Raw genomic sequence first — 144,179 nt, forward strand, 5'->3', positions numbered from 1 at the left:
CCAGGTCTGGGAGGAGTTCCCTCAGGAGACCATCCTTCGCCTCATAAGGAGCATACCCAGGCATTGTAGGGAGGTCATAAAGGCACGCGGAGGCCACACACACTACTGAGCATCATTTCCTTGTCTTGAGGCATTTCCACTGAAGTTGGATCAGCCTGTAGCTTCATTTGCCACTTTGATTTTGAGCATCATTCCAACTCCAGACCTCCGTGGGATATTAGTTGTGATTTACGTTAATCATTTTTAGGTTTTATTGTTCTCAACACATTCCACTATGTAATGAATAAAGATTTCTAACTAGAATATTTCATTCAGTGATATCTAGGATGTGGTATTTTAGTGTTCCCTTTATTTTTTGAGCAGTGTACATACATATATATAGATACACACATTCATACACTATAATATAGTAGTTAAAGACACAAAATGATTGAATATTGAAATAAAACTAAGCACAGTGTTGCTTTATTTATTGCATAAATATTGGAAACTTCAACAAACTTTGCATACATTAATAGTACAAGCGAATATAAGAAACTTTAATATATATCAAAGAAATCTGCTTCTTTCTCCACCTATGAGCTTCTTCTACTCTCCACTGCCTCCAAGGAAAAAGATTTGGGGTACTTGCAGTAAAATTTCTTTCTTGTAGCCTTCATTGGGGTACACAGGAAGATCATGGGTGTATGGTGCGGACACCAAGATAAAAAGTTTTCTCCATCTCAGCAGATAATAATCACAACAATGGCCCAACGGAGGCACAAGAAGGGGATGGTGCAATGTCCTACAATGAAGGCTACAAGAAGATTTTCTTGCTCAAAATCTTCTTTACTCTATTGCTTCATTGAGGGACACGGGAAGACCAGGGAACCTCCAAAAGCAGCCCTAAGGGTGGGAAAGAATAAAATCCTAACAGAACCAGAAAATGCAAGAAAACGGAGGCAATTTCCTCAGGTGGAAACCCAAGAGACTGGTGCTTGCAACATCTTCCTACCCAGGCTGGCATTAGCTGGGGTGTAGTAAATATAGGAAAACTGACTGAACAGCAATCTAGTCTGAACTGGTGCATAACCAAAAAAGACATATAGCAAATAGATCAATGGCTGCACTCAATTTTACTGTGCTAAAGCAAGGAAATGTGCGATACATGAAATGTGAATAGCATAATGGCTTGTGAAATCTATGAAAAAACACATGAGATGCTTAGCACAAGATTTGGCCAAAAATTGTGAGCCCATCCACCAAACGTCAAGGTAATCTCAGAACGGATGGGTACCGGACCTGTCTGCCTAGTGTGAACACTTACCTATGGCTAATAACATGGTAAAGCCTGCATATATAGGAAGCTCGGAACCAACTGTGTTTGGATGTAATTAAAATCACAGCATGGTGAAGGGCGGGGCGTTCAAGTCAGAAAAAATAGTACATAGTAAATATAGGAAAACTGACTGAACAGCAATCTAGTCTGAACTGGTGCATAACCAAAAAAGACATATAGCAAATAGATCAATGGCTGCACTCAATTTTACTGTACTAAAGCAAGGTAATGTGCGATACATGAAATGTGAATAGCATAATGGTTTGTGAAATCTATGAAAAAACACATGAGATGCTTAGCACAAGATTTGGCCAAAAATTGTGAGCCCATCTACCAAACGTCAAGGTAATCTCAGATCGGATGGGTACCTGAGCTGTCTGCCTAGTGTGACAGTTGGACACAGTTGCCCAATTTGTACGTCGCAGATGGGAGGAAACAACCATATACTCGGAAGGCGTCCTACGCGCGAACCTGGTCCTCTGGCAACGGTTTATCGATGACATGATTTTTATTTGGGCAGGGGGTCAAGAATCCCTCAACCAGTTTTGGATTTAAATAAAAATGAATTATTTTTAAATTTTACAGCGAATATTAGTACCCAAGAAATAAACTTTTTAGATCTAAAAATTTTCATTGACGGGGGCAGGATCCAAACGCGCACTTTTAATAGGCCCACAGATACTAATAGTTTCATTCCTCTAAACAGTTGTCATCTACCACAGTGGCTGTTGAATATCCCCAAAAGTCAATTCATGCGACTACACAGAAATTGTTCCAGGCCCCAAGATTTTGAGGAAGAGGCAAAAATTCTAACTAAAAAATTCATAGAAAAGAGATATAATGAAGATATGTTAGATAAATCTAAATGAGCAGCCCTCTCCAAACCACGTCAGGAGCTTATTAACCCTATCTCCAAACCAAAGAATACCTTGGACTGCATTCCAATAATCAAGCAATTTAATGCAAACTCATTTATACTATTACTTGCCCGTGTAAAAAACTATACGTGGGGCGTACAAAAAGACCCCTGCGGGTAAGAATCAATGAACATTTGCGAAATATTAAGAATAAGTTCGTTGGTCACCCACTTTCAAAGCACTTTATTGAACACCATAATGGAATGATACAGTACATGGAGATAGCTGGAATTGAGAAAATACATCCTCTTTGGAGAGGAGGAAATTATATTAAGACCATGTCTAGAGCAGAAACTAAATGGATCTTTTTATTGGACACTATTATCCCCAAAGGACTGAATTGTGGGATATAATTGTTTGGCTTTCAGTAATCAAGCTGACAGATGGCGGTTATATAAGGACTAACAACTGGGGGTGGGGGCCATACCTGAGGAAGGAGACAGACGTCTCCGAAACGCGTTGTTATCTGGTCCCTATCGCTATCCGTAGCTTGTTTCTAGTCACGTGCGTGGTCACGCTGCGCACCTCGGCACACAGGTCCTGCAAAGGCGCCATCCTTGCCGCTCGCACCCGGAGGGACGTACGCTTGCTGAGACGTCTTTGCATGCTGCACACAAAGGAGTGACAGGCTGCTACTGGCCGGAGCAGCGAGTCAACGCCATGTGGATGATCGATTGCAGCAAGACTCTTCGATTCCTTTTTTCCCCCTTGGACTTCATAGAGGGGTAAGAACTTCATAACATAGCGATTATTTCCCGGACTTCATGTTGCGGGTGTAGATATTTACATTGGTTGTGGAACACTTGCAGCCTCTCGTTCTATGTGGTTATATTGATCATTAGGGTAACACCTTAGTCCAATACATTTTTCTGGGATCACTACCAGCGCGAGCACAGATGAATGCACGATAGGGTGCAATCATCGATTGATTTTAGTAAATTCTGAAGAATCACATATCTATGCACAACATAGTATAGAAAAAAGAAAAAAAAAAGGGAAAAACCATGGATAAGCCAGGTGACATGAAGCAGAATTACCATCGGTGATAAACAGTTACGTCCATAAATATTGGGCCAATTCTTAGATAATCTTCGGTCCCTTAATGAGTTTCTGGCCAATCGAACCTTTAAGAGTCCATCAGTTCAACAATAAAGATGTTGTTTGAAAACTGTTTCATGGCAGTCATAGATTTAAAAGACGCGTACTATCATGTACCTATCATCAATGCAGATTTCCAGCAATTCCTAAGGGTGGCGGTTTTCGTGGGAGGAGTAGTCCGCCATTTTCAGTTTAGGTCACTTCCCTTCGGTCTATCAGCTGCCCCGAGGGTATTCACGAAAATAGTTGCCGAGGTCATGGCTCATTTACTGGAGTCAAATATTCTTATTGTTCTCTACTTAGATGACTTCCTCATAGTGATACAGGAAAGAAATATATCTTGGTACCGTGTTAGCCAGTAGATAGAAAAATATTTAGAATTGAGAGTTCTCAGTAGTTGATACCTTTTAATGGCTAACTGAAAAGATGGTAACAAATTGCAAGCTTTCGAGACTACATACGTCTCTTCATCAGGCAAAGACTAAAACAAATTCTGAAGAATCACATATCTATGCACAACATAGTATAGAAAAAAAAAAAAAAAGGGAAAAACCATGGATAAGCCAGGTGACATGAAGCAGAATTACCATGGGTGATAAACTGTTACGTTCATAAATATTGGGCCAATTCTTAGATAAGGATTGTTTTATTGTCCTGTGATTAGGGTCTCTGTTGTGATGACCCCACATGGTCTGAGGGGCAAGTTCCTTAGTTGATGTAAAAAGTCATAAATCCATGCGACACATTCATTCCTGCAGTTAGAGTGTCAAAGGTCGTCATCAGTTTATATTCCCAGACTCTTCTGTCTCTCTGGGATTTGAAGCTCCCCTTTAGCACAAGTAATTTCATGTCCATAATGTTATGATTTGGGAGACAGAAATGTATTGCCACAGGTAGATCCATTCTTTTTTTCTCTTATTGTATGGCGATGAGAGTTCATCCTTGTTCTCAGTTTCTGCCCTGTCTCCCCCACATATAGACCCCCAGTTGGACATTTAGTACAAATTATTAGGTACACCACATTAGAAGTGACGCAGTTGAAAGTACCTGGTATCTTGTACTCCTGATGTGAATTGGGGATCTTTATCTTGTCCGTGGTCATTATAAATGGACAGGTTTTACATTTTTCTGGTTGCAAGGAAAGGTACCTGCAGCTGTTGGAGAGGACAGAGAGCTCTTGACAATGATGCTTCTTAGATTTGGGGGCTGCTTAAAACACAGTAGTGGGGGTCTGGAAAAATGGATTGTAAGCGGGCATCTTTTTGCAGTAAAGGTTGTAATTTCCGTGCAGCTCCCCTTAGCATCTCCAGATTAGGATTGTAGGTAACCACTAGAGGTACCCGGTTATTTTCTTCTTTAGCTTTGTAATGTAGCAGGTGATTCCTCAATATTCTGGTGGCTCTTGTGATCTGATTTTCAAATGTTTTTGGATGGTAGCCCTGATTCAAAAAGGTCTTTCTGAGGCGACCAAGGTGTTTATCCCTATCCATTGGGTTGGAACATATGCAATTGTAGCCACCAGAAACTGAGAACAAGGATGAACTCTCATCGCCATACAATAAGAGAAAAAAGCATGCATATACCTGTGGCACTACATTTCTGTCTCCCAAATCATAACATTATGGACATGAAATTACTTGTGCTAAAGGGGAGCTTCAAATCCCAGAGAGACAGAAGACTCTGGGAATATAAACTGATGACGACCTTTGACACTCTAACTGCAGGAATGAATGTGTCACATGGATTTATGTCTTTTTTACATCAACTAAGGAACTTGCCCCTCAGACCATGTAGGGTCATCGCAACAGAGACCCTAATCACAGTACAATAAAACAATCCTTATCTAAGAATTGGCCCAATATTTATGAACGTAACAGTTTATCACCCATGGTAATTCTGCTTCATGTCACCTGGCTTATTAATGGTTTTACCCTTTTTTTTTCTTTTTTCTATACTATGTTGTGCATAGATATGTGATTCTTCAGAATTTGTTTTAGTCTTTGCCTGATGAAGAGACGTATGTAGTCTCGAAAGCTTGCAATTTGTTACCATCTTTTCAGTTAGCCATTAAAAGGTATCAACTACTGAGAACTCTCAATTCTAAATATTTTTCTATCTACTGGCTAACACGGTACCAAGATATATTTCTTTCCTGTATCACTATGAGGAAGTCATCTAAGTAGAGAACAATAAGAATATTTGACTCCAGTAAATGAGCCATGACCTCGGCAACTATTTTCGTGAATACCCTCGGGGCAGCTGATAGACCGAAGGGAAGTGACCTAAACTGAAAATGGCGGACTACTCCTCCCACGAAAACCGCCACCCTTAGGAATTGCTGGAAATCTGCATTGATGATAGGTACATGATAGTACGCGTCTTTTAAATCTATGACTGCCATGAAACAGTTTTCAAACAACATCTTTATTGTTGAACTGATGGGCTCCATCTTAAAGGTTCGATTGGCCAGAAACTGGGACTGAAGATTAATAATGGTTCTAAATGATTTATCTGGTTTCTGAATAAGGAATAGAGGAGAGTAGAACCCTCTACCTATCTCAGACTCCGGAACCTCTACCAGGACATTTTTAAGTCATAGACTCAAAACCTCTGCTTCCAATGCCATCTGTTCAAGAGAGGAAGAGTGCAGGGGAGTTAACTTAAAATTATCTCGGGGGATGTAACTAAACTCAAGCCTGAGTCCATCAGTTATTTTGCTCCGCACCCAGTCACTATTTGTGATTTTTAACCATGCTGGAAGGAAGGCTGACAATCTCCCTCCACAGGGATTGCTAGTCATTGGTCAAGTTTCTTACGCTCTCTTGAAGAACGTCTGAACATTAAGCCCGTACCTCTCCTTCATTTATCTTCCCATCCGAAATGGTCTCTAGTGGGTGATAATATGCGTTTGCTTCCCTGACCAAACCTCTTTCTATTGAAAGGACGATGGTAGGACATGGATGATAAATTATGGAATTTCTTTTTATCATCCCCTGCTTTATCCAGCAACTCATCCAGGGCTGGACCAAACAGATATTCCCCTTTGCATGGGATAGCACAGAGTTTTGACCTCGTTTGGATGTCCCCCGACCAGCAGTTCAACCACAGGGCCCTACGGGCCGCATTAGAAAGTCCTGCTGCTCTAGCCACTATTTTTACCAAGTCAACTGAGTTATCCGAAAAGAAGGCTGCGGCCTCCTGAATCACTGGTAGGGAACTCAATTGTATTCCTAGAAGCCCCTTCCTTTAACTCCAATTGGTCCAGCCAGACCATCATGGATCTGGCGGTACACGTTGATGCTACCGCTGGTCTTAGGGAACCGGCCGCCATCTCCCAGGTTCCCTTAAGGAAGGTATCTGTCTTCCTGTCAAGGGGATTTTTAAGGATCCCCATATCCTTGAAAGGTAGCAAGGCTTTTTTTGATGCCTTGGCCACTGCAGCATCTAACTTAGGGGCTTTATCCCAGGTGTTGACTGCTGCGCTGTTGAAGGGGTATCTGCATTTAAGAGCTGGTGGTAAAGAGCCCTTATTTTCAGGCTTTTTCCATTCCCGGAAGATTAGCTCCTGCATCTTTTCATTTAATGGGAAAGATCTTTGCTTTCTTTGATCCAGCCCACTAAATATGATCTCCTGTCTTAGTAACTGTGTTTTGGGTTCCGCTATGCCCATCGTTCAACTTACCGTTTTAACTAACTTATCTACCCAATCCAGGGGCAGACAGAAGCGGGCAGTCTTCCTCTGATGAAGAGAACGAGGGAACTGAATCGTACAGTCATGGCCAAAATTTTTGAGAATGACACCAAAATTATATTTTCACATGATCTGCTGCCTTCTGGTTTTTATTAGTGTTTGTCTGATGTTTATATCACATACAGAAATATAATTGCAATCATATTATGAGTACCAATAGGTTATATTGACAGTTAGAATGAGTTAATGCAGCAAGTCAATATCTGCAGTGTTGACCCTTCTTCTTCAAGACCTCTGCAATTCTCCCTGGCATGTTCTCAATCAACTTCTGGACCAAATCCTGACTGATAGCAGTCCATTCTTGCATAATCAATGCTTGCATTTTGCCAGAATTTGTTGGTTTTTGTTTGTCCACCCGTCTCTTGATGATTGACCACAAGTTCTCAATGGGATTAAGATCTGGGGACTTTCCCGGCCATGGACCCAAAATCTCTATGTTTTGTTCCATGAGCCATTTAGTTATCACCTTTGCTTTATGGCAAGATGCTCCATCATGCTGGAAAAGGCATTGTTGGGCGCCAAACTGCTCTTGGACAGTTGGGAGAAGTTACTCTTGGAGGACATTCTGGTACCATTCTTTATTCATGGCTGTGTTTTTAGGCAAGACTGTGAGTGAGCCGATTCCCTTGGCTGAGAAGCAACCCCACACATGAATGGTTTCAGGATGCTTTACAGTTGGCATGAGACAAGACTGGTGGTAGCGCTCACCTCTTCTTCTCCGAATAAGCTGTTTTCCAGATGTCCCAAACAATCGAAAAGGGGATTCATCAGAGAAAATGACTTTGCCCCAGTCCTCAGCAGTCCACTCCCTGTACCTTTTGCAGAATATCAGTCGGTCCCTGATGTTTTTTCTGGAGAGAAGTGGCTTCTTTGCTGCCCTCCTTGAAACCAGGCCTTGCTCAAAGAGTCTCCGCCTCACAGTGCGTGCAGAAGCACTCACACCAGCCTGCTGCCATTCGTGAGCAAGCTCGGCACTGCTGGTAGTCCGATCCCGCAGCTGAAACAGTTTTAAGATACGGTCCTGGCGCTTGCTGGTCTTTCTTGGGCGCCCTGGAGCCTTTTTGACAACAATGGAAGCTCTCTCCTTGAAGTTCTTGATGATGCGATAGATTGTAAACTGAGGTGCAATCTTTGTAGCTGCGATACTCTTCCCTGTTAGGCCATTTTTGTGCAGTGCAATGATGGCTGCATGTGTTTCTTTAGAGATAACCATGGTTAACTGAAGAGAAACAATGATACCAAGCACCAGCCTCCTTTTAAAGTGTCCAGTGATGTCATTCTTACTTAATCATGACTGATTGATCGCCAGTCCTGTCCTCATCAACACCCACACCTGTGTTAATGGATCAATCACTAAAACGATGTTAGCTGCTCCTTTTAAGGCAGGACTGCAATGATGTTGAAATGTGTTTTGGGGGTTAAAGTTCATTTTCTGGGCAAATATTGACTTTGCAAGTACCGTAATTGCTGTTAAGCTGATCACTCTGACATTCAGGAGTATATGCAAATTGCCACTAGAAAAAATGAAGCAGTAGACTTTGGAAAAATTAATATTTGTCTCATTCTCAAAATTTTTGTCCATGACTGTAGGAGCCCTCATCTCTTTCCCCTTCCACCGAAGAATCAGAGTCCAAAGGGGCCTTGTATTTTGAGCTTCCTGCTTGAGACAGGGACTTCAGGGATTCTCTTTCTTCTGCTCTGACCATCTCTTTCAGGCTTGCAGTAACGTTAAGAGGTTCTTCTGCTACCTGAGGGAGGACAGTAAAAGCAATATAGTTTATCTAGACCTAATGCCACTCCACCCCTTCCCTTCCCTGAGACCTCACCGTCTGCTGGATACAGGGAGTGCATAATTTTTTGAGGGCATGAATCTGGTAAGGGGACTCCACAGAGGGCGCATTCCTTGTGTTTTGCCTTACCCATGCACTTCCCCCAAAACCAAACATATAAGGTAAGACCGCGTCACTGAATGAACATTCGCGTAGATCACTTACCAGTGCCTGCAGTGAAAAGGTACCGGAATATGAAGGGGGGGTTTCAGAGTCGATGATTCCGATCCCTGCCTGGAGGATCTCTTATGACTGAACTGGTCACTCCTTTAGTCACGCTCCTTATCTTTAGGCTTCTGTTGCACCTCCTCCAGCAGCTGAGGCTGCTGGTCACGATCACTTTCCATCATGAACCAACAATGAGGCCAGAAGCATAGGTCCGAACCTGGAGCCTGCTTAAATCCCCTCTTCTGGTCAGCAGATCTGCCATGCGCTGCACCAGCCGACCGGTCAGAGGGCCCTTCGTGTGTCTGGCGTTCAATCCCGGTGGGTGCCGCCATTTTGGAATTCCCGCGCATACGCAGCAACCCTGGTGACACAGAAGCACACATCAACCCTGCCTCTGACGTCACTGTGGCCCATCAATGCTTCCTGAATGTGTCCAGAGCAGCGCGGGATGCCCGGACTGCCAGCGGCGCTCCAGACAACGCCCAGCATCACGCCCCCTGCTTTCCACGCAAACCTGCCTGCCAATCCCCACACCGCCAGAGCCGAAGATCTTGGGGGAATACTCACCCAGTGCTGGTCTCCATGGAGACGGAAATCCTCCGGACTCCGCTCCCTCCGCGAACGCCACCGCTGTGAAGCCCAGCCAGACCACCATGGCATCTCCAGGAACTCCGCACTGGCCGAGGTAGGAGACTTTCCCACTACTTGAGTCGGCAGAACAGCCTGCGATCCATAGGATTCTTCTTCTGTAGGATCCAGTCCCTATAGGAAAAAGAAACCAACTGATACGTAGAAGAGGTGCCGCCTTTTTGTACCTGTAGGTTTCCTGTTCCTGAAGGGCGGATCCCCTCTCCTGTGGTGCTGTCATGGGAGTCTGAATAAATTTGAATTTCCATTTGGAAACCCTCCAGTGTGGCTGAATTACAACAATTCTGGAAAGATAAGTGGGCCAAAATTCCTCCAGAACCTTGTAAATGACTCTGTGCCAGTTATCGCAAACGCTTGATTGAAGTGGTTGCTGCTAAGGGTGGCCCAACCAGCTATTAGGTTTAGGGGATGATCATTTTTTTCATACAGGACCCTGTAAGTTTGGATTTTGTGTCCCTTAATACTAAAGATCTTCATGTAAAAACTGAATTTTGTGATTACTTGTGTTATGTGTGTCCAATATTTAACCCTGCTGTACTGTTCGGGTCAATATGACCCGAAATTATTTTTGAGACCCTGTAGATTTTTTTATATGAGGATTTGAAACTAGTGGTATCTTGACTTCTCCTCATTTGTGCAGCTCTATATATATTCTTTGTTTTTTGTTTACTTTTTGCTACACGCTGATTGTTACATTTTTACTGTTTGGGTCAATATGACCCGATAGCATTTTATACTGTTCTACAGGTCTCTGATTATTTCTGACTGCAAAAGTTACGTTTTTTTATGTGTACTTCATCTCAAAATGGTGGTGGTTTCACTGTTCTTATCAGTAAACAAGTAATTATCTAGTATTATCCATTTACTGTTTGTGAGAGAGGCGACTGGTTGTCTATCATTCAAGACAATATATACCAAGTAAGCCAGCAAAATACGGCATCAAGCTCTGGACACTTTGCGACAGCAAGTTCATATGCTCTAAATGTTCAAGTGTATACAGGAAAAACCCTTGGTGAAAGACCTGAAAAAAATCAGGGTATGCGTGTTGTTCTCGATTTGACTCATGGACTAAAAGGACAAAATGTCACATGTGACAACTTTTTTTTACATCCTATCAACTAGGCCAGATGTTGAAGAAAAAACAACTTACTATGCTGGATACTATAAGAAAAAACAAACCTGAACTACCGTAAGGTAGCCTTAGCAAGAGAGAGGTGTTCAGTTCTACTTTTTTTTTTCTGGAAATAAAACTGTTGTTTCTTATGTTCCCCAAAAAAAAACAAGCAGGTAATTCTAATGAGCACAATGCACCATGACAATGCCGTAAGTGATAGAGAAGACAGAAAACCTGACATTATTTTGGATTATAATGCCACAAAGGGAGCAGTTGATACTTTAGACCAAGCAATATCAACATATACATGCAAACGCAAAACCAATCGGTGGCCAATGATTTTATTTTATAACATACTGGACGTTTCTGCATACAATGCATTTGTCTTATGGAGAGAAATCGACCCCGATTGGAACCGGAATAAGCTGCATAAAAGAAGATTATTTCTTGAGGAATTGGGTAAATCCCTAGTTAGGCCATATATTGAGAGCAGAAAAGTGACCACCAGAAGTGAAGGAGAAACAGCCATTGTAAAAAGTGTCCAGCATGCTCAAGAAAGAGACTCCACATCCACGGCCTCCACCAGCACAGCTACCAGCAGCACAGCTACCAGCAAAAAAAGGAAGACATGTAGCTTCTGTCCATCTTCCTGTGACAATAAGACTAATCTGACATGTGCTGGATGTTCAAAATATCTGTGTAAAAGACATGTGTCTTATTATTGTGTTCAGAGTAAAAACGCATGAACATGTTCAGTTTTTCTTTTTTCTTTCTAAAAAGGTTGAAGTTTTTATGATTTTTCATTTGTTGATTTATAAATATTGTTTTCAAAAAGTTAAATTTCATGTTTTAGTAATAGAAATTGTTACATAACCCTCAGCACCAAGAATATGTTATGCAGTATATATTATGTATAATAGGTTATGTATAATAGGTTCCATGTGAAATGCATCAGTCCACAGGCTGCGCCCTGGTCAGATGGGACAAGATATTCTCCTGCTGACCTCCCCCACCTTTGTAATTCCCACAGTAAATATCAGCAGGCTCCGGCCCCCTGCGGCTATTGTAATGTATGTCTGGCCTGCTTTTTCTATTGGCCTGCCCTGTGTATCTGTGTTATATATTCTGTGTGCTGTGAATAAAGTGTGTTCTTTTAGACTGGAAATACGTGGAGTAGCAGTCAGCTTTTATATGTTCTCACGTAATCAAGGAATTCCAGCCAGCATCCTTCATTCAGAATCCAGCAAAAGCAGAGGGGACCTCCTGAAACACGGGGGGTGCTGAAAGAGGTACTACAGCACAGTAGACCCCGTTACAGTAATGTAAAGCTTCTTTGTTATTTGTGTGCAGAATGCCAACAATCAAGGATAATTGTAAAAAGCCTGTATAACCTTTTTATGAAAAAAAATAAAGTTTAAATTTAAATTTTTCATTTCTTTATGATCAACCATGTTCACATACAGTATAATAAAGAAAAAAGTATTCAAATAAAACACTTAGAGTAGCTAAAGATCAAGAATTAATAGGTCGGGTCATATTGACCCGGGAACAGTACAAGCATATAGCAAATGCGAACAGAACAGCAGGGTTAAATTTGTTTGGCGATCTGAAACATTTAAGTGTGACAAACAGAATAGGAAATCAGGAAGGGGGCAAACACACAACTGTTTATCTTGCATTTTCACTAACTTTCCCCTCTGCAGATTCTCCCCTAATTTGCAATGCACTCTGAGGTGATAGTGGAGACTTATATTTATCTCCAATTCATAGCACAAACCATACAAAGGATTTTTGTGGATATTGTCCGCACTTCTGAACAAATGGAAATCCGGGCGTATTGATTAAAAATCATAGAATGGTAGAGTTGGAAGGGACCTCCTGGGTCATCTGGTCCAAACCCCCTGCTCAAAGCAGGATTCACTAAATCATCCCAGGCAGATGTCTGTCGAGCCTGTTTGAAAACTTCCATGGAAGGAGAACTCACCACTTCTCGTAGCAGCCTGTCCCACTCATTGATCACCCTAACTGTCAAAGTTTTTTCTAATATTGAATCTGTGTCTCCTCCCATTCAGTTTCAGCCCATTGCTTCTAGTCTTTCCTTGTGCAAATGAGAATAAAGATGATCCTGCTACAGCCCTTGAGATATTTGTAGACAGCTAATAAGTCTCCTCTCAATCTTCTTTTTTGCAAGCTAAACATTTCCAAATCCTGTATCCGTTCCTCATAGGACATGGTTTGCAGGCTGGTCACCATTCTGGGTCGCTCTTCTCTGAACTTGCTCATGTCTTTTTTAAAATGTGGTGCCCAAAACTGGACACAGCATTCCAGATGAGGTCTGACCAAAGAGGAGTAGAGGGAAATAATGACTTCACGTGATCTAGACTGCATACTTCAGTTACCACATTCCAGAATTGCATTTGCCTTTTTTGCTGCTGCATCACACTGTTGACTCATGTTCAGTTATGATCTATTAGTATACCCAAGTCTTTTTCACATGTGTTGTTGCTTATCCCTATTCCTCCCATTCTGTATGATTTTTTCCATTTTTATTGCCCAGATGTAGTAGTTTGCATTTCTCCCTGTTAAAAACCAGTCCGTTAGTTGCTGCCCAATGCTCTGGTTTATTTATATGTTTCTGAATCCTCTCTCTTCTCTAGTATTAGCTATCCCTCCTAGCTTTGTGTCATCAGCAAATTTAATCAGTGCACCTTCAATTCTTTCACTTAAACCAATGATGAAGATGTTGAACAATACAGTTCCCAAGACAGAACCCTGTGGTACCCCACTTGATACATTCTTCCAACTGGATGTGCAGCCATTTATGACCACTCTTTGGGTCCGATCACTAAGCCAGTTATGAATCCACCTAACAGTTGCCTTGTCCATTCCATACTTAGTCATTTTTTCAATAAGGATGGTGTGAGATACTTTGTCAAATGCTTTGCTAAAGTCAAGATATACTATATCTACAGCATTTCCCTGATCCAAACAGTCAGTGATTCTGTCATAGAAGGAAATTAACCCCTTAATCCCATATGACGTACTATTCTGTCAAGGTGACCTAGGACTTATTTCCCAGTGACGGGATAGTACGTCATATGCGATCGGCCGCGCTCACGGAGGGAGCGCGGCCGGGTGTCAGCTGACTATCGCAGCTGACATCCGGCACTATGTGCCAAGAGCGGTCATGGACCGCTCCCAGCACATTAACCCCCGGCACACCGCGATCAAGCATGATTGCAGTGTTCCGGGTGCAAAGGGAAGCATCGCACAGGGAGGGGGCTCGCTGCGTGCTTCTGTGAGACGATCGGTACAAGGCGATGTGCTCACCTTGTACCGAGCATCTCCTCCCTGCAAGCCCCGGATCCAAAATGGCCACGGGGCTACTTCCGGGTCATGCAGGGACTACTTCCGGGTCCAGAGCAAGCGCTGGTAAGCCAGGAGCAAGGCACACCAGATCGCTGATCTGACACAGTGCTCTGCAAAGAGTCAGATCAGCGATCTGTCACTATACAGTGATGTCCCCCCTGGGATTGCAAGATTTTTGCCAAATTAACGTTTTTTTCACAAATAAACGCAAGATATATCGAAGAAATTTTACCACTATCATGAAGTACAATATGTCGCGAGAAAACAATGTCAGAATCGCCAAGATCCGTTGAAGCGTTCCAGAGTTATAACCTCATACAGGGACAGTGGTCAGAATTGTAAAAATTGGCCCGATCATTAACGTGCAAATCACCCTTGGGGCTTAAGGGGCTAAGTTAGTCTGATGTGACTTTTTAGTTACAAACCCATGCTGACTCTGGTTAATCACTTCATTCTTATCCAGGTACTTATATACATGTCGTGTAATAATTTGTTCAAAGATCTTTCCTGGTATAGAAGTCAGACTCATCTGCCTATAGTTCCCTGGGTCCACCTTCTTCCCCTTTTTTGAAGATAGGAACATTTGCTCTTCTCCAGTCTTCTGGGACTTCTCCTGTTCTCCAAGAATTTTCAAAGATTATAGAGAGTGGTTAAAATATTTCTTCTGCTATCTCCTTCAGTACTCTGGGGTGTAATTCATCTGGACCTGGAGACTTGAATTCATTTATGTTAGCTAAGTGTTTCCTCACTATCTTTCTTTTTATGGATATCCTGGATTAACATAGTAACATAGTTATTAAGGTTGAAGGAAGACTTTAAGTCCATCTAGTTCAGGGGTCCCCAACTCCAGGCCTCGAGGGCCGCCAACAGTGCAGGTTTTCAGGATTTCTTTAGTATTGCATCGGTGGTAATGTGATCATCTGCACAGGTGATGATTCTAACCCCTGTGCAATACTAAGGAAATCCTGAAAACCTGCACTGTTGGCGGCCCTCGAGGCCTGGAGTTGGGGACCACTGATCTAGTTCAACCCATAGCCTAACTTAAAGGGACACTGTCACCTGAATTTGGAGGGAACAATCTTCAGCCATGGAGGCGGGGTTTTGGGGTTTTTGATTCACCCTTTCCTTACCCGCTGGCTGCATGCTGGCTGCAATATTGGATTAAAGTTCATTTTCTGTCCTCCGTAGTACATGCATGCACAAGGCAAGATTGCCCTGCGCAGGCGTGTACTACGGAGGACAGAGAATGAACTTCAATCTAATATTGCAGCCAGCATGCAGCCAGCGGGTAAGGAAAGGGTGAATCAAACACCCAAAAACCCCGCCTCCATGGCTGAAGATTGTTCCCTCCAAATTCAGGTGACAGTGTCCCTTTAACATGCCCTGACATGTTGATCCAGATTCTTCTATTCCTTTAACCCCTTTCTGACCTTGGACAGGATAGTACGTCCGAGGTCAGATCCCCTGCTTTGATGCGGGCTCCGGCGGTGAGCCCGCATCAAAGCCGGGACATGTCAGCTGTTTTGAACAGCTGACATGTGCCCGTAATAGGCGCGAGCAGAATCGCGATCTGCCCGCACCTATTAACTAGTTAAATGCCGCTGTCAAACGCGGACAGCGGCATTTAACTACCGCTTCCGGTAATGACGTCATCGCCGACCCCCGTCACATGATCTGGGGTCGGCGATGCTTCAGAATTGTAACCATAGAGGTCCTTGAGACCTCTATGGTTACTGATCGCCGGCAGCTGTGAGCGCCACCCTGTGGTCGGCGCTCACAGCACTCCTGATTTTCAGCTACATAACAGCAAACAGCAGATTGCTGCTATGTCGCAGAGCCGATCGTGCTGTGCCAGCTTCTAGCCTCCCATGGAGTCTATTGATGCATGGCAAAAGTAAAAAAAAATATGAAAAAAATAAAAAAAATATAAAAGTTTAAATCACCCCCCTTTCGCCCCAATCAAAATAAATCAATAAAAAAATCAAATTACGCATATTTGGTATCGCCGCGCTCAGAATTGCCCGATCTATCAACTAAAAAAAAGCATTAACCTGATCGCTAAAGAGCGTAGCGACAAAGAAATCGAAATGCCAGAATTACGTTTTTTTGGTCGCCGCGACATTGTATTAAAATGCAATAATGGCCGATCAAAAGAACGTATCTGCACCAAAATGCTATCATTAGAAACGTCATCTCGGCACGCAAAAAATAAGCCCTCAACCGACCCCAGATCATGAAAAATGGAGACGCTATGGGTATCGGAAAATGGCGCAATTTTTTTTTTTTAGCAAAGTTTGGAATTTTTTTTCACTACTTAGGTAAAAAATAACCTAGACATGTTAGGTGTCTATGAACTCGCACTGACCTGGAGAATCATAATGGCAGGTCAGTTGTAGCATTTAGTGAACCTAACAAAAAAGCCAAACAAAAAACAAGTGTGGGATTGCACTTTTTTTGCAATTTCACCGCACTTGGAATTTTTTTTCCCGTTCTCTAGTACACGACATGCTAAAACCAAGGATGTAGTTCAAAAGTACAATTCGTCCCGCAAAAAATAAGCCCTCACATGGCCAAATTGACGGAAAAATAAAAAAGTTATGGCTCTGGGAAGGAGAGGAGTGAAAAACGAACACGGAAAAACGAAAAATCCCAAGGTCATGAAGGGGTTAATATGACAGTGAAGATCAGTTGACGTTGCAATTACTTTCTGAGAGAAAACAAGATGCAAAATACAAAATTTAAAAGTTCGGCCTTCTCAACATCCTTTCTTACCATTTCATCATTTTCATCTTGTAAAAATCCTATAGCATCTATGACTTTTATTTTACTTTTGACATATCCCCCAAATTCTTTTTTATTGATTTTGACATCTCTTGCAAGCCTTAGTTCAATGTCAGCTTTAGAGTAATCTGATTTGTGCCCTGCAGGTTCTGTAGACAACATTATATTCTTCTTTAGATACGCTTCCCTCTTTCCATTTGATAAACATTTCTTCCTTCCTTTTCAGCATGTGTTTAAGTTCTGTATTCATCCATTCTGGTTTCCATGCTTTGCATTCTTCCCTCTCTTTGGAATTGTTAACGATTGTGCTTTGAGAATCTAATTTTTCAAGATTTCCCAACGGACATTTTTGTCCTTAAAGGGAACCTGTCACCCCGAAAATCGCGGGTGAGGTAAGCCCACCGGCATCAGGGTCTTATTCTCAGCATTCTGCAATGCTGTAGATAAGCCTCCGATGTTACCTGAAAGAGGAGAAAAAGACGTTATATTATACTCACCCAGGGGCGGTCCCGCTGCTGGTCAGGTCGGATGGGTGTCTCTGGTCCGCTGCGGCGCCTCCCATCTTCATTACAAGACGTCCTCTTCTGATCTTCAGCCACGGCTCTGGCGCAGGCGTACTTTGCTCTGCCCTCTTGAGGGCAGAGGATAGTACTGCAGTGCGCAGGCGCCGGAAAGGTCAGAGGCCCGGCGCCTGCGCACTGCAGTACTTTGTCTGCCCTCAACAGGGCAGAACAAAGTACGCCTGCGCCGGAGCCGTGGCTGAAGATCAGAAGAGGACGTCGTGTAATGAAGATGGGAGGCGCCGGAGCGGACCAGAGACACCCATCCGACCTGACCAGCAGCGGGACCGCCCCTGGGTGAGTATAATCTAACGTCTTTTTCTCCTCTTTCAGGTAACATCGGGGGCTTATCTACAGCATTGCAGAATGCTGCAGATAAGCCCCTGATGCCGGTGGGCTTACCTCACCCGCGATTTTCGGGGTGACAGGTTCCCTTTAAGGATATCCAGCCATTGGATACCTCCGATTCTCTATCAGAGTCATTTAAAACCTGTCTTTCTGAAATCTAACCTTGAAATCCGAGTCTTCACAGGCCTTCCTCCAATAGTTATCCAAAATTCTAAAACGGCATGGTCGCTACCTCCTAGGGTCCCAGCCATTCTTACCTCCTCAACCATTTCCTCCCTGTTTATGAGGATTAGATCCAAGGTAGCAGATCCCCTTGTTTTCTCCCCTAAAGGAATTGTGGTTTTATTCAACGCGTTTCAAAGGCTGTACATGACTCCTTCCTCAGGAAATATCACACACATCACAGACATGTGTGAGATGTGTGTGGTATTTCCTGAGGAAGAAGTCATATATAGGCTTTGAAACGTGTTGAATAAAATTACTATTCCTTTTCATCAATACATCTGGATTTCCATTTGTTCAGCAGCGTGGACAATATCCACAAAAATCCTTTATATGGTTCCTGATCTGGTCAATCCTTGACCTGTGAATCTGCGGCAGCTGACATCCTATCAAAGGGGCACCAGGTAAGCAGTTTTCTGAATAACAATTTCTGATATTGTCAGGTAAGACCCTATATGTGTGCTTCTTCTCTCCTATAGTTTTTTTGTTCAATTCATAGCATGGAAAGAGTCATAATTTCTCTTTATTTTTTAGCACACAGAATCATGACCAGCATGGAAAAAAATATACTGCACTACTGAAGAGTGTAGATCTGAATCCATTTCTAGAGGGAGGTAAAAGACTTGTTAGAAAGCTCAGCATGATATTTCAGTGTCTCTCTCTGCTCTTCATTCCTCCACAAATCAGATGAACACAGTAATAACACCCAGACACTATATATAAAGAATCTTCAATACTATTCCCCAAGTTATTATAATTCAATCCTATTAGTAATGCCAGAGTCACATGTGTCAAAGGGATAGTGAAACCACTAAAGAGAACAAGAAATCATGCTTCAAGCATAAAACGGACCAACGGAAGGATGACAGGGAATATTTAAAAATATATCTGTTTTATTTAATAGCAATAGAGAAAACCATTAAAATGTACAAAAATAAAATCATGTAAATATGTATATTCTATATGTGCACATATCAAGATAAGTATAATGTAATATCCAATTACATAAGGCAGGTTAAATTTCTGTTATATATACTATATACCCCAATAGGCAAAACAAAATATCAAAAGAAGGGGGACAATGTATGCATATGCTATAAAGGGTGATAAAATTTAAAAAAAACATTAAAAAAGTGTGTATAAAATAGCACAAAATATATATATCATCCCAAAAATACATAATGAAACTTGCAAGAAGTGCTATGTGCAATATTCTCAAAGGCCACTTGCTTCTAAAGATGCATATTGTGCAAAATGTGCATGGGAAAAGTGCTATATGCAGACGCTATCAAAGAGCCACTTATGAAAATGGGGGAAATGTTCCGGGACCGCCAAATGCGGTTATCAAGCATTTGGCGGTCCTGGAACATTTCCCCCATTTTCATAAGTAATTGGCTCTTTGATAGCACCTGCATATAGCATCTTTAGAAGCAAGAGGCTTTTGAGAATATTGCACATAGCACTTTTTGCAAGTTTAATGATGTATTTTTGGGATGATATATATATTTTGATATGTTATACACACGCTTTTTATGTTTTTTTTTATTTTATCACCCTTTATAGCATATGCAATGCATTGACCCCCTTCTTTTGATATTTTGTTTTGCCTATTGGGGTATATAGTATATAACAGAAATTTGACCTGCCTTATGTAATTGGATATTACATTATACTTATCTTGATATGTATATTTTATATGTGCACATATTTACATGATTTTATTTTTGTATATTTTAATGGTTTTCTATATTGCTATTAAATAAAACAGATATATTTTTAAATATTCCCTGTCATCTTTCCATTGGTCCGGTTTATGCTTATTTCTTATTCCTCCACAAAGTATAAAAGATATAATCGGATATATTACATACTAGCTGAAGAGCCCGGCGTTGCCTGGGCATAGTAAATATCTGTGGTTAGTTATAGCACCTCACGTCTCTTATTTTCCCATCATGCCTCTCATTTTCTCCCTTACACCTCTCATTCCCCCCTATCACTTGTCATTTTGACCTCACATCTGTCATTTTCCGATCACTCGACTATTTTCCCTCACTCCTCTCATTTTGCACTCACACCTTTTCATTTTCACCTCAGTATATACATGTTTGTCATCTCCCTTATATATAGTATACACCTGTATGTCTTCTCTTGTATATAGTATATACCTGTATGTCATCCCCCTGTAAATAGTATATACCTGCTGTATGTCATCTCCTCCTGTATATTGTATATACCCATGTGTCATCTCCTCTATACACCTGTATGTCATCTCTTCTGTATATAGTATATACCTGTATTTCATCTCCTCCTGTATATAGTATATACCTGTATGTCATCTCCTGTATATAGTATATACCTGTATGTCATCTCCCCTGTATATAGTATATACCTGCTGTATGTCATCTCTATATACCCATGTCATCTCATCTTTTATATAGTATATACGTGTGTCATCACATCCTGTGTATAGTATATACCTGTGCATCATCTGCTCCTGTATATAGTATATACCTGTGTGTCATCTCCTCCAGTATATAGTACATACCTGTATGCCATCTCCTCCTGTATATAGTATATACCTGTGTGTCATGTCCTCCTGTATATAGTATATACATGTATGTCATGTCCTCCTGTATATAGTATATACATGTATGTAATGTCCTCCTGTATACAGTATATACATGTATGTCATCTCCTGTATATAGTATATACCTGTGTGTAATCTCCTGTATATAGTATATATCTGTGTGTCATCTCCTCCTGTATTAGACCACATTCATACATTTGGTCAGTATTTTTACCTCAGTATTTGTAAGCTAAATTGGCAGTCTGATAAATCCCCAGCCAACAGGAAGCCCTCCCCCCTGGCAGTATATATTAGCTCACACATACACATAATAGACAGGTCATGTGACTGACAGCTGCCGTATTTCCTATATGGTACATTTGTTGCTCTTGTAGTTTGTCTGCTTATTAATCAGATTTTTATTTTTGAAGGATAATACCAGACTTGTGTGTGTTTTAGGGCGAGTTAAATGTGTCAAGTTGTGTGTGTTGAGTTGCATGTGGCGACATGCATGTAGCGACTTTTGTGAGATGAGTTTTGTGTGGCAACATGCGTGTAGCAACTTTTTGTGTGTCGAGTTGCATGTGACAGGTTAGTGTAGCAAGTTGTGTGCAGCAAGTTTTGCGGATGGCGAGTTTTGCACGTGGCGAGTTTTATGTGTGGTGCGTTTTGAGTATGTGCAAGTTTTGTGTGAGGCAACTTTTGCATGTGTTGCAACTTTTGTGCATGTGGCAATTTTTCCGCGTGTGCAAGTTTTGCGTGTGGCGAGTTTTCCATGAGGTGAGTTTTGCACGTGTGGCGAGTTTTGCGTGAGCCTAGTTTTGCATGTGGCGAGTTTTGAACGTGGCGAGTTTTGAGCGGTGACTTTTGTGTTTCGACTTTTATGTGGCGAGGTTGGTATATGCGTGGTGAAATGTGTGCTGAGGGTGGTATATGTGTTCAAGCACGTGGTAGTGTGTGGCGCCTTTTGTGTGTGTGTTCATATCCTCGAGTGTGGTGAGTATCCCATGTCGGGGCCCCACCTTAGCAACTGTACGGTATATACTCTTTGGCGCCATCGCTCTCATTCTTTAAGTCCCCCTTGTACACATCTGGCAGCTGTCAATTTGCCTCCAACACTTTTCCTTTCACTTTTTCCCCATTATGTAGATAGGGGCAAAATTGGTGAATTGGAACGCGCGGGGTTAAAATTTTGCCTCACAACATAGCCTATGACGCTCTCGGGGTCCAGACGTGTGCAAAATTTTGTGGCTGTAGCTGCGACGGTGCGGATGCCAATCCCGGACATACACACATACATACATACATACATACATACATACATACACACACATTCAGATTTATATATTACATTGGAAAATATATATTAGAAACTTGTTTATATTCAACTGTAACATAGATTTAGGCAATTTTACTAGTGTTCACCACAATAATAATGACAAAATAAAGTACATTTTAGAGGAAACGTATTTATTGAAGGGAAACTTTACATGTTAAAACTACAACAGGTACTGAATGTTTTTGCTGCTGTCCTTTCCGGGAAACAAGGAAATATTGCACGAGAACAAAAAGATCATGCACCAAAAACAATATAACTAAATATATATTAAGAAACCATACAGTGATAGATACAATTTATACAACTTTAAAATAGAAGTCCGAATAAGGAAAGTGTAGAAAGTATAAAAATCTTCAAGCACTTCTGTGAGATACATACAGTCTTCAACGACGACGAATGACGAAATTTACACTGCCGTTCAAACCTTGGCCAGACTATGACTCCCAGCATGCCCTGACAGCTGTATTTAGCTACAGGTTACAGATCACAGACCCCACAAGTCTGTGCTTCATGTATAATTAGTTTTAGTACTCAGAATAGGGAACTTCTTTCAAAAGAATCCAATAAGTGCATGTATTAAAAAATTGTTTTTAGTGGAGTGCAAGAGTTAAAAATTCGAATTTGCATCCGGTGCTCGAGTGACATGTTCGCATCCCCGCTGTCACATGTTTTAGTGTATATGTCAGGCAATCACCGCATGTTTTGGCTGTCTAAGAGGCGCTAAACATGTGGGGCAGGGACTTGAGGACCTGCGATACTCTGTGCATACCCGAGCACCGGATACAAATTCGAATAGTGAGCCCTTGCACTCAATGCTATTAGTTTTCCTTTGTGAAAGAATATATTATTTGGTTCAGACAATTTTATATGACTTTGATGATCTATCCTTTGAAACAGGGTCAGCAGGGGTCCTACACCTTGCACTCCCACTACTCTGCAAAAACCTGGAGCTTTGGCAGCCAGAACTTCACAATGGTGGGCTATAACGCCATAGCGCCTTACATGGTGTAGTGGACGTTCTCTGGTATTGCAGCTCAGCTCCCATTCAAGTGAATGTGATTAAAGCTTGAATCAGTACCCGATAACATCCACAATAGAGTGTAAAGAGCAGTGATGTCCTGGTGGATTGGGCAACAGGTATTGGTCGAGCAATGGGACTGTCAGGTGTCTGATTTTTAAGAAGTATCCTAGAGATAGGCTATCAATATCTTAGTCCTGGAAAACCCCTCTAAGAATACTCTGATACAGCATAAGTATAGGGGTTATATAAGACCGAACCCCCCTTTCAGAAAACAATCTTAGCCTGTGTTTGCTAACTGATAGCAAGGAAGACCCAGGAAAGATAGAAGGTCTAAGGTGTTTCTCCATGTGCAGTATTATTAGAATAGGACATCTTGCTAACTACCATTCGGTATCGAGAACCCATATCTAAGACAGGCCGGTATCCCAGCTCATATCCAAGACAGGCCGGGATCCCAGCCCATGTGTGGTGTGCATATAGTCATTTACTATTATAAGCCTGATAGAAGTCACTTTAGGAATGGTTTGCGGCCTACATCTTGGAAGTGGTCATCTTTCCTAGTCATGTACAAAAGTGTAATCTACCAAGCTTTGGAGCTTGTCTAAAACAGACACACATTGACAGGACAGGGGGACTAAATCATCCTCATAAAAGTGAATGGCTCCACTGTGGTAGTCATTGGGATCCTAATGGAAGCCCTGACACGCTACTCAGTGTAGAGCACCGCATGTGTGTGATCCTAGACTATCATGTACTACAGAGGGCCCACCCCAGCACTTAGGAGACAAAATTGGTGGCATGGTGCAAAACAAGATCTTAAATTTAGAGATTTTTCTTAAATTAAATTATGTAACAGAAAAGTGATCTTGTAGTGGCACAGGGAGGGAAACATGGCATCTTTTTTAGGAAATGCAGAAAAAAAAAAGTAGTGTAAGAGGAAAACTCTACATGTACCAAGTGTAGATATGGACACAGATTTGTAGCAAAAGGTAATGAAACTAAATACTTTGCTGAATTCTTAAACGTACTGGACTAGGAAAACATGGCAGGCTTCTTTAAAAAAAGATAAAATATATAAATAGGGCCATAAATGCCCACTGGTTGTGTATGGTATTGCAGGTCAGCCCCATTCACTTTGCAAAAGCTAAGCATCAACACCCAGGGCAGGTATACCGCATGTATGTGCAGACTCACGATTTCACTGTACGCCCTCAGAAAGCGGGCGGTCATGATTTGGTACTTTGCAGTTGCCTAGAGTAACTGCAAAAAGCCCCCTTTAAGAAAAGGTATGTCCGCTTTGGACCATTTGTTGGAAGGGTTCCCTAAAAACCAAAAACAACTGCTTGGGTCACTAGTGATCAGCTGTAATCTGGTGAGAACCAGGCACCAAGAGCGCAAATAAAGCACAGTGCCCATGATAATCAATGGGCTACATGTGTAATGCATGGACACGCCAGTTCATGCAGAGAGGTGCTCCTAGTAGCCGTCCCAACAAGATTAAAGAGTATAACACTTCATTTTTTCCTTGCAGAACCCATATGGGTGAGCACCCAATAATATATTACTCCAGAGCCAAAAACTGTAATGGATGTGGCTCTGGGGCTTCAGCTAAAATAGAAGGTCCAAGTGAGAAGATTCCCCCTATTTTTCATATAGAGAATGGTTTTCAGAACAGAAAACTTTCCATGTGGACAGGACACCCGAGGCCAGGGCGGGACACCCGAGGCCAGGGTGGGACACCCGAGGCCAGGGCGGGACACCCGAGGCCAGGGCGGGACACCCGAGGCCAGGGCAGGACACCCGAGGCCAGGGCGGGACACCGAAGGCGTGCCACCTGATGCCCAGCTATATTTAAACATCACTTGCTATAGTCGCCAGTCTAAACTTTCTTATGAATGAGGTCTGTATCTTTAAAGAAAAAGAAAAAAAAAGATGTCTGTTCCACCACGTTTTGCTGCAACGGCGATTCTTCTCTGAAGGTGTCAACCGAGATGGAGTGTTGAGATTAGACACATCTGCATCTTTCTGGGAAACATATTTGCTTGAGGCAGAAAGAAAGCAAATCAAACATGGCGGCACTATTAGTCCTAGAGCCAGCGACTGCGCTGAAAGAGGTAAAGAAAGGGAGTGGATCCTGTGCTATTCTCTAGCCGCAGCGTTGGCAGTCAGCTGCTCAGTTAAAGTGTCGGGCAAGGCGGGACGATCGGTAGTCGGCTCTCAGCTGCACAAAGGAGTGGAGGATGTTCTTGTCCAGGCTGGCGAGCTGCTCTCCAGAACACACCTGCTTCAGGTTATCTGGGGCCACCACCAGGAGGTTACAGAGGGAGTGTAGGGTATCAAAAAGCTGCAGCACAAGAGGAATCTGCAAGAAACGATGAGGACTGATAAACCACACGATACTGGAAAATGGAACATATACAGCACAGTATTATTGGCAGGCGCCATGTATAACAAAACCAGTCAAAAAGGACAAACTTTTTTTTTTACATCACGATCTGTATTTAAAAAAAAAAAAAAATACACAAAAGACCCCCAACATTTTGCTATCTTGCAATTTTCTTACTGTTCTTTTTAGACTGCCGTTTCCAGTCCTTTCAGGAAGAGTTTTCAGCAGGCTCAATTTCAGCAAAGGCACAATGATAATGACAGGAGGTCACACCTCTACACAGAGCTGATAACATGGTAGCCATCAATAACAATAGGAGTTTCCACAGCTCACCTGCTGTGCACATGCTCATTAGATGCTTCAACACAAAAGACAGGGTCAGACTCCATCTATTGCTGCTAATGTACATGTGTCCTTTCCTTAAAAAATGGGAAGTTAGAGTCTAGAATAGTCCCCCCCAGTGGCCAGTGTGAAAATTGAAAGATTCCTAATTAGTTTTTTTTGTAGCCAGAATATGAAAATACAATGAATAAAAAAAACGACACTGCGAAAAATTATTTAAAAAACCCCCCACAACAAACAAAACCTGATAATCTGATAAAGAAACATTATATTGCGGAAATTCCATTGTACTTTGAACCATAAATTCCAAAATATAAAGCAAGTTTAACCTTCGTCCGGCTGAGTAGGTACAATTGTAACTATTCCGTTTTAAAATTGCAATAACTTTTTTTTTTCGAAAAGCCGTAGAGGGCTGAAATTTCGTGACATCTCTGCAGTTTTGGTCCAGAATATATTGGCCAAATTTCAATAAAATATATATATGAAGGTACAATTGTACCTCTGCAGCCTGTTTACGTTGTAAAATTATGCAGCCTGACGAAGGTTAAAGGAGAAAAACTACATAGATATAGTGTTGTACAGCACACCAAAAATATATAGCAAATATCAAATGGCAAAAGAAGAGGACACAGAGACAAGCTTTCTGGGTATTTGGCGGGGTTTTTTTGCAGTCATCGGGCTCACATGTCACAATGCTGCCAAGTACGTCCCAGCTAATAAGACACATATGCGAATAGCAGCCAAAAGTCACAATTTCCACAGCAATGGCCCAATTCAATGGCCTGTAATATTAGGTGATTGGGGCCTATGGGCTCTGCCCTGATAGTCAGAAGAAAAAGGGATCTGATGTGTTGGATTTAAACATCCCAAAAATATATATTTTTTAAGGAGTTAAGATGCCACATAAAAGGGTCAGCAATCGGCTTATCCCCTCTATATACAGAAATTTATATGGACGCTCAAGAGTGTGCTTTTTTATGAAGTAGCCAGGACAAATCAGTGCTGGCCCCCTTAGCTGTTCTGCAAATTGTCTCTTCAGAGAGGACGAGGGCTTGAACTCTAGCACCACCTACAGGAAGTAGCAATCCTGAAAGTCAATATCGACCCTTTAACAAGCCTTGCCATATGACCCTTTACAGAGCCTTGCCATATGACTGAGGATAATAAGCTGTTCTGGACATTCAGCATCATAAAAGTAGTCAGGTAGGAAGTAAGAATATATGTATATACATATGTTATTACGCACTTTGAACTCCTTGGCGCACTTTCTATATTCCGCCACGTCACAGATAGCCAGCATGCCTCCCATTGAGCTGTATGAAAATTGCTGCAGATGCTCGTATATGAGGCGGTGGAAGCGCACCCCAAGCTCCATCAGTACCGTGTCCACGTTCTTTCCATCCATTGAGTTACGGATCTTCTCCACTTGCTTTCGAATGTAAAGGCAAACCTTGACACAAGCCTATTGATGGAAACAAAATGGAAATTAGGCCTTGTTCACATTTCCGGTTGAGTCGTGCATGTGTCACATTATCTTCTATCAGACTATTCTCTTGAGTTGGTTTTCCACAACTCAGACAATCCCTTCTGAATCTCTGTTTCCCCCCATGTCAAACAACTCACCTCTTGTGTTGGCATTGGCTCTCCTGGGGCTAAGGTGAAATTTTGACATGTGACCCCCCGCCGCCAATGAAAAAAAAACATTTGTAGGCTGTGAGAGGAGCCGCAGCTCTCACTTCCTCCGGTTGTCAGTTGCTCGCGTGACAATGTAAGGAGATCCAGAGGTGAGTATAGGCGTTTTTATTTTACTTGGGGGAAACAGTCTTCGACAATGGGTTGTCTGAGTAGTTTCCAAACTCCTCTAAGTGATCGCATATCATATGAAAAAGACCCTTTAGAACTGGAACATTCTAATGCAGAGTCAGCCAGTATCCTTATACTTACACTTGTGTACTGAATTAACACATTATTCTCATCCTCTGGCTTGAAATCTGTTTTCTTTTGCTCAGCCGCCAGTATCTGTTTCATCTGACCGATCATACAATTTAGTGTCCTATAGATGGATCAGACAAAATATTCAGAAATGTCCCAATATACTCAGCAGTCAAGATGTTGCATCTCTACACTGTGTGCAGAATTATTAGGCAAGTTGTATTTTGATCACATGATACTTTTTATACATGTTGTCCTACTCCAAGCTGTTCAGGCTTGAGAGCCAACTACCAATTAAGTAAATCAGGTGATGTGCATCTCTGTAACGAGGAGAGGTGTCGTCTAATGACATCAAAACCCTATATAAGGTGTAGGTAATTATTAGGCAACTTCCTTTCCTTTGGCAAAATGAGTCGGAACAGAGATTTGACCGGCTCTGAAAAGTCCAAAATTGTGAGATGTCTTGCAGAGGGATGCAGCAGTCTTAAAAGTGCCAAACTTATGAAGCGTGATCACCGAACAAACAAGTGTTTCATGGCAAATAGGCAACAGGGTCGCAAGAAGCGTGTTGGGCAAAAAAGAGCTGCAACGTTACTGGGGTAACAAAAAGCACAAGGTGTGCGATACTCAGGGACATGGCCAAGGTAAGGAAGGCTGAAAAACGACCACCTTTCAACAAGAAACATAAGATATTTCTTGGCCCAGTCTTGACGTTTTATCTTAAGACTGACTTTTCAAAGGTTTTATGGACTGATGAAATCAGAGTGACTCTTGATGGGCCAGATGGATGGGCCAGAGGCTGGATCAGTAAAGGGCAGAGAGCTCCACTTCAACTCAGACGCCAGCAAGGTGGAGGTGGGGTACTGGTATTATTATTATAATTATTTATTGTTATAGCGCCATTTATTCCCTGGCGCCATGGTATAGGTTGGTATCATCAAAGATGAACAGACCTTTTTAGGTTGAGGCTGGAGTGAAGCTCAACTCCCAGACCTACTGCCAGTTTCTGGAAGACAACTTCTTCAAGCAGTGGTACAGGAAGAAGTCGGTGTCGTTCAAGAAAAACATGATTTTCCTGCAGGACAATGCTCCATCACATGCCTCCAATTACTCCACAGCGTGGCTGGCCAGTAAAGGTCTCAAAGAAGAAAAAATAATGACATGGCCCCCTTGTTCACCTGATCTGAACCCCATAGAGCAGAGGTCCCCAACTCCAGTCCTCAAGGCCCACCAACAGGTCATGTTTTCAGGATTTCCTTTGCATTGCACAGGTGATGCAATTATTACCTGGGCAAGACTAAGGAAATCCTGAAAACATGACATGTTGGTGGGCCTTGAGGACTGGAGTTGGGGACCCCTGCCATAGAGAACCTGTGGTCCCTCATAAAATGTGAGATCTATAGGGAGGGAAAACAGTACACCTCTCGGAACAGTGTCTGGGAGGCTGGGGTGGCTGCTGCACGCAATGTTGATCGTAAACAGATCAAGCAACTGACAGAATCTATGGATGGAAGGCTGCTGAGTGTCAGCATAAAGAAAACAGGATTTTTGGTTGCTTACCGTAAAATCTGTTTCTTGAAGCCTCCATTGGGGGACACAGGAACCATGGGTGTATGCTGCTGCCACTAGGAGGCTGACACTATGCAAATAAAAAAGTTAGCTCCTCCTCTGCAGTGTACACCCCACCGACTGGCATTATACTCTTCAGTTAGTGAGAAAGCAGTAGGAGAAAAGAACAAGGTTGAAAAACCATAACCACAAACTTGAGAACTGTAAACGTGAGAACAGTCATAAAACAGATAACAGAAACATTGGGAGGGAGCTGTGTCCCCCAATGGAGGCTTCAAGAAACAGATTTTACGGTAAGCAACCAAAAATCCTGTTTTCTTTATCGCCTCTCATTGGGGGACACAGGAACCATGGGACGTCCCAAAGCAGTCCCACGGGTGGGAAAGACAGACTTCCATCAGGTCAGAGGACTCACCACTGCCGCCTGCAAGATCCTTCTGCCGAGGCCGGCGTCCGCCGAAGCGTAGGTATGGACCTTGTAAAATTTGGCGAACGTGTGGATGGAAGACCAAGTTGCCGCTTTGCAAAGCTGTAAGGCGGAAGCCCTGTGGTGCACCGCCCAGGAGGCGCCGACTGCCCGGGTAGAGTGAGCCTTAATCCCAGGAGGGGGCACTCTGTTCTTGACCTGGTAAGCCTCCAAAATTGCCAATCTGATCCAGCGAGCGATAGTCGCTTTAGAAGCCGGTTGGCCTCTGCGCGTGCCATCAGGAATGACGAAAAAGGAATCCGTCTTCCGGAAAGTGGACGTTCTGTCCAGATAGATCCTCACTGCCCTGACGAGGTCCAGCTTGTTCAATGATCGCTCCAGAGGATGAGTCGGAACTGGACAAAAGGAAGGTAGAACGATGTCCTCGTTGAGGTGGAAGGTGGAAACCACCTTAGGAAGAAAGGAAGGTGGGAGCCGGAAGACCACCTTGTCCTGGTGAATGACCAAAAACGGAGGGCGGCAAGACAGGACCGCCAACTCGGAAACGCGGCGAATAGACGTGATGGCCACAAGAAAGGTCACCTTCCAAGATAGAACTGATAGAGGAATCTCCCTAAGAGGTTCAAAGGGGGAAACCCTCAGAACGTCCAGTACCAGGTTTAAGTCCCATGCCTCCACAGGGGCCCTGTACGGCGGGACAGCATGGGCCACCCCTTGAAAGAAGGTCTTAACTTGTGGCCGAGAGGCCAAGGTCTTCTGAAAGAGGATGGAAAGCGCAGAGACCTGACCCTTCAGGGAGCTAAGCGCTAGGCCCGAATCCAGTCCTGCCTGAAGGAAGGCCAAAAGAGAAGGCAGGGAAAAAACCATAGGCGGAACGCGGTTGGACTCGCACCAACGGAAGTAAGCCTTCCAGGTGCGGTAGTAGATCCTGGAAGACGAAGGCTTCCGAGCCTGAATCATAGTGTGAATCACCCGGTCCGAGAGGCCGGACGCTCTTAAAACCGCGGTCTCAACAGCCACGCCGTTAAACTGAGCGACCGAGAATTCGGGTGGCAGATCGGACCCTGGGACAGCAGATCGGGCCTGTCTGGAAGGCGCCAGGGAGCGTCCGCGAGAAGGTTGACGAGCTCCGCGAACCAAGCTCTCCTGGGCCAATCCGGGGCGATCAGGATGACCGGCACCCCTTCCGCTTTGATTTTCTTCAACAGCTTGGGAAGTAATGGAAGGGGTGGGAACAGGTAGGGCAGCTCGAACTGTGACCAAGGAATGGCCAGAGCATCGACGTCCACTGCGAGAGGATCGCGGGACCTGGAGACGAACTGCGGAACCTTCCTGTTGATTCGAGACGCCGTGAGATCCACATCCGGAGTCCCCCATCGAAGGCAAATCTGATGGAAGACCTCCGGATGCAAGGACCATTCCCCTGCCGCGAGGCCCTCGCGGCTGAGGAAGTCGGCGGCCCAGTTGTCCACGCCGGGGATATGCACCGCGGATATCACCGGAACCGTTGCCTCTGCCCAAAGGAGGATCTTGGCTACCTCGGCAAGGGCCAAGGAGCTCCGGGTCCCCCCCTGATGGTTGACATACGCCACAGCCGTGGCGTTGTCCGTCTGGATCCGGACTGGAAGGCCCCTGAGGATCCTTTCCCAGTGGCGGAGGGACAGAAAGATGGCCCGAATCTCGAGGACATTGATTGGCAGAGTTGACTCCTGCAACGACCAACGGCCCTGAACCGTCAGGTGGCGAAAAACGGCACCCCAGCCGATCAGGCTGGCGTCCGTTGTCACCACCTGCCAGTGAACTGGAAGGAAGGACCTGCCCTGGGAGATGAGAGGTGACATCAGCCACCAGTTGAGGGACCGCTTGACCCGAGAAGAGAGCCTGATCGGCCGATCCAGGGAGAAGACAGACCTGTCCCACTGAGACAGAATGGCTTGCTGAAGGGGTCGCGAATGAAATTGGGCGAAGGGAATCGCTTCCAAGGTAGCCACCATCCTCCCCAAAACCTTCATGGCCGATCGGAGGGAGGGAGGCCGAGGACCCTGGAGCAAGCGTATGTCCCGACAAAGAGTGGATCTCTTGTCCTTGGGAAGGAAGACTCTGCTCTGACGAGTGTCGAAAAGCATGCCCAGAAAGATGATGCGCTGAGAAGGGATAAGGCAGGACTTCTTCCGGTTGACCAGCCACCCGAAACGGGCTAAGGTGTCGAGAACAATGGACAGGCTTTCGTGGGCCTGAGCAAAGGACGGAGCCTTGATGAGAATGTCGTCGAGGTATGGAAATAGGACCAGGCCTCTGACTCTCAATATTGCCATCAGCGCCGCCATGATCTTCGTGAACACCCTTGGAGCGGTTGCGAGACCGAACGGCAGGGCGACGAATTGAAAGTGTTCCTGTTGTACTGCGAAGCGCAGGAAACGGTGATGTCCGGGAAATACCGGGACATGGAGGTAGGCATCCTGGATATCTATTGAGCATAGAAATTCCTGGGCCTCCATGGAAGCAATTACTGAACGAAGAGATTCCATCCTGAAGTGTCTCAGGTGAACTCTCCTGTTCAGCAATTTGAGGTCCAGAATGGGGCGAACCTTGCCGTCTTTTTTCGGTACCACAAAAAGGTTCGAGTAGAAACCCGTGAACCGTTCTTTCTCTGGGACGGGAACGATTACCCCGGATTTGAGCAGAGAAGCGATGGCTGCGAAGAAGCCCGGAACTAGAGCGGGATCTCTTGGAGGACAGGATTGGAAGAAACGATCCCTGGGTCGGGAGGCAAACTCTATCTTGTATCCCGAGGATACAACTTCCCTGACCCATGCGTCCTCCACTGCGGAAATCCAGACGTCCCTGAAGAAGAGAAGACGGCCGCCCAACCTGGGAGGTGGGCTGGGGTCTTGCCGAGAGTCATGCCGAGGTGGATCTTCCAGTCCTGGGCCTGGAGGATCTACCCTGGGAATAGCGAGGACGCCAGGACGGAGTGGGCCTAAAGGACACCGCCTTCTTCTCCTGACGTGCCTGTGGCCTCTGTTGCTGCTGGGAAAAGGAGTTTGACGCAGCGAAGCGACGAAAGGGCCGAAAAGAGCGAAACTGCCGTCTAGGAGGAGGGCGACGAGGCTTAGCCTGGGGGAGAAGAGAACTTGTACCCCCGGTGGCGTCCTTAATGATTTGATCCAGCTGGGAACCAAAGAGACGAGAGCCCTGGAAGGGCAGACTAGTGAGGGACTTTTTAGAAGATAAATCCGCCTGCCAGGCCTTGAGCCAAACGGTGCGGCGGATGGCAACGGCATTGCTGGAAGCCTGAGCCGCACAAGACGCGACATCCAGGGAGGCAGAGACCAGGTATTCACCGGCGTGGGAAATCTGGTTGGCAAGCTCCGCTAGTTGCATGGGAGGCGCCCCGTCCAGGATACCTCGACGGAGTTCTTTGGCCCATTTGGAGATGGATTTAGAAACCCAAGTGGAAGCAAAAGCTGGGCATATGGCCGCTGCAGCCGCTTCAAAAGCTGACTTCGCAAAGGATTCTATAGCCCTATCATTAGAGTCCTTCAGAGATGCTCCGCCTGACAGAGGAAGCACCGTGTTGGTGGACAGCCTGGACACAGGTGGATCCACCGAGGGAGAGACCGTCCAATTGGCGGTAACTTCTGGAGAAAAGGGATATAGCACACCCAGGCGTTTTCCCCTCTGAAAACGCCTAGTGGGGTTCTCTCTCTCTCTGGACATGATTTCCTCGAATTCAGGATGAGGAGCAAAAAACTTGGAAGGTGGTTTGGCCCGTCTAAACGAAACCGCCTGATCTGCGGGTTCCGTAGAGGGATCCTTTATGCCACAAGATTGGTTTACTGCCACAATGAGATTCTGGACCATCTCCCTCATGGTGGCGATTTGGTTAGAATCCAGCTCCGAAATATCCTCCGAGGGCGCATCAGAGAGTGCCTCGCCTGACTCAGGGGAGGAGGGTCGAGGAGATGCCGACCGCAGGGAAGGGCCGAGTGGCGAGATGGAGCGCGAAGAGGACTCAGACCGACGTTCCTGTCTGGACCTCTTGTGGCTTATCAAGGAGGGCTCGGGCGGCGGTTCCTGCGACCCGCTGGCCACGGCAGGGGTCTGCAGGGGTAACCGATCCAGCGCGGACACCAGGGTTTGAGATACCCGTGTTAAATCCGCCACCGATTGTGACAGAGAGGCGGCCCAGCCTGGGATGGGGGGGTCAGTCTCGGGCGGAACAGCCGGGGGATCCTGGGCGGTGGGAACAATCGGGTTGCTGCAGGACTGACACAGCGGGGAGGACTGACCTGAGGGAAGTTTGCTGTTACAGGACGAACATGCAAAGTAGGTGACTAGGGCAGAAGATGAAGAAGTCGGAGGACGAGAGCGGCCCCCTTTAGAGTTAGACATTTTGAAGAGGTCCCTGAAGAAAATGCCAGCAGGTTAGGGGACAGTGGGGCAGAGGAGGGTGTCAGTCTGCAGTGCAGAGCTACTCACGGCAGACGAAAAACCCGGATACCAGGAGCTGCAGGAAGATGCTGTGGATCCCCGGCGCAGATGGCGTGCTGCGTCCCCGGACCGAGCGCTCTGCGAAGTTTCCCGGCGCAGGAGCGTGGCAGAATGAAGGAGACTCGTGCCCTAAGCGTCCAGCAGCGGCGTGGAGGAAGGGGCGGAGCCAGACAAGATGGCGCCGGTGGGAGGAGAATGCGGAGTTTGTCGGGCGGGAGAAAGCCCGCCCGATGATACCGGAAGTGGGCGAGCGCGTCACCGGAAGTAGGCCCCGGGGAAAGCCGGGGCCTAAATTAGAAGCCGGTGACCGCCGAAAAGATGGTAATCGGCGCAAAAAACAGTGCGGGCGCCGCCCGGCTGATAGGCGCGGCAGCCGCCGCAGGAAAGGGGGGAGCGCCGATGCCGGCGCCGGAAGTAGGCCCGGGAAGAGCCGGGGCCTGTATTAGAAGCCAGCGGCCGCTGGATAGGACCGCGGCCGCGCGTCACCTCCCAAGGTACGGCCGCCGGGGAAAACGGTGCGGCTGCCTGAAGGGGGCCGCGCCGCAAAGATTAAAAGGATGCGGCCGCAGGTAAGGCAGTGCGACTGCCTGTGAAAACGCGGCCGCGGTGGAAAACTGCGGGAAGGAATGGGGCCTAAGTGTCACCCAGATCGGTGGGTCTCGGAAAAAGGTGCGGCCGCAGGTGGAGAAGTGCGGCCGTAGAAATAGCAGTGCGGCTGCCAGTAAGGCACCGCGCTGCTCAAAAGGAAAACTGCGCAGGAAACGTAGGGGATCCACAGGGCCCCCTAACTGATAGGGGCACAAATACTCACCTAACTTCCCACGCCGTCGGTACTAACCTTAAGAAGTGGAAGGTATTAGACGTCCGTGTAGGTGGTGACGGACGTCCTCGTCTCCTCCGACCGACAGGCTCTGGTGGGCGAGTGGGTGGGGGACGGAGCCAGGACCGGACTTCTGAGCACGCTTCTGTGCCAGGATCTTGGTCCTGCTGTGGGATCTATGAGGATACGGGGTGGCAGTACACGCCGTACTCATAGTCCATAATGTGGGAGTACAGGTGTGACTGTTCACCCTGTATCCCTCCGGAAACCTGAAAAGGAACGACGCACATTGAGGTAGATAAGGGTCTAATGAAAGACCCGTGTCCACCTCCTACTGACACTAAGCTAAACTGAAGAGTATAATGCCAGTCGGTGGGGTGTACACTGCAGAGGAGGAGCTAACTTTTTTATTTGCATAGTGTCAGCCTCCTAGTGGCAGCAGCATACACCCATGGTTCCTGTGTCCCCCAATGAGAGGCGATAAAGAAAGGGGGCTATATTGGTCACTAATTTGGGGGGGTTTTGTTTTTGCATGTCAGAAATGTTTATTTCTACATTTTGTGCAGTTATATTGGTTTACCTGGTGAAAATAAACAAGTTAGATGGGAATATTTGGTTATTATTTTTTTTATAATTCTGCACAGTAATAGTTACCTGCACAAACAGATATCCTCCTAAGACAGCCAAATCTAAAAAAAAAAAAAACACTCCAACTCCCAAAAATATTAAGCTTTGATATTTCTGAGTCTTTTGGGTTGATTGAGAACATCGTTGTTGATCAATAATAAAAATCATCCTCTAAAATACAACTTGCCTAATAATTCAGCAAGCGATGTAATTAGGCGTTTGGCACCATGTAGCAGTATTATGGAGCTCATGAAGAATGCGCGCATGCACTGCTCACCAGATGTTAAAGTGCATGAGATGACTGCCCTGCTCATGATCTGCTTACTGGAGCTTCCAATGCATGAGATGACTGCCCTGCTTGTGATGTGCTCACCGCAGCTTACAATGCATGAGAGGACTGCCCTGCTCGTGATGTGCTCACCGCAGCTTACAATGCATAACATGACTGCCGTGCTCGTGATCTGCTTACTGGAGCTTACAATGCATGAGATGACTGCCCTGCTCGTGATCTGCTTACCGGAGGTTACAATGCATGAGAAGACTGCCCTGCTTGTGATGTGCTTACCGGAGCTTACAATGCATGAGAAGACTGCCCTGCTCGTGATCTGCTTACCGGAGCTTACAATGCATGAGAAGACTGCCGTGCTCGTGATCTGCTTACTGGAGCTTCCAATGCATGAGATGACTGCCCTGCTTGTGATCTGCTCACGTGAGCTTACAATGCATGAGATGACTGCCCTGCTCTTGATGTGCTCACCGGAGCTTACAATGCATGAGATGACTGCCGTGCTTGTGATGTGCTCACCTGAGCTTACAATGCATGAGATGACTGCCCTGTTTGTGATCTGCTTACCGGAGCTTACAACGCATGAGATGACTGCCCCCCCCCCCCTCCAACCGCTTTTGATCTGCTCACCGGAGCTTCCAATGCATGAGATGACTGCCCTGCTTGTGATGTGCTCACCGGAGCTTCCAATGCATGAGATAACCGCCCAGCTTGTGATGTGCTCACCGGAGCTTACAATGCATGAGATGACTGCCCTGCTTGTGATCTGCTTACCGGAGCTTACAACGCACGAGATGACTGCCCCCCCTACCGCTTGTGATCTGCTCACCGGAGCTTACAATGCATGAGATAACCGCCCTGCTTGTGATGTGCTCACCGGAGCTTCTAATGCATGAGATGACTGCCCTGCTTGTGATGTGCTCACCGGAGCTTCCAAAGCATGAGATGACTGCCCTGCTTGTGATGTGCTCACCGGAGCTTCCAATGCATGAGATGACTGCCCTGCTTGTGATGTGCTCACCGGAGCTTCCAATGCATGAGATGACTGCCGTGCTTGTGATGTGCTCACCGGAGCTTCCAATGCATGAGATGACTGCCGTGCTTGTGATGTGCTCACCGGAGCTTCCAATGCATGAGATGACTGCCCTGCTTGTGATGTGCTCACCGGAGCTTCCAATGCATGAGATGACTGCCGTGCTTGTGATGTGCTCACCGGAGCTTCCAATGCATGAGATGACTGCCCTGCTTGTGATGTGCTCACCGGAGCTTACAATGCATGAGATGACTGCCCTGCTTGTGATCTGCTTACCGACACTTACAACGCACGAGGTGACTGCCTCCTTGCTTGTGATCTGCTCACTGGAGCTTACAATGCATGAGATGACTGCCCTGCTTGTGATCTGCTCACCTGTCGATACCAGTGTCTAGCTTCACTTCCATTTGTTCGATAATCTCTTTCTTTTTCTGGAGACATTCAGTCAGTTTTGGAGAAGAACTGCTCAAGAAAGAGAATAAAGATGGTTCTACTAAATATATACACTAAATCAAGCAATGTCCGTCTATAGCAGTAATGGCACTTCAAGCATTTAAAAAACTAAAAAAACAGACACTATAAATAGTTGGCCAGACTATTGGTATTTTGTGTAGGATTGGTTTGTGTCTTAATATTTCCCATTTTTGTTTTATGGAATATTAAATAAAATATCAAGTCTTTATATATGGATCTCTTTGGCCAACTATTTATAGCCGTCTGTTTTTTGCTATCTAAATATATATATATATATATATATATATATATATATATATATATATATATATATATATATATATATATATATATATATATATATATACACATATATACATACATACACTGTCGGTATTTCTGGTACCTTACCTTACTAAAGGCATGAGGTGATCGTTAAATTGCTTATCGAACAAATGGAAAATAGTGTTGGCTTGATGTACGACATCCAGGAAATAGAGGTTGGCATTCCGAGAGTCGGGAGAAGGGATTGCTGGAAAGGTGGAAAACAATCATATTGTTAGAATCATAAAAACATGGCGGCCCTTTCTCAAAAACCACTCCTGTCCGCAGGTTGTGTGTGGTATTGTAGTACAGTCTCATTCACATCAATAGGGCTGAGCCTGAGCTGCAATGACAGACAACTCAAGAACAAGGGTGGTGATATTTCATTGGAGAAAGCAGCCATGTTGTTCTGATCCGTGACAATGCTCGAACATATCTGATAGCCTTGTTCACATTATTGCTTTTGTCTGTTAAAGTATGAAATGAGACAACCCCTTACCTGCTAATCCTATTTCCAAGGCATAATCAATGTGTTCAATGCATAAGTAATCAACAAGTCTGGAAAATATTCTAAACGCATTCTTTGGTAAGTCGGATGGGTCAGAAAGCTGAAAATGTAAAAAAAAAAAAAAAAAAGTAGTAATTTCCATACTATCTTATAAGCTGTATGGATTAAAGTATGTGCCCCCCATTACACTAAAGGAGCTTTCATCACCTCCCATAGACATTAATATGGAGTCACTCCTTTACAGATATAACAGCTTCCGCATTTCTGAGTACAGGATTTTGGAGGTGTCTGTGGGGATTTTTGCTCCATCATCCAGAAGAGCATTTGTGAGGTCAGACAAGGATCTTAGGAAGAGGCCAGATTCTTCATCCTAAAAGTGCTGGATGGGGTTGAGGTCCCGGCTTTGTGCGGCCAATCAAGTCCTACTCCAAACTCCCCCACCATATCTTTATGGACCTTGTACACTCACTGGGCATGGGGAACAGAAAAGGGCATTACCCAAACTGTTCCGGCAAAACTGGAAGCTACAATTCTCCAAAATGTCTTGTACTGGATCATCAATATTTCCCTTCACTGGAAATAAGAGGCTGAGGTAGACCCCTGAAACGCCCATCATTCCACCAAACTTTACAGCAGGCACAATGCAGTCAGGCAGGTAACATTCTCTTGGCATCACGAAACCCAGACTAGTCCATCAGATGCCAGATACAGAAGTGTGATTCGCCACTCCGCAGAACACATTTCCTCTGCTCCAGAGTCCAGTGGTGGCGGTGGCTTTACACCACTCCATCTGACGCTCGGCATTGTGCTTGGTGATGTACGGCTGCATGCAGCTGCTCAGCCATGATCCTCTCGGTGTTTGCGCTGATGTTAATAACAGAGGAGGTCTACAAAGTGTTTGACAGAATGGGAATAATAAACAGAATTTGTTTATAGACTGAAGCATTGGAAACACACAGTATATGGAGAAAAGTACTGGCACCTGAATCATTTATTCAGGTTTATAATTCAGTCCTACTGCCCCTGGTAGATAACGCTCAGCCATTCGGCATTGTGAAGGAATTGCTTGTTCTAAAGAGCTCAAAGATATCTTATGGTCCAGTATTAGGAACCACCGGTGCTACAAGTCAGTTCATGGGATTTCTGCTCCTAGATATTCCACCATCACCTGTAAGTGATATGACTTATCTATATAGAACAGGTGGATATAGGCACATTAGATGGGGGAAGTTTGGTGACTCAGTGGTTAGCACTAGTGATGAGCGAGTATACTCGTTGCTCTGGTTTTCCTGAGCACGCTCGGGTGACCTCCGAGTATTTGTTATTGCTCGGAGATATAGTTTTCATCGCCTCAGTTGCATGATTTATGGCTTCCAGATAAGCTGAATACATGTAGGAATTCCCTAACAAACAGGCAATCCTCACATGTATTCGGCGTATCTGGAAGCCGCAAATCATGCAACTGAGGTGATGAAAACTATATCTCCGAGCACTAACAATAACTAATACTCGGAGGTTACCCGAGCGTGCTCGGGAAAACCCAAGCAACGAGTATACTCGCTCATCGCTAGTTTGCACTGTAGCTCTGCAGCGCTGGGGTCCTGGTTTCACATCCCACCAAGGACAAAATCTGAAAGGAGTTTGTGTGGGTTTTCCTGTTCGGTGGATCAACGCAGGTCCCCAGTGGTTGGGCTCCCACCATAAGCAAGTTATCACCTATCCTATTGTCACAGCATGACCCCTTTAAAAAGGGATTTACCTTATGGCATCTTTCAAAGGCATGTTTGGTTTCTTGTAAGAGGTTCACCACCACTTCTTGTGCCAAAAACGTCTCCCCGTGAGTTTCTATACTTGGGCCCAGTGGCAGATTTGTGCGTTGTCTAATCCTTTCCTTGAGGTCCTGAATTCTGTTATTGAACACAACAGGGTCATCCATGAGATGGTCTTAAACATTGGGGTTTCCACTCCTCAGACGACGGACATTACACAGCGGATTACAAACGTGACGTGCAATCTGGACACTCACCCTCCGCTTCCGATCGGTCTCTTCTGATGGTTCTTGGAATCGTAGTATCTCTGCAAGATCGATGAACTCCGACTTTTTAGGTAACCAATTTCTACATCAATATAGTTCTCCAGGTAGGAGATGAAGACAGATTTGATCAGTTTGGACAAGAACGTCTGTTTGTCCGTCCCGAGATTAAATTCCATAAGTTTACTGGAAAGGCTAGTGGTTCTGGGTAGAAAGAAAACAATAAAATAAAGTTTAGCAACGTCAATAAAAAAAATAAGTCAATTAATGAAAATAATCCCCTGTCCTTATACCATATCCTCACCATCACCCAGAGCACAGAGCTTATAGACCAGTCACAGCCATGGTTGCCCATATCACATTACACATTCTTGCTATGACTGCAACTGGTCCTCATTGAATAAAAATCCCCACAGTTTGGGGTTTCCGGTTCCTACGAAGACCTATACAACTCCATGGTTGTAGACGGCAAGCAATCTCTGGCTACAATCTGGTCTGGTAGCAGGTGTTACAACTACTCACCAATCCTGATGTAGGCAATACATAGAAATTTACAACATGACTGCCGGATCAGACTACACTGCTTCTGATTGTAGTCTGTAACCGTGGAGACGTATAGGTCTGAATGAGAGCTGCTGCCACAAAACGGTAGGAAGTGTTAGAATAAAACTTTTTGCAAAGCGAATTAAGGTTTTGGTTATTTTAGATGCAGTTGAAAAATAAAACATTAGGTTGTAATGATGAATGACCTACTTAGAGCACATGGGCATAGAGGGTCTTCCTTGTTTAGGAACTTTACTATGAGATATCAGGGAGGCTTGTGCACTTTCCCCACCTGGACCGGGCATATGAATGGTCATCATTTTTCCATGGCCACTGCATGGGAAACGTATGAGCAGATATTGCTTTGAGGTTGTTTCTTTATGATACAACCATTTGACCAGGTTATTCCATGCACAACACTTATCACATATGCACAGGTTATATGGTAAACAGATGACTATGAAGGTCTGCCGATCTTGAGACTGGGAGGCCCAAATTTTCCTGTGCCAACGGAGAGGTAGTGATCATGTGCGACCATGTCTCCTTCAGGCAGTGAATGGAGCAGTTGGTCACACATGCTCACTACCATTCACAGGAATATTTAAGACACCCGTTTTTGTGATCGTTGGGAGTTCAGTGATCAGGACCCCCTGCAGTCATTCAATTGTCACCTATTCTGTGGACAGGCGATACATGTTGTATATGGGGCAACCATCTTTACGTTTCTGCCTCCTAGAGTTCCTGCTGTTGGCATGTAAACATTCACATTGCTGATGTAAAGGGTTTAATATGTGAGCTGAAGGATGATTTTCCATGCAAATGCAAGATCCCCCCCACCACAACCCTCAAAGAAAACTAAAATGACAACTCTAACCTCCCTGAAACACACAGCTCCCAACAAGAAGTTCAAAGTAATTATATCTCCTGTGTTTTCTGCCTGCAGCTTATACTTGGATAAACAGCTCTCACCCCCCCCCCAAAAAAAATCTGTGCATTGCTCAAAATAAATGTGCCAAATAAATCAATTTCACCTTGTGTACAGATCATAGAGATTCTTCAGATACTGCTCGGCATCCGATTTTCTGCATTCTTCCAGATGCTCTTTCACAAAATTCTGGAGTCGAAATTTGGGGGATAAAAAAAAGCAAAATCTGAGCCGACTGCGAGAAAGAGCAGATTATGTGTGTCCTGTACAATTAGTCACAGAGCATGTAAACAAAATTATGAATGCCGAGCTTTTCTTTTCATCTCCATGTAAATAAGCCAGACCTAATCTCATGCAGTATCAGGCTGCTGGGGATACAATGCGGCTGCTAGAAAGAGGTCAGCAAGGAAAAAACACAGGTAAGTGGTATACCGGGAGCGGACGGGGAGAAGGTAACACCACCACCTCCTCCATACTCCGCAATATCATGTGTACAACTATAGAAACCCTAAAAGGAAAGGGATTCATTCTAGTTTTATTACTTACATTAACAAAAAAACCCTTCCATGTTGGCCCGTTGGATACAACAACGGGCCTAAGAACAGGTAGTTGCTAACTCCCTGCCTATTGTGTCCGGCGCAATCTCTGCTGACACAGAATGATCACAGATGGTTCCTGCCGGCGATTCTACATCTTCTGCTGATGACCCATCAACAGGGCAGTGGCTTCTCTTCCTCTCTGCTCTGTTGACGGGGCATGACTGCTTACTGGCTCCCCGCTACCCAACTGCGGGAAGCTGGCTGAATATCAGCAAGACGTCAGCAGTCATGTCTCGTCAACAAAGCAGAGTGGAAGAGGAAGAGCTACTCTGTTGACGTTGAGAAGCTGAAGTGGTTGGTATCCGCTCTGAGCCATCGCCGGGAAGAACAGGCATCTTGTTGCCTCTGTTAACAACGTCCTTGTTGTGATTGACCCCTTTAAAGCAGTAATGAATATCAGATCTGTGGGAATCCAACATTCGCCACTCCAGCCAATTGCTCGGTCCACGGTGCTCAGCTCCATAGGAAGTAAAGGGGAGCTGTGCCCTATAAATATCTGGTTGGCATGGAACCTGGTATCAGCTAACTCGTGGGGTAGCCGGGAGTTGGACAGCCACCTATCTGAAAAGTTATAACCCATCTTAAGTTATCAAAATCCAAGAAACACCTTTAAATATCAGAGAAATGACAATGAAAACACATACAGAGTAGAAGTGAGCAAAAAGAGTGGCAGCAGCCCGTTAAGAGCTCCGATTTGATCCTTTGTTGCAACCTGGGATCCGCAGCCCGGCATCTCCTGGGTGCCTAGATCGCTTCCTAAGTAACGTGAGGATATTGTGGGGTCTAGGAAGCAACAAACGCTCAGATGAGTAGGCAAACTACAGAAGAGGAGTCTGGCTGCAACAAAGGAGCAAAACGGGTGCTCGGAAACGGCTGCTGCTAATTTTTCTGCACATCTCTAATGCAAAGCTTCACCTGTGTGTTTAATTTTAATGGCACCCACACTAGGAAAATAGCCATCATCTGAACCTCCTTTTGCTAATTGTGATTCTACTGGGGAGAGAAGAGAAAGTCCGACCCTTCTCTCCTATGACATTATCTGTCGGGAAGCATCGGAAGGCTCCTATTACTCATTAGATGGTTATCAGAGTTTAAAGGGCTTGCGCAGGCTTGTGATACAAGTCTGCAATCACTCCATGTGACTGTAGACTTATGAATTCTCACAGCGTGCACATGGCCAAATGTCAGGAAGGAGCAGTCATGTGATCGAAAGTATGTTTTGCATACTTCTGGCCACATTCCAACTAGACTTGTACGGACTTACTTGTATCGAGGCCTAGCACGTCTAGTTGCCATGTGACCGCATGTATGCAAATCACATACTTGTGGTCATGCACCTGCCTGCTACCGGCACCAGAGAATCCTGACAGAGCGCACTGTGTGCTCGATGAGGATTCACAAATCTGCAGTCACAGAGTGACCGCAGACTTGAGCGCCAAGCCTGCACAACCCATGTAACTTAAAATTTTCATGGGCTCCTTAAAAGGACCATACACCTTATCCAAACCCCAGCCCTCTCCCTGCACATATGTATGTCACTGACCATGCTCATTTGTTTTTTTCTAATGAGCAGAGTCAGCTTACCTCTTACTTTAACACAAGGATCAGGATTTGCTGGTTAACACCTCAGTGCACATTTGAAGTGGCTACGTCCCCTGGTGTCTGCTATGGTCTGCAGCGCTGATGTCACATTCACATCACTGCAGCCAATAATGGAGCTCAGAAGCTTTGCCTAAGTAGACGGCACGAGCCGCTCAGCTCACTGATTGGCTACAGAGAGGTCAGCGCTGCGGACAATAACGGACACTGGGAGTAATAGTGGAGACTCGACGCAGGACTCGGGGAGGGTGAGTATAGAAAAGATTGCAGCCAGAGGAACACGTTTTTTTTAATCCTGGACAACTCCTTTAAGGCTCCATACACACTTCATGCTGAGATAAGTGTACGTTTTCATTGCCAGATGCTCCAACTATGTAAATGGAAAGCTAGAGATTCTCATTCACACCGAGCACAAGTCACTTTGGCTACCATAACGCTTTCTATGGCCGGTGAAAAACGTGGTTGCTTTAAAGAGACGCTTGGAAATCATTCTGTAGATGGTATAACCGTACCTGGATTTTAATTTCAAATATATTTTGTATAAGTTTGGCCAAAATTATTTCCGGATTACTGAAAATATCCCCAACTTCCTTGTTGACACGTTGACACAACAGAGCCGAGTCCTCAAATATGTCATTCCTCATGTAGGCCCCCTAAAATATAAGGCCACCAGTATAAACATGGCTGTGAACATGACTGAATCTGCGCATTGCATGACAATAGATGGTTCACATTACCTCCTGGCACTGATTTATATACACATCCACACAATGGGAATACCCCTGTGGAGAGAAGAAGCAAAAAAAAAAAAAAAAAAAGAAATACGCCATTAAGGGTAATGAGTAGAAAGCAGCGTTGGTCCTGCTCCCAAGTTACAGTGTGCAGTAAGCCAGAGCTGCACTCACAATTCTGCTGGCTGTCCCTGGAGCGAATCAACAAGCTTGTCGGCAGCTCCTTAGGTGCTCAGCTGGACTTCTGTAGTGCGGTGGGAAAGTTTTCTCGCCTTACACCTTCACTGTCTATTAGTAGGTCCACAACACAATCCGCCATGGTTTTTCGATTTTCCTTTTTACGGTGTTCATTAAAATTACAGTAAAAATTATCTGGTAATAGAATTCTACAGCTCAGCACGATTTTGGTGACAAGCTTATATAAGTTTTTTTCCCTCTAATTTTAAAGGAGCTGTCCCATAAACGTTTTAAACAAATCTTGGAATAATAAGTTCTACAACTGGACTTGTTAAAAAATGTTCCTTATACATGTGCCCCTCCTATGTACTGTTATTTGCCATTTCTGTTCACGTAGAGCTGCTGTAGTTCATGGTCGGAGCATACCATATGTCCACCCAGGGGTGTGGGGCTCGGAGCAACTACTTTCTGAAGTGACACATTTCCCTGCCAGAAGAATGATGAGCTCAGAGGACTGGGGACGTAGCCCAAACACTCGCTCCTGTGATAAAACAGGTAGAGAACAATTTTTCCTCCGAAAGCAGCAGCTGCGAGCCCTTTCTATTTCATCTGTATACTCAATCATCATAACAATACTTATGCTTCCTCCCCTGCCCAGGAGCTTTGGTATGTGCAGACAATGCACTGGAGCAGCTCTGCATGGTCAGACACAGCCATTACACAGCACACAGTAGGGGCACATATATAAGATTATCACATGTACCCAAAACAGTTCCAGACGTTTGGCTCAATGAGTCCTTGGGACTTAAGTCGTTTTTCTGAAACATTTCATATTTTCCCTACATCCACCTCAGAGGGGGTTTCACTATGTTGTAGAGTATCCCAAGAGAGTCTCAAAAGAGATAACATTATCTCAGCACAGGAACTATTTTTTTTTTTTTAAAAACACATCCAAGTGTGGAACTTATTATTATTCCAAGATGTATTGATTAATATGAACCTTGTTCAAAAAGTGAAAAAACAAACATTTAATTTGTGCCATAATTTTCTGAGACCTATAACTTTTTTCACCTTTTGGTTAAATGAGCTGACAAACCTTTCGTATATCTCGTGAAATGATCGCATCACAAGCCTCCTGACCTGAGCATGACCGCTACAAAGAATACATCATACAGTCACGCTCAAGTCAGGAGAGCAGACAGCCAGTCCGTGCACTGCAAAGCGATCCTCGCATCTGAAATACGGCTGTCTGTCTGCGCCCGTACACCTGCACTGTTCTCTAGGATGTAATAGCACGTGATGAAGCGGGAGGGTGCTAAGCCTGTCATGTAAGGCAATGAATTTCACTAAGACATTCCATTACTCATCAGTGAGGTTCCATCTCCAAGACCCCTCCATCTCTTAGAATGAAGGGACCACAATGTCCATTTAGTGCCTAACAGGTGAATGGAGCCGGCGGCTGCCAACTCCTGGCACAGCGAGGTAGCCGGGAGAAACACTGCCCTTTTAGTAAGTTTTCTGCCTGGGTTATCTGTCAGCACTGGAGTCCAGGGTTATCATCGGCCATTGAGACTGTGTGTTTTTTTCTGCTTGTCTGGCTCCTTCCCGGAGGTTACAGAAGTGGTGACCTGACTTTACCTGCGGGTAACATTTCCTCGCCATAAAATTTCACGTTCTCCTCTAGATTCTAAGCCCTTTCAGGATTACTGGGGGAAGGGGAATGGGTATGAGCTGCCCCCTGATATTGCACAGCAGCCCCCAATACCTTGAAATGAAGCAGTACAGCAGCCACCTCCCTCATACGAGATATCTCCCCTCTTCGCTGCGCACTCGTAAACTCCTGAATCAATTGGTGTTCTAGATCATGGTATTTACCTGGAAGAAGCCACACGCAAGGGTTAATTCACAAAGGCCGCAATCTAGAGAAAAGAACGTCGAAGCACAGACAGCGCTCATACTCACTGGCAATTTTAGATTTCACCTCAGCAAATCTGAAAAAAAAAAGAGAAATGTCAAACAGTTAAAGGGTATCTATCTCCAGGATTTTGCTATGTAATCTGAGGACAGTATGATGTAGAGGCGGAGACCCCGATTCCAGTGAGGTGTCCCTTACTGGACTGCTTGGCGCAATAGATAGAATCTCTGTTGTAGATGTATCAGAATACTGAGCTGTGTATAACCCCGCCCACACCACTGATTGGCAGCTTCCTGCACAGTGTCAGCAAGTTGCCAATCAGTGGTGGGGGTGGGGTTACAGAGATTTGCTGGACCACCTGGCACAATACACCTAGCCCTGTAGTAATAATCTCCTGCTGATAAAACAGTGATTGCATTGAGACTACAGCACATAGCCTAATAAGTGATATATTGCTGGACTAGGTGTCTCAGCTCCTACATCATGTTGCTCTCGGATTGCATAGCAAAAACCTGACAAACTCCCTTTAAAAGGGCTATTACCCAAATTATAAGTTATCCCCATGCATACTAAACATTGGGGGTGGCGAGGCTGATTGCTCGTACCCCCAGCTATCCACATAAGCTACGGTCAGGTCAAGCAGAGCTCTCATGTGAATGGGGGGAGTCAGGAAAATTAGTCAGCCAAGAAAGGTTTCGACAGACAGTTATCCAAGATGTAGGGGCACCTTAAAGGGGTTGTCCAGCCTTAGGCTCCGAGTCTTCAGTCTCTCTATGTGACTGCAGACTTGTGAATCTTCACATCGTGCACACTGGACGCTGGAGGATTCTCTGGTGGCCGTGTCTAAGCAGGCGTTCAGGTGATCGCAAATATGCGATTTGCATTCTTCCAGCCACATTCAGACTAGTCTGTGTCCAAACTCGCTCAATACACTTGCATTAAGCAAAGCCGCAAAGTCTAGTAGGCATGTGATCGCATGTATGCAAATCACATACTTTCAGTCACGCACCTTTCACTCCCAGGGAAACCTCACAGCGAGAAATGTGAGGATTCACGTTTTCAGTCACATATAGTGGTGCTTAAGGCTGGACATCGATGCCCTTTAACTGATTTTTTTTTAACTTTTCTACAAAACCTCGCTACATCCTGTAGAGAATGTGATCTACTTGGAAAGGTTAAATAGTTAAGTTGTCATTGATTTGACCCGAAACACACAGACAGTTCAATATAGGATTTCATCTCATCCGAGTACTATTGATTGACAACAGCGTGGCTACCATCACCCTTACATTTCACTGAGAGTTGAATTAGTCATCAATGTCTCTGTCTGATATGTTCAATCTGCTGAAGAACCTAAAGACTGCTGCTCTTGAGGAATAAAATAGGCCTTCTAACAATGGAGGTTAGATTAAACCAGAACATACAAGTCATTACCCCTTTCATTAACCCAAATATCAGATAGAGCTGCCAGGAGAATGGGCGAGCCATGGATTGGCATTAGTGTTAAGAAAATATGCTCGGGTGCTAATCGAAAAATATGTTCCGCGCCTGCATGTATCACAGCTGTCCGCCAGCTGTAACACATGAGGGGATTGTCTAAAAACAGGTAATCCCTCCATGTGTTGCAGCTGTCCAACAGCCGTGAGACCTGCAGCTGTGAGGACCCTAACATACCGTATTTTTCCGACCATAACACGCACTTTTTTTCCTCCAAATTTGGGATGAAAGTGTGGGTGCATCTTATGGTACGAATGTAGCATGTGGGGAGGGGGGCGGCAGTGATTGGGATCGCACTGTTATGCCACTTCAGGATGTCCCCGCTGCCCAGAATCAGGCTGGGGAAACCATGTGGTCCGGATGATTAAGTGCAGTGAATATTCATTAGCGGCTCCCCGCCCACCTATCAGCTGAGTGGTGAGCCAGGAGCAGCAAATGAATACTGCACTTAAGCAGGGACACACATGGCTTCTCCAGCGCTGATTCCTGCAGCAGCTGGGGAGGTCTGTGTGTCCGGGGGAGGAGGAGATCGCTGCATACCTGCCTGCCATGCCTGGGCTGGACGCCAAGTGCTGTGCACAAACAGGACCTGTTTGATGTCAGGAGTGGGCGGGCTGGAGCATCACATGGCAGCTCAGAGCCCTCCCTCTTCTTGACATCATCACAGGTCCTTCAGGCTCTCCACTAGAATCTGCAGCTTCCTCATAACCTGTGCTGTGGAAAGGAAACGAGGGAAGGCACTGTGTGCAGTCATGGGATGCTTTTACCTCACCACAGTGTGGCTGGCTGCCACATTTAAGAGGTTAGTCTTTACAAAACACAATAAAGCACTCTGCCACTCCTTTGGTGAACTATAACTCCCAGTATGTCATAGGATCTGCAGGACATGCTGGGAGTTATAGTTCTCCCATGGGATTTTAAAGCAGCACTCCAGTGTTATTTTGCAGTGCTGGAGTGGTGCTTTAAATATAAGCCCTGTGCCCCCATTCTTGTACTCACCCTTCAGCATCTTCATATAGTACTTCACAGACACCACACTGGTCCCGCAGCTTCCAACATAACATACTATTATATATAATAACACCACATATAATAGTATGTTATTTATGTTATTAAATATTTTACCACATTTTTTGCTTCAAATATTTTTTTCCCCTATTTTCCACCTCTAAAACCTGGGTGCGCCTTATAGTCCGGTGCGTCTTATAGTCCGAAAAATACGGTAGTATTCGAGCACACAGAGTCAATCGCTTAGCACACGAGCATGCTCAGATAACACCTTATCCCAGCACGTTCACTCATCACTAATTGGCATCAGTACATTTGTGCCCAGCATACTGACTCTGGTCATACAAGAGACTTGCCTATCAAACGGTAGTTCTTGAGCAATTAGGTGCAACTTCTGAATGATATCAGCAGCCTCCTTTATCTGCAAAAATATACAAAATTATAGGATATCCCCACAATCCAAGTGAAAACTGCAAATAGATGTAGAGCTGCTGTAGTAGTATTTAAAGGCGTTTTCTGACCCTTTACTTAACCTTACATATGAGACCCCAGTGTGGAAAAGAAGGGGAGAAAAAAAAAAAGGGGGGGTGCCCGGATTGGACCGCTCCCAATGAAGAAGTGAGCGGCAATGGATAACCCCTTTAATTACCATCATGAAAGACCCTTCCAATGATTTCCTTTTTAAAACGGTTGTTCCATAAAGGCAATATTTATTCTTATGCCTTATCAGGGCATGTGATAGAGAGCAGCTTCTTTTATGAGCCAGAATGGACAGTCGCTTTGTAAGAGGAGCGCCGCCGCCAGCCCGGTGGGCCCGATCCGCCATGCATTACATGGTCAGCCATTTTTTTACATGGTGGCCACATCACGGTACATTTTCTCTACGGGGAATAATACGGGTCAGCTTCCCTTGTACCCATTTATAAGTGGATTTTGTTTATTAGACCACCCTTTGTGACCTTTGTATTAGTTTTATAATTGGTATCTAGATGCAGATAGATAATTACCGCGTTCACCGGCTGTTTTTAGTGCACTTCTGTGAACCGGCTAGAAAGGCAGAAATAAAAAGCCGATGTGTTTGTTGAATTAAACATACAAGCAGCTGGGCAGAAAATGGAACAGAAAAACCACCAGTTAACCGCGTTTTCCCAGTATAAATAAATGTGGAAGCGCTCGGCGGGATAATACAGTAAACGCGCACTTGTGAACAATTAAACTTTAACGAGTCCGTCTCTCGGCGGCTGGAAGTGTGACCAGCACAAGTCCAAGCAATTAGGGCGACGCTGCCTGTCGCTTGCAATCACTTCACGCCCGGCTGGCGGCCCTTACCTTTTCAGAGTTGTTAAACACATCAGACTGCAGATTTCCATCCAGAAACTCATTAAAATAGGTCATCAGTTTTTGGGCCTCCACAGCTCGCTGACGTGGCGTGTTCACCCCCTCCAGCTGGTCGCCAAGATGGCACACCTTCGTAGCCACGTAGCTGATATGCTCGTCGAGCTCCTGGAAATGCTGGAAAGCAATCTGAACGGGAAGAAGGAGCAGAGGCCTGAATAACCCACATCTCTTTTTATTAAGCACATATGCAGGATTGCTCATGCTGTCTGGAGTGACAGGAGCTACCTCTGATCACTTTTTACGAGGGATTGTCCAGGCCTGGGGCTCAAGTCTGCAGACACTCTATGGGATTGCAGACTTGTGAATCAGTGTTCATGCTGCAAGGATTCTCCAGCGCCGACACCAGGAACGCCGACCACAAGTATCTGCTTTAAATACACGTGTTCATGTGCCAACTAGAAGTGCGTGGCCACACTCAAATCAAGGGAGTTGAGCAAGCCAGACACGTCTGGTCGTAAGGTGGCAGGAAGCATGCGCATAATTGTGGCTAACTGAAAATCCTGACAGTGCACACTGCGAGGATTAACAAGTCTGCAGTCGCATAGAGTAACTGCAGATTTAAGCCTCAAGTCTGGACAGCCCTTTTACTGATTTTGATGCTGCTGTTACTTTCCGACATCGGAATTTAAATATCGCAGTTCCGTTTAAGAAATCATGCAGACACCCACCCGTGATTTCAGGGTGCTGATGGTCTGCCATACCAGCCAACCTGGGGTTCCTATAAAGCTCAGCCTGTGACTGGGCTTCATAAGAGACCAGTAATTTTACTACATACTGCAATGCTGATGTATCGCAGGTATAAATTTGAAGTGACTGAATGATCACAGGTTCAAATCCGCAAAGGGAAACTTAGAAATAAAGAAAAAAGTAAAAAGAAATTTTAAGAAAAAAAGTATTTTAAGAATAAACAAATGTTTATTTTTTTAATTGGAAATAAATGTAAAAGAGATTGAAAAAACTAAACAAAAACATTTGGTATTGTGTCCAATCTATCAAAATATAAAATTAAACTCGTAAGATAAAGAATTCAAATGCAAGAATCGGCACTTTTTCGGTCACAGCAATATTTCCAAAAATGCAATAAAAATTGAAAAAGATCAATGGCATCGATTAAAAATGACAGCTGTCTACACAAAAAAACGCACTTAAAAAAAAGAAAAAAAATGAAAAAGCAAAAATAATAATTGACTATCAGCATACCCTACAATTAGTTTAATGAAGCAGCAACGCTCATGCGAGTGCCGCAGACTGTCGAATGTGTACAGAAGCTTATAGGCTGCTATGGACTTTTTACAGCGGTGCTGTAAAGTATTACGGCATTGGCCTATTCACTTCAGTAGAGCAACACTGCAAATCTTGCACATTCTCTTAAAAAAAAAAAAAGGCAGAGGCAAGTATGAAGGAGACTATGAGCAGCGGTAACATTAAAAAGGCTGCGGCACTGGCACGAGAGCGTCAGGCTATCAAAACTTATCGGAAGGGGGCCGATAATCAGACCCCCCACTAATCAAATATTACTGACTTAATCTAGGAATAAGCCATCAATTTCAAAAAGCTGAATAACCCCTTTAAGAAAGGGCAGTGACCGATACAAATAGAAGGATCAGATGTCCCATGAACAGTCAGATTGTGAGCTGCGCGGCCATGTTTGGCTCCTATTAGAGAACTGTGATTTATTAATGATGCCAGTGGTAGAAGATAGCCCTGCGCCTGTAAGGCAGGAGCTACTAATCTCTTGGCGGTGATCTACAGGAAAATGGCACCGGTGACTGTGCATGTGCAGATTTAGATCTTTGCTCAAGGACGAGCCGAGGTCTCACTCTGCACATGCGCCACCTCAGGTGCCATTATCCTGAAGCCCACCCTCGAGAGATCAATGCGTGCAGAAAGTACTCCGCTCTTGGCTCTGCCAACATTTTTTCTGAAGCCCACCGGCGGGAGATCAATGGCTCATGCCTCACAACGTTGGGACACCCCCTTTTCCCAGCCCTGAGCCTGCAGAATCGCCGCACTCCCACCGGGGCGACACAGCCTCTCCCCCCCCCCCCCCCCCCCACACTTATTTCAGACTATAATATGGACCTCACATTTTCAAATCAGGCCTCTTTCACACTTCCGTCTTTCAGCTCCCGTCGCAATCCGTCGATTTGAGAATGCAGGATCCTGCATTTTCCCATAGACTTGTATTAGCGACGGATTGTGACGGATATCCATCCGTTTCATCCGTCTTTCACTGGATCCTGCATTAAAAAAACGGTCCGTCGGGCAGAGGAAACGTTCAGAGGAACGTTTTTTTCTACACGTCGGAAAATCGGTCAGCGACGCTGGCTACAATGGAAGCCTATGGGCGCAGGATGCGTGACTGCCTGTGAAAAGCAGGAATCCAGCGACGGGTCCCGTCTTTTCAAACTGAGCATGCGCGGAAGAATTTCCTGTCAGGAAAATTCTCTCTCACTCTCTTTCTCTTTTTACTATAGATGCTGCCTATGCAGCTTCAATAGTAACAAGATATGTTAAAAATAATTTAAAAAAATAAAAATCGCAATATTCTCACCTACCGGCGATCCCGCGCAGCGTCACCGATGCTCCCAGCAGCTAGCGTTACTTCCTAGTAATACATTGTGAAATCTCGCGAGAAGTCGCAGTCTCTAGAGACCATGACTTCTCGCGAGATTTCGCAATGTATTACTAGGAACGCTAGCTGCCAGGAGAATCTCTGCGCGGGAACGCAAGTAGGTGAGAATACTGCGATTTTTTATTAACCTGGTTTGTGTTGTGTATGCGTTTTCGCAGCGGAAAACCGCTGCGAAGACGCATACACAACAGGTGCACATAGCCTTGACGGGTCCGTCAGAAAGACAGGCCCAGTGCACACGTTTTCCACAATCTGCACAGGATCCGTCATTTCAACGTCTTGACGGATCCTGTGCAGATTTGGAAGACGGAAGTGTGAAAGGAGCCTTAGGCAAAAATACACCAAATATTTACAAGTTACATTAAAAAGAAAAAAAAAAAAGAAACAATCCAATCAGTTTTTGCCAAGAGTAAAGTTCCCCCAGTGACCCGTGAGTGGATGCTATACCGCAATGTTACCGGCGCTGATGGGTGAATCATTGTCATTATTTGGTCACCCACCTGGTTGCTTTTCTGAAGTTCCTGGACTTTCCTGGCAAACTCTTTTGCTTCTTTCTGGCACTGATGTTCTAATTTCTCCACTTTTCTTTGGATCCGTTCATCCATGATCTTCAGCTCTTCGATATGGTTGACAAATTGCTCCAATAACCTGAAACACAGATCGTCATTTTCATCTAGGCCGCCGCAGATGAGGGGGGAGCCAGCAGGAACCCCCGACTCGGTCTACCCGCTCTGGAGCCCCTGTCGCTCAGCAGAGACAGACAGGCGGCATCCAGGCGAGTTCTTCCTCTTCATACCACTGAGAGTCTTCTCTGTGGGTTCCCATCTAGGAACAGGAAACCAACTGAGGAGCGAGGGGGGCCGCCCCTTTTATCTCTCTGTAGGTGTCCTGTTCCTAGGGGCGGATCCCCTCTCGTGGGTGCTGTCGTGGCGAATGGAAAATATAGGATCAGATAATTTAGCAACAGCAGTTTAAAGCTAAAAGTAGCTCAAAGCACATCAAGCTATACGGTGGCCAAATATGGCACTTCCACCCCCCCACTCAAACCAATAAGGGGCAGATGTGCAATACCGGCATCAGCAACTATTCTGCTGATGGCGCTGTGCAGCTCCGTAACTGAGCAGTCCCGGCCAGGACCAGGACAAGTTGATCGGCAGAGCTGCCGAGTGCTGCACAATTACAGATCAGACTTTAATGACCTATTCAAAGAATAGGCTATCAATGGTAAAGTCCTGGACAACCCCTTTAAAAGGAGTACCCCAGCCTTTTCAGATTGATGGTCTATAGGCCAAGATTATTAGATTGGGAATTGCAATACCTGCAACTAGTCTGCAAGCCCATGTGAAAAGTCTGCGACGATCGTATGAGCACCATGGTCCCTTCATCAGTCAGACCCCCTCCAATTTAATATTGATGGCCTATGCTAGAAACAGGCGGTCAATTTTAAGAGACCGGATGACCAGTTATTCAGGGAGACAGTCATAACCACTTTAGACAGGGGTACACAGGTCACAATTGTGGCCAAGCCTCAGAGACCATCGGCGATTCAGGGCCTGGCACACTACCAGGGCTGGCATCAGTGCCAGCGTGCATTGCCCTGAAAACCAGAGAAGACAGGAGCAGGAACAGGTAAGTGAATGCCTGTCTGACTCACTCATTAATGCAAGACAATAAAAAAAGATGGCTTAATAGGAAGGAGAAGGTAAGAAATGTTTTTCTTCATACCGGAAAATGGATGCAACAAGGATTGTAAAAACTGACTCGCAGACCAAAAATGGGACCAGCAGCCTGAAAGAAAACCTGTAATGATCTTCACTCATGAAAAAGATAAAAAAAAGGGAGGTGTGAAATCGGCCGTAGGGAGCTGACTGAGCAGCAGCGGCTCTCACTTCTTCCGGATGTCAGCGAGAGGTAGCAGCCGCTGATTGGCTGCAGGGCTGGAATGGCGCCGGCACAGGAGGGGAGTATAGATGTTATTTTATTTTGGTGGTTGAGAGGGGGTTGTCCGGGTAGTGGCCAAACCCTTTAAAGGGTAGTGGGAACCTATACAGGAGCATGCCATGGGGAGCTGCAATTTCCAGCTACGACCATGAGAAGTAAAACATTTAAGGTGCCATTCAGTGACCCCAAATAAAACTCCGTACCTTTTAGGGTCAAAGGTTTCTGCTCCTCCTCTGGATCCTCCTCCGGGGGTTCTCCATGCAAGTCGCTCAATGTATTCATCAGCAACGAACGGCTCCTGTGTAAAAAAGAAAAAAGGACCCAGAAGCTCATTGTGTGGAGATCAACTACGAAACAGAAGGCCCCGTCTTCCCTCCATGTCTGATACTCGGGTCTCCTTGTAGCTGCATCTCCCTCCTGGCACACTCACTATACTAACATTTAGATGCAATATTTGGGAAGGTGAAATGCCTAACTAATGCTTATTACCTGTATACATGATATACACCGTGACCTGAACTAGAGTTACTGCTTGGGCCTGTGGAATATCAGGGGGAAAGGGGGGCGTAACCCTTCAACACTGGGGTCATTCATAAATCTCAAACTCTTGTCCGCTGGAGTGAAGTGCGCACCGCTCTTAACAGGTTCCATGCATCTTTTGGGATCTCTCTGCTGCAGCTCCTATTCACTTCAATGAGACCTGTGGGGCAGTCCCTGAGAACGGCGACTATACGGAGCAGCGCTGTTCTGGCCCTGTACAATGATTACTTCCAGCCCCCCAGCTGATAGGTGGGATTCCCTAAGGATATCGAAGTCCTGGACAACCCCTTTAAATACCATGCCTTAATATCCCATTAACAGAAATGCTACTTTCAGCTGGGAGGAGAGTAGAGGAGATGCTACAGGGATGGTACTGCCACTTCTGTCACTGTTACTAGAGCATTGCCGCAATTAGGAGGCAGGGAGTTGTTACTTAAAAAGATATTCCCATCTCAACATGCAGTAGGTGTAGTAGTAATAATAATAATAATAAAAAATAATAGCTAATACTTACACTTAGCAATGTAAAAATAGTTCTTTTGATTCGCAATGTTGCTTACCACATTGCAGTAGCTTACGGTAGGTATCCATGGTTACAACCACTCATAGTGACAGTTAGTGGATTGTGGTGGTAACCATGGATACTGTACTTAAGCTACGAAATGCACTGCACATGGGGTAAGCGACATAGCAAATCAGAAGTACTAGACTACATTTCTAATCGGAGGTATTTGCAAATATGAGATGGGAAAACCACTTTAAGCAATTTCCTGGTATTTTCTGTAAAGGGCCTTACTATAGCAGATCATAAATTTCTTAGTAGTGGAGAAGAGATTCCAACTGCAAAACAGGCCCTGACGATTTATTTCCTCGTATTGTCCTTAAAAGAGCAGGAAATGTCCCTCTGAAACGCACGCATGAGGCAGGGGATGCCAGGAAAATGCTCAGGCCCAGGTCTGCAGGTGGGAATTCAGCTTTCAACGCAAAAACGGACTATAAAGAGAAAAACTAACTGCTACGTAACCTTTCCTGACAACATTGTTTTTATCACTCTAAAGCCAATCTATACTCCAATTACAAATGTAGTACAGTTTTTCTGATTTGCTATGCCGCTTGCCCCACGTGCAGTAGTTTAGATAGTCATGGTTACAATCACTAACATAACTAAATGTCACTATATGAAAGGTTGTAACCACGGATACCTAAGCAACTGCTACGCCCTGCACATAGGGTAAACAACATAGGTTATTAGGAGAACTATACTACACTAGATGGTGGCCCGATTCTTACGCATCGGGTATTCTAGAATATGTATGTAGTTTATTTATGAAGATTTCCACGTAGTATATTGCACAGCCCACGCAGCATATAACAGCCCACGCAGCATATAACACAGCCCACGCAGCATATAACACAGCCCACGCAGCATATAACACAGCATATAACACAGCCCACGCAGCATATAACACAGCCCACGCAGCATATAACACAGCCCACGCAGCATATAACACAGCCCACGCAGTATATAACACAGCCCACGCAGTATATAACACAGCCCACGCAGTATATAACACAGCCCACGCAGTATATAACACAGCCCACGCAGTATATAACACAGCCCACGCAGTATATAACACAGCCCACGCAGTATATAACACAGCCCACGCAGTATACAACACAGCCCACGCAGTATATAACACAGCCCACGCAGTATACAACACAGCCCACGCAGTATATAACACAGCCAACGCAGTATATAGCAATGTAAGCACCATATCCCTGTAAAAAAAACAATTAAAATAAAAAATAGTTATATACTCACCTTCCGGCGGCCCCCGGATCCAGCCCAGGCCTTTATCGATGCTCCTCGCGACGCTCCGTTCCCAGTGATGCTTTGCGGCAATAACCCGTGATGATGCAGCGGTCTCGCGAGACCGCTACGTCATCTGGGGTCATTGCCGCAATGCATTCTTGGGACCGATGCGTCGCGAGGAGCGGGACAGGCTGCCGTGGACGCCGGAAGGTGAGAATATGATTTTTTTTATTACAATTATTTTTTACATGATATGTTTTTACTATTGATGCTGCATAAGCAGCATCAATAGTAAAAAGTTGGTCACACAGGGTTAATGGCAGTGTTAACGAACTGCTAAAACCCTATGTGGGCGCTGACTGGATGGGAGTATGAAGGGGGCACTGACTGGAGAGGAGTAGGGAGAGGCCAATTTGCGGCCGGACTGTGCCTGTCGCTGATTGTCGCGGAAATCCCGGGTGGCTGATTGGCCGCGACCAGACAGACGGAAGTTACAGACAAACAGATGGAAGTACCCCTTAGACAATTATATATATAGATTTCTAATTGGCAATATCTGCTATAATTATTACACCTACTACATATTGGGATAGGAATAACCCCTTAAACCTGCGATCACTTCTTCCGCATACTGCAATGCTGTTTATAGTCAAAAGTCTCCTATGAAGTCAAACCTGTGGCTGGGTTTCAGAGGAGCACCAAGATGGTCGTCTAATAGACCTATGGCAGGCCCACATCTGCCATGGCAACCAATCTGCACCTTGTGATCACAACGCTAAAAAAGAGATGGGTGTCCGAAAGGAAACACCACTGGGATCAAAACACTTAAATATAAGCAGCTTTAAAGTGGTTAAACAGCAGAGATTGCAGCTAGCTTTGGTAATTGCTCTTAGAATCAGTGCTGGCTGTACGACACAGCTGGACCCCGTTGTGCAGGCACGCGACGCAGCCGGACCACGTCGTGCAGGCACGCGACGCAGCCGGACCACGTCGTGCAGGCACGCGACGCAGCCGGACCACGTCGTGCAGGCACGCGACGCAGCCGGACCACGTCGTGCAGGCACGCGACCCAGCCGGACCACGTCGTGCAGGCACGCGACCCAGCCGGACCACGTCGTGCAGGCACGCGACCCAGCCGGACCACGTCGTGCAGGCACGCGACCCAGCCGGACCACGTCGTGCAGGCACGCGACCCAGCCGGACCACGTCGTGCAGGCACGCGACCCAGCCGGACCACGTCGTGCAGGCACGCGACCCAGCCGGACCACGTCGTGCAGGCACGCGACCCAGCCGGACCACGTCGTGCAGGCACGCGACCCAGCCGGACCACGTCGTGCAGGCACGCGACCCAGCCGGACCACGTCGTGCAGGCACGCGACCCAGCCGGACCACGTCGTGCAGGCACGCGACCCAGCCGGACCACGTCGTGCAGGCACGCGACCCAGCCGGACCACGTCGTGCAGGCACGCGACCCAGCCGGACCACGTCGTGCAGGCACGCGACCCAGCCGGACCACGTCGTGCAGGCACGCGACCCAGCCGGACCACGTCGTGCAGGCACGCGACCCAGCCGGACCACGTCGTGCAGGCACGCGACCCAGCCGGACCACGTCGTGCAGGCACGCGACCCAGCCGGACCACGTCGTGCAGGCACGCGACCCAGCCGGACCACGTCGTGCAGGCACGCGACCCAGCCGGACCACGTCGTGCAGGCACGCGACCCAGCCGGACCACGTCGTGCAGGCACGCGACCCAGCCGGACCACGTCGTGCAGGCACGCGACCCAGCCGGACCACGTCGTGCAGGCACGCGACCCAGCCGGACCACGTCGTGCAGGCACGCGACCCAGCCGGACCACGTCGTGCAGGCACGCGACCCAGCCGGACCACGTCGTGCAGGCACGCGACCCAGCCGGACCACGTCGTGCAGGCACGCGACCCAGCCGGACCACGTCGTGCAGGCACGCGACCCAGCCGGACCACGTCGTGCAGGCACGCGACCCAGCCGGACCACGTCGTGCAGGCACGCGACCCAGCCGGACCACGTCGTGCAGGCACGCGACCCAGCCGGACCACGTCGTGCAGGCACGCGACACAGCCGGACCACGTCGTGCAGGCACGCGACCCAGCCGGACCACGTCGTGCAGGCACGCGACACAGCCGGACCACGTCGTGCAGGCACGCGACACAGCCGGACCACGTCGTGCAGGCACGCGACACAGCCGGACCACGTCGTGCAGGCACGCGACACAGCCGGACCACGTCGTGCAGGCACGCGACACAGCCGGACCACGTCGTGCAGGCACGCGACACAGCCGGACCACGTCGTGCAGGCACGCGACACAGCCGGACCACGTCGTGCAGGCACGCGACACAGCCGGACCACGTCGTGCAGGCACGCGACACAGCCGGACCACGTCGTGCAGGCACGCGACACAGCCGGACCACGTCGTGCAGGCACGCGACACAGCCGGACCACGTCGTGCAGGCACGCGACACAGCCGGACCACGTCGTGCAGGCACGCGACACAGCCGGACCACGTCGTGCAGGCACGCGACACAGCCGGACCACGTCGTGCAGGCACGCGACACAGCCGGACCACGTCGTGCAGGCACGCGACACAGCCGGACCACGTCGTGCAGGCACGCGACACAGCCGGACCACGTCGTGCAGGCACGCGACACAGCCGGACCACGTCGTGCAGGCACGCGACACAGCCGGACCACGTCGTGCAGGCACGCGACACAGCCGGACCACGTCGTGCAGGCACGCGACACAGCCGGACCACGTCGTGCAGGCACGCGACACAGCCGGACCACGTCGTGCAGGCACGCGACACAGCCGGACCACGTCGTGCAGGCACGCGACACAGCCGGACCACGTCGTGCAGGCACGCGACACAGCCGGACCACGTCGTGCAGGCACGCGACACAGCCGGACCACGTCGTGCAGGCACGCGACACAGCCGGACCACGTCGTGCAGGCACGCGACACAGCCGGACCACGTCGTGCAGGCACGCGACACAGCCGGACCACGTCGTGCAGGCACGCGACACAGCCGGACCACGTCGTGCAGGCACGCGACACAGCCGGACCACGTCGTGCAGGCACGCGACACAGCCGGACCACGTCGTGCAGGCACGCGACACAGCCGGACCACGTCGTGCAGGCACGCGACACAGCCGGACCACGTCGTGCAGGCACGCGACACAGCCGGACCACGTCGTGCAGGCACGCGACACAGCCGGACCACGTCGTGCAGGCACGCGACACAGCCGGACCACGTCGTGCAGGCACGCGACACAGCCGGACCACGTCGTGCAGGCACGCGACACAGCCGGACCACGTCGTGCAGGCACGCGACACAGCCGGACCACGTCGTGCAGGCACGCGACACAGCCGGACCACGTCGTGCAGGCACGCGACACAGCCGGACCACGTCGTGCAGGCACGCGACACAGCCGGACCACGTCGTGCAGGCACGCGACACAGCCGGACCACGTCGTGCAGGCACGCGACACAGCCGGACCACGTCGTGCAGGCACGCGACACAGCCGGACCACGTCGTGCAGGCACGCGACACAGCCGGACCACGTCGTGCAGGCACGCGACACAGCCGGACCACGTCGTGCAGGCACGCGACACAGCCGGACCACGTCGTGCAGGCACGCGACACAGCCGGACCACGTCGTGCAGGCACGCGACACAGCCGGACCACGTCGTGCAGGCACGCGACACAGCCGGACCACGTCGTGCAGGCACGCGACACAGCCGGACCACGTCGTGCAGGCACGCGACACAGCCGGACCACGTCGTGCAGGCACGCGACACAGCCGGACCACGTCGTGCAGGCACGCGACACAGCCGGACCACGTCGTGCAGGCACGCGACACAGCCGGACCACGTCGTGCAGGCACGCGACACAGCCGGACCACGTCGTGCAGGCACGCGACACAGCCGGACCACGTCGTGCAGGCACGCGACACAGCCGGACCACGTCGTGCAGGCACGCGACACAGCCGGACCACGTCGTGCAGGCACGCGACACAGCCGGACCACGTCGTGCAGGCACGCGACACAGCCGGACCACGTCGTGCAGGCACGCGACACAGCCGGACCACGTCGTGCAGGCACGCGACACAGCCGGACCACGTCGTGCAGGCACGCGACACAGCCGGACCACGTCGTGCAGGCACGCGACACAGCCGGACCACGTCGTGCAGGCACGCGACACAGCCGGACCACGTCGTGCAGGCACGCGACACAGCCGGACCACGTCGTGCAGGCACGCGACACAGCCGGACCACGTCGTGCAGGCACGCGACACAGCCGGACCACGTCGTGCAGGCACGCGACACAGCCGGACCACGTCGTGCAGGCACGCGACACAGCCGGACCACGTCGTGCAGGCACGCGACACAGCCGGACCACGTCGTGCAGGCACGCGACACAGCCGGACCACGTCGTGCAGGCACGCGACACAGCCGACCCCTGTAAAGTATATGGGAGCCATTAAATGGTCAGGATGAGAGGTTTTCCTGAGCTCAGCCATTCCAGTCACGTCTGTGCTCTCCCCTCAGGTGAGCCATGACGCCCACTAAGGTGTTTTACATACATACATTCTGTAACATACGTGCTATTGAAGGGTCACCGGGTACATACAACCCGTGCGATATATTACAGAGCTGAACACGGCTACTGGAAAGAGCAGATCGCCATCACATTTCTTCTCTAGACAATGGAGCGCGGATCTGTCACCACATTTTACTACATGAACTGCAGACGTTCTTACAGCGCACTTATCTGCATTGTGCATCACACATCGGTGGGGGGCCGACACCCGATGCCCCCTACCAATTAGTTATTCGCTCCCATTACGGTCAGATGTAAATAGTGTATAGAGCTGGAACAGCGCCGCTCAAAGTGTAGTGGTCATTTTTGGGAACTGCAGCTCAGATCCCATTCACTTCGTTAGGAGCAGATCCATCCAGCTCTGTACATGGTTTACATCCGCCCTATACGGGAGCTAATAACAGATCGCTGGGAGCGCCGGGTGTCAGATCCCCAATTATCTCATTTTGATGACATATCCTAACGATAAGTTCTGGACAATCCCTTTAATGGTGACAGCTGTCAATAAACCAATCACATAGCCTTAAAGGGATTGCACCAATTTAGCAAATCACTTCCTATCAACCGTAGAGGCTCTGACCCCGCCCCAGAGGAGCCATTTTTTGCAGGCCCCGGTAGGGCTGGTGGTCCTCAGTATGGGGGATGCACCCCTCAGGTAATATTCTGGGGGGCTATCACTAAGAAGGACCCCATTGCTATAACAACCAATAGTCACTGTGCCCCCCATATCCCGGTGTCAGTAGCGGCCGATGCGTCTGGTCTGCGTGCACCAACCGGTCGGCCGATCACCCACCTCGAACAGCTCGGCTGTGGCGGCCATGCTCTGCTGTGCGTGCAGACCCCAATAATAAGTCCCGGGCAGGCTCCGTTCTCCGGGCGGGGATCAGAGAGCTGCCATTGCTACCGGAAGTGACGCGTGTCAAGCACCGGAAGTGTCGCTCACAGCTGCTGACCTCTGACCTCCGACCACGAAAGGAAACGGCGCTGAAGAGAAGGAGACGGATGGAGAAGACCTGGGTGAGGAGGTGGGAGCGGGGATATTTCCGCAACTATGTCATGAGGCTTCTGGAGAACTACAGGATCCAGCATGCACTGTTATTGGCGAACGCTAGGGCTTGTAGTCTTGCAGCCTACTGTGCTTTGCTAGATTCGGGTAATAGGGAGACGCTCGTGTGTGGAGGGATCAGCTGAAGAAACGCACACCGGTTAGCGAACCAAGAACGCTGTGTGTAGGCTCGTTTCTAAGGAGAAGCTTTGGTCGCCATTTTTATTACTGGCACGGGGAAACTGGTTTCCCCAGAATGCATTGCGCTTTCGTTTAGTTCTGCCCCACCCCAAGCAATCGCGAGGTGTTGTATCACGTGACATAGCCCCTTCTCTGTGAGCTTAGGCAGAAAGCTGTAATAGTTTCCTGTTGGCTCTCTGGAATGAAAAGTTTTCGGAAGTGACAGGAAAGAGAGAGCAAATTAAAGGGACACTGTCACCTGAATTTGGAGGGAACAATCTTCAGCCATGGAGGCGGGGTTTTTGGGTGTTTGATTCACCCTTTCCTTACCCGCTGGCTGCATGCTGGCTGCAATATTGGATTGAAGTTCATTCTCTGTCCTCCGTAGTATACGCCTGCGCAAGGCAATCTTACCTTGCGCAGGCGTGTACTATGGAGGACAGAGAATGAACTTCAATCCAATATTGCAGCCAGCGGGTATGGAAAGGGTGAATTAAAAACCCCCAAACCCCGCCTCCATGGCTGAAGATTGTTCCCTCCAAATTCAGGTGACAGTGTCCCTTTAAAGGGAACCTGTCACCCCGTTTTTTCAAGAAGAGCTAAAAAATAGCGTTAAATAGGGGCAGAGCTGTGCTTTAAATTAGTGTATTTTTGGAGCCTTTATTCCCACCTATGCTGCCAAAATACCTTTGTAAAGTCGCCGTTTTGGGCTGTCAGTCACGCTGGTCAGGTCATATGGGCGTGGTGACATCGCTGTTTCTCCCCCAGATCTCCGTTGGTGGCGTAGTGGTGTGCGCATGTCCAAGTGGCGAATCCACTGCGCAGCTTCAAGGAAAATAGCGCGATCTGCGCTATTCAGGCGTTTATCAGTGGGCACGGCCATCTTTGTGAGGTCGCGCGTGCGCAGATGGTTCTTCTCGGCTTCCCGGGGTTTCAGGAAAATGGCCGCGGGATGCCGCGCGTGCGCAGATGGAGATCGTGGCGGCCATTTTCCTGCAGCCGAGATGCAAACTATTTTCCTTGAAGCTGCGCAGTGGATTCGCCACTTGGACATGCGCACACCACTACGCCACCAACGGAGATCTGGGGGAGAAACAGCGCTGTCACCACGCCCATATGACTTGACCAGCGTGAGTGACAGCCCAAAACGGCGACTTTACAAAGGTATTTCGGCAGCATAGGTGGGAAATAAAGGCTCAAAAATACACTAATGTAAAGCCCAGCTCTGCCCCTATTTAACGCTATTTTTAGCTCTTCTTGAAAAAACGGGGTGACAGGTTCCCTTTAAACCCAAACCCCTCCTAGCTTCAGCCAATGAAATCGATGGGTTGATGTTTTCTTTGCATTGCATATAGCATATATTGCATTATTATTACTTTGCATTATTCTTTGCATTACCATTATTTGCACTGCAAATAATATTTTGGGTATGTAACGGTACATTATCAAGAATTAATTCCCTGCGTGACAATGTGAATGGGATTTCCCCAAAATAGTACGTTTTTATTACCTTCCCTCTGCGTAGGTCCCTGTCTTGGCCTGAGCAGAGGCGTACACACTCACCCCTCCCCAATGCATTGTCTATGGGACTGGTGGAAAGAGCCAAGTTTTGCCCTGTGTTTTTTTTCACGAAAATATATATATATATATGTATACATACTGTGTGTGTGTGTGTATATATATATATATATATATATATATATATATATATATATATATATATATATATATACTGCTCAAAAAAATTAAAGGGAACAACAGAATATAACTCCAAGTAAATCAAACTTCTGTGAAATCAAACTGTCCACTTAGGAAGCAACACTGTTTGACAATCAATTTCACATGCTGTTGTGCAATTGGAATAGACAACAGATGGAAATTATTGGCAATTATCAAGACACCCTCAATAAAGGAGTGGTTCTGCAGGTGGGGACCACGGACCACATCTTAGTAACAATGCTTTCTGGCTGATGTTTTGGTTACTTTTGAATGTTGGTTGTGCTTTCACACTCATGATAGCATGAGACGGACTCTACAACCCACACAAGTGGCTGAGGTAGTGCAGCTCATCCAGGATGGCACAGCAATGCGAGCTGTGGCAAGAAGGTTTGCGGTGTCTGTCAGCGTAGTGTCCAGAGGCTGGAGGTGCTACCAGGAGACAGGCCAGTACACCAGGAGACGTGGAGGGGGCCGTAGGAGGGCAACAACCCAGCAGCAGGACCGCTATATCAGCCTTTGTGCAAGGAGGAGCATTGCCAGAGCCCTGCAAAATGACCTCCAGCAGGCCACAAATGTGCATGTGTTTGCAGAAACGGTTAGAAACCGACTCCATGATGATGGTCTGAGTGCCCGACGTCCACAGATGGGAGTTAACCTCACAGCCCAACACCGTGCAGGACGCTTGGCATTTGCCACAGAACAAAAGGATTGGCAAATTCACCACTGGCGCCCTGTGCTCTTCACAGATGAAAGCAGGTTCACACTAAGCACATGTGACAGAGTCTGGAGACGCCGTGGAGAGCAATCTGCTGCCTGCAACATTCTTCAGCATGACTGGTTTGGCAGTGGGTCAGTAATGGTGTGGGGTGGCATCTCTTTGGAGGGCCGCACAGCCCTCCATATGCTCGCCAGAGGTAGCCTGACTGCCATTAGGTACCGAGATGAGATCCTCACACCCATTGTGAGACCATATGCTGGGGTCCAGTTGGCCCTGGGTTCCTCCTAATTCAGGACAATGCGAGACCTCATGTGGCTGGAGTGTGTCAGCAGTTCCTGCAAGTTGAAGGCATTGAAGCTATGGACTGGCCCGCCCGTTCCCCAGACCTGAATCCGATTGAACACATCTGGGACATCATGTTTCGCACCATCCACCAACGTCACGTTGCACCACAAACTGTCCAGGAGTTGGCGGATGCTTTAGTCCATATCTGGGAAGAGATCCCTTAGGAGACCATCCGCCGCCTCAGGAGCATGCCCAGGCATTGTAGGGAGATCATATAGTCCTGATACAGCAGTTATTCCATGGCAGTTAGTCAGGGCAGGAGTCAGGTAACCCACACTCTGCTCTCCCTTCTATCCTTGTGCTTTATTCTTATCCTCCTATGTTCCCTTGCAATCCATATTCAGTGCCCAATACCCCCTCCATCACGACTCATATACATCAGCTCCTCACTCCTTACCTCTCCCATGCACTTCTCACCTTCCTGAAAAACCTCAGCCCATCTTGCCCAAACACACTGCACAAAAAAACTTCATACAATTCCAAAAACGACTTGCTTTTTATCTTCTTACTCCTACTGATTTCAGGGGACATCTCCCCCAACCCTGGTCCACCATCCCCCAACCTCAACCCCTACCCTACCTCACATCGAAACCTTAATAATATTACTAATATTATTTGCACTTCTTCATCTGCTTTTAATTTTGCCCTTTGGAATCCACAGTCTGTATGTAACAAGCTTCCTTTCGTACACAATTACTTTCTGAAAAACTATCTTAATCTGTTGGTCCTCACGGAAACCTGGATTCAGGATTCCGACACTGTCTCTCCTGCTGCCATTTCCCATGGTGGCTTACAATTCTCACATTCCCCTAGACCCACAAACAGACATGGTGGTGGAGTCGGCATACTCTTGTCCCCACAATGCACTTTCCAGGTCATCCCCCCCCAGCTCCATCACTCTCATTCTCTTATTTTGAGGTCCACACCGTCAGGCACTTTCGTCCCCTCTCCCTCAGAGTAGCGGTCATATACTGACCCCCAGGCTCACCCACCCACTTCCTGGACCATTTCTCTGCCTGGCTGCCGCACTTCATGTCCTCAGAACTCACAACCCTTATCCTGGGAGACTTCAACATCCCCATAAACAACCCCACTTCTACATCTGCATCCCAGCTTCTATCACTAACCACTTCCCTAGGCCTCTCGCAGCTCTCAACCTCTGAAACACACAAAGACGGTAACACCCTTGACCTGGTCTTCGTCCGGCTCTGTTCAATCTCCTACCTAGATAACTCACCACTTCCCTCTCTGACCACAACATTCTCTCCTTCACACTCTCAATTCCTCGCCCACCCCAGCACCCTCCCACCTACCACACATTCAGAAATCTACATGCTATCAACCCTCACAAACTTTTAGATTCCCTACACTCATCATTGTCCCCAATCTCCTCTTTTTCCTATCCTGATCTGGCTGTACATCACTACAATGACACTCTTAGAAGCACCTTTGACCAAGTAGCTCCCCTCACCCTCAGAACCTCCAAAGACAGAGTGAAACATCCCTGGCTCACATCGCAAACCAGCGATGCTCTAGGAGTGCTGAATGCTTATGGAGGAAAACTCGCACACCAGAAGACTTCATACATTTCAAATTTATGTTAAAAACCTATAACTCTGCTCTTCACCTCGCCAAACAGACCTACTTCACCACTTTGATCTCCTCACTATCCAACAACCCCAAGAAACTTCTTGACACCTTTCACTCCCTCCTCAGGCCAAAAGCACAAGCCCCTATCACAGACATTTGTGCTGATGACCTGGCCTCCCACTTTATAGAGAAAATGGATAGCATCCGTCAGGAAACCCACTCCCAGACACCAAGCGCAGAAACTCCCATCCCTCCCTGCATTTCCCCTGGCTCACTCTCCACATTTGATCCCATCACAGAAGAAGTCGTCTCTAGGCTCCTCTCTTCTTCTCGTCCGACTACATGCACTACCTACCCCATTCCCTCACATCTCCTCCAGTCTCTCTCTCCAGTCGTCACAACTCACCTAACTACAATCTTTAATCTCTCCCTCTCCTCTGGCATTTTCCCCTCCTCCTTCAAACACTCTATCATTACTCCATTACTAAAGAAACCCTCCCTCGACCCATCCTGCACAACCAACTACAGACCAGTCTCCAATCTCCCCTTCATCTCTAAACTCTTGGAGCGTCTGATCTACTCCCGCCTAAGGCTACGTTCATATTTGCGTTGTGCGCCCCTGCGTCGGCGACGCAACGCACAACGCAAATCAAAACGCACGCAAAAACGCTGCGTTTTGCGACGCATGCGTCCTTTTTTGCCGAAATTTGGACGCAAGAAAGATGCAACTTGTTGCATTTTCCGCGCCCGACGCTTGCGGCAAAAAAAACGCATGCGTTGCACAACGCAGCACAACGCATGTCCATGCGCCCCCCATGTTAAATATAGGGGCGCATGACGCATGCGCTGCCGCAGCGTTTCCCGACGCAGCGTCGGGAAACGCTAATGTGAACGTTGCCTTACCCGTTACCTCTCCACTCATTTCCTCCTAGACCCTTCACAGTCTGGTTTCCACCCCCTATATTCGACAGAAGGGGCACTCATCAAGGTGACCAACGACCTTCTGACAGCAAAATATAACGGTGACCACTCTGCTCATTCTTCTCGGTCTTTCAGCAGCTTTCTACACTGTTGACCACCCTCTCCTACTCTCTAGGCTCCAGTCACTAGGCATTAAGGACGCTGCTCTCTCCTGGTTCTCCTCCTACCTTTCTGACCGCTCCTTCAGTGTTCTGTTCTCTGCCTCCACTTCATCTCCTCTTCCTCTCACTGTCGGGGTACCTCAGGGCTCAGTCTTTGGCCCCCTTCTCTTCTCCCTCTACACAGCCCTAATTGGACAGACCATCAGCAGATTTGGCTTTCGGTACCATCTTTATGTTGATGACACACAACTATATACGTCATCCCCTGACCTTACCCCCGCTGTACTACAGAACGCCAGTGACTGTCTGTCCGCAGTCTCTGACATCATGTCCGCTCTCTATCTGAAACTCAACCTCTCCAAAACTGAACTTCTTCTGCTCCCGCCATCTACTAACCTCCCTAAATCAGACATTTCCCTCTCCGTAGGTGGCACCATAATAACACCCCGGCAGCAGGCACGCTGTCTCTTAATTGGCCTCCCCTCACTCATCTTTCCCCTCTCCAGTCCATCCTTAATGCAGTAGCCAGGGTCGTCCATCTGGCTAATCGTTACTCGGACGCGTCCGCTCTTCGCCAGTCATTATACTGTCTGCCTATTCATTACAGGATACAATTCAAAGTACTTGTTCTCACCCACAAAGCTCTCCACAGTGCAGCACCCCCTTACATCTCCTCCCTCATTTCTGTCTATCGGCCTAACCGACCACTGCGCTGTGCAAATGACTTTCGACTAACCTCTGCACTAATCTGTACCTCTCACTCCCGTCTCCAAGACTTCTCCCGCGCTGCGCCAATCCTCTGGAATGCTCTACCCCAAGATATTGGGACCATCCACAATTTACAAAGTTTTAGGCGCTCCCTCAAAACACATTTGTTCTGAGCTGCCTATCACGTTCCCTAATCAAAGTCATTTTATGTTTGTGTGTGTGTGTAGCCCATTCACTATCCCCATCTATCCCCCACCCCCTGAAGATGGCTGGACCATCATTGTAAATACATCATTGTAAATACACACCTGTACTTTGTATCACCCCCACCTCATTGTAGATTGTAAGCTCCCATGAGCAGGGTCATCTTATTTAGCTTTAATTATTGTATTGCTAACGTTATTACTTATGACTTGTGTTTGAAACTGTTAAGCTGTAAAGCGCTGCTGAATATGTTGGCGCTATATAAATAAAGATTATTATTATTATTATATAGTCACGTGGAGGCCACCCACACTACTGAGCATCATTTCCTTGTCTTGAGGCATTTCCACTGAAGTTGGATCAGCCTGTAACTTCATTTGCCACTTTGATTTTGAGCATCATTCCAACTCTAGACCTCTGTGGGATATTAGTTGTGATTTACGTTGATAATTTTAAGATTTTATTGTTCTCAACACATTCCACTGTGTAATGAATAAAGATTTAAAACTGAAATATGTCATTCAGCGATATCTAGGTTGTGGTATTTAAGGTTCCCTTTATTTTTTTGAGCAGTGTATATACTTTGTGCACTGACCAATCGGTAAATAGATTTGGAACCCCCCCAATAGAGAAATAAATGGGGTTAAACTAAAGGCTCCCTTCTGCAATAGAGAAACTATATTCTGGCAAATCACATGTATAATCAAGGTTGATAGATTTTGTTAATAATTAACTTAATTGAATCATTCTTTAATTAGTTATTTGTACAGGTCCAAGTTTGAAGTCAACATCACAGAATAATAATGCCCGTCCGCGGACTATGGATCTTGCATCACCGGCCAAGAGGGCAAGGAGAGGTAAAATTCGCAAGGTAATAAGAATCTTTAATGACGTCTACTTAATTATTTTGGACTAGCGGACATCCACCGACTCCCCTACCCCTTAAGGTTAGTCAACAGAAAATAAGGGGGAGAAAAAAAAAAGATTTCAGACTTTACTGGTGATTTGTGACAGCGGAGGTGTTAATACTCGCTATTCTAAATGTTGGAAGGCAGTGAAAGGGTTGATGGCCAGCTTCCATGATGGACAAGTGAGGAGGTATAGGCATTGTCTCATAATGAAGTCCTGGGTTGTCCTCTGCTTAAGGCCCCTATGTAGATGGAAGAGTGTCTCCATTCTGGTAGAGCTATCTAGGTATTTACATGGATGACCTTTAGTGATGAGCTAGTGTGCTCGCATAAGGGGAAATCCGAGCATGCTCTGGTGCTGAGTGTCTTCGTGCTCTAATACTATGTTCGAGTCCCCGCACCTGCATGTCTCGCTGCTCAGAACACATGCAGGGATTACCTGTTTGTTCGATAGCTGCAACACATGCAGGGATTATTTAACAGCCACGAGACATGCCACCGCGGGGATTCGAACATAGTATTAGAGCATGCCGAAGATACTCGGTTAGCATCAGAGCATGCTCAGATATCCCCTAATCTGAACACTGTCGCTCATCTCTAATGACCATACAGATACAATACGGTTCCCTATGGCGACTGTAGAGCGTAGAGTTGAGCAAAAAGATTTGCAGGACCCCGGTCCAGTGGCCACGTTGGTAGTTTGTGGTCATCAGACTCGAGCCCTGCAAATCTCCTCCTTCTGATTAAAAGACTCGGCTCAACCTCACACATGTGTTGTGCAGCCAGACCTACTAATTAGAAGAGGTGTAAATCCTACACAAGACCAAAAAGGAGTAAATGTCCAACTAATTTTCATCCAATATAAATATTTTATGAATACATCCAAAATTTAAGACAATGTACAACAGACATGAAAGGTGAAAACAATAACTCATGAGGGGAAGGAGCAACACAACTGAGGTAACAGACCAGGCAAATGAGCATACCTAACAGGGATATCATCCATATTCAAAAGTATCCCTTGCAGTAAATATAAGCCACAAAAATAGAGCTGGGAACTGATGAAAATACCATGGCCACCATATCCACATATAAGAGGCTAATCTCAAATCCTCTATGGCAGAGGTCCCCAACTCCAGTCCTCAAGGCCCACCAACAGGTCATGTTTTCAGGATTTCCTTTGCATTGCACAGGTGATGCAATTATTACCTGGGCAAGACTAAGGAAATCCTGAAAACATGACATGTTGGTGGGCCTTGAGGACTGGAGTTGGGGACCTCTGCTCTATGGAGCCTAATGGAAAAAGAATATTTAATGGACCCCTAAACAGGACGCTACAACTTACCCATAATAATATCTGTCAGTGTGCGCTCCACAGCAGCCCCAACGCGCGTTTCGCGTGGGCTTCTTCCGGGGGCTGGAAGAAGCCCACGCGAAACGCGCGTTGGGGCTGCTGTGGAGCGCACACTGACAGATATTATTATGGGTAAGTTGTAGCGTCCTGTTTAGGGGTCTATTAAATATTCTTTTTCCATTAGGCTCCATAGAGGATTTGAGATTAGCCTCTTATATGTGGATATGGTGGCCATGGTATTTTCATCAGTTCCCAGCTCTATTTTTGTGGCTTATATTTACTGCAAGGGATACTTTTGAATATGGATGATATCCCTGTTAGGTATGCTCATTTGCCTGGTCTGTTACCTCAGTTGTGTTGCTCCTTCCCCTCATGAGTTATTATTTTCACCTTTCATGTCTGTTGTACATTGTCTTAAATTTTGGATGTATTAATAAAATATTTATATTGGATGAAAATTAGTTGGACATTTACTCCTTTTTGGTCTTGTGTAGGATTTATGTTAATCTGGAGTGTCCTGTGATATCTATCAGCAGTCTATCAATGTGGCAGTTTGCCCTTTGGATATATTTCTGCATATTTCAGTGGTTTTTCTCTCTATTAATTAGAAGACGTGCTGGTGAAACCACAGGCAGTAGGAGTTCTGTCAGCCACAAACAGCTGACGTGGCTGCTGGAGCAGGGTCCTGCAGATCTTTTTGCTTAGCCCTAGTAGAGAGGTCATAGTTTGCTTTCCTGCTTGTCTAGGGTAATATAAAGGTCATTATCAACTTCCCTGATGTTCTTGCGATCCGAGAGGTGAATTTTTTGTTCAAGACCTTGGGTTATGAGACAATCAGTGCCCCCTTCCTTCACTAGTGTGAGGAAAGGAGGATGACTGCTACTTTAGAGAGTGACGTAGGAATCAAGGTCCTCATCCTTAGTGGTCTAGGTAGTAGAGTGTGCAGGAAGCCCTCCAACCAGTCATTAAAAAATGGTCTGATGTTGCCGTGACTCCTAGACTCTAGAGTAATAGAAGTAAAAATAGTTCTTAGTAATTTTTCTTGTGTGTCCTACTTACAGAAACAGGGATGTAACTATAGTGGTTGCAGTTGAGGTCCCTTTGATCCATCCATACAAGAAGATCAATACTATTTAAAAGGGTTTTCTCAATATGTATCTTCTGGAGCACACTTCTTCTGGCCCATGGCTTCGGGGTTCGCTCCAGAAGATTGACTATTTGAACTAGTGGCATCGTCTCATCACTGTTCTGAACTGTGCTCTCAGCCAGTTACCTCTACCCCTTGTTAAAAATTAATTTTCATGAACAACTAGTTCACAAAATGTTATATTTAGCCAAAACAAAAAAAAACATAACTCCTTGAAATCCCATGTGTTGCCTAAAGACCACATCTCTGTATCCCGCAGACGGTACCCTACAGTGGAGAAACGAGCCAGGGCCTTCAACAGGACAAGCTACGTGAACGTCCCAGAAGACGCAGACCTCTTAAAAGCATTACTCCATGAACTGGGACTGACCGACGAGAATAAAAACTTTGTGGAGTACAGAGATAATTGTGCGAAGATATGTAAGACCACTGTGCACTCTCTGGTGCTCTCTGAGGGGAACCTCTGGCCTGTCCTGGCCATACAGAATAGTGACTTCATCTACGTATGTGTTCCTCTGGTGGAGCAGCTCCTGACGCCTGCACCACCACTTATTAATATCAGCAGCATCTCTGAAGCTTTTGCTCTTTTATCTGGAATTATGCAGTTTGTGAATTCTGGGCACAATACAGAGGCGGACATTTCCTCTAGATTCACCCAGCTCCCCCTCCTGGTAACGCAGGCCTGTCCTCTGGGCTCTCCTGTGGATACCAACTTGCATGCACTACCTGATAGTGGAAGCAACACACCTGCCAACCAGTCTTATAAATGTCCTGCATGGAGGACCAGCAGACAGAAGGGCAAAGCGCAAATTGAGGTTCATATAACGGAGAAAGTAAATTCCACACAGTATGACAAGAAGGACGACAGCGACACGTGGCAGGTGTATGGGACCGTCTCCTGCAAGGTAAAAGCATTCACTGTATACGGCATGTACATACATATACCCTTGTGTCTTTTACAGGTGATTGAACAATTTTGCACGAAGTTTGGCGCCGCAGATTACAATGGCAGTATCAGTTTTTCTCTATACATCTTTTGAATATAAGACATGTCCGATGTTGTCAATGTTTTTTTTTTGTGCTTTTTTTCCAAGTTGTTGGATTGTCTTACTTCGAGGGCCCCAGTAAGAAATCATTCTGACTTTTGGGGGTTTTTTTTTGTTTGTAACATCTCTCTTCATTAGTGTGCGAGATCCGATTTTCATCAATTTTTGCTCTTTGGATCAGTTTATATTGTGACCATGGCATTAGTGATGAGCGAACGTGCTCAGATACAAACCAAATGAATTTGGTGTGCTCGAATAATATGTTCAAGTCCCCGCAGCTGTTTGACAGCCGCAACATATTCAGTGATTGCCCTAACAAGCAGGTAATCCCAGCATGTGTTTTGACTGTCAAACAGCCGCAGGGACTCGAACATATTATTCGAGCATGCCAAAGTCACTCGGTTAGCACACGAGCATGCTCAGAGAACACCTTATCCCAGCATGTTCACTCATCACTAGCAGGCTTATCTAAGGTACCTGTCACACTGATACGTGTAGTGCACCATGTACTTGAGTGCATCCCAAAGGGGCAGACACTCCAGTTCTCCCACCACCAACACTACAGGGCACGGCCGCATTTTGCAAAGATGACAAAAAATCTATATGATGTCTACGTACCCCAGTAACACGAACATAGGAAATGGAAGTGTAAATTGCGACTGTTCTGTTACCTGTTGCAGATTGATGGGTTTCGCCTTGCATGTGTGGTTTTGTGTGAATGCAGATTAGATCTCCATTACGTTATCGGTGCTTATGTCAGCTAATCGCCAGTGACGTCTGCTTAATTTGCTCTTTTGCTATTCTTACAATTTATTCTCATGTTTAAGCGCTGTGATTTTCTTCTTTGTGGCCATTAGTAGCAGGGCTGTGGAGTCGGTAAGCTAAACCTGTGACTCCTCAATTTCCATGACACCGACTCCCGACTCCACCAGAATGGGCTCCGGCTCCACGACTCTGACTCCACAGCCCTTATTAGATCTCTGGCAGCTTTTAAGAAGCAAGTGTCAGCTGTAAACTCCTGAGGCAAACCACAACATTGCCTGATCTCGATATTCACTCTGCTCATTGACAATTGTTGGAAACGTGCCGCAAGCCGCCACCGAGCAAGTGGAAAAAAATCCTCTGATAGGCTCATTTCTACCACCTAAAATCACCCTGGTTGGCAGCATAACTCTTCATCTAGAGGGGATGTGCTGCAGACCGTGTACAAAAAGTATAGGGGAAAGTACAATTGTTTAGTTCCTTGGCCCATATCAAAGCTCCTTGCTTTCCTGTTTGCTGGGCCAGGCGATTCGTTCCAGAAAACTGGTTGCTGTGAAACTTTTTTATAAAATAATTTCGAGGACAGTGACTCTAATTTTTTTCTGTTTGTTCCTGAACATTGACAGTTTGGACCAGAAGCATGGTCTCACCGTTGGCCCAAACTGTGCCCTCTTCGATGCTGCAAGCACAGAGCAGCTTTGTCTCTGCAGCATCAGAGGAGCACTGGGGGACTGAAGCCAACCGGATCGTGCAATTTGCTTTAGATCAGCACTTACAAGCTCCGTTTAAAATGAGCTTGTATGAACTGCACATGCTCAGCCACCACTGATCGAGGTGGCCGGGGAGAATTAAAGAGACCGTCACCTCCAAAATGCATTTTAGATGCGCAGGATTTACTAGCTCTTTGCAATATTTTTTCCCTTCACCATGACAGCACCGCACGTGAGAGATGGCATCCGCCCCCAGGAACAGGAAACCTGTAGCAGAGATATAAGAATGGAGCGGCCCCTCTCTCCTCAGTTTGGTTTCCTGTTCCTGCAGGTGGACGCCTGTCGCAGAGCTCCTACCTCCGGAGGGATCTCCCTCTGATGATTCCGGTCCGGAGGCCGAGGTCCGCGGGGGGGCCAGCCGTACTCGGCGGCATCGCGTGCGGTGCTGTCCGGTGTCAGGCTGCTGGGTCCGCGCCATCCCTTTCCCTCGCTGGACTCCCCGGCGACCGCTCTGTGCAGGAGGCCGGTCCGGGGATAAGGGGGCGTGTCCTTCACTGACGCTGGCGCCGAAGTGAAGGATGACGACTTCCGGTCGCAGGAAGTGACGTCACACGCCGAAGGAGCCGGTGTGCTGGACACTTCCGGGCAGGAGCTGATCCAGTGGCGCGCACACCGCTCCTCTATATAATAGAGCAGCAAAGAGGAGTCGCTGGTCCTGCTCTTCAAGCGATTGCCGGGAGATGACCGAACCAGCGGTAGATCCAGAGCTGCTGATGCCTGCACCCAGAATGTCGGAAGACACTCAAGCTGCAGCGGAAGGGAAAGTCACCTCCAAGCAAAAAAATAGGGCCTGTCCACTATGTAAAGAAAAACTCCCTAGGCTATACAGCAAAAGAATCTGCCAGCCCTGTATCGACAAAACAGTTGCGGAGGAATCCTCTTCCTTATTACAAAACATTAAAACAATTATACGGGAGGAAGTTAAATCTACAGTTAAAGAACAGTTGAAACATCATACAAAGGAGACCCCCCCCTCCCCCAACAAGTGAACAAGGGTCGGACATAGATTCAGGGGATGAGCCGGGAGCCTTAACCCCCTCTGATGCCTCAGATTTAGACTCCTCAGATGAGGAGTATGGCCACCCATGTTTTCAGTCGGAGGACATTGGAAAGCTGCTCAAACTTGTCAGAACGACTATGGGGGTAGAGACCCCTAAAGAACCGCGGACAATCCAAGACACCATGTTTAGTAATTTGGAGGAAAAGAAGCGGAAGTTTTTTCCCTTCCATGATAACATAATCAAATTAATAAAACGTGAGTGGAAAAAGCCTAATAAAAAGATGTCCATCCCTCAGGCTTTAAAACGCAAATACCCCTTTGATGAGGAAGTTTGTGAAAAGTGGGATAACGCTCCTAAGCTAGATGCAGCCATCACTAGCACCTCTAAAGGGGTTGCGTTACCATTTGAAGACATGGAAGCCCTAAGGGACCCCCTCGACAAGAAAGCAGATGCACTTCTAAAGTCGGCTTGGGAAGCAGCGACATGGTCATTTAAACCCGGGGTTGCTGCCACTTGCACGGCACGTGCTATGGTCAAGTGGTTAGAGGAGTTAAGTGACCAAATCAAAAACAAATGCCCGAGAGAGAGACTTCTGGAAGCATTGCCCTCTCTGCAAGGCGCCGCGAGATTCCTAGCAGACGCCTCAATAGATTCTGTTAGAAGTGCCGCACGTGTATGTGCGTTATCCAATTCAGGAAGGAGAACATTATGGCTGAAAAATTGGACGGCTGACTTCCAATCAAAGGTCAAACTCTGTGGAGTACCCTGTGAAGGGCAATACCTTTTTGGCAAAGCTCTAGATGAGATCCTTGAGAAAGCGTCGGTCAAAAAGAAGCGGTTTCCGCCTCCTTCCTTTCCCAGGCGCCGATGGGATGCCTCTCGTTCGTCCTTTCGTGGATCTGGATATAGAGGGACCCGCGGCCGATCAGATGACAGGTCTAGTCGAGGCAGACCCTGGAGGGAGCGGAAAGAAAGGGGATTCCTTTTCAACAAACCTCCCCCCAAGCCTGATCCCAAAAGTCAGTGACGCCAGCATTCCGGTGGGGGGAAGACTCCGGCGGTTTGTCCATCACTGGGCAGCACTGCCGGCTTCTCAATGGGTAACAAATTTGTTGTCAGAGGGTCTAAGGTTCAAGTTCTCCAACCTCCCACCAAATCGTGTAAAAATGACCCAGGTGGCGGGAAAAAATCAGGCCATATTAGAAAGAGAAATTCATCTCCTCATGCAAAAAGAGGTGTTAGTAAAAGTACCCCATCAAGAGATAGGGAAAGGGTTCTACAGCACTTTATTTCTAACACCAAAACCAGACGGCTCGCTGAGAGTAATATTCAACCTAAAGGCCCTAAACCATTACATTCAAATAGACAAATTCAAGATGGAAACTTTAAAGACTGCAGTGAAAGTACTCGACCCAAACTGTTACATGGTGGTGATCGATCTTACAGATGCTTACTACCATGTGCCAATCGCTGTCCAACACCAACAATATCTAAGATTAGTGGTAAATCTGGAAAAAAAACCTGTCCATCTACAATATCAATGTCTTCCTTTTGGGGTAGCCATAGCGCCCCGTATATTCACAAAAATTATTTCCGAAGTAGCATCTTTCGTCAGAAAAGAAGATATAATGTTGGTACCCTATTTGGACGATTTTTTGATAATAGCAAAAAACAAAGAAAGTTGCGAAAAAGCGGCCGCAAGAGTACTGGAGGTGCTGACCAGTTTAGGATGGATGATAAACCTGAAAAAATCAAGGCTTGTCCCAACTCAAACTCAAGAATTCCTCGGAATCGTGTTAGATTCAGTCAAGCAGGAGTGTGTCCTCCCACAGAGGAAAGTTCAATCTATTCAACAGAGGGTACAGTCATTCCAACTACAACAGACTATCTCTCTGAGGAATGCAATGTCGCTCTTAGGAGTCCTAACGGCAACAATTCCAGCAACGCGATGGGCACAAAGCCACACACGAGAGTTACAATGGCAGATACTAGCCGAACAAGAAAGAAATCCATACAATCTGAATCGGAAAATTCTTCTATCACCAAAGGTTCAAAACTCACTAGAGGGGGCGTGGTTTGCCAGGGAACAGGAGCAGACGTGCTTGTCTGGAGCTCCTGCTGTTCCCTTGTCTGCTACTATTTGGACATACTCAAACGTGGACTATCTTACTCCCCAACCTTCATGAACATATCAGGACCAGGGGGGATGAAGAAAAATGCCGGCACGCCGACGAAATCTCCCTCATTTGGGCTCAGAAGTTCCCAGGAGTATACCAACAATGGCGGCCGCAAGCTTCCCTCTGGTGAGGAAGAAAGTAGTTCCGTGACCCAGAGCAACAGAGCGGCCGGCCGGAATGCAGCGGTCCTGCAGTCACCAAAACTGCTGAAGACGACCCAAGCGGCAATACGGAGGTCTCCTGTCCCTGCCTCTACCCCGGCACAGACCGCAAATAAGCCGGTAAGCAGTAGAGACACCGCCGGGCTCCACAGTGCAGCGTCGCGGCGGATGCACTCCACTAACAGTGCAGCGACCCAAGCGGCAGTGCGGCAGTCTCCTGTCCCTGCCTCTACCCCGGCACAGACTGCGGACAAGCCGGTAGGAGGCAGGGACCCCACCGGGATCCAGCAAGCAGCGGCGCGGAGGAGGCTCGTCACGGACAGAGCAGCGACTCAAGCGGCACCACAGCGGTCTCCTGCCCCTGCCTCTGCCCCGGCACAGACTGTGGATAAGCCGGTAATAGGCAGAGACACCGCCGGGCTCAGTTGTGCAGCATCGCGGCGGAGCCACACTTCAAATAGTGCAGCGACACCAGCGGCGGGGTTCCCTGCGCCCGCCCAGCTGTTGAAGACCGGTGGGGAAGAGGGAAAAAGACGCCGAGATTCCACTCCAGCGTCGCAAGCCCCGGCACCGCGGAGGAAGCCGACAGAGGAGACGCAAGTAACCCTGCAGCCCAGCCATGGTGGGATCCCCCGGTCACTCCGGAGCGTTCTAAGGTATGACGCTCAAGAGTTCACCCCGGGCCATGAAGGGGACGGAGGGAAGCAACCTTGGGGAGCGGTGTCTGAGGAGGGGGAAGCTGGAGAGCAACGGCGAGACCTCGCCGCTGCACTACACCCTGAGAGAGAGCAGTATGGGTGCCGCACATCCCTCCAGAACGCGAGGGGGAAGCCAGTTAATGACAAAAGAAATGACAATAAGCCACATCAGGGGCACAATTATAATGACAGCTTCCTATCACCTCCACTGCTGAACCCTATGGAGGATGAGGAAGAAGTATTATCACTGGAGGTGGGGATTCGGCTAGACACCAACACTGACTATGTATCTTCAAAAAACAAATCTTAACTAAGTGGTTTAGCAGAAATTTTTACAAAGCTGCCCCATGATCGTTTAAAAACACTACATGAGCTTATAACCTCTGACAGAGATAGACCTAAAGATCAGCCCAATACTGACTGCCCTCAAATAACCCCTGACCCTAATATGTCACAATTAGAAGAAGATTATATTCACTCAGACAACTGTATGGAAACCCCAGCTTCCTCTGATACTGACCACAATGGTTCATCTGACAACTTTGACAACGAGAGCCTATTAGGTTCAGATGGGTACTCAGTGGGGTCTAGTGACACTGAAGACTCGAGCGGACTAGATGACATGTCAGAGGCATCAGATAATAGCGACATGGAGCAAGATCAAGCTCACTATGAGGTCCCTAGCCACTCCTTAATAGACAAAATCTCAGCTTCTGAAAACTTCCCCTCGGTGAAGTTCATGGTCAATCTTTGTAAGGCTCTCTCAACATCTATGGCCTTAGCGGGTACCAGAGCATCTGAGAAAATCCTCAAAAAACTATTTAAAGACATATTCTCTCAACTCAACGTCGTTCCAAATTCTAAACGTAAAGTGTATTTAGTCAAACCCCCTGCCACCCTGAAAAAACCCGACGCCTCTAAGTTACATCATGATTCGAAGTCTTCCCATAACACAGGGGGGGAACCTACACCTACACAACCAGACCCTATGTCCAATCTACAAAAAGACATTGTCACATTTAAGAATAATCTTGCAGACTTTGAGAACTTTAAAAGAAAGAACAACTTGAAGATACGGGGAATCCCAGACTCAGTAGAAAAATCACAACTGGGTAAATATGTCTCATCCATGATATCCTACCTACTCCCCAACACGAAAGGGGAAAAATTAGTTGCAAAAACATTTAGGATACCCAGACCACAGTCTCTCCCGTCAAATCTAGCCGCAGACGTAATTGTCTCATTTTACCCTAACTGGCTGAGAGACACGTTGCTCAATGTTGCAAGGGAATCAAAGTTTGTCTCTTCCCCATACAGCCACCTGTCCTTCTATAGAGACCTGTGTAGGGATACTCTACAAAAGCGAAAAGCATTCCAACACGTCACTTACAGACTACAGCAAGCTGGAACACAATACTCTTGGCATCAATTCTCCAGCCTGAGATTTTATTATGCGGCAAAGTGGCGTACCTTCACTTCTCCAGACGAGGCGGCGGTTTTCCTGAATTGTGCGGGAATTAGCCCTCCTAAATCACCTCCTGGTCCTGAGCCCAAACCCAAGCCTAAAGGAGAACTTTGATACTCACATCACTTCTTTGCATTTAGTCCACGTCACAGCTTGTAATTGAACCGAACAGTTGCCCACTAAGTCCTCAGGTCATCGGTTGATGCCTGGGAGCCGACAGGCCCTTACATAATCTTTATTCTACTGGATAGTCTTTATGCCTTCTATATACTTACATGCTTAAATATGCTATCTCAAAACAACTCCAGAACTAACGCATTACTTGTGATTATACATTTCTACTAGACAGCTTTTGAGCCATCTATACTTGCGTATATATAATATGCTATCTTGATACAACTTCAGAACTAACGTATTACTTATGTTTATGCATTACTTTACTAACCCTTTGTTTTTAGGTTACATTATCTTTGAAGCTGCAGCATCGTCAGATTTAGCTAATCAAATCCCTTATATGTAAAATAATGACCACTATACTACTCTACAAACCTACTATGATGCTTTACCTCAGTGTTGTATATTATTACTGTATTATGTAATGGTCTGTCTCCCCTATATTTTATAGGGGTACTTTTTCCCCATACTCATATCCCTCCCTTTCCCTCCTCCCCATCCCCGTACCTACCCTCCCCAGGTAAAAAGTTTGAAAACCCAATAAAACTTTTGAAATCAAAACTCACTAGAGTGGTGGCTGAAAACAGAAAATCTAACCAACGCAGTGCCATGGTCAGTACGGGATCCAGTAGTCTTTACTACCGATGCGAGTCCGTGGGGTTGTGGGGCACACTTAGAAGATCAGGCCCTACAGGGTCAATGGGGGAGCCCAATGACAACAGCGTCCCCCAATCTGAAGGAATTATCTGCGGTAAGGCTAGCACTTCTTCATATAGGAAAAAGGATTCTAGGAAGACGTGGTGGTGTTGTCCGACAACAACACAACGATAGCTTATATAAACCGCCAAGGGGACACAAGATCAACATCCCTTGTGGCAGAGGCCAAAGAACTTTTTATATGGGCCGAAAACAACCTTCTTTCACTAACCGGAACATACTTAAAAGGGTCAGAGAATCAAGTAGCCGACTACTTAAGCCGTCACACGTTACATCAGGGGGAGTGGTCCCTGAACCAGCGAGTATTTGGGAAAATATGTGCCAGCTGGGGCGTTCCAGACATAGACTTGTTCGCCACAAAACAAAATCGGAAGGTGAAGAGGTTCTATTCTCTGAACCCAAGAGAACACCCGGAGGGGGTAGACGCATTCCTATATCGGTGGAACTTCCATCTAGCATACGCATTCCCCCCAATACCATTAATCCCGACAGTCCTCAGGAAAATTCGGGAAGACAAAGCACGAGTGATCCTCATAGCTCCTTTTTGGCCGAAAAGAGCATGGTTCACGTGGCTCAGGCGCATGTCTATCTCGGACCCGTGGATCTTTCCGGATGCCCCGGATCTCCTACACCAGGGGCCAGTTCAACATCCCCAAGTTCACAGGTTGCATCTCACCGCCTGGAACTTGAAAGGGGACTTCTGTTAGCAAAAGGATTCTCAAACCCTTTGGTGACCACATTGCTCGCTAGCAGGAAAAAGGTCACCTCAGACAAATACCAAAAAATCTGGCAAAAATTCCTAGATTTCTCGGGGCGACAATTGTCTAACTCGAGTCAACAAGTCCCGGTAAAGGAAATTCTTGAATTTCTCCAAAAAGGGTTGGAAAAAGGTCTGTCTACTAGCACCTTAAAGGTGCAAGTCTCTGCCCTGGGTGCACTGTTTGATCATAAACTTGCTGACCACCCTTGGGTCTATAGGTTCATTCGAGCCTCCTTTACTTCCAGACCCTCAAAATTATTACCTAAGGTAGCTCCCTGGGATTTGAATTTAGTTTTGAAGGCTCTAACCATTTCCCCCTTTGAACCTCTTGATTCTATATCAATAAAATCCTTGACTCTAAAAACGGTTCTCCTAGTAGCCTTAACGTCAGCCCGCCGTACTTGTGAGCTGCAAGCTATGTCGGTGAACCCTCCTTACACTACTTTCCATGATGACAAAGTGGTTATTAAAACCGACCCTGCCTTTCTTCCGAAGGTCAACTCTAAATTTCATAGAGACCAGGAAATTATTCTGCCCTCTTTCTGTTCCCAACCAAAATCCCAGGGGGAGCAAACCTTCCATTGTCCCGATGTCAGACGCTGCCTCCTTCAATACTTAGAGGCCACAAAATCTTGGCGTCAGTCATCGGCCCTCAAAGGCAACTATTGCACGGTGGTTGCGTACGGCCATTTCACTTTCATATTCTTTTTCTGGTCAAGTTCCCCCACAGGGTGTTACGGCTCACTCCACGCGTGCTATAGCCACTTCCTGGGCGGAAAGGGCAAACGCCTCGATAGAACAGATTTGTAAAGCGGCAGTATGGTCCTCACCCTCTACCTTCTTCCGACATTATAGGTTAGACTTAGGTCTATCAGACTTGTCTTTTGGGAGAAAGGTGTTGTCTGCTGTCGTCCCACCCTAGGAATCTTCTATTTCTTCCTCTCACGTGCGGTGCTGTCATGGTGAAGGGAAAAATGATAATTACTTACGGGTAATTTGATTTTCCAGAACCATGACAGCGCCGCATTAATTCCCGCCCTATCTTGGTGATGGTTGTGTGATTCACAAAAAAAAAAAATTATTGTATATAAGTAAATGTATATATGCAAAACATGTGTGTAGACAGAAGCTAACGAAAGATTATACAAATGTAAATATGATACATAACTGTGTACTAACAAAGCGGTCATCTTCCATACTCTGGAAACAAACTGAGGAGAGAGGGGCCGCCCCATTCTTATCTCTGCTACAGGTTTCCTGTTCCTGGGGGCGGATGCCATCTCTCACGTGCGGCGCTGTCATGGTTCTGGAAAATCAAATTACCCGTAAGTAATTATCATTTTCCATTACCGATGCTGACACTAACCTTTTGTGATGTCACCGATTGGCTCTACCAAACTCTGCCAATTCCCAACACTATAGAGTTTAGAGTGGATCCCCAGGCACCGCCCTGAGGTTTGTACTGTGCCATCATGGAGGATAAACCTTGTTATACGGCTGCGCATGGCATGGACTGCTTTGTTAGATGATTTGTTGACCTTTCGAATGTTTAAAAAAAGCAACAAAATTAAAAAGCACCTGCTAAAGTCTCCTGTTCTGCACAGGTTGCGCCCTGGTATTCTTATTTACTTATTTTATTTCTACGGTATGTCCAAGAATCCTTTTTTTTTTTTCTTTGCAGCTTCTGTAGCCAGACACTTACAAATAACAGATTAACCTAGAAAACCCCCCAAAATGAAGCGATTGTTCGGCGTGTTCCCAAGTGCCGCCCGCAGTCTTTTGCAGTCGCCTGTTTACACAGTTTGCTCATAGCTAAAACGTATTAAGGGCATTCAGAAATCGGTGCAGTGGGCAGTGAGTGTGGAGCCGGTGAAGGGCAGGCAGATGTTTATGCAGGTGGTGGTCAATGGACGTGGTAGGAGCCCGAGTCATTTCAGCTCTTCTCCTGCCGTTTTCTCTTTTGTTTATCTTTGTACAAGCAACATTAGCTCCGAGGGACCGACGGATTCAGCGCCACCTAAAATAATGACTCTTTGATTGCAGTCAACCTAAAGTGGCTCAAGGACTTATTAGCACGTACGGACCTACGTAAATCATTATTATTATTTTGTATTATGCAAAAGGTACATTTGATTGATTTAATGCACAATTCCCACAGGGGGTCATTGGAAGCTTGTGCTGAGTAAGTGGACGTGTGGATTAAAAGCCTCGGTTTGAGCATTTAAACAGATCTAATTAACGGCATCTTTTTTTTTAACTTTTTTTTTTTTCACCCCAAAGTATAATTTGGAAACAATCAGCCCAAATGTAATAGTCGGCTTGAATCTTCCTGCCAATGGCTCCCCCCTTCAGGATATCCTGGTCCATCCCTGTGTGACTTCCATTGACTCTTCCATGCTGATCTCAAGCAGCGTGGCTGTGACAGACGATTCTGCTTTCAACGGGCCGTACAAATTTCCATTCATTCCTCCTTTCGATTTGTTCCAATTGTGTTACTACACATCACAGGTAAATAGGGAATTAGTCCTCAATTTACATTAGTGCTCATATATATTGTGCATAGGTCTTCACATGGTTCTTATGGTTTACATACAATTTTTGTCCTTTACACTTTTAAAGATTAATTTTGTACTTTTTATTTTTTTACGTATTTAAATTAGACTTTTTTTATTTGAGTATATTTTTTTTTAAAGAAATATGTAACTATTTTATATTTGTATTTATTTTTGTATGTATTTAACTTTGGATTATTTTGTATTTTTTATATTTCATTTTATTTATGTATTTTATATTGAAAATTAGCTTTAATTTAGTATTTTTACTTATGTATTTTATATATTTAACTTTATTACTGTATTCTTTTTTGTATTTAATTTATTATGTATTTTTTATTTAACTTAACATTATTTCGTGTTGAATTTTTAATTTATTTTTTCATTTATTTAACTTTCTATCTTTATTTTATTTTTTGTTTAGTTGTCAATGTAATAATAATCATAATGTATTTTAATTACATAAACTGTTTGGGTTTTTTTTTCCACAGGTACCCGTGCCACCAATTTTAGGCTTTTACCAGTTGACAGAAGATGGACCTCAAGCACAGATATCCATTAAACTAAAGCTTCACGAGAGCGTAAAAAATGGATTTGATTACTGTGAAGCAGAAATTCCCTTTTTCAACAGGTAAGCTAATAATATTTCCACGTAATGGCATTATAAAGTATCAAATCTGGGGAAAAAAAGTATAAATTAAGATATGAATTTAATTTTTTTTATCTTAATAATTTGTAAATATTTCCAGACTTTTTATTTATTTTTTTAAATGACTCTTCAATCCACATTTAACTTTGAGTTAATTAGTGTTTTTTTTTTTTTTGTTTTTTTTTTTTCCCCCGCCCAATTCTAATACCGTAATGCATTAACTATATCAAGATACTAGTCTTCCAGTGTAGAGAATTGTAATTCATTTTAAATAATTTTTAGGAGTGCTTTTTAGTTTCACGTAGGCATAAGACAAACTATACATCTCTATCACTGATTCAAAGGCTAAAACAGTAGAACTATAAAACAATACATTTTTGGGGGTCCCATGAGTAGATATTAATTTCAATTCAAATATATAATGTAAAACAAGGACAAAACCTATTATGGATTCAGTACTAAAAACCTTACATTATACGCTTGGTTCATTAAAATTTACAACTTAATTTTTTTCCTTTTATTTTTTTATTAATGCTATCAATGGGACAGTTGGGGGAAAAATAGAAGAATAAAGAAGCGAATGTGTTACTACATTACAGTCCTTCAGTCTCCCATCACTGATCTTGTGTATTACAGAGGTCAGATAAAGCATTTTGACCATAGAATAAGCCACGGGCAGCTTGAGTCATCAAAAGAAAAGAGTCTTCTAGTTTGGGTGATAGGTAAGTTTTTGCCTTTTTTTTGTTTTTTAATAATGCTATAACTACGTAATCCAGCTCATTTCTGTTGCAACATCTAAAGAAAAAGTATACAAAACTAACATAAAGAATCCTGATTTCTAAGGTATTAGAGAGGTTTTCTGGAAAACTCCTCCAGCTGAATTTTAAGTGCTTTATTCATCCTCCCCGGGTCCAACACGGAGTCTCTGATGCTGCTCCCGGTGTCTGTTATCGTCTGCAGTGCCGACCTTGTGTCAGCAATGCTGCAGCCAATCAGTGAGGCACGAGCTGCATTTATAACTGATTAGCTGGAATGTCAGCGGTGGAGACTCCGAACTGGACCCAGATAGGGTGAGCGAAACAGATGTTTGTTTTTTGTTTGTTTGTTTTTTAAAACAAACTGCAGCAACGGCATGCCTTGAGGAAAAAAAATGTCCAAATCTGATTAAAATGTAAGCCTCCACCGAGAAGAAAGATCTACGTTGCAAACATACTACTTTTTATATTTCATGACTAAATGGTTTTTATTTATTTTTTAACTCTTTTTAAATGGGATATCTGTGTAATGCATGCATGTGCCGACTCCTCCAAAGAGGAAGAGGCTTGTTATTGTCACTTTTCACTTTTTCTTTAAAGGGAACCTGTCACCCCCAAAATCGAAGGTGAGCTAAGCCCACCAGCATCAGGGGCTTATCTCCTGCATTCTGTAATGCTGTAGATAAGCCCCTGATGTATCCTGAAAGATGAGAAAAACAAGTTAGATTATACTCACCCAGGGGCGGTCCTGCTGCGGTCCGGTCCGGCGCCTCCCATCTTCATAGGATGACGTCCTCTTCTGGTCTTCACGCAGCGGCTTCGGCGCAGGCTTACTTTGTCTGTTCTGTTGAGGGCAGAGCAAAGTACTGCAGTGCGCAGGTGCTGGGCCTCTCTGACCTTCCCCGACGCCTGCGCACTGCAGTACTTTGCTTTGCCCTCAACAGGGCAGACAATATACGCCGGAGCCGCAGCGTGAAGACCAGAGGACGTCATCGTAAGAAGATGGGAGGCCCCGGATCGGACCGCGACGCCCATCGGACCTGGACCACCCCTGGGTGAGTATAATCTAACCTCTTTTTCTCCTCTTTCAGGATACATCGGGGGCTTATCTACAGCATTCCAGAATGCTATAGATAAGCTGCTGGTGGGCTTAACTCACCTTCGATTTTGGGGGTGACGGGTTCCCTTTAAGTGTCCTGTATAGGGAATTTTAATAAATAATAATGTTCGATACATAATATTGTAGATGTTCATTGGACATATTGATTTGCTAGTTTCTATATGATTTGCTTATTTTATTTATTATATATTTTTTTGTGCAATAATCTTCAGGCCAGAAGTTTCCAAAATCTTTAGAGATTACCCTAACAGGAACTGTGACTTTCAGTTCGGAGAAACATCCCAACGACCCAGTGGATCCTATTTGTGTTGGAAACACAGCTTATGTCAAAGTGAGTTAAGAAATTTGAAGGCATGGTCACTTTTTATTATATCTATTTGGTGGTAAAAATAATTTTTACCTTTGCAGCACATTCAACTTTGACGTGGTCATAAATCGTCTGAGAGAAGCTCAGAAAAAGACCTATAAACTATCTCTCTTGTCAGAATGCCATAATCGGCTCACTGATGGATTCTCAGTTAACTCATTCTGGCTAGTCAGTGCAACACAGAAGCTATGGAAGGGAAACAGTGCAAAATTTTTAATGAAACCCAATTGCAAAACTTATTTTTGGCCACAAATGCATGCATTTAAGTAAAAAATTAAAGCGCTGTTGATCAGCAGAGGGGACGAGTTTTGCGATTGCAACTGGTGAATGTCGAGAGCTGCATGGGGTCAGTAAAAAGTCTATAGGACCATACACCTGTGTGTGCGTGGCTTCTGTGTCAGTAGTTTCTGGGATAATGCATTTTTAAATAGGAATTGGTTAAATTTAATTTATTTATTTTTTCAATACACAGAAGGCAGTGTGCATTTAATCCAGAATTCTAGCATTAAACAGTTTCTTCCGCAGTTCCTTCTTTTTTACGGGGCAATTGTTTTAAAACATAGCGAAGGAAAAGGGACTTCATAATAAAAATGTGGCTCAGTGGTTAGCACTGTATGGTATCTCAGTGGTTAGCACTGATGCTTTGTTTCACTGGCGTCCTGAGTTTAAATCCCACCAAGGACGACACCTGTAAGGAGTTTGTACTTTCTCCCCGTGTTTACGTGGGTTTCCTCCATGTTCTTCAGTTTCCTCCCACACTCCAAAGACATACTGATAGGGAATCTAGATTGTGAGCCTCAATGGGGACAGAGATGACAATGTCTGTAAAAAGCTGTGTAATTATTGGCACTATATAATCACTTAAAATAAATGAGGTTAAAAACCAGGAAATTTTGGTTACACTTCTACAATGTAGGAGGCAGGATTTATTCTTTATGTATGTGAATGTTTATGGCTGCTAACTCCAGATCGTGTCCATAGCTTTTATACAGAATTCCAGACTACAGTCTGACGGGATGTTACACCGACCAGCATTCGATCCAAGTCTTCTCAACGGCAAAGCCAAAGATTGTGACCTGTAAGAGCCATTTTATATTAACTCTTGATTGTTCTCCATTTTTTCGTGCTAATAGGCAAGTCGGCAAAGAGCATAAGCAAGATTTTCTTAACTTTTGCTTCTACTGCAGAATATACAGAACGTGTTTTGTGTTTACATTTAGTTTTATTAGATTTAAAAAAAAAAAATTCTTTATTAGGGTGGTTTCACATTTGCGTTTTTTTTTTTTGCGGTAAAAAACGCAAAAAAAGCATGCGTTTTTTCCCCCTATATTTAACATTAAAAACGCATGCGTTATTTTGTATGTGTTTTGACACGTGTTTGCAACGCATGCGGTTTTTTCTGCATGCGTTGTGTTGCAGAAAGGCAACATGTAGTTTTTTTTGGCGCAAAAAAACACATGCGTTTTTTTGCGGCAAAAAAATGCATTGCTGTCTATGTAAACGCATGCGTTTTTAACCACATGCGTTTGCATGGGTTAAAAACGCATGCGTTTTTTTTTTTTTTTTTTTTTAAAAACACACTGATAAACCACCCCACACCATAAAATTGATAAAGGGATCCTAACCCTAATCCCTTTAAGGGTAGGGTTAGGGGTAGGGTTAGGATCCCTTTAGGGTTAGGGGAAGGGTTAGGATTCCTACCCCTAACCCTACCCCTAACCCTAGCTCTTTCTGTTTATAGTGGGTTTTTTACTTTATTTTGATGATTGGCAGCTGTCACACATTTATCTGCATGCGTTTAAAAAACGCATGTAAACGCGTCAAAACGCTGCGTTTTTTCCACCACATGCAAAAACGCATGCGTCAAAAAAGCGCAGCGTTTGCACGTGTTTACACCATGCGTTTTTTTAAAAAAAACGCATGCGTTTTGAAACGCAAGTGTGAAACCAGCCTTAGATGAACTGAATGGAAGTAAATTAATGGATACAATTCTGGAAGTCAGAAAATGGATACATACAGGGGCTTTATCTGTTGTACCTGTAGTACAGTAGAGCGATCATTATAAGGTTATTCCTCAGAAAAAAACAGTTATACCCACTCTATGCAATAGGGTATACTTGCTGATTGCTAGGGGTCTGTCCGCTAGGACCTGCAGTGATCCTGAGATCCGGGCTCTTGAACCCCAAGACAAGGGCTCTGCAGAACAACGTCTTGAATGAGGCAGAAGTTCGCATGCTCAGCCTCCACTCCATTCATTGTCAACGGGACTGCGCTCGGCTATTTCGGACAGTCCTATTTGACAGCTAATGAAGCGGAGGATAAGCATGTCCACCTTTGCTCCATGAAAAGCAGCTTCAAAGCTACGATCTCCGGATTGCTGAGGGTCCCAGTGGTCCATCAATCAGCAAGCTATCCCCTATCCTTTGGAAAGGAGAGAATCTGTTTGGTTTAGTCTATTCTTAAAATGGAGATGACCCTGCTCATTATCTCCCAGTCTGTACAGCGAAGCTGACAGACTATAGAGAACAACGGGATGTTCATTGTGATTGGTCTGGTGGTCAGTGTATATAATGTAATATTTCAAGATTTATTTTTTTTATCTGTATAGTAAAAAGTATCACCGAAAATTTAAAACAAGTTTATAATAAAAACCTAATTTCAAATTCTATGTAATTTTCTAATGACACTTCCCTCCATGCCAATACACTACAGTTTTACCTGTTTGAGCCACCTTCATTAGTTGAGGCTAGTGTAATGGAGGGGGGGGGGTTTACTTACTATCCCCCGACCTGTATAATCTCGCACTCTTTTTTTTCCTTCACAGCGCGAGAACTGATCTCGGCAGATTACTATATCTGGAACTCCAAGGCTCCAGCACCTGTCATGTCCAGATCGTTCTTTGATTAATGGTCCCATTAAAAACGGAAGGACAATAAAAGAAACTTTAAATCTCATTGATTTACATAATTTCATGTCTGTAAATGTTAACAGGCTGGACTATTGAATATTTGCATTGCTGCATGGTGACCAGTGTCTGACCACCAAGAAAGACTTTTCTCCCAAGGAAGAGTTTTCAACTTTCAGGATTGATTGTTTTCACAGTGGAGACACGATTTCTGAGTATGAGTGCTTCTTCTCATTTGTAACATCCATATTATGTGTGCTTTTTGTAGGCTTCACTTCATGACAACTTTTTAGCTCAGAGTTTACTTTTTGCATCTGCTTTATGGACTGTGGGTTCTCTATGTTTAGAGCAATGGCATGCACATTGAAAAAAAGAAGACACCAGGTGCAGGCTAAACTTGGAGTAGATCCAATTAAATCATAAATTGGAAAAATTCTCCTCTATAGTAGCCGATGTGTGCTACGTGGTCAGTTGCTTTCATTACTAATCATATTTAGAAGTCAAAGAAAGATCTATGCTGTACTAGGAACACCACCGCACAGAATAATCACCATCTATTAAATCTCTATACATTATCCAGATGAGCGCAGTCTCACCAGAGATTTGCTTGAGTAGCCAAACTTGTCATGTCAACCCAATTTCATTTCTTTAGTGCATGTTTTCCTTCTTCTTCTTGGTTTTTTTTTTTTTTTAAATCATGCCCATGTGTTTTCTTTAAGTTTTTAAAGGGGTTGAACAACCTATTATTAATTGCCCCTGTGTGTTGCATAAATGATAAAAATTATTCTTGAGCAGATTGATTTGTGGGACTCCTGTCCATCAGCCTGTATTCTTTGTGTCTTCTGGACTGAAAATTTGTGAATCTCTTACGTCCCGGGATCCCCGACATGGCTTCTGATTAGCCAGTCCTAGCGCTATGTTCTTTTTGCATCGAATCGCAATGATGACGTTGTACCAGCTCGGCTAATCAAAAGCTGCTCCTAGGATCCTGGAAGGTAAGAGGATCACAAGTTTCGGGTCCAAAGATTACTGACCTGGCCAATAAATCAGAGTCTCGCAAATTGGTCCGCCCATAACTGGCTCTGGAGTGGAGTTACATCAAATTTTTTAATTTTCTTTTAAAAAGTTGCAGTTGATGAATTGCGGGGAAAACACTGCTAAACTTAGTTAACAAAGAGGAGAAAAAAAGACAGGTGCAAATAGAATAGTGAATTGAATGCAAACAAGCAAAGGCAAAAACAGGCGCAAAGGCAATGATGAATCCGGCCCTTTAATTCCGCCTATCAGATTTAAAGACAAAAATAGTAGCAAAGTAATGTAGTGAAAATTGGCCCATATGGTCTTTATCAAGCAAGACAAGAATGAAAAACAATATGAAACGGAATTATGAAGGTTGCAACCGATCAGTAGCCCCATGACATTGCTCATGTCATGAAACCAGCGGGTGACACTGCTCCGATTGGAGGAGCAGCTCTAGTCTCAAGGGCAAGTGTGTGTGTGTGTGTGTGTAAATATATAGGGTCTGGGTGGGAACATGGGCGTCGGTGTAGCAGTTAGAGCACATAGATCACAGACAGCAGAGGGACTGGAAACCGAAGGCAAGCAGGTGGGAAACGTACAAGAGACAGCAGGCAGGTGGGATACTGGAAACCGCTTGCAGGTGAGGGACGTCAAGGAGACCGCAGGCAAGTAGGTGGGAAACGTCCAGGAAAATACAGGCAGCTGGGAAGCTGGAAACCGCTGGCAGGTGCTGGACCACAGCCAAGCAGGCAGGATGCTGAAAACCACTGGCAGGAGGGAAACATCCAGAGTCTTAGTAATTCTAAAGTCTAATACCAAAACACAGGTGTATGTGTCTTGTTGAGCCTTATATAGGCCCAAGCAGATTCTCACATGGGATCACACTGGGCCATCTGCAAAGCCTAACATGTGACATGGATCTTGAACAGGTGCATAACACTAGATAAACTCTAGTGCTATGAAAAAAGGTAAAAATCCACACCACAAACTTTAAATTTGTGCAGTTTTTTCTACCATACTCCAGTTACCTTGGTCTTAGAAAGAAAACAGCACTGCCGGAATGTTTCCATTTTAAGACCCTCCTTCAGTCTTTGGGCCAATTCAGTAAAGCTTATGAGGAGATACAACAGGATTGGCCTTGAGCCTCCCTAATGCAAAAAATAAGGATCGGAGTTACATCTCTAACAAACCGCCAGCAGTATCAAAAAGTTGTATGACCATTCTTTTAAGAGAAGTAATGGTGGACTAGTTGGCCAATACATAGATCTAAACAAAACTTCATTTTTCTTTCATCTCCTCGATTCAGTGGGTAGCGAGCGTCAATCTTCAACTAAGACTGATTCAGTATGGCACCTGGTGAGGGATTTAACAATTGCCTATGAAGACCGCTATTTTTTTCCTCCTTTTCTCATGTTTTTTAATTTAAAACACAGCGAGTTGGGGACCTCCCTACTAACAAAGCCAATGTGTCCCAGGCTTTTTTTTTTTTTTTATCAAAACTATGGTGAGGATTTCAAATAGAAAGAAACAATCCTTGACTCATGGGGTCCGTTACTTTCCTGTCTACGGCTAGTAGAATATTCTAGTGCCATCTTCTGGAGCCTCTTCTACTACTACTGTCCTCTGTGCTAGAAAACACTTTTTCCCCATTGTTCTTCCCACCCTGCTAACAAAAAAAAAAAAAAAAGCTTCTGATTTGTGTCTCAAAATCTGTCACTTGAAGATACATTTTTGAAGACAAGGTCTGTTTCCCCAGTTTGGTTGATGACCTGTTTAATGTTCTCCCTGTGTCTGGGAACGCCTTAGTGTAATTAGCGACCTTTGCACTCCACCGCTAATCCACAGCTAGTTTGTATTCCTTGCTCATCTTTAAGTCCAGACCTTTCTTTTCTTTGGAGTCCACTGCCACAATTAAAGAAGAAACAGCTGCATTTCAAAGGGATTCCGATTCCAGACGCTTAATCGTGATTGACAAGTTCTTATGCTAAGCTATATGAAAATAAGAAAGTCCTTTCTTGGGTTAAAACTTCAATCATTTTCTATAAAATTATCTCAATATGGATTTTATTAATTTTCTTTGATAATGTTTCTTTGCATACATTTAACTTGAAAGATGCTTTAAGTCTAAGAGTTCCGTTTGAAGGCCTGAATGGTGTCAGCCTTTCATTTGTATCGGGATGTATTGATAGCGCATTGAAACCTGTGTGTTGGCGTTTAATGCGAGGAGAGTGGACTTTGAAGAACTCACGTTAAGCAGGTGCACTCGTGCAAGGGTGAAACAAGGTACTGTTGTTCCACAGCTGGTCCATTGAGTGGTTTGGTAATGGCTAATAGATGTCAATATCTTGTTTTCTGTCCGTTTTGTACAATATTCTAAAAGGTCAAAGATATATATTTTTAAACTTTTTATGTATACCAATGCCTTAAAATATTCATAATTCCTGTTAAAGGAAATCATGCTGACCGAGGCTGGGTTATTTCAGCTGTGTATGTGGAAGCATTTTAGAGAAAAAATACTTTGAAAATCCAACCAGGGACTATGTGTCTTGGGTGACTGGTCCAAGAGGCTGGTTCCTGGTGGTTTCTGCTCACCATGATCCCTAAGACTGACAGGTCCCTCCCTATACAGACACATAAGGAGATACCTGTCAGTCTAGTGAAGTAGGGCGGAGAAGCCACCGGGGACCAGCCTCTTGGACTAGTCATCCGAAATGCAGCCTGACTTTTCACAGCCACAGCATTTCAGAGTAAAACATACTTGGCTTCAATAACCAAGCCAGACAATCACATTGCCCGTGGTTTGCGCAGTATGAATAAGATGACAGATTCCCTTTAAATCTAGGTAGGTATAATGGAGCGAAATTGGTCCAGTGCAGTATTTGTTTCGGCCCCAGCAATCTCAAGATAGAAGGAGCTATGGGAGTCTGCTCAGCACTTGTGCACTTAGGGTGCTACTGGCATTGCTCAGTTTCACTCCTCAGAAGAGAAAAAAAGAACTGCACTTAAAATTTAATTGTAATACATTTTTGAAAATCAGCATTTCATATTGTGTTGATAGATAGGAGAGTTTCATACACTGACGTTAATGCCAATTTTCTGTTTTTTGTGATCCTGACCAGCAATCGAGTGTTGATCCTCATGTCTACAGCCAGTTATATGGTTCTGATCCTATCCCTAGTTTAAAGGGAACCTGTCACCCCAAAAATCATATATGAGATAAGGCCACCGATATCAGGGGCTTATCTACAGCATTCTGTAATGCTGTAGATAAGCCCCCGATGTAACCTGAAAGGTAAGAAAAACAGGTTATATTATACTCACCCAGGGGCGGTCCCGCTGCGGTCCGGGGCCTCCCATCTTCATACGATCACGTGCTCTTGTCTTCCTGTTGCGGCTCCGGCGCAGGCGTACTTTGTCTGCCCTGTTGAGGGCAGAGCAAAGTACTGCAGTGCACAGGCGCCGGGAAAGATCAGAGCGGCCAGACACCTGCGCACTGCAGTACTTTGCTCTGCCCTCTTGAGCAAAGTACGCCTGCACTGGAGCCGCAGCAGGAAGACAAGAAGAGGACGTCATCGTATGAAGATGGGAGGCGCTGGACCATGACGCCCACTTCAGCAGGACCGCCCCTGGGTGACTATAACTTGTTTTTCTTACCTTTCAGGTTACATCGGGGGCTTATCTACAGCATTACAGAATGCTGTAGATAAGCCCCTGATGCCGGTGGCCTTAGCTCATACGATTTTTGGGGTGACAGGTTCCCTTTAAAGGAGTTTTCTGCAGCACATCTATTACACTGCAGATTGACAAATCCTAACAGCATGCAATATGTACACAATCAGGATTCCTTTCTGTTGCTTTCTCGAGCTGTCTTTATGTGACTGCTCATACGTTATTTGCGTGGTTGGGGTCAAGTGTCCACAAATAACTTTTCCTACTTTTCTCAATATTCTATTAAGAGAAGTGAATGAGAAACTGGTAGCTCTTCTCTGAACTTGCTCCAGTTTTTCAATGTCTTTTTTAAAATGGGGTGCCCAGAACTGGACACAGTAGTCCAGATGCGGCCTGACCAAGGAGGAGTAGAAGGGTAATTACTTCACGTGATCTAGACTCTCTACTTCTCTTAATACATCCTAGAACTGTGTTTGCCTTTTTTGCTTCTGCATCACACTGTTGACTCATGCAGTCTGTGACCTATTTATATACCCAAGTCTTTTTCACACATGCTTTTTCCTTCCATTCTGTGGATGCAATTTTCGTTTTTCTTGTCCAGATGTAGAATCTTGAATTTCTCCCTGTTAAATACCACTCTAAAGGTACATTCACACTGAGCAACTTTACAGCGAGAACGACAACGATCCGTGACGCTGCAGCGTCCTGGATAGCGATCTCGTTGTGTTTGACACGCAGCAGCGATCAGGATCCCGTTGTGACATCGCTGGTCGTAGCTAGAAGTCCGGAACTTTATTTGGTCGTCAGGTCGGCGTGAATCGTCATCGTTGACAGCAAAAGCAACGATGCCAGCAATGTTTTTACATGGAGCTAACAACCAGCGAGAGCGATAAGTACGTCACTGGATCGCTCCTGCATCGTTCTGGTGTTGCTGTGTTTGACGTCTCTACAGCGACCTAAACAGCGACGCTGCAGCGATCGGCTCGTTGTCTATATCGCTGCAGCGTCGCTAAGGGTACCGTCACATTGAAACGACGCTGCAGCGATACGACAACGATGTCGATCGCTGCAGCGTCGCTGTTTGGTCGCTGGAGAGCTGTCACACAGACAGCTCTCCAGCGACCAACGATCCCGAAGTCCCCTGGTAACCAGGGTAAACATCGGGTTACTAAGCGCAGGGCCGCGCTTAGTAACCCGATGTTTGCCCTGGTTACCAGCGTAAACGTAAAAAAAGCAAACACTACATACTTACCTTCTGTGTCTGTCCTCCGGCGCTGTGCTTTCCTCTGCACTGTCAGCGCCGGTCAGCCGGAAAGCAGAGTGGTGACGTCATCGCTGTGCAGCCAGTGCAGAGAAGCACAGCGTCGGGGACAGACAGCGGAAGGTAAGTATGTAGTGTTTGTTTTTTTACGTTTACTCTGGTAACCAGGGTAAACATCGGGTTACTAAGCACGGCCCTGCGCTTAGTAACCCGATGTTTACCCTGGTTACCAGTGAAGACATCGCTGAATCGGCGTCACACACGCCGATTCAGCGATGTCAGCGGGAGATCCAGCGACGAAATAAAGTTTCAAACGATCTGCTATGACGTACGATTCTCAGCGGGGTCCCTGATCGCAGTAGCGTGTCAGACACAGCGAGATCGTAACGATATCGCTGGAACGTCACGGATCGTGCCGTCCTAGCGATCAAAGTGCCACTGTGTGACGGTACCTTAATAGTCGCTGCCCATTGTTCAAGCTTATCTAGATTCTTCTGAATCCTTTCTCTGTCTTCACTAGTGTTGGCTATCCCTCCTAGCACTGCATCATGTGCAAATTTGATTAGTTTAGCTGCATATTAAACACTAAGGCTAGCTTCACACTAGCGTTCGGCAGGGCTGCGGACGGCAGCCTTCTTCCTCTGTGAAGCCCCGCCCACTGCCGCGCCTCTTCCTTCAGCTCCACCTTTGTATGCATGCGTTCTGCGTACCCTATCTTTAACATTGGGTATGCAGGCCATGCGGATGTATGCAGATGCTTCCACATGCGTCGTTTTGAAGCTGCGCCGACCGCAACAAAATCCCAACATGTTGCGTTTGACGCAGGTCAGTGCAGCATCAAGACCACGCATGCGGAAGCATCCGCATGGCCTGTGTACCCAATGTTTAAGATAGGGTACGTGGAGCTGAAGGAAGAGGCGTGACAGTGGGCGGGGCTTCACGGAGGAAGAAGGCTTTCATCCGCAGCCCTGCCAAACGCTAGTGGGAAGCCTGCCTAAGACTTATTTATCTGCAGTGCAATAGAGGCAATAGTTTAAGCCAGGAAGACCCCTTTAAGTAACGCCTTTATATCTGGTGCTATTTGACTTTTCTATAGTATCTGCCACTGGTCATTGGTAACAAAACATTTATAGATTACTGAACCCTGATTCTGCCCACTAAGTCACTAATTAGCCAGAACACTTCAATGCCGTTGACAGCCCCCCAAAAAAGTGCATTTTATTATATTAAGGCTGCATTAAGAAGACCATATAATTGCTGAATTTTATCTTTTGGATTATGGCTACAGAACCAGGACTCTCCCGATATTGATCTGTGGTATGTTAGCAATAATTCCGGTTTTCAAGCTCAACATAAATCTGGGTACATAAAAGGACTACTCAGCAAGGAGAAGAAAATAAAGCCACATTTATGATGTCCAGTTGATAATCTTACTATAAACTCTAGGCTAACACTGAGGATGCACTGCAACATGTGTGCGAAAGAGTTGCAAATGTTTCCAAATCTGGATTTTCTGGCATTGGTTGCAAGTTGCACACAGCTCTGTTGCCATACACTATCAGCCAAACAGTTTTTTGTCTGACAGCCATCTAATGGACCTCTAATGTGTATGGTAAGCTTAAAGAAGTTTTGTAGAGTCCATGTTTTAGAGGATCAGAGCTGTTTTGGTGGCACAGAGAAGTCTTGCATAAGGCTACTTTCACACTATCGTCGGTACGGGTCTGTCGCAGTGCGTCGGGTCGATGTACCAACGCATGCTGTGAAGTAAAATCACAACGGGGGCAGCGGATGCAGTTTTACAACGCATACGCTGCCCCATTGTAAGCAATGCGCGGTCGGAAAAAGAGGACCTGACAGACAAAAAAAAGTTGCAAGCAACGGTTTTTGTCCCGACGGACTGCAAAAACACTTCGAACGACGCTAGTGTGAAAGTAGCCCAACATCAATTAGGTGGTTTTAATGATTTTACCTATGATGGCTAAGTGATTTGTTCTAGTCAGTGATCAGTTTTAGGCATTGCTGACTTGCAGCATTAGTGCCAAAGTCAACATCTGCATAGAATTTAAAAGTTCTCACTTTATTAATATCTAAAGTTGTCAACTCCTGCTACAAGACCATCCAGAGATATTCAGTCAGGCCAGTACTAACTTTGATCCAGCTATAAATAAAAAAAAAAACATGCAAACAAGTGATGTAATTTTACATTATCTGTAGGTCTGAATTTTAAGTTTAAGACTTTACAAAATGTGATCATTTATTTTACTGCCATTGTTTCCGTGAGGATAATTTTCAGTTCAGTGTTAAACTCTGATTCGACAATGCTTTTACACCACAATTCTGATGTAAAAAGTTTAGTAAATTTGCAAAACTTTTGTACAACACAAAGCTGTGCAAAAATGTAGAAACTTTTGGAATTTTCAAGCCAAAAATCACCCAGCTGCTACAAAGTGGGTGAAGGTGGGGTGGGACAGGTGCATGGTGACCCCTGCTCTCGTGAAATTCATGATGAGCAGCGGTGTTACTTACTGGAGTAAGACTTGTGGCGAGGCGCAAAACAATTCATAAAAGCTCACATACTCAACCATTCTAACTCATCAAGACCGGCTTGAAAAACTCCGTTCTTGATGAATTGGGACTAGTGATGAGTGAGTGTGCTCGTTACTAAAGTTTTCCGAGCATGCTCGGGTGTTGTCTGAGTATCTTGGGCGTGCTCATAGATTAAGTTTTTGTTGCCGCAGCTGCATGATTTGCAGCTCTTAAACAGGCAATCCCTGCATGTGTTCAGGTTGTCTGTTAGGCTGCCGTCACACTAGCAGTATTTGGTCAGTATTTTACATCAGTATTTGTAAGCCAAAGCCAGGAGTGGGTGATAAATGCAGAAGTGGTGCATATGTTTCTATTATACTTTTCCTCTAATTGTTCCACTCCTGGTTTTGGCTTACAAATACTGATGTAAAATACTCACTAAATACTGCTAGTGTGACAGCAGCCTCAGGGAATCCCAACATGTGTTCAGGCTGTCTATCAGCAGCAAATCATGCAGCTGCGGCACCAAAAACATAATCTACGAGCACACCCAAAATACTTGAAAACTCGAGTAACGAGCACACTCGATCATCACTATTTGGGACCAAAGAGTTATTCACCCCCAAAAAAACAAGTTATCCCCTAGCCATAGATTGGTGGATAGCCTGCTGATTAATGGGGTTCTGGTATCTGGGCTCTGTAACCCTGGACCTCGGGGATGGGCAACCAGGGTTGAATGAAGCGGAGATGTGCATTCTCAACTTCCACTCCATTCAATGTCCATTGGACTGCCAAAAAGTACAGCACTCAGCTATCTCCAGCAGTCTGATTGGCATGCACACCTCCGCTCCGCTTTTTGTTTTTTTTAACCTACAATCCTATTAAACACTTATCACTAAACTGAAACTCCAGAACTAAACTTGACCTTGATGTAAAAAGAAAAAAAAAAAACGAAAGAAAATCACGTCAGCTAATCACTAATTTAAGACAAAAAGGTCACTACGGCTGTTAATCAACAATCCTTGAGGGTTTAGAGGACTTTTCCTGAGGATTACATCTTAAATTCGAACAAATCTCATTTAGGTCGATGGTAAAGTGAAATTGATCCATCCTTCATCCAAACTTTTTTGCAATACTTGCCTGTACTGACACCATTTAGATAGTTAGCAGCATTATCAGATTAAGAGCCATTGTGCGCAGCCACTGAAAAGAAAAGATGGCAAGAGCTAAACACGGGATGAATTCGAAACCTTTTAACCTGGCTGGAGTACGTTGGTCCCTGTTATTCAAATATCCTTCAATCCTTCTCTAAGTTCAGTGGAAATTATTTTCTTGAATGACAGGTTTATTCAGCGCGGATTCAGTTGGTGATTAATCCCCTCTTTGATCTAGGCTATTTCTCCTAACTACCCGTTACCTCGTTCTGACAAAGTGCATCTGAGATTAGGGAGATCACTAGAATACTAGTAGGGTGTGTGCCTATTCTCTAGAACCTTTTTTAAGCAAAGGGCCAAGAATGTAATCTATTTCCAGCATTCAAAGCAGTCCAAATCTTTTCAACTAAGTTAGGAAGTCAATGGAATGGGTAATGAAGTTTGTTTCTGGCTATGGAAACAAAAAAAGGACATAGGATGCTTTGAGCCCTCAGATTGTGATAGGATGATAATACAAGTTGTCCCCAAGGGCGTATTTACCATGGAGGGAGATAATGTGGCCAGTGATGAAAGTAGAGTCTGCAGAGCCTCGGTGCAAAATTTGGATCTCGGCGCCCCTTCATGTTGGTCAGATGTATGGGGCCTTGTAGAGTTCTAAATTCTATACAGACATACATATTGCGCCCCCCTCCCCTATTATGTAGTAATGTCCCCCATCCTGGGCCCCTTTATGGGCATATCCCGGTATATATATGTTTCCCCCATCCTGGGTCCCTTCTTGGTATATGTCCCCCATTCTGTGCCTCTTCCTGGGCACATCCCGGTATATATGTCCCCCATCCTGGCATATCTTTCACCCATCCTGGTATATACAGTCATGGCCAAAAGTGTTGGCACCACTGAAATTGTTCCAGAAAATGAAGTCGCACTCGTCTAGTCAACACCTAACCACATGTATGTAAATTACAAACGTAAAGTCATGCGCTCCCAGTGCCAGAGAATCCTAACAGTGTGCACACTGTTTACTTTCAGAATTCACTAGTCTGCAGACACATAAAGTGACTGCAGACTTGAAACCCCAAGTCTGGACAACCTGCCCGACAACTTCCCAGAACATCAGGAAGCTTCCAAAAAAGGATGGGTTTCCTCAACTCCTGAGGATCAGTGGGAGTCCTAGCAGTCAAACAATGACTGATATTCAAGTTATCACCAATCCTTTAATTGTTAGGAATAACCTATTAACCAATAAGTGAAATTATTTCTCCCATTAAAAAAGCAAAATTAGGCAGGTCACTAAAGTGCGAATTTAGAAGACATTTTGTCACTTTAGATTTTTAGTTTACAGGATTTAGGATATGCGATAACAGAATTCAAAAAACTGTTGTGAGCAATAAATGTGCAAAGCAATGTAACTATATAAACAGAGAGAGATGTCAATATTGTACATAAACCATTGAATAAAGTAACGAGAACAAACTCGAAATGCAATTAAGCTTTGTAAATAGCGTTCAGACTCATCAAAATTAAGAAATTACTAAATCTTTATTATACATTACAATTTCATTTCAGAATTTAAAAATAAACGAGAGTGGATAATGTCATGGTGTCAAAAGGGTCCAATGGAGGAACATAAAAATATTTTTCATAGAAAAATAATCTAATTGAAAAATTATAATACAAAACTATGGACATACAGAGGGTGAAATAATTATTGAACACCACCAATTTTCTAAGTGAATCTATTTCTAAAGGTGCTATTGACATGAAATTGTAACTAGGTGTCGGTAACAACCCATCCAATCCACACAAAGACATCAAACCATAAATATCCATAAATTAAGTTATGTGTAAAAATGAGGAATGGCAAAGGAAAAAAGTATTGAACACACTTACTGAGATTTAATACTTTGAACAAAATCTTTTTGTTGGTGATGACAGCTTCAAGATGCCTCCAGTGTGGAGAAACCTGTCCCATGCATTGCTCAGGTGTGATTTTGGCTCATTCCTTCCACAGAAACACTCTTCACGTCCTGGAGGTTTGGTGGGTTCCTTCTATGAATGATGAGTTTCAGTTATTTCCAGGGGCATAACGACCATGGTTGCAACAGTCTCAGCTGCAACTGGACCCTCTGCAGGTTAGGGGCCCACCGATGCCAGACCCACCTTCAGATGGATATGCGTCGTCAGACTCACATTCAGCTGAAGAGTATTGCAGGGTGCAGATCCATCATGTCCATTCAACGCAATACCTGCTGCTGGCCAATCAAAGGCCAGCAGCTGACGTCGGCGTACACGTGACTGGAGGAGCATGGCAGTGATGTCATGCACTCTCGCTGCACACCGAAGTCACCTGCCAGTTTCAGAAGCGGACGTCGCACGGTGGGGGAGCACTGGGAAGGTGAGTAGTAGCCTTTATTGGTTTTTTTACTGTGTGTTGAACAACAGCAGGGCAATTTACCGGGATGGGGGACATATACCAGGATGGGGACATATACCAGGATGAGAGCCATATACCAGAATAGGGTCCAGGATGAGCACTACATACCAGGATTGGGGCCATATACCAGGATGGGGACATACACTAGGATGAGGCTCAGGGTGAGGCAGAGGCGTAGCTAGAGCTTTTGCCGCCCGGGGCTGTTCCGAGCTTGGCGAGCCCCCCCCCCCCCCCAGCAGGAATAAGACCTCAGATGGAGAAGTTAAATTGTTTCGCAGGTGAATGTTACCATCACATGATTGGGACTGCAAAAGAAAACAACAAGTTCTGCTTACCTGCCGCGCTCCTGCTCTCTCCACGCAGCTGAAACGTGCACTCGCCGGCGACTGGCAATGATGTCAGACGCCGGCGACATGCACACTGGGACTGACGTCAACTGCCAGCCTCAGATTGGCTGGCGGCTGTTAACTATTGACGTGTGGGCGCGGGCCCGCACGTCAATAGCGTTAAACAGCTGCAGCACCGGCCGCGGCCCGGTGACCCACCCCCAGGGCTGGCTCCAGGTTTTTGAGGGCCCCGGGCAAAAGAGTCTCAGTGGGTCCCCCCTTTAACACATACCACGATTCATGATGCCCAGATACGGCAGAGAAATCTAGGTATAGTACAATGCCAGATTTCACTTCTAACATGAGTGACAGCTATTGTAAATTCTACAGTGTATATATACAGGATAGGAGGAGTGGTACTGTGCAGTGTATATATACAGGAGACGTGGTACTGTGCAGTGTATATATACAGGAGGAGTGGTACAGTGCAGTGTATATATACAGGGCAGTGGTGCTGTGCAGTGTATATATACAGGGCAATGGTACAGTGCAGTGTATATATACAGGAGGAGTGGTACTGTGCAGTGTATATATACAGGAGGAGTGGTACTGTGCAGTGTATATATACAGGAGGAGTGGTACTGTGCAGTGTATATATACAGGAGGAGTGGTACAGTGCAGTGTATATATACAGGGCAGTGGTGCTGTGCAGTGTATATATACAGGGCAATGGTACAGTGCAGTGTATATATACAGGAGGAGTGGTACTGTGCAGTGTATATATACAGGAGGAGTGGTACTGTGCAGTGTATATATACAGGAGGAGTGGTACAGTGCAGTGTATATATACAGGAGGAGTGGTACTGTGCAGTGTATATATACAGCAGGAGTGGTACTGTGCAGTGTATATATACATATCCAAAATAATAGCCTATATTGTAGGCACCAACATTGAAGCAAATATCCAAAGATAGAAACAAAACGGAAGCTTTGTGCCAATAAAAAACATTAAATTTTATTAATAATACTTAAAAATATCAATAAAGTCCAATAACAATCAGTGGAGATACAAAGACAGAATATACTGTCTGCTAAGGAAAATACTGAATATATGCAAGACCTAACAAAGATTCTAGTAATTCCAAATATTATTTAATAAGGCTCAGTAAGTTACAAAGAGGCATGAATAGTAGTCAGTAATAATTACATAGGAACCATGAATATATCATAATAAAACGAATGCCTATGGTATATGAGCTGAATAGATATGCCTATCTATTAGTGGGACAAACGTAAAAGTGAGTATGTTATAAGTGTATGGTAGTGCCACTGAATGGTACTGGCAAAAAGGGCCAGATAAATAAGCTAACTAATGTCAGTAAGATACAAGGAACACTTAAATATAATAGAGAATGCGTGACAGCAATTCATAAAGTGCATACATAAAATTCATAAAGTGCATACATTTTATTACCCACTTAACCCTGTACATCCTTTATCTATGTGGCATTAGGCATGTGGCTACACTTTAGGCATATCTATTCAGCTCATATACCTTAGGCCAGTGATTTTCAACCTTTTTTGAGCCGCGGCACACTTTTTACACTTAAAAAATCCCGGGGCACACCACCAACCAAAATGGCACAAAATGGTGCGTCCAGGTTTGAGATGAAAGTCTGCAGTCATTCTATGTGACTGCAGGCTTCTGAATTCTCACAGCGCAAGCACTGCACACTTTCAGGATTCTCCCTTGCCGGTGGCCAGAGTGGACGGTCATGACAGCACAAGTATGTGATTTGGATACTTCTGGCCACATTCTAACTAGACGTGTCCGGCCTCAGTCAATTCATTTTCATTGAATGAGGCCACACATGTCTAGTCAGCACGTGACCGCATGTATGTAAATCACCAACATCAGAGAATTATGATAGCAGTGTGCACTGTGAGAATTCAGAAGTCTGCAGTCACATAGTATGACTGCAGACTCATCACAACCTTGGACATCCCCTTTAATGTTCCTAACAAATAAAAATGAGAATTAGTATCACAAAAAAAACACATTTACATCCAGGTACCTGATAGATGACGTTGTTTGTGGAGTCGCCTCTTTCTTTTCATCTTCACCTTGTCCAGATGCCATGATGACTCTTCTCATCCACCGGCAGAGCTCGTTTCTGCAGACTTCCATCTTCTCCTGTCTTCTGCAGCACATCCCGACACAACACCCTTAAAGATAGCAGTGTTAATATAATGCTCCGGAATAACAATATCTGCCCTAGGCTGAGCTCCTGAGTAAATAATTGCCCCTCACTTTATTCCCAGCACATAATATGACCCTCACTATCCCTCTTATGGGACATGCCATCCACACTGCCCTCTCTCTTTTCTATACTTCACACTGCCTTCTCATACGGTGTCCCTCATAGAGAGCACAGTCTCTCTACTGTGCCCCTTCATTACACTCCTCCTACTTGGCATACTGTCTCCTCCTGGCTGTTACCCTCACACTACTCAGTATCTATTATGTGTCCACTCACACTTTCATCCCCCCATACTGTCTGCACACATTTCTAATAGCCTCCTCCTGTACATCCCCCCCCCCTGCTAACATACCCCTTTGCTCTCTCCATATTTCCTCCTCACACATTCCCCCCTCACACATTCCCCCGACTCCCCATACTGTCCTCACACATCCCATCACCGTTGCTCCCAGTACTGTCAGCACACATTTTTCTCCTCGCTACTGTGTCCACCCCCATCTCCCCACTCACCCCCACAGAATATATCCACTGCCCTTCCGATAGAATAAATCCATCCCCTTCCACAGAATAAATGCACCCTGCCCCACACATGCTAAATAAATTCCAGCCCCCCCCCCCACGTACACACTGAATAAATCCCCCCCACACACTGAATAAATCCCCCCACACTTAATAAATCCCCCAACACTCTGAATAAATCCCCCACACACACTGAATAAATCCCCCCCACACACTGAATAAATCCCCCCCACACACTGAATAAATCCCCCCCACACACTGAATAAATCCCCCCACACACTGAATAAATCCCCCCACTCACTGAATAAATCCCCCCACACTTAATAAATCCCCCCACACACTTAATAAATCCCCCCACACACTTAATAAATCCCCCCACATACTCCCCATAAACCCACCCCACGCTGAATCTTCGGTGTCTTCAGCTCCACAGCACAGGAGCACTTACCACCAAGTCTCTTCATTCTTCTGCGCGCCGGATAATGACGCCAGCAGCGTGATCACATGACTTGATCACGCTGCTGGCGTCGCTCTGACCCAGCGGTCAGAGCCTCAATTGTACTCGCAGCTGGTAGATGTCTGCGAGTACAATTGATCTCCGGGAGCCGGTGCGCTGCAGCTTCTCTGTGCCGGCTGTCAGCTTGACACTCGGCACAGAGAACAGCTGACTCCCGTTCCCCGCGGCACACCCAACCATGTGTCGCGGCACACTGGTTGAAAAACACTGCCTTAGGCATTCGTTTTATTATGATATATTCATGGTTCCTATGTAATTATTACTGACTACTATTCATGCCTCTTTGTAACTTACTGAGCCTTATTAAATAATATTTGGAATTACTAGAATCTTTGTTAGGTCTTGTATATATATTTTCCTTAGCAGACAGTATATTCTGTCTTTGTATCTCCACTGATTGTTATTGGACTTTATTGATATTTATAAGTATTATTAATAAAATTTAATGTTTTTTATTGGCACAAAGCTTCCGTTTTGTTTCTATCTTTGGATAAGTGTATATATACAGTAGGAGTGGTACTGTGCAGTGTATATATACAGGGCAGTGGTACTGTGCAGTGTATATATACAGGGCAGTGGTACTGTGCAGTGTATATATACAGGGCAGTGGTACTGTGCAGTGTATATATACAGGGCAGTGGTACTGTGCAGTGTATATATACAGGGCAGTGGTACTGTGCAGTGTATATATACAGGGCAGTGGTGCTGTGCAGTGTATATATACAGGGCAGTGGTGCTGTGCAGTGTATATATACAGGGCAGTGGTACTGTGCAGTGTATATATACAGGAGGAGTGGTACTGTGCAGTGTATATATACAGGGCAGTGGTACTGTGCAGTGTATATATACAGGGGAGTGGTACTGTGCAGTGTATATATACAGGGCAGTGGTACTGTGCAGTGTATATATACAGGGCAGTGGTACTGTGCAGTGTATATATACAGGGCAGTGGTACTGTGCAGTGTATATATACAGGGCAGTGGGACTGTGCAGTGTATATATACAGGGCAGTGGTACTGTGCAGTGTATATATACAGGAGGAGTGGTACAGTGCGGTGTATATATACAGGGGAGTGGTACTGTGCGGTGTATATATAAAGGGCAGTGGTACTGTGCGGTGTATATATACAGGGCAGTGGTACTGTGCGGTGTATATATACAGGGCAGTGGTACTGTGCGGTGTATATATACAGGGCAGTGGTACTGTGCGGTGTATATATACAGGAGGAGTGGTACTGTGCAGTGTATATATACAGGGCAGTGGTGCTGTGCAGTGCATATATAGGGCAGTGGTGCTGTGCAGTGTATATATACAGGGCAGTGGTGCTGTGCAGTGTATATATAGGGCAGTGGTACTGTGCAGTGTATATATACAGGGCAGTGGTACTGTGCAGTGTATATATACAGGGCAGTGGTACTGTGCAGTGTATATATACAGGGGAGTGGTACTGTGCAGTGTATATATACAGGGCAGTGGTACTGTGCAGTGTATATATACAGGGCAGTGGTACTGTGCAGTGTATATATACAGGGCAGTGGTACTGTGCAGTGTATATATTTCAGCAGCCGCCCAGGCCCCCAGCACCTGTCCTGTATATATATTATATATACTGTCATGCAGGCTGTACAGATACAGTATATACATATACAGGACAGGTGCTGGGGGTCTGGGTATATAATATACAGTATATCAGCTGTGGCCGCCCCAGGTCACCCAGACTGTCATAATACAGCGATACATCGCACTCACTCAGGGCGGCAAGGAGCTCCTCCGGAATCTGCCTGTCCTCCTGATAAGTTCAGCAGCCAGCGAGGGGCGGGCGGGAGAGCAGAGCAGGAGAACTCTCCGCCCACAAACAATGTCATGCTGGCTGCGTTCTTAACCCCGATGTGCCTGCACTGCCTGGCCCTGCACTGACTGAAAAGATGCTTGTGCCAGCAGGGCTAGATGCCCGCCCCCTGCATTGTGCCGCCCGGGGCGGCCCGCCCCCCCCCCCGCACCCCCCTTCCTACGCCACTGGGGTGAGGGCCATATACCAGGATGAGCTACAAATTGAAAAACTGACCAGCACATCCAAACTTATGTGAACAGGTGCCAGCTAACAACAATTCTAAGAAAATATAAAGCTGTACTCTGGATTGTTAAGAATAGTAAATCTAGAAAATTGAAACTGCATTACTGACATTGAAAATAGGTAAGTGCTACATTATACACACATGGATTTTTAGAAAATTGAAACTGCAATATTACTATAGGAAAATTTACAGTAAAAAGCAGGTACTTAGCACATGAATTGGCCAGTGTATATGGACCCAACTGCCACTATCAAGGCGTACCTTATAGTTTGGTCACTGTGCTGATAAGACACCTCTCTTAGACTAAAACGCCTACAATATATGGAGTAGGAAGAAACCAGATAATTAAAACCACCTGAGATATACCAGTACGAGGGCCATATACCAGGATAGGGAAAATATACTAGGATGGACTGGGCATTATACTACATGGATAACTATGGGGAGTGCATTTTACATTTGCCATGGGGCCCCATGACTTCTATGTACATCACTGCTGAGTATAATGGTTTCCTTTTTTTCTATAAATTAAAGAACAGCGGCAGAACAGGGGACATATACCAGGATTGGGCCAAAGATGAGAGACATATACCAAGATGATGAAGGATTTATATACATATATATACACGCTCAAAAAAATAAAGGGAACACTAAAATCCCACATCCTAGATATCACTGAATTAAATATTCCAGTTGTAAATCTTTATTCATTACATAGTGGAATGTGTTGAGAACAATAAAACCTAAAAATTATCAACGTAAATCACAACTAATATCCCACGGAGGTCTGGAGTTGGAATGATGCTTAAAATCAAAGTGGAAAATGAAGTTACAGGCTGATCCAACTTCAGTGGAAATGCCTCAAGACAAAGAATTGATGCTCATTAGTGTGTGTGGCCTCCATGTGCCTATATGACCTCCTTACAACACCTGGGCATGCTCCTGATGATGGCCTCCTAAGGGATCTCCTCCCAGACCTGGACTAAAGAATCCGTCAACTCCTGGACAGTCTGCGGTGCAACGTGACATTGGTGGATGGTGCGAGACATGATGTCACAGATGTGTTCAATTGGATTGAGGTCTGGGGAATGGGCGGGCCAGTCCATAGCTTCAATGCCTTCATCTTGCAGGAACTGCTGACACTCTCCAGCCACATGAGGTCTGGCATTGTCCTGCCTTAGGAAGAACCCAGGGCCAACCGCACCAGCATATAGTCTTACAAGGGGTCTGAGGATCTCATCTCGGTACCTAATGGCAGTCAGACTACCTCTGGTGAGCACATGGAGGGCTGTGCGGTCCTCCAAAGAAATTCCACCCCACACCATTACTGACCCACTGCCAAACCAGTCATGCTGAAGGATGTTGCAGGCAGCAGATCGCTCTCCACGGCGTTTCCAGACTCTGTCATGTCTGTCACATGTGCTCAGTGAGAACCTGCTTTCATCTGTGAAGAGTACAGGGCACCAGTGGAGAATTTGCCAATCCTGGTGTTCTGTGGCAAATGCCAAGCATCCTGCATGGTGTTGGGATGTAAGCACAACCCCAATCTGTGGACGTCGGGCACTCAGACCATCCTCATGGAGTCGGTTTTTAACCGTTTGTGCAGACACATGCACATTTGTGGCATGCTGGAGATCATTTTGCAGGGCTCTGGCAGTGCTCCTCCTGTTCCTGCTTGCACAAAGGCTGAGGTAGCTGTCCTGCTGCTGGGTTGTTGCCCTCCTACGGCCCCCTCCACGTCTCCTGGTGTACTGGCCTGTCTCCTGGTAGCACCTCCAGCCTCTGGACACTACGCTGACAGAAACAGCAAACCTTGCCACAACTCGCATTGATGTGCCATCCTGGATGAGCTGCACTACCTGAGCCACTTGTGTGGGTTGCAGAGTCCGTCTCATGCTACCACGAGTGTGGAAGCACAATCAACATTCAAAAGTGACCAAAACATCAGCCAGAAAGCATTGGTACTGAGATGTGGTCTGTGGTCCCCACCTGCAGAACCACTCCTTTATTGAGTGTGTCTTGATAATTGCCAATAATTTCCATCTGTTGTCTATTTCATTTGCACAACAGCATGTGAAATTGATTTTCAAACATTGTTGCTTCCTAAGTGGACAGTTTGATTTCACAGAAGTTTGATTTACTTGGAGTTATATTCTGTTATTTAAGTGTTCCCTCTATTTTTTTTGAGCAGTGTGTATATATATATAATCATAATGAGGGACGTACAGTATATACCAGGACAGTGGCGTGTCCAGGGGGGCAGGCGGGGCATGTGCCCCGGGCGCAGCTGACAGGGGGCGCCAGCGGGGCCGCCAGATGATGTGAATGATGCGGCATTGCAATTTGCAGCTGTCAAAAGTCAGGCTCCTCGTCGGCGCGCCCGGCACATTCTGTGAAATGCTCCCCCCCCCCCCCCCGCAGTGAAATAATCCCGTGCTGTGTGCTGCGCTAATATCCGCCGCCGCTTCGCTTGCTTGCTTTGTTATTGTGAGACAAGGAAGGAGCCCCTTCCTTTTCAGTAGCGCCTGGCCGGCTGCGCCCTTGAAAACCGCTGAGAGGCGCTGACCGCTGCTCGCACTTCCACATCAGTGAAGCGCCAGCAGCGGCTGATATCACAGTCTGACTGTGACTGAGCTGAGCGTGTGACACAGGCTGAGGCTGCTGCAGCGTGGTTGGGTGGTGTCGGTGACGTCGTCAGTGCCGGTGCCGGTGCTCCAGACCGTGGCCGTGGGGACCGGGTGGAGCTGAAGTTAGTTTGAAGACACCGACGAGTCACCGAAGAGCCTGCCTGCATCTGCATGCATCATGCATGATAGGGGGAGGGGGAGGGAGGGAGCAGCGGCCAGGGAGGGGCAAGTTGCAACAACAACGCAAACTGGCTGGGTATGTGACGAGACTGTCAGACTCACTGTTGTGAGAATGTGAGTCTGACGACTGTGATGGGGGCACAGCACTGATGGGCCATAATGTCCAGATTTGAGCCCCCATATGTCCAGATTTGTGCCCCCATACTGTCCAGATTTATGCCCCCATACTGTTCAGATCTGTACCCCCATCTCTGCTGGTTCTCATAATGCTGGACGACGAGGGTAAGCTTTTGTGTGGGGTCAGGAGTGGTTTGGGTGGATATAGCAAAGCTGTGTGTGTATGAGGTGTACAGAGCGGAAGCCGTGTGTGCAAGGTGTATGGAGCAGAGCTGGGTGTGTACGGAGCGGAGCCATGTGTGTACTAGGTGTATGGAGCAGAACTGGGTGTGTGCAAGGTGTACAGAGCGGAGCCGTGTATGTGCAAGGTGTAAAGAGCGGAGCCGTGTGTGTACGAGGTGCACAGAGCGGAGCCGTGTGTGTACGAGATGTACAGAGCGGAGCCGTGTGTGTACGAGGTGTACAGAGTGGAGCCGTGTGTGTACGAGGTGTACAGAGCGGAGCCGTGTGTGTACGAGGTGTACAGAGCGGAGCCGTGTGTGTACGAGGTGTACAGAGCGGAGCCGTGTGTGTACGAGGTGTACAGAGCAGAGCCGTGTGTGTACGAGGTGTACAGAGCGGAGCCGTGTGTGTACGAGGTGTACAGAGCGGAGCCGTGTGTGTACGAGGTGTACAGAGCGGAGCCGTGTGTGTACGAGGTGTACAGAGCGGAGCCGTGTGTGTACGAGGTGTACAGAGCAGAGCCGTGTGTGTACGAGGTGTACAGAGCGGAGCCGTGTGTGTACGAGGTGTACAGAGCGGAGCCGTGTGTGTACGAGGTGTACAGAGCGGAGCCGCGTGAGTAGGAGTAACTAGGTGTGGCCATTATACTGTACGCAATATGTGTGTGTTTGTGCGTGCATGCGTTGCGCTGCGGGTGAATGTGCAGAGACGTAAATGGTTTTGTGTGTGTGTACGGGGAGGAGAGGTGAGGGCAATGATGGGGCTGACGGAGAGTGCAATAATTGGGATGGAGGGGGAGGAGGAAATGATGGAGGTGGAATGGGCAATGATGGGGTGGGGGAATTAAATGATGGAGGTGGAAATTGGAATGGGCAATGATGGTTGTGGGGGGAGAATGCAATGATGGTGGGAAGGAGGAAATCATGGAGGTGGTGGAAATGGCAATAATGAAAGGGGGAAGAAATGATGGAGGTGGTAGAATGGACAAGGATGGTGGTGGTGGAAAGCACACTGATGATATTGGAGGGGGAGAAAATGATGGAGGTGGTGGAATGGGCAAGTATGGTGATGGCGGCGGAAAGGACAATGATGATGGTGGTGGAAAGGGCAATGGTGGGGGAAGAGAAAATTATGGATATGGTGGAAAAGGCAAAGGAGGAAATGATGGAGGTGGTCGAATGGGAAATTATGGGGTGGTGGAGGAGAAAGCAATGATAGTGGTGGTGGAGAAGGCAAACATAAAGGTGGTGAAGAGAGCAATGATGGGGTGGGGTAGAGGAAAATAATGGGCATATATGAGGAAACAGTACAGGAGAATGGGGGGCATATCTGAGGAAACAGTATGGGGGATGGGTGCAGACAGTATGAGGAGCGAACGGGGGAATGTATGTGGACACAGTATGAGTAGTGATGTGAAAAATGTATGTGGACAGAGTACAGGGAGTGAGGTGTTGTGAATTCTGTTGTCAAGCTCCCTCCTGTGGTCATGAATGGTACTTTGGCTGGTTCTGTCCATGGGCTGCCTCTGTTGGTTGTGAGTGGGGCTGCGGCTTCTGAGTTTACTTCCACAGGTGACGAGGTTAATTTGTTAGCTGGCTGCTCTATTTAACTCCACTTAGATCATTGCTCCATGCCACCTGTCAATGTTCCAGTATTGGTCTAGTTCACTCCTGGATCGTTCTTGTGACCTGTCTTCCCAGCAGAAGCTAAGTTCCTGCTTGTTTTTCTTTAGTTTGCTATTTTTCTGTCCAGCTTGCTATTTTGATTTTTGTCTTGCTTGCTGGAAGCTTTGGGACGCAGAGGGAGCGCCTCCGCACCGTGAGTCGGTGCGGAGGGTCTTTTGCGCCTTCTGCGTGGTCTTTTTGTAGTTTTTTTTGCTGACCACAAAGTTACCTTTCCTATCCTCAGTCTGTTCAGTAAGTCGGGCCTCACTTTGCTAAATCTATTTCATCTCTGTGTTTGTATTTTCATCTTTACTCACAGTCATTATATGTGGGGGGCTGCCTTTTCCTTTGGGGAATTTCTCTGAGGCAAGGTAGGCTTATTTTTCTATCTTCAGGGCTAGCTAGTTCCTTAGGCTGTGTCGAGTTGCATAGGGAGCGTTAGGAGCAATCCACGGCTATTTCTAGTGTGTGTGATAGGATTAGGGATTGCGGTCAGCAGAGTTCCCACGTCTCAGAGCTCGTCCTATATTATTTGTAACTATCAGGTCATTCCGTGTGCTCTTATCCACCAGGTCCATTATTGTCCTTACCACCAGGTCATAACAGTACAGGTGGCCCAAAGTATTAATGCATCTCAATAGAGGGATAAGAGAAGTTCTGAGACCATTTTTTTTTCTTTGCAGTGTGTTTTGTCTCTCTTTTCCCCTTTACCTCTGGGTGGTTCAGGATACAGGTGTAGATATGGATATTCAAGGTCTGTCCTCTTGTATGAATAATCTCACTTCAAGGGTACAAAACATTCAAGATTTTGTGGTTCAGAATCCGATGTTAGAGCCTAGGATTCCAATTCCTGATTTGTTTTTTGGGGATAGATCTAAGTTTCTGAATTTCAAAAATAATTGTAAATTGTTTCTTGCTTTGAAACCTCGCTCCTCAGGTGACCCTGTTCAACAAGTGAAAATCATTATTTCTTTGTTACGTGGCGACCCTCAAGACTGGGCATTTTCCCTTGCGCCAGGAGATCCGGCATTGCGTGATGTTGATGCGTTTTTTCTGGCGCTCGGATTGCTTTATGATGAACCAAATTCAGTGGATCAGGCAGAGAAAATCTTGCTGGCTCTGTGTCAGGGTCAGGATGAGGTAGAGATATATTGTCAGAAGTTTAGGAAGTGGTCTGTACTCACTCAGTGGAATGAATGTGCCCTGGCAGCAATTTTCAGAAAGGGTCTCTCTGAAGCCCTTAAGGATGTCTTGGTGGGATTTCCCATGCCTGCTGGTCTGAATGAGTCTATGTCTTTGGCCATTCAGATCGATCGACGCTTGCGTGAGCGTAAAGTTGTGCACCATTTGGCGGTATTCTCTGAGCATAGGCCTGAGCCTGTGCGGTGTGATAGCACTTTGACCAGAGCTGAACGGCAAGAACACAGACGTCGGAATGGGCTGTGTTTTTACTGTGGTGATTCCACTCATGCTATCTCCGATTGTCCTAAGCGCACTAAGCGTTTCGCTAGGTCTGCCACCATTGGTACGGTACAGTCGAAATTTCTTTTGTCCGTTACTCTGATTTGCTCTTTGTCATCCTATTCTGTTATGGCATTTGTGGATTCAGGCGCTGCCCTGAATTTGATGGACTTGGAGTTTGCTAGGCGCTGTGGTTTTTTCTTGGAGCCCTTGCAGTATCCTATTCCATTGAGAGGAATTGATGCTACGCCTTTGGCCAAGAATAAGCCTCAGTACTGGACCCAATTGACCATGTGCATGGCTCCTGCACATCAGGAGGATATTCGCTTTTTGGTGTTGCATAATCTTTATGATGTGGTCGTTTTGGGGTTGCCATGGCTACAGGTCCATAATCCACTATTGGTTTGGAAATCAATGTCTGTGTCCAGCTGGGGTTGTCAGGGGGTACATGGTGATGTTCCATTTTTGTCTATTTAGTCATCCACCCCTTCTGAAGTCCCGGAGTTTTTGTCGGATTACCGGGATGTATTTGATGAGCCCAAATCCAGTGCCCTACCTCCTCATAGGGATTGCGATTGTGCTATCAATTTGATTCCTGGTAGTAAGTTTCCTAAGGGCCGACTGTTCAATTTACCTGTGCCAGAGCACGCCGCTATGCGGAGTTATGTAAAGGAATCCTTGGAGAAGGGTCATATTCGCCCGTCGTCGTCACCATTGGGAGCAGGGTTCTTTTTTGTGGCCAAGAAGGATGGTTCTTTGAGACCTTGTATTGATTACCGCCTTCTTAATAAGATCACAGTCAAATTTCAGTATCCTTTGCCACTGCTGTCTGATTTGTTTGCTCGGATTAAGGGGGCTTGTTGGTTCACCAAGATAGATCTTCGTGGTGCGTATAATCTTGTGCGTATTAAACAGGGCGATGAATGGAAAACAGCATTTAATACGCCCGAGGGCCATTTTGAGTACCTGGTTATGCTCCATCAGTATTTCAGTCCTTTATGCATGACATCTTCCGAGAGTACCTGGATAAATTCCTGATTGTATATTTGGATGATATTTTGGTTTTTTCGGATGATTGGGAGTCTCACGTGAAGCAGGTCAGAATGGTGTTCCAGGTCCTTCGTGCAAATTCTTTGTTTGTGAAGGGGTCAAAGTGTCTCTTTGGAGTTCAGAAGGTTTCATTTTTGAGTTTCATTTTTTCCCCTTCTACTATCGAGATGGACCCTGTTAAAGTCCAGGCCATTTATGATTGGACTCAGCCGACATCTGTGAAGAGTCTGCAAAAGTTCCAGGGCTTTGCTAATTTTTATCGTCGCTTCATCAGTAATTTTTCTAGTGTTGCTAAACCGTTGACTGATTTGACCAAGAAGGGTGCTGATGTGGTCAATTGGTCTTCTGCGGCTGTGGAAGCTTTTCAGGAGTTAAAGCGTCGTTTTTCTTCTGCCCCTGTGTTGTGCCAGCCAGATGTTTCGCTCCCGTTTCAGGTCGAGGTTGATGCTTCTGAGATTGGAGCAGGGGCTGTTTTGTCGCAAAGAAGTTCTGATGGCTCGGTGATGAAAGCATGTGCCTTCTTTTCTAGAAAGTTTTCGCATGCTGAGCGCAATTATGATGTTGGCAATCGAGAGTTGTTGGCCATGAAGTGGGCATTCGAGGAGTGGCGTCATTGGCTTGAAGGAGCCAAACATCGCGTGGTGGTCTTGACGGATCACAAGAATTTGACTTATCTCGAGTCTGCCAAACGGTTGAATCCTAGACAGGCTCGTTGGTCGCTATTTTTCTCCCGCTTTGATTTTGTGGTTTCGTACCTTCCAGGCTCTAAGACTGTGAAGGCTGATGCCCTGTCAAGGAGTTTTGTGCTCGACTCTCCGGGTGTTCCTGAGCCGGCGGGTATTCTCAAAGAGGGGTTAATTTTGTCTGCCATCTCCCCTGATTTGCGGCGGGTGCTGCAAAAATTTCAGGCTGATAGACCTGACCGTTGCCCAGCAGATAAACTGTTTGTCCCTGATAAATGGACTAGTAAAGTTATCTCTGAGGTTCATTGTTCGGTGTTGGCTGGTCATCCTGGAATCTTTGGTACCAAAGATTTGGTGGCTAGATCCTTTTGGTGGCCGTCTTTGTCACGGGATATGCGTTCTTTTGTGCAGTCCTGTGGGATTTGTGCTCGGGCTAAGCCCTGCTGTTCTCGTGCCAGTGGGTTGCTTTTGCCCTTGCTGGTCCCAAAGAGGCCCTGGACGCATATCTCTATGGATTTTATTTCGGATCTCCCTGTCTCTCAAAAGATGTCGGTCATTTGGGTGGTTTGTGATCGCTTCTCTAAGATGGTCCATTTGGTACCCTTGTCTAAATTGCCTTCCTCCTCTGATTTGGTGCCATTGTTTTTCCAGCATGTGGTTCGTTTGCATGGCATTCCGGAGAACATCATTTCGGACAGAGGTTCCCAGTTTGTTTCGAGGTTTTGGCGAGCCTTTTGTGCTAGGATGGGCATTGATTTGTCTTTTTCCTCGGCTTTCCATCTTCAGACAAATGGCCAAACCGAACGAACTAATCAGACTTTGGAAACATATCTGAGATGCTTTGTTTCTGCTGATCAGGATGATTGGGTGTCCTTTTTGCCTTTGGCTGAGTTCGCCCTTAATAATCGGGCCAGCTCGGCTTCTTTGGTTTCGCCGTTTTTCTGCAATTCTGGTTTCCATCCTCATTTCTCTTCAGGGCAGGTTGAGTCTTCGGACTGTCCTGGTGTAGATACTGTGGTGGATAGGTTGCAGCAGATTTGGACTCATGTGGTGGACAATTTAACATTGTCCCAGGAGAAGGCTCAACGTTTCGCTAACCGCCGGCGCTGTGTGGGTCCCCGACTTCGTGTTGGGGATTTGGTTTGGTTGTCTTCTCGTTATGTTCCTATGAAGGTTTCCTCTCCTAAGTTTAAGCCTCGTTTCATTGGTCCGTATAAGATTTCTGAGGTTCTCAATCCTGTGTCGTTTCGTTTGACCCTTCCAGCTTCTTTTGCCATCCATAATGTATTCCATAGGTCGTTGTTGCGGAGATACGTGGCGCTTGTGGTTCCATCCGTTGATCCTCCTGCCCCGGTGTTGGTTGAGGGGGAGTTGGAGTATGTGGTGGAGAAGATTTTGGATTCTCGTATTTCGAGACGGAAACTCCAGTACCTGGTCAAGTGGAAGGGTTATGGTCAGGAAGATAATTCCTGGGTCTTTGCCTCCGATGTTCATGCTGCCGATCTGGTTCGTGCCTTTCATTTGGCTCGTCCTGGTCGGCCTGGGGGCTCTGGTGAGGGTTCGGTGACCCCTCCTCAAGGGGGGGGGTACTGTTGTGAATTCTGTTGTCAAGCTCCCTCCTGTGGTCATGAATGGTACTTCGGCTGGTTCTGTCCATGGGCTGCCTCTGTTGGTTGTAAGTGGGGCTGCAGCTTCTGAGTTTCCTTCCACAGGTGACGAGGTTAATTCGTTAGCTGGCTGCTCTATTTAACTCCACTTAGATCATTGCTCCATGCCACCTGTCAATGTTCCAGTATTGGTCTAGTTCACTCCTGGATCGTTCTTGTGACTTGTCTTCCCAGCAGAAGCTAAGTTCCTGTTTGTTTTTCTTTAGTTTGCTATTTTTCTGTCCAGCTTGCTATTTTGATTTTTGTCTTGCTTGCTGGAAGCTCTGGGACGCAGAGGGAGCGCCTCCGCACCGTGAGTCGTTGCGGAGGGTCTTTTGCGCCCTCTGCGTGATCTTTTTGTAGTTTTTTGTGCTGACCGCAAAGTTACCTTTCCTATCCTCAGTCTGTTCAGTAAGTCGGGCCTCACTTTGCTAAATCTATTTCATCTCTGTGTTTGTATTTTCATCTTTACTCACAGTCATTATATGTGGGGGCTGCCTTTTCCTTTGGGGAATTTCTCTGAGGCAAGGTAGGCTTATTTTTCTATCTTCAGGGCTAGCTAGTTCCTTAGGCTGTGAAGAGATAGAAAATAATACATTTCAAAAACCTGACCGGCACATCCAAACATAGACTAAGTGTGAACAGGTGCTGAACCTAGAGTCGCCAACTCGTACATAGTTAAGTAAATAAGGCAGCACACTGCAGCGCTGAAACATGCAAACTTGAAACACGAAATTTGAACTGCATTACTGCACTAGAAATATGAAAAATGAGAGCGTTTAGCGCATAAAAATGGCCAATTTTATGTGTACCTGGTAGCCCCTTTACGGCATCTCTCTTATACCAGGTCCTACACTTGCCTTACCTCGCTGAGAATAAACGTCTCCATCTGAATGGGTACATGTGAAACCTCTTCCTAGACTAAAATTCTCTCTCTCTGTGGAGGGGTATTGGACCTGCTGTAATTAAAACACCTGTGGCTAGGAGGCGGAGTGCACGATCAGAAGGCTAAAGAATACATTTCAAAAACCTGACCGGCACATCCAAACATAGACTAAGTGTGAACAGGTGCTGAACCTAGAGTCGCCAACTCGTACATAGTTAAGTAAATAAGGTAGCACACTGCAGCGCTGAAACATGCAAACTTGAAACACAAAATTTGAACTGCATTACTGCACTAGAAATATGAAAAAGGAGAGCGTTTAGCGCATAAAAATGGCCAATTTTATGTGTACCTGGTAGCCCCTTTACGGCATCTCTATTATACCAGGTCCTACACTTGCCTTACCTCGCTGAGAATAAACGTCTCCATCTGAATGGGTACATGTGAAACCTCTTCCTAGACTAAAATTCTCTCTCTCTGTGGAGGGGTATTGGAAAATAAAGCCTACCTTGCCTCAGAGAAATTCCCCAAAGGAAAAGGCAGCCCCCCACATATATTGACTGTGAGTAAATATGAAAGTCACAAACGCAGAAATGAAACAGGTTTCAGCAAAGGGAGGCCAGACTTACTAAACAGACAGAGGATAGGAAAGGTATCTTTGCGGTCAGCACAAAAAACTACAAAAGACCGCGCAGAGTGTGCAAAAAGACCTCCGCACCGACTAACGGTGCGGAGATGCCACTCTGCATCCCAGAGCTTCCAGCCAGCAAGACAAAACCATGACAACCAGCTGGACAAGGAAACAATGAACAAATAATAACTATCAGGAACTTAGCTTCTGCTGGAGAAGACAGGTCACCAGAAAGATCCAAGAGCGAACTGAACCAATGCAGGAACATTGACAGCTGGCATGGAGTAACGATCTGAGTGGAGTTAAATAGAGCAGCCAACCAAAGGATAAACCACGTCACCTGTGTAAGGAACCTCAGAAGCAGCAGCTTCACTCACAGCCACCAGAGGGAGTCCATGGACAGAACTCGCCGAAGTACCATTCATGACCACAGGAGGGAGTTCGACAACAAAATTCACAACAGAGCATGTACCATAAGAGGGACAGTGTGGGGTTATATTTTGTGCAGACAATATAGTGAGGGGCAATTTTTTATTCAGGAGCATTATAATGACACTTGTATCTTTAAGGGCATCATGTGGAGATTTTCTGCAAAAGAGCGGAGAAGATGGAAGTCTGCAGAGACGGCTGTGGATGACAAAACTCATCATGGGGCCTGGACAAGATGAAGAAAAGAAGAACGACGCCAGAGGCGACGTCATCTATAAGGATTCTCTCGTGCTGGGGATTTACATACATACAGTCACATGCTGACTAGACATGTGTGGCCTCACTCAATAAAAATGAACTGAGCAAGGTCGGGCACGTCTAGTCGGAATGTGGTCAGAAGTATACAAATCACATGCTTGTGCTGACATGACCGTCCACTGGCAAGGGAGAATCCTAGTAGTGTGCAGTGCATGCGTTGTGAGAATTCAGAAGCTGCGATGTCAGGATTCAGCTCTGCAGGTTCCAGTAGTCGTCACATGGACACTTCACTCACATGCGATTTTCATAATTATGGTCCTGTGACAATGAGCTTCTCTTCTGCTTCTCTGTTTTTTACTGAATATTGAGAGCATTAGGGAGAGCGGCTCGTGGGTACATGACTAAGTGTGCAAATCGCATATGTCCTAACAGAATAATTGGGAAATTAAAAAAAAGGGGAAAATTGGTCACTTTTGAATTTGTGAAAGGTCCTTTTAAGCATATTACGTTTACTCATGCAATGCTTCAATTCAATGCAACGTTTGGGTGAATAAACTAGACTCTTACACTGCAAAAGTGATATGTCAGAATATATATATATATATATATATATATATATATATATATATATCTATATATGTATATAGATATATATATATATATCTATATATATCTATATACATATAGTCATGGCCAAAAGTATTCACACCCCTGCAATTCTGTCAGATAATACTCATTTTCTTCCTGATAATGATTGCAAACATAAATTATTTGGTATTATTAACTTCATTTAATTTGCCTTAAATGAAAAAACAAAGCCAAATTGGATATAATTCCACACCAAACATAAAAAAGGGGGTGGACAAAAGTATTGGCACTGTTCAAAAAATCATGTGATGCTTCTCTAATTTGTGTAATTAACAGCACCTGTAACTTACCTGTGGCACCTAACAGGTGTTGGCAATAACTAAATCACACTTGCAGCCAGTTGACATGGATTAAAGTTGACTCAACCTCTGTCCTGTGTCCTTGTGTGTACCACATTGAGCATGGAGAAAAGAAAGAAGACAAAAGAACTGTCTGATGACCTAAGAAACCAAATTGTGAGGAAGCATGAGCAAACTCAAGGCTACAAGTCCATCTCCAAAGACCTGAATGTTCCTGTGTCTACCGTGCGCAGTGTCATCAAGAAGTTTTAGGCTGTGTGCACACGTTGCGGTTTTTTCGCGGTTTTTTCACAGTTTTTCCCGATAAAAACGCTATAAAACTGCAAAAAAACTGCATACAATAAGCATCCCATCATTTAGAATGAATTCCGCATGTTTTGTGCACAGTATGCGCTTTTTTCCGCGAAAAAAACGCATCGCGGCAAAAAATGCAGCATGTTCATTAATTTTCCGTTTTTTTTGCGGATTTCCCACTCCAAAATGCATTGGGAAGTGTCCGGAAAAAACCGCGGCAAAAACGCGTCAAAACCGCGGAAAAATCGCATGCGGTTTTCTTGCGGATGTCTTGCAGAAAATGTCCGGAATTCTCAGGAATTTTCTGCAAGAAATCCTGAACGTGAGCACATAGCCTAAAGCCCATGGCACTGTGGCTAACCTCCCTAGATGCTGACGGAAAAGAAAAATTGACAAGAGATTTCAATGCAATTTTGTGCGGATGTTGGATAAAGAACCTCGACTAACATGCAAACAAGTTCAAGCTGCCTTGCAGTCCGAGGGTACAAAGTGTCAACCCGTACTATCCGTTGGCATCTGAATGAAAAGGGACTGTATGGTAGGAGACCCAGGAAGACCCCACTTCTTACCCCGAGACATAAAAAAGCCAGGCTGGAGTTTGCCAAAACTTAGCTGAAAAAGCCTAAAACGTTTTGGAAGAATGTTCTCTGGTCAGATGAGACAAAAGTAGAGCTTTTTGGGCTAGGGCATCAACATAGAGTTTACAGGAGAATGGCGGAGGTTCCCTGATGTTTTGGGGTTGCTTTGCTGCCTCTGGCACTGGACTGCTTGACTGTGTGCATGGCATTATGAAGTCTGAAGACTACTAACAAATTTTGCAGCATAATGTAGGGCCCAGTGTGAGAAAGCTGGGTCTCCCTCAGAGGTCATGGGTCTTCCAGCAGGACAATGACCCAAAACACACTTCAAAAAGCACTAGAAAATAGTTTGAGAGAAAGCACTGGAGACTTCTAAGGTGGCCAGCAATGAGTCCAGACCTAAATCCAATAGAACACCTGTGGAGAGATCTAAAAATGGCAGTTTGTAGAAGGCACCCTTCAAATATCAGGGACCTGGAGCAGTTTGCCAAAGAAGAATGGTCTAAAATTCCAGCAGAGCATTGTAAGAAACTCATTGATGGTTACCGGAAGCGGTTGGTCGCAGTTATTTTAGCTAAAGGTTGTGCAACCAAGTATTAGGCTGAGGGTGCCAATACTTTTGTCTGGCCCATTTTTGGAGTTTTGTGTGAAATGATCAATGTTTTGCTTTTTGCTTCATTCTCTTTTGTGTTTTTTTTCATTTAAGACAAATTAAATGAAGATAATAATAACAAAGAATTTGTGATTGCAATCATTTACAGGAAGAAACTGAGTATTATCTGACATAATTGCAAGGGTGTCAATACTTTTGGCCATGACTGTATATATATATATATATATATATATATATATATATATATATATATATATATATATATATATATATATATATATATATATATATAGTACATTTAAAATTAATGTATGTTCCTAGTAGGCTATGTTGGTGGTCTGACTATATCCCCTAAGTTATGGATGTTCTCTTTGGAAAACTCAGCCAAACTATTTTCTGCCCTCTAGTGGCCTCATGTGTGTAATACTGCTAATAATCGTGCTATAATAGTATTAGTCTGCATCATGTTACATTTATTAATTTCGGTCTTCTGTTGGACAGTAGAGAAATCTATGTAACCCACACTTACTTTTAGGGCATAAATATAGGCTATGCATGTTTGGCATTACATCTGCACATACAATTAGGGCCAGAAATATTTGGACAGTGACACAAGTTTTGTTATTTTAGCTGTTTACAAAAACATGTTCAGAAATACAATTATATATATAATATGGGCTGAAAGTGCACACTCCCAGCTGCAATATGATAGTTTCCACATCCAAATCGGAGAAAGGGTTTAGGAATCATAGCTCTGTAATGCATAGCGTCCTCTTTTTCAAGGGACCAAAAGTAATTGGACAATGGACTCTAAGGGCTGCAATTAACTCTGAAGGCGTCTCCCTCGTTAACCTGTAATCAATGAAGTAGTTAAAAGGTCAGGGGTGGATTCCAGGTGTGTGGTTTTGCATTTGGAAGCTGTTGCTGTGAGCAGACAACATGCGGTCAAAGGAACTCTCAATTGAGGTGAAGCAGAACATCCTGAGGCTGAAAAAATCCATCAGAGAGATAGCAGACATGCTTGGAGTAGCAAAATCAACAGTTGGGTACATTCTGAGAAAAAAGGAATTGACTGGTGAGCTTGGGAACTCAAAAAGGCCTGGGCGTCCACGGATGACAACAGTGGTGGATGATCGCCACATACTTAATTTGGTGAAGAAGAACCCGTTCACAACATCAACTGAAGTCCAGAACACTCTCAGTGAAGTAGGTGTATCTGTCTCTAAGTCAACAGTAAAGAGAAGACTCCATGACAGTAAATACAAAGGGTTCACATCTAGATGCAAACCATTCATCAATACCAAAAATAGACAGGCCAGAGTTAAATTTGCAGAAAAACACCTCAAGAAGCCAGCTCAGTTCTGGAAAAGTATTCTATGGACAGATGAGACAAAGATCAACCTGTACCAGAAAGATGGGAAGAAAAAAGTTTGGAGAAGAAAGGGAACGGCACATGATCCAAGGCACACCACATCCTCTGTAAAACATGGTGGAGGCAACGTGATGGCATGGGCATGCATGGCTTTCAATGGCACTGGGTCACTTGTGTTTATTGATGACATAAGAGCAGACAAGAGTAGCCGGATGAATTCTGAAGTGTACCGGGATATACTTTCAGCCCAGATTCAGCCAAATGCTGCAAAGTTGATTGGACGGCGCTTCATAGTACAGATGGACAATGACCCCAAGCATACATCCAAAGCTACCCAGGAGTTCATGAGTGCCAAAAAGTGGCACATTCTGCAATGGCCAAGTCAATCTCCAGATCTAAACCCAATTGAGCATGCATTTCACTTGCTCAAATCCAGACTTAAGACGGAAAGACCCACAAACAAGCAAGACCTGAAGGCTGCGGCTGTAAAGGCCTGGCAAAGCATTAAGAAGGAGGAAACCCAGCGTTTGGTGATGTCCATGGGTTCCAGACTTAAAGCAGTGATTGCCTCCAAAGGATTTGCAACAAAATATTGAAAATAAAAATATTTTGTTTGGGTTATGTTTATTTGTCCAATTACTTTTGACCTCCTAAAATGTGGAGTGTTTGTAAAGAAATGTGTACAATTCCTACATTTTCTATCAGATATTTTTGTTCAACCCTTCAAATTAAACGTTACAATCTGCACTTGAATTCTGTTGTAGAGGTTTCATTTCAAATCCAATGTGGTGGCATGCAGAGCCCAACTCGCGAAAATTGTGTCACTGTCCAAACATTTCTGGCCCTAACTGTATGCAACTTTAAATGACGTTATTGCTATTGGAGAATATGATACCATCTTACATAGTGTGTAACTGCATTCTGACAATTCAATATGCTCACAGCAAAGCTAGAATTATACGAAGAAGATATCATTATAAGGGCGCAATCGGATGGCCATATAACACAGAAGCCGATCGCATCTCAATGCTTGGACTGGCCGGCGGCTTTCCTGACCCGAGATCGATAGCTGCATAGAAATACATGCTGTCACGTTCAGGACAGGATATGGTTCCAGTAATCCATGTCCTTAGCCTGCTTGTCTTTAGCAAACTGTGTTGTGGGCTTTCTTGTGCATCATCTTTAGAAGAGGCTTCCTTCTGAGATGACGCCATGCAGAACAATTTGATGCAGGGTGCGGCGTATGGTCAGAGCACTGACAGGCGGACCACTCCAGCAATCATACGTCTGTTGTGAAGAGACAACCTCCAGATATGACGCTGAGCACATGCACCCAACTTCTGTGGTCGACCATGGCGTGGCCAGTTCTGAGTTGAACCTCTCTGTATGGTCCTGGTCAACGTGCTGCAGCTCAGTGCTGGGGTGTTAGAAATCTTCTCATAGCCTCACCCATCTTTGTGTAGAGCAACAATTATTTTTTTCAGTTCCTTAGAGAGTTCTTTGCCATGAGGTGCCATGTTGAACTTCCAGTGACCAGTATGAGAGCATGAGAGCGATAACACCAGATATTACACTCCTGCTCCCCATTCACACCTGAGACCTTGTAACACTAATGAGTCACATGACACCGGGGAGGGGAAATAGCTAATTGGGCACAATTTGGCCATTTTCCCTCAGGGGTTTACTCACTTTTGTAGCCAGCAGTTTAGACATTAACCCTTTCCCGACATGCGCCGTTCATGTACTGCTCTGTGGGAGTTGTGTTCCCGCAAAGAGCAGTACAGATACGGCACACCGATCGCGCGGCCTCGCGCCGCGGAGATGGGGTGCAGGTGTCACCTATATGTGACAGCTGACACCCCACAGCAACGCCCATGATCAGTGCTAGCACTGATCGCGGGCCTTTAACCCCTCTGATGCATCGCGCAGGGACTGGGCTCACGATCGCGTTGTCCTCATGGTCTCCATGTAGACCCCAGCCGCAAGATGCTACGAGGTTCTTCAGGGAAGGTGGCTTCTCAGTGCCTTCTCAGAGCAGGACCTGAGACACCTCCTTCCCTGCCTGTCAGATGCTGGTCTAATGCCCTGCAGTGCAGATGCATTGCAGAACATAATACAGTGATGTCCCATCCTGGGACAATGTAAAAAAGTTAAAACAAATATTAGAAAGTGTAAAAATATTTTTAAAAAAGAAACAAATATTTTTCCAATAAATTCATTTATTTATGTAAATTAAAAAAAAAACAATAAAAGTACACATATTTGGTATCGCCGTGTCCATAATGACCCACTTTATAAAATTGTCCCACTACTTAACCCCTTCAGTGAACACAGTAAAAAAAGAGTAAAAAAACAAAGCTTTATCATCATACTGCCAAGCAAAAAGTGCAATAAACCACGATCAAAAAGAAGGATGTAAATAAAAATGGTACCGCTGAAAACTTCTTCTTGTCCCGCAAAAAACAAGCTGGTCCATTAGCAGAAAAATTAAAAAATTATAACTCTCAGAATAAAACGATGCAAAAGCAATATTTTTTTCTACAAAATAGTTCTTATTGTGTAAAAGCGCCAATACATAAAAAATTACATAAATTGGGTATCGCTGTAATCGTACTGACCTGGAAAATAAAGCTGCCTTACCAATTTTACCACACACGGAACGGTGTAAAAAACAAAACAACAAAAAGCAATTTCTGAATTGCTGGGTTTTCTTCATTTTGTCTCCCAAAAATCTGAATAGAAAGCGATCAAAGAATGTCATGTGCACAAAAATGGTACTAATAAAAATGTCAACTCGTCCCACAAATAGCCATAACAGGACTGTGGGCCGAAATGTGGAAAAACTATAGCTCTCAAAATATGGTGATGCACATGGGAGGGCTCGGAAGGGAAGGAGCGCCATTTGGAATGCAGACTTAGATGGAATGGTCTGCAGGCGTCACATTGCGTTTGCAGAGAGCCTAATGTACCTAAACAGTAGAAACCCCCCACAAGTGACCCCATATTGGAAACTAGACCATCCAAGGAACTTATCTAGATGTGTTGTGAGAACTTTGAGCCCCCAAGTGTTTCACTACAGTTTATAACGCAGAGCCGTGAAAATAAAAAAATCTTTTTTTTTCCCACAAAAATTATTTTTTAGCCCCCAGTTTTGTATTTTTCCGAGGGTAACAGGAGAAATTGGACCCCAAAAGTTGTTGTCCAATTTGTCCTGAGTACAACGATACCCCATATGTTGGGGTAAACTCCTGTTTGGGCACATGGGAGAGCTCGGAAGGGAAGGAGCACTGTTTTACTTTTTCAACGCAGAATTGGCTGGAATTGAGATCGGACGCCATGTCGCGTTTGGAGAGCCCCTGATGTGCCTAAACAGTGGAAACCCCGCAATTATAGCTGAAACCCTAATCCAAACACACCCCTAACCCTAATCCCAACGGTAACCCTAACCACACCTCTAACCCAGACACACCCCTAACCCTAATCCCAACCCTATTCCCAACCGTAAATGTAATCCAAACCCTAACCCTAACTTTAGCCCCAACCCTAACTGTAGCCTTAACCCTAGCCCCAACCCTAACCCTAGCCCTAACCCTAACTCTAGCCCTAACCCTAGCCCTAACCCTAACCCTAGCCCTAACTCTAACCCTAGCCCTAACCCTAACCCTAGCCCTAACCCTAGCCCTAACCCTAGCCCTAACCCTAATGGGAAAATGAAAATAAATACATTTTTTTAATTTTTTTATTTTTCCCTAACTAAGAGGGTGATGAAGGGGGGTTTGATTTACTTTTATAGCGGGTTCTTTAGCGGATTTTTATGATTGGCAGCCGTCACACACTGAAAGACGCTTTTTATTGCAAAAAATATTTTTGGCGTTACCACATTTTGAGAGATATAATTTTTCCATATTTGAGTCCACAGAGTCATGTGAGGTCTTGTTCTTTGCAAGACGAGTTGACGTTTTTATTGGTAACATTTTCGGGCACGTGACATTTTTGGATCGCTTTTTATTCCGATTTTTGTGAGGCAGAATTACCAAAAACCAGCTATTCATGAATTTCTTTTGGGGGAGGCGTTTATACCGTTCCGCGTTTGGTAAAATTGATGAAGCAGTTTTATTCTTCAGGTCAGTACGATTACAGCAATACCTCATTTATATCATTTGTTTATGTTTTGGCGCTTTTATACGATAAGAACTATTTTATAGAAAAAATAATTATTTTTGCATAGCTTTATTCTGAGGACTATAACTTTTTTATTTTTTTGCTGATAATGCTGTATGGTGGCTCGTTTTTTGCGGGACAAGATGAAGCTTTCAGCGGTACCATGGTTATTTATATCTGTCTTTTTGACTACGTGTTATTCCACTTTTTGTTCGGCAGTATGATAATAAAGTGTTGTTTTTCGCCTCGTTTTTTTTTTACTTTTTTACTTTGTCCCAGGGGGGACATCACAGATTGTTGATCTGACAGTTTGCACAGCACTCTGTCAGATCACCGATCTGTCTGAGAGCAGTGCAGGCTTGCCAAGCGCCTGCTCTGAGCAGGCACTTGGTAAGCCACCTCCCGCCCTGCAGGACCCGTATGCCGTGGCCATCTTGGATCCGGGCCTGCTACAGGGAGGGGGAGACCCTCGCAGCAACGTGATCACATCGCGTTGCTGCGGGGGACTCAAGGAAGCACGCAGGGAGCCCCCTCCCTGCGCAACGCTTCCCTATACTGCCGGCACACCGCGATCAAACATGCCGCGGGTTAATGTGCCGGGGGCGGTCCGTGACCGCTCCTGGCACATAGCGCCGGATGTCAGCTGCGATAGCACGGCCGATAGCGCTGGACATACAATTCCGTCCTTGGGAATTAGGGTCCACCCCACATAGACGGAATAGTAAGTCCGATGGCAGAAAGGGGTTAAATACATCAGATAGTGATTATATACATTAGATAGGACTGCTCTATTATGGGTATACCTTGGCGATTGGTGGAGCAGCTTAATATACATATTTTTGCAAAAAAAAGTATTAACTAAATACCCTGTATTTTTTTCATTTTTTGACTAGCACTTGCTTATTTACTGTGACTTCTTTACAACAGAGTATTTTTGACCTCGCTGTGCTCTTTTTGTGTCTTCATGTTTCTTGGTGGTGTGAACAGGTTTCTACCGACTTGTTCACTGTGCAAGTAGCCCATGTGTTTTTGGTTCTATAACATCCACTGCTGCCTGTTTCTTGAAAACACCCATGGAGTCAAAATCATCACTACACCTGTAGATAAATTCCCAAAGGTTTAAAATTTCCAAAATGGGGTCACTTGAGGGGGGATTCTGCTCTTCTACCACTTAGGGGCTCTGTATAGAGGCCACAAAGTATTCTAGGAAATTCTGCGCTCCAGGAGGCAAATAGCACTCCGTCCCTCCAGTCTCTCCGTATGGCTAAGTAGTACTGTACATATAGTACATATTTCTTGTAGGTTTTATATGCTTTATGGCCGATGTGAACTTGCGTTTATGTGCTGCATGTATACCAACTTAATCCAAGCTCAATTTTTATGTTTTTTTTTTCTTTGTATTTTTGCAATCTGTGCAAACCGCGGTGTGGCCTTCCTCTCCTGAGCTGGATATTATACTTAGGCCGGTGTAAAACCTAACGTATAAAAATGTAATCCGTATTTAACGGCCGAGATACGCAGAAAAGTTTCTGAACAGTGATCCATATTCAATTCCAGGATGCGTTTTTTTCTCCAAAAAGTATCCGTGTGTCATCCGTATGGCATCCGTACGGCGAGATTTTCTCGCTGGCTTACAAAATGGACATATAATGGATCCAGGTGCTCAAATATTGGTGAAAACACATATAAAGTCTATATATATGCAGCGCCCGAGAGACCTGGTCGTTGCAGTGGGGTCGCTCTGCCACTAAGGGGAGTGATGGTACGTCTGATGGCACTAAAGGAGTTCACCTGACCAGGTATCACAAGCACACATTACACTTCACACTCCGGCCACTAGGGGGAGCAAAAGGTTCTATTTATTAGGCCACTCCACACACTTTGGTAAAACTGGGGGTTGGATAGGAAGTTAGGCAGAAGCTGACTGGGTTTTGCCCAGGCAACATCCCGTGGCAGGGGGTGTTGCGGGGGAGACTTCAGAGGGGTCCCTGTCAGGCGTGGGAACCTGGCAGAGACTTAGCGACAAGGACAGATCGTTACAGAGCCTCGCCTGCACTACCTTGTGGCGGCATCTAAAGAAAGGACACGAAGCGAAGGATATTGTGGACAGTGACAAAACAAGATCAAGCACAAAGGAGAGCCAGTAGGAGTCGTGCCCCGAGAACGGCAACATCCTACTGAGGCGCGTAGCCGGTGACCAGAACACCGAGGAAGTAACTGACTTTATGCCTTACTTCAAATACCGCAGGACAGTTAATTATAGGTTGGCTGTCTACCATACATCACCTAAGCAGACATAGGGGGCAAGCGTGGAGAGGGGCGTCTCTAGGGTCCCAGAATAGCTCCGAGCCTTCCCGTCAAACGGGTGCGTCCTAGCCATAACAAACTTGGGGGACGAAGAGAGAGAGAACTAGAAAGAACGAGAACAGAAGTTGTGAGGACTATCCCGAATGCTCAGCAGGGAAGAACTACAACACACAGACACTAGTGGTAGGCACTGATTTCCACCTGCAAAGGGAACTCTGGATGTGCCTTCGGACCGGCCGGTCTCAGACAGCCCTGTTGACAGTGCTCTGGATTGAGGATCCCGAAGCCTTCAGTAAAAGGTAAAGAGACTGCAACCCTGTGTCCTCGTTATTGACTGCGCCTCACACCATCGCCACTTACACTACTGGGAAGCCATGGGGACATACTTCACCTGTGGGAAGGCATACCATCTAGCTGCCATTACATCACCCCAGCGGACCCCAAGCAGCGTCGGTCACCCTGACCGAATACCACAGGTGGCGTCACGAAACCCTAGCTGACTTGCATCATCTCTTTTATTGGACGCCCCTTAGCAGGGTCACGGACCGGGTCCAGCCACCGTGACAGCCCCAATACTGAGAAGGAGAGGACCGGTACCGAGTAACCCGCGGCCCTGCGTCTGGGGGCGCTCCATATACAGTACAGACCAAAAGTTTGGACACATCTCATTTAAAGATTTTTCTGTATTTTCATGACTATGAAAATTGTATATTCACACTGAAGGCATCAAAACTATGAATTAACGCGTGTGGAATTATATACTTAACAAAAAAGTGTGAAACAACTGAAATTATGTCTTATATTCTAGGTTCTTCTAAGTAGCCACCTTTTGCTTTCATGACTGCTTTACACACTCTTGGCATTCTCTTGATGAGCTTCAAGAGGTAGTCACCGGAAATGGTTTTCACGTCACAGCTGTGCCCTGTCAGGTTTAATAAGTGGGATTTCTTGCCTTATAAATGGGGTTGGGACCATCAGTTGTGTTGTGCAAAAGTTTGGTGGATACACAGCAGATAGTCCTACTGAATAGACTGTTAGAATTTGTATTATGGCAAGAAAAAAGCAGCTAAGTAAAGAAAAACGAGTGGCCATCATTACTTAAAGAAATGAAGGTCAGTCAGTCCGAAAAATTGGGAAAACTTTGAAAGTGTCCCCAAGTGCAGTTGCAAAAATCATCAAGCGCTACAAAGAAACTGGCTCACATGAGGACCGCCCAGGAAAGGAAGACCAAGAGTCACCTCTGCTTCTGAGGATAAGTTTATCCGAGTCACCAGCCTTAGAAATCGCAGGTTAACAGCAGCTCAGATTAGAGACAAGGTCAATGCCATACAGAGTTCTAGCAGCAGACACACCTCTACAACAACTGTAAGGCCAGGGACACACACAACGTATAAAAATACAGTCCGTTTTACACGGACGAGAATCGCACAAATGTTTACAAAACAGTGATCCGTATGCAGTGCGAGGATGCGATTTCCTCGCATCAAATTATCCGTGTGACATCCGTATGGCATCCGTACGGCGAGATTTTCTCACAGGCTTGCAAAACGGACATAGAATGGATCCATGGCCTCAAAAATTATTAAAAACATATATACAGTCTAAAGATATATATATATATATATATGTCAGTGAGACACACATATATATATATATATATATATATATATATACATATATTTATATTTCATACAGCGCTAGATAACAGAAAAGCCGGTAATTCAATTGTCGGCTTTTGCTATCTCCTTTCCAAACCCGACATGATATGAGACATGGTTTACATACAGTAAACCATTTTCATATCCCATATTTTTTACATATCCCTCACTAGTAATGTTGGAAGTGTATGTGTGTAAAATTTGGGGGCTCTAGCTGTTAAAATAAAGGGTTAAATCGCGGAAAAAACTGGTGTGGGTTCCGGCGCAATTTTCTCCGCCAGAGTGGTAAAGCCAGTGACTGAGGGCAGATATTAATAGCCTAGAGAGGGACCATGTTTATAGCCCCCCCCCCATGGCTAAAAACATCTGCCCCCAGCCACCCCAGAAAAGGCACATCTGTAAGATGCGCCTATTCTGGCACTTGGCCACTCTCTTCCCACTCCCGTGTAGTGGTGGGATATGGGGTAATAAAGGGTTAATGTCACCTTGCTATTGTAAGGTGACATTAAGCCAGGTTAATAATGGAGAGGCGTCAATAAGACACCTATCAATTATTAATCCTATAGTAATAAAGGGTTAATAATACACACACATTAGAAAAAAATTATTTTAATGAAATAAAGACACAGGGTGTTGTAATAGTTTATTAAATGCTCAATCCAATTGAAGACCTTTGTCACCTGAAACAAAGTTAAAATAAAAAAACAACAATATTCCATACCTTCCGTCATTCAGTCATGTCCCACGCTGTAAATCCATCAGAAGGGGTTAAATAATTTTACAAGCAGGAGTCTGCTAATGCAGCCGCCCCTGCCTGTAAAATCTGTGGAATGAATGGGAAGCAGGGGAACGTAGCTACCTAGACTTGTGGTGCTGCGCCCCAACTCCAGGTCTGGCTGATGACACCCTCGTCTGGAAGACGGTAAGACGCGCATTGCAGAAAATGACCCCTGGGGATGATGTTGAGGCCTTCCTGACGGTGTTTGAGAGGGTCGCTGAGAGTGAAAAACTCCCGCCAGAGCAGTGGGCAGAGGTACTGGCGCCATACCTGACAGGAGAACCCCAGAAGGTGTACTATGATTTGACCTTGCAGGATGCCAAAGAGTATCACAAATTGAAAGTCGAGATTCTCGCACGTTTGGGGGTGACACTGACTGTCAGGGCACAGCGAGTTCACTCCTGGGGCTATCACCAGGACAAACCGCCTCGCTCTCAAATGTTTGATCTGTTGCACCTGGTCCAGAAATGGCTGCAGCCAGAGTCATGTATACCTGCACAGATGGTGGAACGGGTGATGATGGATCGGTTTGTGCATTCCCTCCCGAGGTCCATACAGACTTGGGTTGCCCAGGGTGATCCCCAGAATGCCGACGAGCTGATCGGACTGGTTGAGAGATACCAAGGGTTGGAAGGCTCCTCCGGGAGGCAACCCATGGCGTACTGGGGGTCCCAGAAGGGAGCTGAGTCCCAAAAAGGGGTGACGCATCCAAGGTCACAAAGGGTGGGGGAGGTGGTGCCCAAGGTCCCTACGGGTGATGTTATTTGTTGGAGGTGCCACGTGCCAGGCCATATAGCTGCCCATTGTTCCCAGACCACTGAGCAGATGGACTGCAGCATGGGACACCGTTGTTCATACTATGCATATCCAGCCTGCGGTGTGAACTCTCCACCCAACGAGGGACCTCAAGCGTGTCCCGTAAAGGTGAACGGTCGAGCAGTAACGGCACTGTTAGACTCGGGGAGCCTAGTGACCCTGGTGAGGGTCCACTCTCCACCTGCTCCCGGAAAAGAAGGTCGGAGTGCGGTGCATACATGGTGATGCAAAGGACTACCCTATGGCCAGGGTGGACATTGAAACGGCATGTGGCACTGAGTCCCACATAGTTGGCGTCATGCAGGACTTTAGGAAGGCAAAGTTTGACCAGCTTAGAGATGCCCTTAATCTGGTAGACTGGGACAATATCCTCAGAAATAAGAATACAGATAATAAATGGGAAATGTTTAAGAACATCCTAAATAGGCAGTGTAAGCGGTTTATACCTTGTGGGAATAAAAGGACTAGAAATAGGAAAAACCCAATGTGGCTAAACAAAGAAGTAAGACAGGCAATTAACAGTAAAAAGAAAGCATTTGCACTACTAAAGCAGGATGGCACCATTGAAGCTCTAAAAAACTATAGGGAGAAAAATACTGTATCTAAAAAACTAATTAAAGCTGCCAAAAAGGAAACAGAGAAGCACATTGCTAAGGAGAGTAAAACTAATCCCAAACTGTTCTTCAACTATATCAATAGTAAAAGAATAAAAACTGAAAATGTAGGCCCCTTAAAAAATAGTGAGGAAAGAATGGTTGTAGATGACGAGGAAAAAGCTAACATATTAAACACCTTCTTCTCCACGGTATTCACGGTGGAAAATGAAATGCTAGGTGAAATCCCAAGAAACAATGAAAACCCTATATTAAGGGTCACCAATCTAACCCAAGAAGAGGTGCGAAACCGGCTAAATAAGATTAAAATAGATAAATCTCCGGGTCCGGATGGCATACACCCACGAGTACTAAGAGAACTAAGTAATGTAATAGATAAACCATTATTTCTTATTTTTAGGGACTCTATAGCGACGGGGTCTGTTCCGCAGGACTGGCGCATAGCAAATGTGGTGCCAATATTCAAAAAGGGCTCTAAAAGTGAACCTGGAAATTATAGGCCAGTAAGTCTAACCTCTATTGTTGGTAAAATATTTGAAGGGTTTCTGAGGGATGTTATTCTGGATTATCTCAATGAGAATAACTGTTTAACTCCATATCAGCATGGGTTTATGAGAAATCGCTCCTGTCAAACCAATCTAATCAGTTTTTATGAAGAGGTAAGCTATAGGCTGGACCACGGTGAGTCATTGGACGTGGTATATCTCGATTTTTCCAAAGCGTTTGATACCGTGCCACACAAGAGGTTGGTACACAAAATGAGAATGCTTGGCCTGGGGGAAAATGTGTGTAAATGGGTTAGTAACTGGCTTAGTGATAGAAAGCAGAGGGTGGTTATAAATGGTATAGTCTCTAACTGGGTCGCTGTGACCAGTGGGGTACCGCAGGGGTCAGTATTGGGACCTGTTCTCTTCAACATATTCATTAATGATCTGGTAGAAGGTTTACACAGTAAAATATCGATATTTGCAGATGATACAATACTATGTAAAGCAGTTAATACAAGAGAAGATAGTAGACTGTGGAGACCTGGGTGTCGTAACCAGTGCCTTCCCCCTCCCATCAATCCCGTAATGAAACACACACAGTCCTAGGTGGGTTGAACAGGTCGGTCACAGTTCAAAAGCTTCCAGGTGTCCTGCCGGGAGTGAAAGAGAAAGTTCCCGGCCGGACACCTGGATTTAACCCCTGTAGGAGTGGCCGTAGGACCCCTCCCCTCTAGTGCCCACTGGCCGGCTGGGGGTCTTCCAATTAGTGCATCACTAAAGGGGGGAGTGATGCTAGGGGGGAACTGGCACTGACAACCTTTACGTGCAGCTCTCTCTGTGTGCTCCCCAGTCAGAGACGCGTTCCTTATTCAGTACCGCGTCTGCCATTCTGCTACAGATGGATCTGGATAAGTTGGAAACTTGGGCTGAAAGGTGGCAGATGAGGTTTAACAATGATAAATGTAAGGTTATACACATGGGAAGAAGGAATCAATATCACCATTACACACTGAATGGGAAACCACTGGGTAAATCTGACAGGGAGAAGGACTTGGGGATCCTAGTTAATGATAAACTTACCTGGAGCAGCCAGTGCCAGGCAGCAGCTGCCAAGGCAAACAGGATCATGGGGTGCATTAAAAGAGGTCTGGATACACATGATGAGAGCATTATACTGCCTCTGTACAAATCCCTAGTTAGACCGCACATGGAGTACTGTGTCCAGTTTTGGGCACCGGTGCTCAGGAAGGATATAATGGAACTAGAGAGAGTACAAAGGAGGGCAACAAAATTAATAAAGGGGATGGGAGAACTACAATACCCAGATAGATTAGTGAAATTAGGATTATTTAGTCTAGAAAAAAGACGACTGAGGGGCGATCTAATAACCATGTATAAGTATATAAGGGGACAATACAAATATCTCGCTGAGGATCTGTTTATACCAAGGAAGGTGACGGGCACAAGGGGGCATTCTTTGCGTCTGGAGGAGAGAAGGTTTTTCCACCAACATAGAAGAGGATTCTTTACTGTTAGGGTAGTGAGAATCTGGAATTGCTTGCCTGAGGAGGTGGTGATGGCGAACTCAGTCGAGGGGTTCAAGAGAAGCCTGGATGTCTTCCTGGAGCAGAACAATATTGTATCATACAATTAGGTTCTGTAGAAGGACGTAGATCTGGGGATTTATTATGATGGAATATAGGCTGAACTGGATGGACAAATGTCTTTTTTCGGCCTTACTAACTATGTTACTATGTTGTTGCACCCTATAATTATTGGCCGGGATTTCTGTTTGTTTTGGGATTTGTGGGGAAAAGGTTCTGAGCTCCCTAGCAAGAGTAGGGAACCAATGAACCCTGGAAGGGTGTCGCCACACCCAGAGTCAGACAGGTTTCCTTTTTGTGTTCTGGTTGGGGATGAGGAGGAAGTGTCCCCTGCATCTGACATTCTGGAGTTAGAGGTGACTGGTGAAAATTTTGGGCCTGCCCAACATAGGGACCCCACTCTGAGGGAAGCCTTTAATAATGTCACAGTTATTGACGGGGTGGTACAAGAGCCAGGGACGGACACAAGATTTCCCCATTTTCTAATGAGTGGGGAGTTGTTGTACCGGGTCACGAAAATAAGGGAGGAGTTGGTAGAGCAGTTGGTAGTGCCGGGTCCATATAGACGGAAGGTGTTGGACATGGCCCATTCACACATCTTGGGTGGACACCTAGGGGTGGAAAAAACGCAGGAACGGGTTGTGCAGAGGTTCTATTGGCCTGGGTGTCACCGGGAAATAGTGAACTATTGCAGGTCCTGCCCTACATGTCAGCTAACTGCTCCCACTCCTCATTTCCGGAACCCCCTTGTGCCACTGCCCATTATTGAGGTGCCATTCGAGAGAATTGCCATGGACTTGGTCGGTCCCTTAGTTAAATCAGCCCAGGGCCATCAGTATATATTAGTCATCCTGGACTATGCCACACGCTATCGCTATCCTGAGGCAATTCCCTTGAGAAATTCTTCCTCAAAGAGTATAGCTCGCGAGTTGGTCCATGTCTTTTCCCGGACAGGTCTGCCGAAGGAGATCCTGACTGACCAGGGGACACCTTCCATGAGCAAGGTGATGAGGAAATTATGCAAAGCCCTGAAAATCTCCCAGTTGAGGACCTCGGTGTACCATCCCCAGTCAGATGGCCTTGTTGAGAGATTTAACAAGACACTGAAGAGCATGCTGAGAAAAGCTATAGAGAAAGACGGTAGAGACTGGGATAGTCTCTTACCCTATCTGATGTTTTCCATTCGTGAAGTTCCACAGGCCTCCACAGGGTTCTCACCGTTTGAGCTTCTATATGGCCGACATCCGCGAGGACTCCTGGATATAGCCAAGGAAACCTGGGAGGCCGAAGTCACGCCCCACAGAAGCGTCATTGAGCATGTGGCCCTGATGCAGCAGAGGATTGCAAAGGTGATGCCTATCGTGAAAGAAAACCTCCTCCAGGCACAAGAAGCTCAGGCCAGAGTCTACAACCGGTCTGCAAGAGTGAGGCAGTTCAATCCGGGAGACCGAGTTCTTGTGTTAGTTCCGACGGTGGAAAGCAAGTTCTTGGCCAAATGGCAAGGGCCGTATGAGGTTGTCGAGAAACTTGGTGAAGTAAATTATAAAATTCACCAACCAGGAAGACGGAAACCATTCCAAGTATACCATGTCAACCTCATCAAGCCGTGGCAAGATAGAGAGCCGACAGTAACTCCATTGTTGTTAAGCAACCCAGAAGGTGAGGTTGGAGCGGTTACTATAGCGGAGACGCTATCAAAGACCCAGAAACAGCAATGCCGGGAGTTACTACAGAAAAACAGGGACCTGTTTTCTGAGTTGCCTGGGTACACGAAGGTCATAGAGCATGAGGTCCTGACAGAGCCACATGTGCGCGTGAACGTGAAGCCCTATAGAATTCCTGAGGCCCGTCGAGAAGTAGTCTCCAAGGAAGTGGAGCGTATGTTGAAGCTTGGAGTCATTGAGGAATCCAAGAGCGGTTGGTCGAGCCCAATTGTCCTGGTCCCAAAACCTGATGGGGAGTGGAGATTTTGCAACGACTATAGGAAGTTGAATGAGGTCTCCAAGTTCGACGCATATCCCATGCCCCGCGTTGATGAGCTCATCGAAAGGCTTGGGCCCCCAAGGTACATAACCACCTTGGATTTGACGAAGGGGTATTGGCAGATCCCCATGGCACAGGAAGCCAAGGAGAAGACTGCGTTTTCTACACCAGATGGATGCTTCCAGTATGTCCGGATGCCATTTGGCCTACAGGGAGCTCCGGCCACCTTCCAAAGGGCTATGGATAGAATCCTTGCACCCCACAAGGCATACGCTGCTGCGTACCTGGATGATATCGTCATCTTTAGCCCGGACTGGGAGAGTCATCTGGAAAAGGTCCAAGCGGTGTTTGATGCTATAAGAGAGGCGGGGTTTACAATAAACCCGAAGAAGTGTGTCTTGGGTAAAGAAGAAGCTAAGTACCTTGGATATATAGTGGGTCATGGAGAAATAAAACCCCAAATCAGTAAAGTCAAGGCAATTCAAACATGGCCAAAACCAGTTTCCAAAAAGCAAGTTAAAGCCTTCCTGGGAATCGTGGGATATTACAGGAGGTTCATCCCAAACTTCACCACGATGGCTGCGCCTCTGACTGATCTGCTAAAAGGGACAAAATCAGTAATGATTAAATGGTCCGAAGAAACAGAATTAGCCTTCCAAGAGATGAAAGAGGCTCTGTGTAAGCAACCCGTTCTGATGGCCCCAAACTTCAAGAAAGAGTTTATTCTTCAGACAGATGCCTCAGATGTTGGGGTAGGAGCAGTCCTTTCCCAAGAACTACACAGGGAGGAGCATCCTGTTCTCTATCTGAGTAGGAAGCTGTCCTCATCTGAAAAGAACTACTCAGTCGTAGAGAAGGAGTGCTTGGCCATAAAGTGGGCGGTGGACACATTACGGTACTATCTGCTGGGACGTAAATTTAGACTGATATCCGACCATGCCCCACTTAGGTGGATGAGGGAAACGAAGGGTAGAAATGCTAGGGTCACCCGTTGGTTCTTAGCCCTGCAGGACTTCTGTTTCCATGTGGAACATAGGGCCGGAAAGCTGCACGGTAATGCTGATGCCCTGTCAAGAATCCCTTGTCTAGTGGGGGAAAGTGCCAAGCCCCACGGCTTTAGGCAGAGGGGGGAGGTATGTAGCGTGGCTAAAGGCTGTCTAATCGACGGGAGATATGTGTCACATAGATGGCTTGCCGCTGTGATGTAACCATAGCTACCTATATGTGTTTCAGGACCTGTGGTGATGTCACAACCACATGTCTGGTCATGTGATGGGTTCTGGGTGTGGTTAGACATATAAAAGAAAGCCTAATGCTTAACACAGTGGATATGTGTGGAGGTGCTAGCCTCCAGAGTGTGTTAAGGCTCCAGGACTGAGCTTGAAGGAATGGACACTTGTTTTTTCCTTTGCCTGAGCTAAAGGCTATTTGTTTTCTGTTTATGCTAACTGGTTTTTGGAGCAATAAACCTTTGAACTTTTGTTGGAACCTGCCTCCTAAGTGTCAGCCATCGCACCTGAGTGAGTGAAACCCCTACAATATATATATATATATATATATATATATATATATGTGTGTGTCTCACTGACATATATATATATACCTATACTATGTGTAGACATTAATTTTATTTGTTCTATTCAAACATGTCAGTGTAATTTTACTGTACACTGCGCTGAATTGCCGTTTTTTCTATAGAACACCGGTGTGTATTTCTCGCAAGTCACACTGATGGTCCGTGTGTAATCCGATTTTTTTCTCAGTCCCATAGACTTTCATTTGCGATTCTCGGTCGAGAAATCGACCGCATGTTGCAATTTCAATCGGATCCTGAATTCGGCCGAGAAAACAACGGATAATAGGAGCTGCCCCATTGATTAACATTGAGCCGAGTGCTATGCGATTTTTTTATCGCATTGCACTTGGCCGCATTACGGTCTAGTGTGACTCCGGCCTTAAGAGGAGACTTTGTGCAGCAGGCCTTCATGGTAAAATAGCTGCTAGGAAACCACTGCTAAGGACAGGCAACAAGCAGAAGAGACTTTTTTGGGCTAAAGAACACAAGGAATGGACATTAGATCAGTGGAAATCTGTGCTTTGTTCTGCTGAGTCCAAATTTGAAATCTTTGGTTCCAACCAGCGTGTCTTTGTGAGACGCAGAAAAGGTGAACGGATGGACTCTACATGACTGGTTCACACCGTGAGGCATGGAGGAGAAGGTGTGGGGGTACTTTGCTGGTGACACTGTTGGGGATTATTCAAAACTAGATGGTGGCCTGATTCTAACCCATCGGGTATTCTAGAATATGCATGTCCACGTAGAACGACGTAGTATATTGCCCAGCCACGTAGTATATTGCACAGCCACGTAATATATTGCCCAGTGACGTAGTATATTGCCCAGCCACGTAGTATATTGCCCAGCTACGTAGTATATTGCCCAGCTATGTAGTATATTGCCCAGCGACGTAGTATATTGCCCAGCCACATAGTATATTGCCCAGCTACGTAGTATATTGCCCAGCGACGTAGTATATTGCCCAGCCACGTAGTATATTGCCCAGTCACGTAGTATATTGCCCAGTCACGTAGTATATTGCCCAGTGACTTAGTATATTGCCCAGGCACGTAGTATATTGCCCAGCCACGTCGTATATAGCAGAGCCACGTAGTATGGTATGTTGCCCTGTCACATAGTATACAGTATTGCCCAGTCACGTAGTATATTGTCCAGCCACATAGTATAGAGCAGAGCCACATAGTATATTGCCCAGCACAGAGCCACGTAGTATAGAAACTTAAAAAAAATAAACATATACTCACCTTCCGAAGGCCCGTTGGAAGTCCTGCTATACTTACCATCTGCTGCCTTTACCGCTCCTCGCCATACTCCTGGGACCGCTCCATTGGAAGCGTCAGCTTGCGCTCCCAGCGCTGGTGTCAGCAGGACCTATGATGACGTAGCGGTCACATGACCATGACGTCGCGGTCACATGACTGTGTCCTTGTCGCACACCAGCGCTGGGAGCGGAAGCTGCCGCTTGCAATGAAGCGGTCCTGGGAGCGTGGCGAGGAGCGGTAAAGGCGGCAGAGGGTGAGTATAGCAGGTTTTTTTAAAAATTATTTTTAGCATGACATATTTTTACTATTGATGCTGCACAGGCAGCATCAATAGTAAATAGTTGGGGACACACAGGGTTAATAGCAGCGGTAACGGAGTGCGTTACACCACGGGCCGTTACCGCTGCCATTAACCCTGTGTGAGCGGTGAGTGGAGGGGATTATGGAGCGGGCGCCGGGCATTGAGTGCAGGGGAGTAGGGGAGGGACTGATTGGTCGCGGCAGCCATGACAGGCAGCTGCCGAGACCAATCAGCGAACGAATAACCGTGACAGAAGGACAGACAGACGGGAGTTCCTAAGAATGCATTGAGCGTAGGACCTGCGATGACATCGCGGACACGCGACCGCTCACGCGACTGCTCATGTGACCGCGACGTCATCGAAGGTCCTTCACTCACTGCATTCTTAGGTACGGAGGCAGACGCTTGCACCGCTGAGAGCCATGGTCCGTCGGAGGGGTAAGCATATCCATATTTTTTATTTTTATTTTTTATTTTTTACATGAATATGGATCCCAGGGCCTGAAGGAGAGTCTCCTCTCCTCCAGACCCTGGGAACCATCCAGGAACGCTCCGTGCACCCGTACCCGGCGTATAAGACGACCCCCGACTTTTGGGATAATTTTTAGGGGTTAAAAAGTCATCTTATATGCCGGAAAATATGGTATATAATTATACTTGTGTTAATTCATAGTCTTGATGCCTTCAGTGTGAATGTACAATTTTCATAGTCATGAAAATACAGAGAAATCTTTAAATGAGAAGGTGTGTCCAAACTTTTGGTCTGTACTGTATATATATATATATTGTAGGGGTTTCACTCACTCAGCTGCGACGGCTGACACTCAGGAGACGTGTTCCTTTAAAGTTCACTGGGTTTATTGCTTCATAAACCATGTGGCAAAACAACAGAAAACAAAATAGCCTTTGGTTCAGGCAAAGAAAAACAAGTGTCCAGTTCTTCCGGCTCAGTCCTGAAGCCGTAACACACTCAGGAGGGTTTCACCTCCACACATATCTGCTGTGTAAAGCATTAGCCAGTCTTAAATAGAGCTAACCACACCCAGTAACCCATCACATGATTAGCCATGTGGTCTGACATTACCACAGGTCCTGAAACACATATACTGTATATACATGGTTATGTGCAAGACAGAAATACCCCTGGGCTACCATACAGTAACAAGGCACTTATGTGGCACATACCTCCCATCGACTACACACCCTTTAGCCATGCTACATACCTCCCCCCTCTGCCTAAAGCCGTGGGGCTTGGCACTTTCCCCCACTAAACAAGAGATTCTTGATAGGGCATCCGCATTACCATGCAGCTTTCCGGCCCTATGTTCCACATGGAAACTGAAGTCCTGCAGGGCTAAGAACCAACGGGTGACTCTGGCATTTCTCCCTTTCGTTTCCCTCATCCACCTAAGTGGGGCATGGTCAGATACCAGTCTAAATTTACGTCCCAGCAGATAGTACCGTAATGTGTCCACTGCCCATTTTATGGCCAAGCACTCCTTCTCAACGACTGAGTAGTTCTTTTCAGATGAGGACAGCTTCCTACTCAGATAGAGAACAGGATGCTCCTCCCCATGTAGTTCTTGGGAAAGGACTGCTCCTACCCCAACATCTGAGGCATCTGTCTGAAGAATAAACTCTTTCTTGAAGTTTGGGGCCATCAGAACGGGTTGCTTACACAAAGCGTTTTTCATTTCTTGGAAAGCTGACTGTTTCTTCGGACCACTTAACCATTACTGGTTTTGTCCCTTTTAGCAGGTCAGTCAGAGGCGCAGCCATCGTGGCGAAGTTTGGGATGAACCTCCTGTAATATCCCACGATTCCCAGGAAGGCTTTAACTTGCTTCTTGGAAACTGGTTTTGGCCATGTTTGAATTGCCTCCACTTTACTGATT

General features: G+C 45.7%; 2 protein-coding genes across 7 annotated transcripts; one reads left to right on the forward strand and one right to left on the reverse strand.

Moving 5' to 3' along the window:
- Nucleotides 1–22,142: 22,142 nt before the first annotated feature.
- On the reverse strand, nucleotides 22,143–63,155 carry EXOC5 (exocyst complex component 5). Its single transcript, XM_069733021.1, has 18 exons — nucleotides 63,028–63,155; nucleotides 55,454–55,548; nucleotides 53,810–53,957; nucleotides 50,606–50,800; nucleotides 49,633–49,697; nucleotides 46,819–46,847; nucleotides 46,622–46,731; nucleotides 44,686–44,730; nucleotides 44,461–44,601; nucleotides 41,857–41,939; nucleotides 40,277–40,486; nucleotides 40,010–40,157; nucleotides 38,242–38,350; nucleotides 37,830–37,950; nucleotides 37,341–37,427; nucleotides 27,722–27,830; nucleotides 27,024–27,239; nucleotides 22,143–25,411 (listed from the first exon to the last, which is right to left on the reverse strand). The coding sequence occupies exons 1-18, from the start codon at nucleotides 63,052–63,054 to the stop codon at nucleotides 25,223–25,225; spliced, it is 2,127 nt and encodes a 708-aa protein (XP_069589122.1). The 5' UTR covers nucleotides 63,055–63,155; the 3' UTR covers nucleotides 22,143–25,222.
- AP5M1 (adaptor related protein complex 5 subunit mu 1) lies at nucleotides 63,151–91,748 on the forward strand. 6 transcript variants are annotated; one of them, XM_069733035.1, is made up of 9 exons: nucleotides 63,151–63,251; nucleotides 70,584–70,696; nucleotides 73,494–74,139; nucleotides 85,246–85,473; nucleotides 86,009–86,148; nucleotides 86,716–86,888; nucleotides 88,254–88,372; nucleotides 89,390–89,486; nucleotides 91,233–91,748. In XM_069733035.1, exons 2-9 carry the CDS (start codon nucleotides 70,629–70,631, stop codon nucleotides 91,313–91,315), a joined length of 1,554 nt encoding a protein of 517 aa, XP_069589136.1. In that variant the 5' UTR covers nucleotides 63,151–63,251; nucleotides 70,584–70,628; the 3' UTR covers nucleotides 91,316–91,748. The 6 variants fall into 6 exon arrangements, with proteins under 6 accessions (XP_069589136.1, XP_069589170.1, XP_069589154.1 ...); XM_069733069.1 differs by having other exon boundaries at nucleotides 86,803–86,888; XM_069733053.1 differs by having other exon boundaries at nucleotides 63,172–63,251; nucleotides 70,596–70,696.
- The last annotated feature ends 52,431 nt before the right edge of the window (nucleotides 91,749–144,179 follow it).

The sequence above is a fragment of the Ranitomeya imitator genome, chromosome 1 (assembly GCF_032444005.1).
Source record: "Ranitomeya imitator isolate aRanImi1 chromosome 1, aRanImi1.pri, whole genome shotgun sequence".
NCBI lineage: Eukaryota > Metazoa > Chordata > Amphibia > Anura > Dendrobatidae > Ranitomeya > Ranitomeya imitator.

Coding starts and splice junctions, on each gene's coding strand:
- EXOC5 (XM_069733021.1), bottom strand. CDS start 63,054: ATGGCCGCCACAGCCGAGCTGTTCGAG. Junction 44,731..46,621: donor CTGTACTGCTTCATTTCAAG/GTATTGGGGGCT, acceptor TTCTCTCCACAG/GGGTATTCCCATTGTGTGGA. Junction 25,412..27,023: donor AGTGCGCCAAGGAGTTCAAA/GTGCGTAATAAC, acceptor CGTTTCTTGCAG/ATTCCTCTTGTGCTGCAGCT.
- AP5M1 (XM_069733035.1), top strand. CDS start 70,629: ATGCCCGTCCGCGGACTATGGATCTTGCATCACCGGCCAAGAGGGCAA. Junction 74,140..85,245: donor ATGGGACCGTCTCCTGCAAG/GTAAAAGCATTC, acceptor TTCACCCCAAAG/TATAATTTGGAAACAATCAG. Junction 85,474..86,008: donor TGTGTTACTACACATCACAG/GTAAATAGGGAA, acceptor TTTTTTCCACAG/GTACCCGTGCCACCAATTTT.